This window comes from Thalia democratica, chromosome 3, assembly GCF_965202585.1.
Source record: "Thalia democratica chromosome 3, ktThaDemo2.hap1.1, whole genome shotgun sequence".
In the NCBI taxonomy this organism is placed as follows: domain Eukaryota; kingdom Metazoa; phylum Chordata; class Thaliacea; order Salpida; family Salpidae; genus Thalia; species Thalia democratica.
Genome location: NC_139167.1, coordinates 36,420,284 through 36,564,462, shown reverse-complemented (window position 1 = coordinate 36,564,462; position 144,179 = coordinate 36,420,284). Strand labels below are relative to the sequence as shown.

At 27.4% G+C, this 144,179-nt stretch overlaps 3 protein-coding genes across 3 annotated transcripts in view; all 3 read right to left on the bottom strand.

The window, feature by feature from the left end:
* Nucleotides 1-14,546, bottom strand: part of LOC145831764 (insulin gene enhancer protein isl-1-like) — an 18,058-nt gene extending 3,512 nt beyond the window's left edge. Inside the window, exons 1-5 of the mRNA XM_082939096.1 lie at nt 14,279-14,546; nt 12,827-13,007; nt 6,804-6,902; nt 6,493-6,620; nt 3,775-4,172 (exon numbers count right to left, since the gene is read on the bottom strand). Coding sequence (XP_082795222.1) covers nt 3,775-4,172; nt 6,493-6,620; nt 6,804-6,902; nt 12,827-13,007; nt 14,279-14,396 — 924 coding nt within the window. The 5' untranslated portion in view covers nt 14,397-14,546. The remainder of the gene's footprint in view (nt 1-3,774; nt 4,173-6,492; nt 6,621-6,803; nt 6,903-12,826; nt 13,008-14,278) is intronic.
* Nucleotides 14,547-52,629: 38,083 nt separating this feature from the next.
* On the bottom strand, nt 52,630-99,507 carry LOC145832234 (insulin gene enhancer protein ISL-1-like). The gene is made up of 8 exons (XM_082939555.1): nt 99,425-99,507; nt 93,524-93,622; nt 91,588-91,715; nt 88,612-88,976; nt 83,053-83,127; nt 81,997-82,126; nt 81,729-81,884; nt 52,630-52,829 (listed from the first exon to the last, which is right to left on the bottom strand). The coding sequence occupies exons 1-8, from the start codon at nt 99,478-99,480 to the stop codon at nt 52,630-52,632; spliced, it is 1,209 nt and encodes a 402-aa protein (XP_082795681.1). The 5' UTR covers nt 99,481-99,507.
* An 8,325-nt stretch (nt 99,508-107,832) lies between these two features.
* On the bottom strand, nt 107,833-135,160 carry LOC145832233 (insulin gene enhancer protein isl-1-like). Its single transcript, XM_082939554.1, has 9 exons — nt 134,854-135,160; nt 132,959-133,139; nt 126,269-126,367; nt 125,814-125,941; nt 123,126-123,523; nt 118,781-118,972; nt 118,266-118,395; nt 117,866-117,966; nt 107,833-107,910 (listed from the first exon to the last, which is right to left on the bottom strand). The coding sequence occupies exons 1-9, from the start codon at nt 135,158-135,160 to the stop codon at nt 107,833-107,835; spliced, it is 1,614 nt and encodes a 537-aa protein (XP_082795680.1).
* Between the last annotated feature and the right edge of the window lie 9,019 nt (nt 135,161-144,179).

The following is a 144,179-nucleotide window of genomic DNA, read 5'->3' as shown; positions in this document are numbered from 1 at the left end:
ATAAATAGTAATAAAATTATAGATATATGTAAAATCATTTTATCTTGACTAGTATTTTATAGACTTACTTTCATCATAAATAGAATATTAACATATATATATACTAAAAAAACTGAACTAAGTTATCGTAAAAATTTGTTTATTATTTAATTGATGAAAGTATATTTCAAAACTAGTTAAAAAAATTCTAGAAAACTACGCCTCCAATTTCACTTCAACAGAGAAATACAAGTTGCAAAATTAAATTAGTTTTATAAAATAAATTAATGTTTGTTGTACTACTACTTTCTGAAGTAGATTGCTGAATATTTAATGCATTTCTGATGATGCCAATTTAATAAACAAATCACAAGCCGTCACTTGGTCAAATAAACATTAAAAAAGTACGAGCATTAATTTGTTGAGCTGTTTTTTAGTAAATCCAAATTGAAAAGGAATGGTTTATTACAAAAGTTTTATTTAACAGTTTACTACTTACACAAAGTTTTGCCGAAAAATATACTTACTAAATATTAACTTCAATTTTGATTGTAAATTTTACATACTTTATGAAATTTTATAAACGTGTGTTTTAAATAGTTTTATTATTAATAGTTTCCACTTACATTTTACCAGTTACAAACGTTATTACTTAAATCTTAATTTAAGACTTAACTTTTTTTTTCTAGTTATTGAGCACGCAAATTAACTTAATAACGTGAAAATAGCCTTGGTAGAGTAAGCTTAACAATATCAACATTGTAAAAGTGGTTTTTGTTAAAACTTAGAAACTATAATATTTTTAGCTGATATACTACTTGAGATATAATTACAAAACACACACTTCACTGATCCTACTGATACTTATGATTATATCTATAAAAAAGTACTGAAACTTATTCCTGTTTAACATATGAGTTTTAATAACAATGCTGATACTTCTTTTGTTTTTTTTTTGTGTAAATAAATTTAATTTTATCGAAATATTGAAAACACAAGCAGACAAGAAGATGGTGTGTGATCTGATCAAGTTAATAATTGATCACCTGCTTAAATGTTTGCATGAAAAAAATAATTTTGTTTCCTTATTTTTATTTAAAACCTCGTTATTTTACTTTCACCTGACAAGCAAGATTGTGGTTTAATGTTAAGAAAAGTAAAATGTTCAAGTCTTGTCATAGCACAACTTAATTCCGGGAAAAATAAGAAGCAGCGATTCTTCATCCTAGATCACACTGATCGATGAGCTCATGGATATGCAGGCGTCCCGGAGCCAACAATATAAAAAAAACGGTTTGGCGTCTCTGTCCTTTCTCTGAACTTTGTGACGTAACAAAAACCTCTTTTTTTAATTGCAACGCGCTTACAAACCAAACTTGATTAAAAATAAATGAGTTGTTTCCGGAGTTTTGTTTTTTTTATTTTGATTAGCAACTTACTTTTAGGCAGGTGTAAAGAAAAAAAGATTATGATCTAAGTCGGATCAGCAGAGAGGCTACTTAAACTAAAGACACTTAAACTTAAAATAGGCTTAGTTGCAGCTTTTTTCCTGTTGCTTTCTGTTTTAGATTTCAACTGTTTATTCATTAGTAAAAATGCTAGTTTGAATTATTACAGCTAAATTAAGTTTCAATTTTCAGGTAGGTTTACCTAAAGATTAAATCAGAATTTCAGAAAAAATGAGCATGTTTAATAAATGCTTGATTGCGTTTTTTTTTTCACCAAAATAACGGGCGAGTAATTAAATTTATGGCACAACGCTTCCATGGCAACAATTTCCCAAAGGAGCATCCTGAACATATAAAAACCATCGTTAGGGCAACGCAAATGAATGTCGTTTATCATAATCACGCTGTTTAGTCATGAGGTGTAAGAGTGCGAAATTGTCGGACACACTAAATGAAAAAAAAAAAAATTTTTGTTTACCTCGTAAAATTTATTAACTTCGAATTTAACGAATGTACCACTAAAACTGCTAATAATAAGTTTTAAGCTCGTAAAGTTTTAATATTTTACATATCTAAAAGGTTCAAAGTATGTATGATGTTTATAAAATATAAGCTTCATATTTATAAATTTAAATTTTTATAAGAAAAATGAAGAAAAAACGACGTTTAAATTGATAAATTGTATCGTAGTTTTGAAAAATAAAACTAAAGTATCAAAAAAAATATAAACTTTTAAAGATATAGTTCAAGTTGATAAGAATAGATATTTTTACAGCTTAACATAAATAAATTTAAACAATGAAAAGTGATTAGGAATCAACACTAAAATGTAAATATTTTCTTTTCGTTTTATTTTTAAAAAGTAGACATTTTCTATAAAATAAAATATTTCAGGTCACAGTAACAACTTTTATGCATTAAAAATGTACTTAAACAACTTTGTGTTTAAAAATTTGTTTTCAGTTTTATTGATTTTTTTTATTAGGCCAAGTAGCTTTGAGATGTAAAATATTTAAAAACTTTTAACTTAAATCTGCCAACTGATCAACACTTTTGTTAGCCAAGGTCAGCAACTTAAAGATAAAAACAATACGTACAAACTGCAGCTCGTACAAACTGCAGCTGTGCGAAATGCATTGGATTATGACGTCATAAGACTCTGGTGTTGAGGCTTAATGGGTGGCACGATAGGCGTGAAATTTGGCAAGAACCTTCGAAAGTAACATGCTGCTGGCTCAAATACAAGCGAAAAGATATTAGTTGATAAAGGGTCAGAAGTCTACATTAATCGATTTGAAAGTCAATTAAAAAGTATAAATGTATTGACTGACAATATTAGACAAAGTGTATTGAGTGTATGGGAACTAATTAAAATATAATTACGAACGTGAGAGCATAAACGAAATCTTTGAAGGAAATTTTGAAAAGTTTATATTAATAAATTATTATGCAAAAAAATATAACAGGACCAACCATATAAAATATTGCATAAGTATAAGATAAGAATCTACCCAATTTCATGTACCAAAAAAGTCCTTACATTGGTTTCGAAGCAAGTTTCCTATAATTAACGTTAAGTTTTCATAAACTGAAAACTATTTAAATCACTTATTTCAAAACTGAGATTCTTGTTTTGTGCTATTTTATGCAGAATATTATTAAATGTTTCTATTTCATATGTTTTAAATTCATTTGACACAAAACAAAAATAAATTTGATTGTATATAATGTATATCTGCTTGACTAGAAGTTCTACCCGGAAGTACTATATTTTTTATTTTTACATAAACAAGCATCGTAACAAAATTTTTGTATAATTTAAAAATTTGAATATTAACTAACTATTTGTTTTTTACATGTAATAAGCTAGTATAAAAAAGTACTTTAGATATTTTATTTTAGTACCAAACGTAAAATTTAAGAACTTTCTTTTAGAAAACAAACAGTGTAAAGTTTAGATCAAAAATAAACTTTTAATTTAAAGCTAAAGAGACATGACTGGGCATTGTTCAAACTGTTTTCAGGCTGTTGTTTTTTATTCTAATAACAAATCGTTTAATAAAAGGGATATTTTAAAGTTCTAAATAATCAAAATAACTAAAAGCACTAGATTTAAAAAGAATTTAATAGTAATAAGTCTGCAGCTAAAAACTTGTTTCAGATTTTTTTAACTTAACTTCAAACCAACCAACTTGCTGCTTTTGAAATATATCTTACTTGTTTGCTAAATAAAATAATTAAGATTGAATTGTGTCTCAATTTTTTGTATAAATGTACAATCATTAACTTATTTTTCATATAAAAACTTCCAGTCCAGACTTTGGTATTTTACATCAAACCAGCCAACCTGCTGCTTTTGCTGCCCAGAATTCTGCTGCTCCCCTCCCTCGCCGTTCCTCATCTCCTGCTGCTCCATCTTCTGCTGTTGCTGCTGCTTGAGCGCGATCGACCTCTTCTTGTCCTTGCACCGCTTGTTCTGGAACCACACCCTGATGACTCGTTGAGGGAGGCCGGTCATGGCGGTCAGTTGCTCCTTCATGATGGCGTCGGGCCTGCAGTTGTTGTCGTAGAAGGTGTGCAGCACCGTCAGCTGCTTCTCGTTCAGCACCGTCCTCTGTCTCGTCGTCTTGCCTCTCCTCTTGCTGCTTGCCCCTTGATCCTTGCCGCGCTCCTCCGATGAAATGCGTCCTCCCCTGCGACCGTGATTCATGTTCTGTCCTGGAACTATTTGTCTCGTGTATGCGTCTGCAAGGTTTTTTAAGTTAGGTGGTTTTCGAAACTACTAGATATTTTTAATACTATTAATTACATAATTGTTATTTAACTTTAATAAACTGTTACAATTTCAAAATAATTTAAAATAAACAACTAATTCAGATAAGTTTTTGAAATAAATGTATATCGTAGAAAATGGCGTCCTGCGTTTAAAGCGTGTCGTCAAAACAAGTTTATACTTTTACATCATCTGCAAAACAATAATAACAAGAAATTAATAAAAAGCTCGTCATTGTTACAAAAACTATCGAAAACCAGTGGCTTATTTTTAGCAACAAAAAGTAAATTTCGAATGTTCACATAAATCGAAGCTGATAAAAATCCCGACAAAGCAAATCATTTCAAATGTAGCAGTTTATCATTTGAAAGGCAGTTTAAAATTTATTGCAGGTGAGTTTACTTGAAGCTCGAGACAACTTGTCTTTATCGCTGTATAAATACCTTAACTGTGGTAACTTGGTTTCTTGCCAGACTTTAAAGTGACTGTCGGCTCGAAAGATGTTTGTCTTTTTATAAATGTTTAAACATGACTTTTAGCTGGAAACAGCTTTTGTTTGGTCACGCTTAACGCTGCGTTGATGTCATTGTTTCCGCACAATTAGTTTGCTTGTGATTTTGTTTTGGGCAAATTTATTTTTTGATTGATTTTTTAGATTACTAGAATGAAATTCTTGAACATTGGTTTAAACAACTTAAACATAAAAGACTTTCTAAAAAATGATATTTGACTTTAGTTAAACAGTAAAATGTTTAAACAAATAATAAGTCGTTTTTCGACAGCATTTCAATTTTTAAATTTAACATATTAATGTTTAAGCTCGCTTTTTATTAGTTAATACAAATATTTTTCTTAAGGTTTTAGTTCATTGGATAAAACATCTAAACTAACTTCTCGAACACAATTACTAGAAATATGTATTTTAAACCAAAACTAAGCAATTTTCTAAACTTAATAAATATATCATAGATCAAAATTAGAAGCTACTTTTAGGGTAGAGACTTTGAGAAAGTATATGTATACATATTATATATTTCTTCTCTCAACTATATACATATAATTGAGACTAATAAAAACTATTAAAAGTATTGAAGTAAAATATAATTTTTTTTCAATGGTCATTTTTGTATTTTTGAACATGTATAAGGTCGAAATTGTTGGAAAAAGGATTAATTATGTTCAAGCAAATAATCTTTTAAACGGATTTTTTTTTTGTAAAAAATTCTACAACTTAATCACATATCAAGTTACCATTGACCTTTTACCTTGCGAGAGTTTTTCTACGCAACAAAAATAGCAGAACCAGAATCAATAAGTTTAAAAAAGTTATAACGAGAATTAAAATGAATAATTAGTAAACAAACAAAGAAAAATATTTAAAAAAGCTTTAACACTTCTGAATCTCAACAATCAAACGAGTTTCGATAAAGGGTAATTCCCTCTCCACTCCACAACGAGCTTCATTGTGCTGCAAGTTTCGCCGCGGAAAATCTGATCAGATTACAAAGTGCGAAGGTCGAGTTATGTGAGGTTAACTTGCACGGATTATCCAATTAAATTGCACAGTAGCCGCTGGCAAGAGGGTATGTTTTCCTCACGGTTGACTGACTTATGTTTGAGCTTCAGAAGCCACGAGCAAGTTAGAGGTTAATGAGAGATTAAAACTTTAATTTTGAGTGTGAAGTTAAATAAGTTTAACATAAAAGTCTCTGCTTAGCAGTTGTACTTGTAATTGTATACAGTTTATTGGTAAATTGGCATAACCAATTAATACTTGATATTGTAAACGAGTACAAAAACAAATATTCATTTTACAAAGCTTATGCTCCTATATTATAAATACGGATATAATTATCACTTAAAGTAGTTTTAAACAATTTAAGTTTAAAAGGTCAATAATACTTATTAAAACTTTTTAATTTTTAACAAAGCATTTATAAGTTTTACTAAAAACAAAATACAAGTAATAACTAAAGATTAAATAAAGAAAACACTTAAAATTATAAAAAAATTTAAAATTTTTAAATTTTTTTGGCTTAACTTAAAACAATTTACGTTAAAAAAAATTATTTAAATTGAGTACGTAATGAATAAGCTCCATTATGCTCTAAACTAAGGCACTTGTATTAAAATGTGTAGTACTTTTATTGATACCTTAGTTTGGAAAAAAACTTTGTTTGGAAATCAATCTTTAAAACTTTTTATAATACTTTTCCCTATAAGACAACACTTCTTAAAAGCATTACTTTACAAAAAATTGTACCACAGCATCTTAAAAGTCAAATGACTCACCAACAAATCTGTTGTCTTCTGCTGATTTTTTGAAAAGTCTTTCGTAATCTCGCAAGCAGTAGATGCTTCCAACGTCGTTACATACAAAAGAATCTCCAGGAATCAGCTGTTTGTGACAGGCGTAACATCTGTAATGCAAATCAACTGATAAAAATTCATTCATAATAAACGAGTAATTATAAAAAGAGACCTAAAAACGTGGTGTATATTAAAACGTGTGCTTTCAATAATGTGTGTAAACTAGTTTTTAATATTTTAAATTCAACGTTATAGTGAGTCAAATGATACTTTTTTTTAATTTTTTTGCTAACCTAAAACACTGAACGTGATACTTTTTATCTCTGCTAGACATCATCAATTCCCCTTTGACCAGTCCAAGTTTGCACTTTGCACATTTTGGCGCAAACAAGCTGAAAACAAATCAAAGTTTATTACATTTCTAATTAGTTCTCGTGATTTAATTGTTTTTGAATAAAGTTTTTAAGAACAACTTACATTAATTTTTAAAAGGTTCTAAAAATTTTTAAACAATTGTTTTTTTTAATAATTTTCTTTAAAGAGACTAAATTTAAATCGTTATTTAAAAATTAATATCAACAACGATAGTTAAAATTAATAGTATTAAAAAAAATTCACTAAGGATTTTAAAAATTTTTAAGGAAATAGCCTAATACATCTCTTAGATAAAAAGTATTATAATTAAACTTTTACGGTAATAATCGTATTTTTAACAGTTTGATAGATTTTTACTACTTTTTAAGTAGTTTTATTGCAAACTATTTAATTTTGATATTTAAACATTTTCTTATAGAATTAACAAAAAGGCTTATAATCAGATTTTTTCTTTCTTATATATAAACTATTTAGATTGATAGAAAACTTTAGTATTATGATACATATAATAAATCTTTTTATATTATTTGTAAAATAATACTGATACGAAGACAACCGATTGTTCTGAGAATAACATGAGAAAATAATACTGGTAAAAATACTGAGAATTATGTGTGCATTGACATTCCATTATGACGTAATATTACGCCAGTGATTCCTGATAATGATACTTGCTCCCGTAGGATTTTCTCTGTACGGTGACATTTTTACTCATCAACTTTTCCAGTTTATTGTGTCTGGTTGTTTGTCTGATAATCTAGTCTGGTCGACTGTCTGGATTGAGTTTTTACTCGGATTTAAATCACCTGTGCAACTTGGCCGCTGACTTCAGCAATTATTATGACATCATATCGAGATTTAATTTAAACCCTTGATGTGTTTTATTCAGGTGCTAATCAATTCCTAATGAAAATTCTATTGGCTATGGACAGATAAAACAATAAGATTTAGATATAAAACTGATATTTTAGCTTTTGATTAATCCTTTCAACAATTAACCGTGGAAAACTTTAGTTTTAAAATGGTTTAAAAAGTGAATATGTAAATAAATAAAAGCTTTACAAAGAAAAACAGAAACTAAATGAATTAGTAATAATTTAGCAAAGATTAACGCAGCTGATAACATATGTCGTCAGTCGCGAATCAGGCAGACTGTAAGACCTCTAAATTTTGTAATCTTTGTTGGTATTATAAACATCTTAGTTTGCGGTATTTATTTGGTTTTGATTTATATGTTTCCATTAGGAAAATACATCCGGAAAAAAAATTTCAAGCAAACTTTTTTTTTTTAATTTTTTATTTAAATCTTTTCCAAGCTTAAAAAAAATCTTAATTCTGGTTGTTAAAATAAGTATTAAAAGTGTAAAAATAATTACACAAAATATTTTAAGTGCTTATAAAAGTATAATTATATATATTTATATGTTTTTACGATTTACTCTAAAAAATCTAGTTTTTTAATAAATTCGCTCTCTTGTTAATTTTTGATTCAAATTAATTTCATAATAAGTTTCTACACTTCTACCACATTTATAGCACATATACCAGAATTATTCGTCAGCTAAAATTTTTAAATCGATTTTTTTAACATTTTATAAACAATTCGTGAGTAGATCGCACTTTTTGGAGATTTTAACTTTTACTTGTTTTGCAAATAAATCTCGTAGCAAGGCACGATCAAGTTACGGAAACTCGACAACTTTTCAACTAATCTGTTTGATGGCTGTTCAATTTATTGTGTTTGGTGAAAATAAGCGAAAGTTGGTGTTTTTGGTCGAGCTTGTGTGTTTAAAAACAGCCGACTGGTAAAAAGTTGTGTCAGTTTGAACTATTTGAAGTGTCTTTTGTGTGTTTGTGTATGTGCGAAACACGTCGTATTATTGTTTTTCAATCACTAAATAGTTAGTAATTTAATTAATGATGATAAATGATTGATGTCTGATATTTTTAGAAACTAAATAAAAGTTCTAGTAGTGATATAAATTCGTTTTCATGTCTTTTTAATAAGTTGTAAAACTTTTTGAAAAAACAATAAATTGATAATTAAGTATAATTTTTCAAAGTTATTAATTCCTATGTTTAATTAACGGCAGAATTTACAGCTTTGAACAGACATGACGTAATCTCTGAGTGACGTCACATGAGTGTCCGTCGGCGGCCTACTGAGAGTTAATTAAGAATGATATAAATTCAACTTAGTTAATAGTTTATACATGATGTAAGAACCTGTTTACTAGAACTTTAGAATACTTTAGAACTAAGAAATACTGTTGACTCACAAATTTGTTATTACAAAAGTTTACGTTTCTCTTGTGTTATCTATGAAAACACTTTTAGGTAGACAAAAGTTCAAAAGTAATAAGTTATTGATGCTAAACTACCTACAAGATTATAATGTTTTATGTTGCATTGTAAATTTTTATTAAAATTTTAACTAATATAACTTTACAAAATAATTTTTTTTAAACACTTAAAAAAAAGGATTAACAAATGAGGTATAGAAATGTTACTAAAACAGTTATATACTTGACCATTATGTATATGTTTTTATGTTTACGGCATCGATATTTTGGCTTCAAACCAACAACGACAACTGCAAGCGACAGTGTAGTAACTTCCTATTATTGCGAGTTATCAACTCACTTCAAGCTAATTGCAGTTGGCAACGTGAGAGTTAAGCGGTTTAAGTTTCATGAGAGATTCTAAATTCGTCTTTGAATTGTTAAGTTATGACTGCTGATGTTGCTGAGCCTTTGTCGGTTTTGACTATGACGACGTCTCTGGTAACGTCTCTGGTAGCATTACGAACAGCAATGTTAACTTTGCTCATGATTTTAGATAACTTCAATACGATTTTTATTCGAGTTTTGAAGTTTAGAAAATTTAGTTTACTAGCAGCGATTGACTTTTTGAAGCTTGCTCAAAGAGACCAACTGAGTGTCAAAGAGGCTAAGTTCGCATGCTGCTTGCGCAATCGAACAAATCTCGGCTCAAGTTTATGAACATTTAGCTGCCAGTCAGAAACCGTCTGATTATTTTATCCTCTCCTTTGTAGCGATGTCGCCTAGCAACAATTGGTTGAGTTTAAATTTTGTCACTTTTTATTTTTGTAATTGACACATTTCGCCTAGGTTCTTACTTGAGTTTCCGGCTCTGTTGTCTACAATAGCAATAACAATAGCAACTTGATCTCACCTACTGGCAATTATTTGTTTAAAACCAGGAAATTGTTTTGTATCACATCATCGTTTACACGTCATGCACGGGTGAGCATGAATGAACTGAGTGACATCAAAAGACAAACTTAAGGAAGAAGCAATGTAGAAAGACGAGATTAATCAAGTTCTGGGGCTCAAATGTAAGAAAGAGGCTGAATTTGACGCAGACTGAACATTAAAATGATTGGAAACTTTCATTCTTAGTTTTGCGTGAAAAGTTTGACTTTGGATAACTGTCTTTTCAAAGACCGAAAAGCTTAGTCTCGCTTGTTTCCGGAAACAGATTGAAAAATAAAATTTTTTATTTAAAATTTTAAACCGAGCTTGGATGACCAGTTTTAAAATGAAGGAGAGATAAGAATGAAATCTTGCTTGTTTAAACTTGTGAAATATTCATGAGACTGCTGACAATGGAATAAAACAAAACAGACACTTTCCTGTCACACGACCGTTTTACTTATGAGAAGTGTAAATTATGATATGGATTATAAAAACTACACAGTAGGAAACTACTAGTAAACTTTTTTGTCAAGCGGATGTCTAATGTTGACATAAACCTGCTTTTTGAAATTGTTATCAGTCACCTCAAAATATAAATGATACTTTTATCGGAAGTTTTAAGTTATATAATGTGATGTTTAAAATTAGTTAAGTAATTAAGTCGCTGGTAATTATTTGAAAAATAATAATATTATTACCACAAATAGAAATTTTTTTTAAACATTTTAGTTAAAAACTTTTTAATTTTTTAAATGCTGAGCGTAATTAAAGCTTTTTACAAAAATTTTTTTTGCTATTGTCAGACAAAAGTATCTCATTAAAAATATACACTTAAAAATCTTCGGCCTTGAAAATACTTTACGAACGACTTTTAATGTATTATTTTTTGTCTTTACTTTTTTATTTACCAAACAAAACGAATTTCGTCGCGCGCGATTTTAAAATCAGCTCGAATTTGGCAAAACAATTAGTATTTGCAACTATTTAACACTTGCATTCAACAAGTGAAAATAATTTTGTTATTTGATAGTAACTAAACAATTAAAACATTTCGTCGTCGGCTTTTTAAGCTTTAAAAATGCAAAGCTAAAATATTTGCTATCGAAAATCGAAAAAAAAAACAACCGATAAAATATTTAAATACTTTTCAAATGAGCTTTTAAAAATCGAAAAATAAAAACCAAAATAGTTGTCCAAATTAAAGTTTAACTATATTTTATATATTTACGTGCTATTCACACGACATTGTTTTATATTTTAATATTTGTTTTGCTTGAAAACATTTCTTTTTACTTTTTTATGAATAAAAAAGTTAAAGATTAAATAAAAAGTAAAGTAATTGTGAGTAAACATTTTTTTTGCTAAAATTGAATTTGCGAAAGCAGTTTAAATAGCTCAAGGGGGTAAAAATTTCAAACAATGTTAAGTATAATTATTGTTACAAAATAATCAGATAAACAAATTCCGATTACACATTTAAAAATTCCGATTACACATTATATTATACATTGGCATAAGTTTGAAAAATTAATTAACAACATTTTGCTCAATATATTTTTCAACTTTACATAAAATTTCAAGTTTTATTTATTTAGTAAAATAATTAAAGTTATAGTTAAAAAAAATCCTCATCAAAATTTAATCTGAAATTTTTAATAGCAAGTATGAACCAAATTACCACATTAAATATTCTAAAACAATATGTATTGTGTTAAATACACATTTAAACAAAACATTTATTTCTAATATTTTAAACTTTTTTTGTTTTTTACAATAGTTTTTTTCAAATAACAGCTAAATGAGCTAATCCAACATTCAACACACTGAGCTTAACTACAAATATTTGATTTGTGAGTTAACTGAACCGACAGTTTTGCATTTAGGTTAATGCGCAAAACCAATTTGACACATGCGAAAATAGCTTTGTAAACTTCCAAAGTTTTGCCAAACACTCCATCCGTTTTTAAACAAAACAGGTGTTTTAAATCAACTGCGTCAGAGTTAAAAGGTTTTGCAGCTTCAGTTGAATATTCTTTGATCGATTTCGTGTCACTTGCAACTTAAAATTGAAATAATCATTTCTTGAGCGTTGAAGTTTTAGAATAAAATTTGTATTGATTTTTCTCAAGACTAAAATTTCTTTATTTTCGTTGTAAAAAATAATTATGACTAGGTAAACGATTTGTTTTAGGGTAGTGTTACACAAGTTTAGCTATTATAAATTTTAGTCCACAAACTTAGTTTTTAAAGTAAACCGTATTACTACTGTTAGTTTTTATTTGACAATTAGGTTTATTCTAATGTTGTACAGTTTTTAAAAAGCTGAACAGGTATGTATAATTAAAATATGATTATAAACCTAAAATTAAACAACTTGAGTTCTTAATCGAAATCATTAAGAAATTAAACTTAATAAATATAAAAGTAAAACATAATTATTTTAATTTAGATATATACTAAATATACACGTAAACTGTACTTATTTTGACAAAAAGGAAAATTTTTAACACATTTGTTGTTAAGAAAATATTTGTTATTTAAATTTATATTATGTAAACAAACTTTAAATACTTTAGACTTAATAGTAATCTATAATAGACTTAACAAATTGTTAAGTAACTTTATCATTTTATAAATTCCGATTCAGTACATGTTAATTTTTTTTGAATACTAAAACAAAATTAAACATGTTATATAAGTATCATATATAATTTTAAACAAACTGGAAATAGTCGTTTTTGCAGTAAGGTTTGTCGTCCCTGATGTAACAGGTTCTCATATCTCCCAGGTTACATCCGCATGTGGCGCACTTGAGACACTGCGAGTGCCAGTCGACCCCTTGTGACGTGCTGATGTAGGGGCCGTGAATATGGTGCCTGCACTCCATGCAACTCCTGGTAACACCTGAAGAAATATTAGTTGCTAATTTGGAGAAACTTTGTTTAGTCGTTAGTCAGTTATTATATAAACATAAAAGTGAAGAAAGTTGAAAAAAAAAAAAAATTGAAACAAAGTTGTGATAATTTTACAATGTTTTTTGTATTTAAAGCCTTTTTAATGAATATTACTTTTAAACATTAAAATATTACTTAAAAAAAAGTTTTTGGTTACTTTTTTGTAACCAAAAGTTGAGAGGTAAAAACAAAGTTCAACATCGCATTTACGTAAGTTCATTCAAGCTAAATAAGACCGACCACCGGAAAAGAATCTCACTTAAATTCACCTCATTACGGCTTAGATAGAAGATTAAGTGAGTTAAATACGACGTTTTCTTAATAAAAATAACCAACCTCAAGAGTTTATCGTCCGGTAGCTACATTGGTTCACCGGGGTAATGGCCGCTTAATTTACTGCAAAATTGCCTGAAATTTTACGATGAGCTTTACCGGCGTCGACAAGAGTTGTAATTTATTAATCAAAAACCTGAAAATGTTTTCCTTTTCTCACCGAATTATACAAATGTTTGGGTCAAATCTGCAAAACATTTGGCAGCGGCTCGACTGAATAACTGACTAGACTGAAAACTTTTCAAAAATTAATTAAAAAAATTCGTTTTCAAATTTAAAACCTTTAATAATTTACAACTTTAACATTGCTAGGAAAACAAAATTGTTTTTTTATCGAACTTGAGTTACCGGTTTGTGTGAAGCGGATGTTGTTAATAAATTTTAGATAAAAGACTTTGGTGATATAACAATTACAGCTGAGCCTTTTTTAGCTCGTGCTACGAATCGATAAAACGCCATTTTCTTTTGTTCGTGTATATTGAAATCTAAAGTTTAAAATCTAGTTACGTGATAAACTTGAGAACAAATGTTTTAGTAACGCTTTAAAACAAAATATATCAAAATATTTTTCAACCAGAGTCTTTCTATTACACTCATATCAAGATAAGTACTGTGGTCGACTCAAATATTTTTTCACGAAAAAACAAGTTACCTAAACAAAACTAAAGTAACTAAGACAATTGTAGCGAAATAAAACTAAAAACTTTAATAATCTGTATTTTGGTTAAAATTAGCAAGTTGTTAGACTTAAATTCCGATAAGTTTTTTTCAACTTGTTTTCAAACTTGAAATGTGTTATGCAACAAAAATCTAAAGTTATTTGATTAAAAATAAATAATAAAGCACTTCTATTAGTTTGTTGTATTTAAGAAGCACAAATTAATTTACCTCTATCAATTTGTTGCGTGTTGTCCAAATTTTTAGGCATCATAGTTTGACTTGACCCGCTCGACATTGGGGTCATCCCCTGGCTCGAAACTTCTCCCTGGTTCGAGTGAAAGTCCATTTCGCTTCCGGTGCTTCCCCCTGCTTGATAGTTGCATCCAGGCGAGAAGAGTTCCTTGGTGCTGTCCACAGAGTAGTAGCCGTAAGGTGGCGTCGTATCGTCCAATTGAAGACTGTCAAAGTTATTCAGCCCACTTTCAGGCGGAACGTAGAAATCTCCTGTCAAATGAGCGACCTGCGAGGTTTTCATCTGATGTCCTGATTGGCCAATTTTATGACGCCGATTGGGTGGAATTCGCAAAACTTTAAGAGCTTGGTGTTACTAAAAGCTGAAAAAATCCAAAATGAAGCGCGCTGTTTACATATGCGCTGTGTGAAGCAATTGTTTTTTTTTTCATACACTCTTTTTATTCAAAACGAGACAAGGGAAAAGAGAGAAATGCAAGAAAAAAAAAAGGTCGCTAGGGTTAGAAATAATTTTAAGTTGTTTAATTCTAATATCACTTACAAAAGTAGTGCATTTTTACAATTCTTAAAACAAAAAGTATAATCAATTTTGACTAATTAATTTATTAAGCTACTAACCCTTTACTAAGTAATTTAAAAAAAAATCATACATATCAATTAAAATAGTTAAAATTCGTTTTAAATATATATATATTAACGTTCTAAACAACTTAAGACTAGTTGATTAATAAAGTAAATTAATAAATTAATTATTATACTTTAAAGTCTTTTTTTTCTCGTTCGACTTGAATTTTGCAATTTTAACTTTAACTAATATATAAATGAGTTGGCCTAAAAACAGTCTACTTTAAAAATTATCAGTAAACCTGATGAAGATTATATACGTTTAGTAAACTGAGTACGATAATATTTTAATTTTGAACTCTCTATTTACTATTTCAAACAAATTTTTAAACTTGAGGCGCTACCTGTAAACAAAACTTCAAACGCAAAACTGTGTTGTACAAACAGAAACGTTTCAAACTTTTTATTATTTTTTTAGCGAGGTAAACCACGTAATTTTTGTTCTTATTCGGTAACCAACCGATAATGATACGTTGCTTAATTCGACTTTTTATTTACACATCTGCTCCCGACAAAACTTCTAAAATCAGAAAATTTCGACGGTTTCCTGCCGACAGAAGCTTGTCGAAATGCTACAAGAGCAACAAGTAACTGCAAATAAAAAAAAAATTGAAAACTAAGGTGGCATGACAACCTACCAGTATTTATGGTTTTATGTTTATAAAATCAATTTTTGAATAGTTTAAGCTGTAAAATAGACGATTGAACAGTTGCTCATGAAAATTTTAAGCTTTTACACTAGGTTATTTTTCTTGGGAAAACTTTTGGACAAATTTTTTTTTAGATACATAGTTGAAAAATTGTAAAGCTTGAAGATGGTATGCTTTCGAGCTTAGCAAAGTTGTTTAAAATCGGAGACACCGCGAAAAAGATTTGATTGAGGTCTATTTTTGTACAAAAGAAATGGGTGGATTAGCAACTTAACACGTTAATCTACACCATACAAACTTAAGTTGGCGTTCAGTGAAGTTCGCTTTTCTCTAGTTTACAAGTTATTAAAATCACCTGCGCCGAAAACTTCATTGTTACGCAGCTAAGAGTTTACTTCTTAAGAAAAAATTAAACTTCAAGTCTTTTTTGAGCGATGTTACTGAAGAATGAGTTTGCTGAAAAAAATGTTTCCATGTACATCTTCTCAAATTTCAACCTTTAAAATAATTACACTATATATTGCCCTTTTAATTAAACTGTAAATCAAACCAGTTTTTTTTAAACAGAATATTTGGGTTCCAGTACAATTACCAAAGCTTCTTATACGCTTTTTGGAACTATTTCTTTAATAATAAACAATTGAAACTTCGTAGGCAAACAAATAAATGTACCTGGCATGAGCTTAAAGCTTAGAAATATAACAGTTAATTTTATTTAACTAGACGTAACAGAAAAAAAAATGTTTAGTATAATAAATATAAACTTCAAGAACTTTTTTTTGTTCTTGCTTAGACTTAAAAATAAAACACGATTAGAAGTTTTAAATAATAAAACTTTTATAAATCTATCGAAAATACTTTCAGTAAAGTTGTTCAAGTTTATGTTTTAAATTACGTTTAAATATTTATTATGGCTATAAATCTACTTTAAATGGGAGGTTACTTAAATAATCAAAAAAAAAATATGAGAATTTTCAGTATTGTACCTTTATAAATCTTATTATAGAATTATCAAAACGAATTTTTTACTAAAAAATAAAAAGGGTGTAAACAAATTTCTTAGCCCAACAAAAACACATTTAGTTTAAATTTGATTTTCAAATACCTCATAACAGTTTAGAGTTACTTAAGCTCGGTGAGACCATGAGCCCTTGAAACTTCTGATATCTCCCACTTTTTTTTCGATGTTTAATAGAATTGTTTTCTTGTAAAGGGATTTGTTACCGGCGCCATGTTTATGAAACAACAAAAAGTAAAGAATGGCAAATAAAAAGAAGCGATAAGAAACTTGACATGTTTTTAACGCATTTCTCAGACAAACACGAGACAGATCAAACATTGGGCGATTAAACATTGTCAAAACAATTATTCTGACTTAATAAAACCAAAGAAAAAAAGCTCAGAGGAACATTTTGGCTATTCAAGGTTGATTAGTTTTCCAACTATAAACTTTTAAATTAATATTAAGCAGTTTAATAAAATATTAAACAAATATCGATAGTGTTCTAATTACTAAAAATGATAACTTTTAGCAGAACGCTTACCACTTTTCACATGTGACATGTTTCTGACGTCAATTATTATGCGTAACACCTTTGAGAAAATGAGCTTGCAAAAGAATCTTTTAAGATCCGTATTTTTGTCAAATCATCAACACCAAAACATCAAGATACATATAAAATCAAACCTTATTCATATAAACTAATAATAAAAGGATCTACTTTGTTTTCCTGATCTTTATTGCTCATCAATGTCGAAGCTACCTGTGTTTTACTTCGAACAACTGTTATTAATTATACTACCAGAAGTTTTGAAGAGTTAAAAGCTTTTTGTTTGCCTTTTTTTTCTATCTTAATGCACATACCATTACCACGGATCAGCAATAAAATGACGTTAAAATGTTTCAATATTAAGAAGGCCAGATTGCAAAATGAGCAAAAGTAAACTTTTGATTTGACGAGGGGGCGCAAAAGTGTTTTGTTTGAACTGCTATTAAGCAAGTTTTCAAATTGTAACTGTCGTTTTAAGACAAGTTGTGGAAAAGTTGCTTCTGCGTAAACATCAACCAAGTTTATTGCCACCTTAATGGTTAAACTAATATTTATTAAAATCAGCTGCGGAAGCTGTAAGTGAATTTGTAAGAAGTTGTTAAAATGAGTTTATATGTCGTTATAGGCCGTACATAAAAACGAATTTTTATTATTTTAGCTGTTTTTGTATGTTTTTTGTATATTTAGTATGTTTCTCACGAAAGGAATAGCCTTTAGAATCAAACGCATTGTCAACAATTGACACGAAATAAAAAAGGTTATGAAATAAAACACATGTCAAACAAAGTATGTTAAGTTTTTAAAAATGTGAGCTTACCTTCTTAATTGAAAGAAAACAAATTAAAATCTAGCACAAAATTTAAAAAAAACTGTTTTATCAAAAGCATATTTTAAACTCTTTGCTGTTTATTTTAATTATGTACACTGTTTGAGTGTCAAACTTTCGTCTTTTACTTTCTAATAACAAAAGAATAAAATTCAGAACACACACAAATGTTGAAAATATGTTTGCAGTATTTTCCTAATATTTTATTGTTATTCTCTTCATACTTTTCAGTTAAATTTTGTTTTAAAGCTTTCGTTGCTTATAGTACGCAGAAGAAATCCCTTTGCATGTAATCCACTTTTTTATGTACTTTCTTCACTTGAAATTATAATAAAAATAAAACGTAGTAAAACATTTTTTTAAATGAAAATAAATCTAAACTACTCAGTATGCATTAAGTAAAAATTTCATCTAATCAAGTACAACAAATCCAAAATGACTCACACGCGAATTAACACAACATAACCAATTAAGTTTACAACAAAAGCGCATTAATGCAACCTTACCCTCACATACTAGAGATTGATAGTTTCTACAACTCTGCTAATCTTTAATTGAGTTTATTAATTGTAATTAATCACCCCTTTCCTGTCGCACCAATAGAATTAAAATCCATTATAATATTTTAATTTAACCGTGAAACACATTCAATATAACACGTTTAATTGATAAAACGTAAATGTAATTTGCTCGACATGAATATTAGCTTGTGTTATTTGTTTACTATGGTTCGTTCATGATGCGAGAATGAGGCAAAATTAAGTCGTAGGAAAACAAGACAGAGGATTTACGTTTAGTCTAAACAATTTAATGCGAAGATAGTAATTGCTGTGGAAAATCACACAAAATAAAATACTTTCGAAGCTTGATTCAAGCTTAACAGTAGCGCCTTGACGTGATCGCTCAAAAGTAAATGTTGCATAGAAACGCGTTGCTGTTAGCAACCGTTCGCTTGACAGCAAGTTGCAGTGAAATCTCGGGGCACGGAAGTAAATACTGTATCGCGTAATTACGTGTTTTGTTTACTGATTGCAGAATAAAAAAAAACATATATTCCCTAATAAAATATTTAAAATATGCATTTAAAACTTGCTGTACAATTTTCAATGTGGTTTTTTAATGGATGGTTTTATAATTTTTTTGTAGATGAAAAAGAACTTTAAGTAAAATATTAGATGTAAAAAAGCACTTGTAAAGTTTCAAATAGATTATACGTTGAACGAAGACACTCTTGTATAGAAACTATATGTAAACTTATGGTAGAAACATTAACTTAAAAAGTTAGAAAAAAAGGTTTTATGCTTTGAGATTAATTTGATGAGTTGAACTTTTATTGTTAGACTTGATCTAGATCTAAAAAATATAGTTTAGCACCTATTACTGATCATAGATTACAAATATTTATGCAAAAAAAAGTCTTGCAACTATTCGTAAATCAGATTTCGATGCAATTTAGATTATAATAACAAAAAAAAATGATTAGGGATGGTTGCAAAAAACCTAACAAAATTTTCTTAAATGTCTTTTTATCTTAACATATATACTTATCTTTATATATTAATCTTTAATATTAACCAGTCAAAAAGAAATTATTTTTTAATAAATTAATTTTATTGTGTGCAAATATTCGCTTTTTTATAATAAATATCGTAAATGTCGTTTAATTTGCTTTCGTTTCTTTTTATTCAATAAACAACTTAAAATCATTATTTTAAAAAATATTCATAAACCAAAATTTACAAAAACAAATTTTGCTATCAAATTATAGCCTCAAAAACACAAACCCTAAATTTTTATCAAACTTTGCTATTAAGTTGTTTTTGCTTAACTGTATTAAGCTTACTTTATAGAATAAAATTGTTTTAATTATTTTATTTTACTATTGAATTGTTTATATAATATCACACTATATTATTTTCTATAACTAAATGACGTACTCCTTAATAAAAGCAGCGTAAATCGAGACAGGTGGTTCGTTTCTAGACACGAATACTGGCTAACTTTGCTTCCAGAATGTCTATGAACTCACGACAAAACAAAAAGAATCAATTGAAAAAACAGCTAAAGTTTTCAGACGGAAATAAAACTCAGCTTGTGCAAGTTCCAAAACGGATGTACCGCGCTCTCTATGACGTAACAATGTCGCGTTGCATTTTTTGTTGCTCTGATATCACATACTGATTGATGGTTGCTGGTCATTTCGAATGTTGAGTGAAATTCAGGTGAAAACACGCGTAAAAAGTGGCTAAAATGTCCGATTTGCACGTAAACCTGCCAACTCATCATCAAAGCTAACGTTTTGTTTTCAACTCGAAAATTTTTGTTACAGAGCTTTCATCTAAAAACAAAAAAAAGAACAAACATTTCATTACATGTTTTCAATGTGACTTGGCATGACGCTTTTTTTTCATGCAATCTAAAAACTTATTTGCAATACTATCATATCTGAAAAAAATAAACAAATATATTGCATTCTAAATAATTTTTATACATAATATTTTGTTACGACAACTACTAAAAAAGTTAGAATTTAATATGATAACAAAGTTTTACAAAAAATTTATAGCGTTTTCAATAGTGTGTATACATTTTGAACTTCGTTATAAAATAATGAAGTATAAGAACAGTTATATATCAACTGTTAGCTTTAGGACTAGATTATATTTTATACAAATATTATAAAATAGCAAAAAGTTTTTTTAAATTATTTATAACTATTCGTATTGCAGATTCCAAAACAGTGCGACTGCGTCTAAGTTTTTAAAACATGAGGTTTTGATTAAAAGTTAATTCGTACTTTAAAATTTAACAGTAGCTTAATAAAATTTATTGTAAGCTAAGTATGTTTAATTATATAGACCGATATTGTGAGTGTAATTCTAAAGTTTTAAAGGTATTAATTTATCTCTAAGAAGTTGCTAAATAATTTTCAAGTAACTTATTTAATACCTTCTATACATTCCAACCAAAATGGTATAACATTTATTGAATTCAACGTACCACAATATTACGGCTCAGTTTTTAATTTCTCAGGTCTTTTAATTTTTCTTTCTAAACTGAACTTTATAAAACAGTATTAACAAAAACATTCATAACAGTTCATCACTACAAGCTGAATTAGTAAAGTTCAACCAGCTCACACTTTTCAAACACACAAATTTTGTTGGCTCGGATTCAAAAATATTTTTCTTATCTCTTATCAGCCGCATACGCACGCGCTCACAATGCAGCCGTCTGTTTAGTGGTGATAAAATCTCGCTACCGAGCAGAATAATACGATCGCGCGCAATGTTGAAATTCCCGCAGGATATCACAAAGAGGAAAGTCCCGCGGGAATGTGGAATTTGCTTCTTTCAGGTGTGATGAAAATTTTGAAATTTTTGCTACCGTGTTGCATAAAAACATGCAGTTTTTACGTATAAAACCACCAGTTTTTTAAACAAATCATGAAAACTGTACGTTTTTTGGACAAAACAGAAACTTTACAAACTAACAACTATGTGATCGTTTCTCATTAGTTTCACTTCAACTTTGTCGATAGTTTCTAATTTGAACACTACAGGAGAGCCTCGAGTCAACAGAGATTTGAATCGAATTTTAACGATTTTAATGGACGTTGAAGTATTTTATTTATAAAGATTAATTGCTCTAACATGTTCTAATTTAATTTAATACTTCTTTTTTACAAACATCTGAGTAGTTTAATTAACTAAACGCTCTTTTATTTGCACAACAAATTTTTCTTCTGCTAGCAAAGCATTTTTTAATTTATTTTAAGCATTTTTTTAAATAAAACCCTAACAATATTTGTTAAGGTTATTTATTTTATTTACGTTAGCTTACACTAACAATTTAATGTGGGTGTTCGGTATAAGCTACATTAAAACACATAATTCGTGCAACATATAATATTTGCAGAAATTCTGTTGAAACTAATAAGTGGTTTGATAATTTACATTAGGATTTTGCATATTTTTCTTAAAGTGTTTTAATGTATGTTTTCATATGTCAACTTTTTTGTTGAAAAACTACAACTTCATCCGAAAATAAAGTACTTTAAAACCTAACTTATTTTGATTTACTAATAAACATAAAAATAAAAGTAAGTTTTTGGCAGCCTTACTTTTTTGTTTGCAATTATCACCTGCATGTATTTATTGAAAGTGTTTAATCAACTTATGTTTTTAATGCTGACAGATATCAATTTACTTAGCACGTATTGCAAAAAATTAAAAAACAGCAGCGTACAGCAAGAGTCTTGTTAATTGTTATCAATCCATTTGTGTGGAAATCAATGAAATCAATACGCCTAAATTTTTACTTTCTGTACTGTCACGCGTTGAACTAAACCACAGCTGCGAAAGTGTTATGTGAATACTTGATAAAATTGAAAGATGAACCTTAAACCAGCTGTGCTGGGTTTTATTTTTTCATTGTTACTGATGAAAAAAAAAAACTTGACTCCTTTTTTTATTTTCCTATGAGATTTCAACTATTGCTTGAGTCCCTTTGTTGACAGCTTAAGCTGCATTTAAACAATGTACGCAGAGGTGTAACGCCTAACCCTTTTACTCGTCCAAAGTAGTCAAAAAAATTATAAGTTACCTAAAATTGGTTAAAGATAATAGAAGGTGAGTTTCAAAATCATAAAACAGTACAAAGTTAAAAGTATTAAAAACTAGCACAAGTTTTAAAGTCAAAGACTATAACATTTTATTTCTGTAGAAACTTTTAAGTTACCTAAAGTTAATTTATAATAAAGTGTTTAAAAAGAACAAAAACTACGTATAAACAACATCTTTTCAGAACGTAAACACAAAAAAATACGGTGTAAAGCCCAAATCTATATCGCTTTCCAAAAACCTGCGTGCTAGGTGGGAAAAATAAAAATGTGACAAAAAATAAGTCTTTTCGGTGTGTTGAGTTTTCTCTTGCTCGCTTGTATTATGCTCCTGGTGACATGAATGTTTTATGACTCCACTGTGACGTTTATTAATCATCTTTGCAACGTGCTCATATATCGAGGTAGGAATCCGTAGTCGATATTTTTCAATATTTTCATTTCATTTATATGTTCATTTTCATTTCATATGAACACTGAACAGTTATAGGTTTGTAAAAGAGTCAAAAAAGTTTTTATGATAAAGTAGCTCTGTTTTTTATAAGTTTTAATTTGTAGTAACCCACAAGGTCACTAAAACTAAAAGTAATTTTTTAAACTGAATAATAGTCTAACATAAATTTTCTGATAATTATTATCAATCGACTAAATACAGAATATCAAAATATACTATGGAATATTACAATTTAAAAACTTAAAACAACTTAATTATTTACAATTATTTTAATAAATTTTCATTTGGTTTTTAAGTTATAACAAATGATAAATAGTAATCTTACATGTAATAACTTCTGCTCAGACAAACCTTTTTTAACTAATTAAATTAATGCTTAAGTGTAAATAAATTACATACACACTTTATCTTAAGTGCTTAGTGAACTTGAATTGTCATTAAAAAAAGCTTGCTGTTATTTAAAGTAGCTTTATGTTGAATATTTTACTGGTTTAAAAGATAAAAATAGTGATTGTGATTAATTTATATTTTACAGAAATTCATGACAGACTACTTCAAAACCAATTTAACATCGTAAATTATTCATTACTTTGCCAATAAAAGGGATTTTAACCAGAAACACTTTTATTCTTATTTCTAATATTTAAGCCAGCTTTTAAAATTGAAACATTTATTTGTTTTTAACTTTTTTACGTTTCAATCGAAATTAAACTCAATTTTTTTTCTAATAGTTTTAAAACTTCTCATTTATTTTTAGTTTGTTTTAAAGTACTACAACTTATGTATTTTAACTCATTTATTTTTAGTTTGTTTGAAAGTACTACAACTTATGTTTTTTTACTAACTATAATAAAAATTTAAAATAAAAAATTATTAGTTTTGGTTCAAAATTATTGGTAATAACTTAGGTTATTTGTAAGGTTTATTTCAGTATTTTGATAATAAAAAAAAAGTAAACTAATTTAGATTTTTGAAATGTATTTGGGTCATTTATACTAACATTTTAAAAACTATCAAACAAAACGTTTAAAAGAGTTTTTTTTAACATAAACCACATCATAAATAAGTAATTTCAACTTTCTTTATCATTTATTTGTCGACAAATCGAGCATTATTAGTAGAAAAAAATTGCACATAAAGGGCATTAACATAGACAAAAATCAGTCATCAAGAATCTTTTCACACAAGTCAAATAAACTCTTAAACTTGTAGCAAGCCCTTAAAAATACTTTTTAACTTGATTGTAAAACTTTGAAAAAAACTTGAGTTTTTGTTACAAAATATTATTAACTAGTATAAGTCCATACTTTCCTAATTTTTCTTAATAAAATTTCTAGTGAAATAAATGATACATAAATATATCAAAGTGTGTGTAAAAAAACAAATTGCCAAATTTTGTTACGTTTTCTTTGTAACAAATAAAATGTTACAATCAAAATGTGTACTAAATACTTTAAAATTTTATTAAAATGATAGTGTTTAAATAAGGCATTTAAGATAGTGCTTAAAAAAATTTATATCAAAGTTTCACTTTAAAAATAAAACATTGATTAAATTAAAATCGACTTTTTAAAAGTTTTAGAAGAAAATGCGAATACCTTTTTAAAAGTTACAGAAGCTTAACACTAACCTTTTTTGGTATAAACTTTGTATATATTTGTTGTGTTGCAGCATTTTTCAGTTAATATTAAAACAAAAAAGTTAAATAAATAAAAACGACATTATCTTATGTCACGTTTAGAACAATAAATAAAAAAGTTATGTTTTTTGTTGTAATGTTAATAAAGTTTAGGTTTTACAAAAACTTACATTGAAAAATACGTTTAGCAAACGATAAAAAAGTTAATGTATAATATGTTTTTTTTATAAGATTTTTTTAGTTTTTTTTGGTATTTACAAATTTTGATTATAGTTATTTTAAGTTTGACATTGATTATTATTTTTATTTATATTATTAGCTGTTATTTCATATCCTTATATACAAAATAGATCCATTTCAACTTTATACAACAGTTATGTTATGAAAAAAAAATACGAAACGAAAATTGACTACTTAATCTTTTATTTTACAAACTTAAGCTAAAAACACATAAATTTAATCTTTGCTTTTATCAAATTTTGTCTGGAAAGACATCGAATATTTTTATACAAAATAAAGACAAAATTCATAATACTTTTCATAGTTACGAAAAAAAGATTTGGTACAACTAAATATTAACATACTAAAAGTGTTTTATTAAGAAATAAGCTGGAAGAAATTAATATTTAATTACTTGGAGTACAAAAATTGAGTTTGTCTTAGTTACGAAAAAGTAAGATTCTGCAAATACAACGATCTTTGATTTTTTTTAATAGATCTTTGTTGGCATAAGTTTTATTTTTCTACTGGTTCACTGTAAACAACGATTTTAACAGCTGGACTGAATAAAAACACTTTCACTTTAGTGCTGTGTAAACTTGTTTTTGTTATAAAACACTTAACTTCACACTTTTTTTATTTCTGGTAGTTAAAATAGTATCTGTATCGTATTTGAAATTAATTTTAAGAAAGTAAAATCAAAGTTTTATTCTTTAAAAAACTAAATTTTACAAAGTGTATATTTTCTAAATGACACTATACCGTTTTAAAACACAATACTACAAAGTTAAATTAATTAACAACTGTTTATATAAATAACTTTTAAAAAATGAATACGTGTATCAACTTGTTGGTCTTAAAAGTATGATTTTTTTGCTTTAAAATTTTATTGTATTTTCATTTATAAAAAAATAATTTATTTACATAAACAAAGTTTTAAGAGGAAAAAAGTTTAGCTTAGTTTATATTTGCTAAACATTGTCGTATTTAAGAAAAATGCCGTGTACAAGCCTAAATACATTTAAAGTTCGTTATTTCATTTAAATAAATATAAATTAAACATAAAACAAAAGCTTTCTAAAACTTTTTGACTTGTTTGTTTTTAGGTTAAAAACACATCACAGGCTAAAGATTTTAGTTGCAATTTGCCGACAAATGTTATAAAGTATGTAAAAAATACCCCTAGAGAAAATCATAGTTAAGAAATTAGTTTTAAGTAATGTTTTTACAAAAAAAAGTTTTTATTTGATATACTTTTATTAATAAGCATCAAACACAACAAAAAATACTTATCTAATATAATATTTTGCAAACTTTTAATTAAAAGCTTTTATTTTATAGCTGCAGATACTAACGCAGGTACCAAATCACAATAACAACTTCCGTTTTAATAAATTTTTATAAATTAATTAAATTCGGAATTTATCATTGTAAAAAACGACGTTTTTAGGGGGTTGTTTGCGAAAATAAGTGTAAAGGGGAAGAGCGTTGGGGTCGTAAATAATCTGATGGGGTTGTGATGGCGTCTGCATGAATCTCATCTATTTTTGAACCAATATTTATGTTGATGGCGACATTACTTGTCTGCGTAGAAAAATATAAATACGTAGTGTAATATTTATACAGTGTTTTAAATGCATTAGCTTTACAAGAAGTTTGATAATCGTAAACAGTTTTCAAGTTGATTGTGAAATTGAGTTTTTAGAATGTTTTTTAAGTTTGTTTTTAAAAAACTTTGCGAAAAAAAAGTTTTGTTTGTTCCTCATATTAGTATAATAATATAATATAAATACAGAAGTTTTGATTCCTTAACGTTTTTTTTTCAAAATAATGTTTAAGTAAACTTTAAAAAAAAACGTTATGTATTTTTAATTTTATTTATTTAGAATATAACGTAAGTTTATATCAATGAAATTTAAATAAAAAAACTGTTTCATTATACTTATATAATGTATATTCATAAAAAATTATAACTTATGAAATAAAATTCATGAAAAACAAAATCATTGTCTCTAAACAATAAGTTAAACTAATCTGCATTTTTCTTTAAAACTTGACAAAAAGATCAAATACTACTAATTAAAAATCATTAATTTTAAATTTTTGACAAAGGTTGTCAAACTTGATTTAATCTAGGAAAACTTGAATTGAATTTGGCAAAAGTTTGTCAAAAAAGTGTTGATAACATTGCTATTTTTGTTTCTAGTAACTTTTCAAAATATTTAGGTGATGGAAAATTTCTTTTACTTTAAGTTAATGCTGTTTTACGCTGTTTCGTTTTCAAAATAAAACCAAATTTAACCATCAATAAAAATAAACCCTTCCCTATTGACTTTTTAATTAATAAAACTAAAATACGAGCAGTAAAATCTTTTAAAGACTTAGGAATACATATATCTGAAAATCTAAAATATAACGAACATAGGTCAAGATTCAATATATATAAACGATATAAGTTATTTATATAAAATCTCAAAACTCATCATATCAAATACTTAAAAGTATTTACTTCTGCTAGTATTCTTACTAAATTATTTAAAATCTACGTTCGCCCTAAACTCGAATACAATACCCCAATATGGTCACTCTATTTTAAAAAAGACATCATTAGGATTGAGTCTGTGCAGAGAAATTTTACGCGGTTTGTTTGTATTAGATGCAACATTTCAAATACCTCATACAAAGATAGATTGGTGAAACTCAGATTGGAGTCTCTAGAGTATAGAAGATGGCAGTTTGACTTGATAACACCTTTTAAAATCGTTAATGGTAAATATAAAGAATTTTTCAATCAGTTTTTTGTTTTTTCTCAGACCAATTATAATTTGAGAGGAAATGATAAAAAAATAAAATGTTAATATAATTTTAATAACAGTCAGTGGCAAAATTTATTTTTTTGCAGAACAATAAATATGTGGAATAAGTTACCGCAGGATGTGGTTTCGTGTGGGAGGGTAGAACAATTTCGATTAAAACTAAAAAAATCGATTTAAATAATATAAACACAAGTAAAATACAGTGATTAATGAATAAAAATTTATTGTAAAATATTAATATCACTAAGATTATTTTTTCTTCCTTACGCCTTCCTCCTACAGATTATAAGTTTTTATATATAATTTTTGTAAATGTGTAATCTTTTTTAGTCTATGCATAAGTTTTTATATGAGAATTTATTTCAATTTTTCTATGTGCATACTAAGTTATTATTTATCATACAGGACTATTTGTTTGTAATTTTTTTACTATGTTATTTTTAGATTTTAATTTTCAATAAATGTAATTTGTTTGTTTCTTTTTTCTTGTGTATTGTTTAAGCAGCTCAGGTTTTAATGCCCGAGTCCATCTTTGCACAATAAACTCCAATAATAATAACAATAATGTTGATCTGAATATATGACTAAATTTATCTAAAGTTTCCATACTTGAGATCCTATAAACTAAAAGTTATTAGTAAATAATTGAATATTTAGTGTTGCAAAGATAAATATATAATACAATTATTTTCAAAGATCTAAATTGATGAATTTTTTTTTGTTTACTAAATAAAATATATTTTGCTGCTCAGCTTCTTAATATATAGTGCTGAAAAATTACTGTATCTCCTCTAAAGCTGTTAATATGTACTTTTAAACAATTTACTTTAGATTAAATATAACAATAAAAAGTTCAGATTTTGTTAAAGAATAATTTAACTAATTTTATATCAGATAATTTTTATTTAAAAATACAAACTTTATAAATTTATGATTTCAACAAATCACATAGCTAAAAAATTTACTGTTTTAATCTCAATAAGCTAGCTATATCACAAACTAACTTTTTGTAAACAATAAGCTTGGCTTTACTTGTTTTTTTTTAAATGGCTAATTAAGAGATTTAATTAATCTTGTTTTATTAGACGCTAGTATAAAAAAGTATTAATAATGATTTAAATAACAGTTGAATGAACCTGGTTTACGTATAAGCCTATTTGTCTAACAAATTAAGATTGAGAAATATTAACAATAATTTTAAGTGTTTAGTAAGTTTTTGTGTCGAATAACAAGTTTACGTCAAAGATAAACAATTAAAACTTTAAATGTTTGATACACCCTGCAGTTTATGAATAAAACAAATAAAAGAAAATTCTTTAAAGTAAAACTTTTTTTGGATCCGCAAAGCAATGACAAAACACAAAACTTTCACAAAAGGAATTTTTTCAATCAAACAAAAGATAAGCAGTGTGGTTGTATCAGTAGCCGCGCTATAAAGATAGTACATTCCACGTGAGATACCATCAATAGAAATGTTGGTTCGTGTTTGTACAAAAGAGTCTTGCTGGCTGCCTCACTTTTCAGTTGAAAATGTACCTGTACGTGAAAAAAGTTTTGGTTTAATATAAAGTTGCAAAGTCTTTTTCACTCGTGCTAAGTTTTAAACACGTAATTATGTTTTATTTGTTAGACAGAAAAAAAAACGTTGTGTTTTGTGAAGCATTGTCTGTTAAAACGTTTTGTACAACATTTTAGTATTTTTTATAATTGCTGTTTGAATAAACTTTGTTTTAAAAATATGACTTAACCAAATTTATATTTTCTTGACCAAAATTTAATAAAGACGTTTATCTTAGCTTAATAACACAAACAAAATAAAAATTTCATACTTATTAAATTGCTTTCCTGAACGTTTAAACAAAAAAACTGTTATACTTTTTTAGTTAACAGAATTAAAAATAGTATGCATTTGTTGTAATACATATGTAAAATTTTTCTGTAATACAACTACATTTAACATAATAAAATACTAAATATATAAAACAAACGTAACAAATCGAACGATGCTTAAGCTAATCTATGCTTAAAGATGTAAAATAGAAAATTGTTAGCTTCAGACTTGATATTATTTATCATAACAGCTAAAACGTTTTAAAACTTTAATTTTAAGTTGAAAAACTTTTGTTTATTGCTTTTTATACTTAATTTAAATCTTCAAAACCTACAGTAGATCGTTAATTTCCTAATGAAACTTCTTTAACAATTTTGCTTTACTGACTAAAGCACTTTGGATTTCGTAAAATTTTGTCTTTATATTGCTAAAAGACTTTTAAAACTTAAAAACATTTCACTGTTGCATTCAAAACAACCTTACAAAAATTTTCCAAGTAACTGAAACTTAAAATTCAATTTTAATACTTCACAGTTGCAGACATCAAACCGCGTTTATATCGCTTATTTTCGGTTTAATTTTCAAAAAATTTCGCTGAAAGTTACAAATCAGCTTATTTCAGCTTCTTCAGTAGCTGTCACTTCTTTACAATCAAACCTTCGTGACTGTTGATCGTGCCTCGTCAGAAAAGTTTTGCGATCAGCAAGCGATAAGATAAGCCGCGAACGTGAAAGACTTTCGTCAAATTATTTGTTGATGTGTTTGTGTATGGGACTAAAAAATTGTAATTGAACTAACAAAAATATGATTAATGTTCTATTTTGCGGTTGAAAAAGTATAATGAAAATTGAGAATTTCACAAACGGAAATTTAATGAACAGGTTTCATAAAACGTGATTTACGATTTGCCGCAATTGCGCAATGAATAAACCATTTGTACTTTGAAAACCAAAAAAGAAGGAGTGATAAAAAAATTGCCTACAAATACGTTTTAAAAGTCTACCTTTGAAGTGACAGCTGGTAATTTTAATATTTTCTGATGATAGAATAAGCAAAGAAAAATAAGACAAAATTCATCTCTGATGATTGATATCACAACAGATGCTTAAGTTGACAGTTGCTTCAGATTTTCGATTAGAAACTTGATACTGTAATATTTTTACAATTTTCACCATCAAAGCAAGATGTCAATCTTAAGCTAAAAACTGTTTAAAAACTTCTTTATCTTCTTTCAGCGAAAACACCCTTGATTTAGTTGCAATCAAATGCGCTACACCGACGAAGTTGAGATCCAATAAATTTTTCAAGTTTTGGAAAAATAATTTATTTAGCTGGCAGCGCAAAACACTTTTGTAGAGACGAGTAACATTAAACTCTTTTTTCGGAATAAACTGTGATAGAAAAGAAATTTGATTTTGAATTTATTTGAGGATATAACAAAACTGAAAGTTTATAACATCGTGCAAAGAAAAAAACTTATTTTTTTTTATGAATTTTTCCTGCCGTAATCGATAGTAGTGAACTCCATGAATATGTTTTAAATTATAGCAGAAGTGACTTTAAAGTATTGGACTTTATTTAAGATAACTTCTATTGAATTTTCAATTAAGATTGTTTTAGTGCTTAAATGTAAAATTATGAAAATGCTTATTAAGAAAAACTCCATAGAAATTAAATAAACAAAAATTAATAGTCGTTTCTTTTCAACACAAAACTTAAAAAAAAATTCTGAAATCTATAATTAATTGATTTATTTTTATCAAGAATAATTGGTACCTTATATATAAGTCGAGGTTTTAAATAAAATACAAAAATTATTAAATATTACAGCTTATTAAGCAATAAAAGAATTGCTAGTTTATTTTAAAGTTGTTATATGTATACTAAGTTAGGACTACTTCAGCTACATTTAACATCAAGAAGATGTCTTTACAACTTCAGTGTAGTAAAGTTATTTATCGTGTATTGTATGTAATCTAATAAATTTTATTTTCAATGTTCATTATTACAAAAAAAAATTAAAATATTTTTTATTTGTTGAAAATAATAGAAGCTAAAAATTTAAGTATTTGTTAACTCTTCGTTTTTTAAAAGAATCAAACGTTTGTTTTTACATCTTGTAGTAGTTGTTATTAGCAAATATACAACAAAGCATCAATCACAATTGCAGTCTGCAGTTTTGATTTTCATTGCGATAAGAAACCAATAAAAACCTGAAAGTCAATAAACCTCATCTTAAAAGTTATTGGCACCAACGTTGGATCTTTAGAACTTTTTATCAGCTCTCAAGACTCTGCTGCCGTACTGCTCCGAAGACTGATGGTGCGATAGAATAAGAAGTACCAAGATGTCAAAGAAAAAGAGTCGTTATCGGTCGCTGGCGCCACACTTTCTTAGAAAATGTGTGACGTCATAATGAGAAATAGATTACTTATGCGGTTGTGATGTCATAGTTAAGTCAGAAGCAATTTTCCGGTTATATAATTTGTTTTGGTGTTTAAAAACTGTTCATATTATTGTTGTTTAAGATAAGGTTTTTTAGTACACTAAGTTTTAAAAATTTAAGTTTTAAGTTTCTGTTATTATACTTCTAGTACCAGTCTTCTCAACTACATTTCAAACAGTTGGTTTTAAGGAAAACTTTAACTGTTTAAACTTTTAATAATTTTAGCAACTGAAGGACTAAAAACAGTTTTATCTAACTAAAAACTTTAAGTATTGTCAGATATCTTTCATAATTATTACAAATTTTTTTTTAATAATAAATTCAATAAGTTATTTTAATTACTTACTTTTAAGAAATTTAACTGAATTAATTCACTACTAACAATATATATAAAGATGTCAACTTACAAAAATATACATTTATTATTAAGATCTAGGATCTAGGATCAGGACTATATATATATACTTACTAATCAATTAATGTACTTTATAAAGTACAGAAAAGTATGATTAAAAAACGGTTTACATTCGTTTTTATTAGTTTTCAAATCAAAGTCCTATTTAAAGTGTTTATTACTACCTATCAATATAATAAGAGTTTAATAAAGCTAAACTTCGAAGCGAAGTTTGTTACAAGTTAGTTAAATCAACAAACAACTTTTTTAAAGTTCTGAAAAACATTTTAAGTTTATGCTGATAGAAAAGTACTGATTACTAAACTCGTATCAACTTCATTTATTAAATCATTTGAGCAGGTTTAAGCAAACTTGTCTATTAATATCACAGAAGTAAATATTTTAAAAGTGTAGTAAACAATTTTCATTGCACGATGAATAGAAGTTTGTTAAGAAAATTTTCAGACATTCGTGGTTGAAGGTACAAGGGCAAGGGTGGGTGAAATAAAATCAACAAACTACCACTTGACACGATTGTACAAACAAGCATTTTCATAATCACAAACGTAAGACAAAACAACACAACTTTCTCGTCAATGTGACGTCACAGGGCGGAAGCTTTAAAATGTTAAACTTTTACAAACGATATTCTTAACAATATTTAAAAAAAAGTTTGTTTAACGTACTTTCACTTATTAACATACTTGTGAATCTTTAATTTGTAATACTATAACTAATAGTTTAATTTTGTTAAACATTAAAAGTTTAACTACAGTTTTTCACATCTTTTAACAAGAAGTTAATATCTTAAACACAAGTAAATCAAAAAAAAAGCTTATTTGTTTGAATTTAAAGAACTCAACAAAAATATATAATGTTAAAGTACAAGGTAGTAATAAGAAAAATATAAATCTTTTATTTTATCTATACGTAAGACAATTTTCATTTGTACAAACAAAAAGTTTTGAACACAATTAAAAAAAAATTTGAGCATTTATACTTAAGATTTTATTGAAAAGATTATTATATGTCTGAGCACAAGTTTGTCTCTAAACATTCTTTGAATAAAAAACTCTTTAACTTATCATTACAAAAATTAATTCTTCTAGTCTGTAAATTTTAGAATAACTTAAATTACTGTAGCTGTTTTACTATCATATTCTTTATGTAAGAAATATCTTAATTTATCTTCTGTTTATGTTACTTTTTTACTGAGAATTAGTTGAAAAAAGCATACATTAAAAAAAAACTAATATTATTATAGACATTAAAAAAGCATAAACTTAAAGTAATCATTTAACAAAAGAAGCTAAAGTTTTACATTGTTTTTTATTAGAACAAACAAAAGTTATACAGCTTATTTTAAAGATTAACTTATGCAGCATTAAGTTTTTGCTAGAAAATTTAAAACCATATTGATTCGTACATAATAAGATACAATAGGATGATACTATATAATAATTAATAAATTTTTGCTGATTAATAAAAGAACCAAGCTTGATTAAGATTGTAAAAATTAGCAAGTTCCATTAGCAAGCGAAATTTCATGGTGACAGCCGCAAGTGCGAGTAAGCATGGCAACTAGCTAGCATCGCGGTTGCTTAGCAACATATCACCAAGCAACAACGACTCGAAAGTAATCAAGTGCATTAATGTAGCCTGCTTGCGCGTTTTGCGGGCTCATAATTACTGAATCCAAGGCAAGTTGTGGTATTTCTTGTTCCATTAAAAAGCTATTTTATTTTTATAAAAACATTCATAATTTTAGTAGTGACAAAAATAAAGGCGCGATAGTTGAATTAAGAATATTAAATTACCAAAAAACATTTTTTTTATTTGAAACTTGTCCTGCTAATAATCTTAATTTGTCAGCTTATAGTATTTAATGAAAACATTCAAATAAATTTGAAGTCAAACTTTGTATTTAAAACTTCTTAAAATAGTTTACTTAATTTATTATAAAATTTTATTCAAACTTTGAAATATTCTTGGGCCACGAAAGCCCTCAATCCTTCATAAGTAATTAAGGTAATCTTATTATTTATCGGCGATCAGTTGTTTTTAGGTTTAATCGTAGATAACCTTTGGGAATGTTTTAATGTATGAGTGCCATTGTAAGCAGGCAAGCTTGGAAGTTAATTGCAAGCTCGTTACTATAGCAACAAAAACTGACCAAGTGGCATGATGCTGCCGAATTTAAAGTTTACGAGATCGTTAAATTCAAATGTATAAAAATGGAAAGAAATTGGCGTAAAAATCGACACTAAAAACTAATTGAACGTCTAAGTGAGCATCTTGAAAACATTGAATACATTACAGTTGGAAAACTATGTCGATTTCATATTGATAATTGCAATGTTTAAGATTATCGAGCGGAAGCAAATTTCTGTATTTTTGCTGAATAACATTCTAGCTATTTGATTTTGTTTTTGAGCTTTGCTATAATTGCTTAACTTGCTAGATTTCTTGTTTAGCTCAACGGTTCGAATGTTGTTATAACTCGATGTAGTTTTCTATCAAAAATTTTCAAGCAAACTTTAAATGTACTTGACAGTATTTCTTTAAGTTTACTAATACTTGCATTAATCACAATTAGTCTGCTTCAAACATTCATTTTATTAACTATAAACGACAAGTGAAATATTTCTAACTTTTGCAAAAGCTCCATTAAGTTGTTTATTAACTTTTTATTTTCTAAATAATTTTTTTGAGATTTAAAAGTTTCTAATAATTTTGTTGTTTTATGAGTTACTAGTTATAACAAACAAAAAATGTTTAACAAAAAATCACTTAAAAACAAAAACGCTAGCCTAACTTTAGGTAATAAAAATTTAAAGCATCATTTATTATTTAAAAAATGACAATTAAAAGTATTGTGTACAATTTAAAGAATAGTACGGTTTTTTTGTGAAAAGAATTAATTTAACAAGGAAAATTTTACATCAATGTATCTAATCTGTTTCAATTTACATTTATTAGAGAAGAGATTCCTGATTTTTTTATTTAATAAAATAAATAAACAAATCTTTTCTTTTGTAAAAATTTAACTATATTGAGTTTTATTTGAGCTTAACTTTTTTTTTTAATTCTAACTTGTTATAAACTTCTTTGATCGGTATCACTATAAATGATTTAATTGTTTTTAATCTACGGACTTATCTTTAACTTTAACTAACGTGCAAAAAAATTTAAATATCAACTCTATGATTTTTCTTCTGATTGATACTTTGAAACAATTCTCAATTATACTTGTAAAGAAAAGCCCACAGTATTATTGATAACCTTAAAGTTAATTAGCAACTTATGGTGATAAATCATTATTATGCAAATTAAACAGATTTGCATCAAGATACTAATGCTTCCTGTTATTTTACTAAAATTTTGTCTCACATTCATTTTATACATAATACTTACTGATTTTTAACTTAAGCGAAACTTATAGTTTAAACTTTAAATGATAAACTTTTTCGGTATTCAGAGAATTTTCGTAAGATTTGAGTTAAATTAAAAATTTATTACAATATTTTTATTATGCACTCAGTTCAAATAGTTATGCTCATAGTTTAAGTTAACAGCTTTTAAAGTATTCTTAGTTAACTGCTTTTAGAAAAAAAAATCTAGCTTTTACAATTTTAAGTAATTATAATATATAAACTTAACTACTTAAGTTAGTATAAATCGGATTTTAAAAACTATAAAAATAAGTATGTAAGTAGTTTAAACTTAGCAGCTTATTTTTAGGTAGTGTAGTTGTTATTCAATAATCAAATATACTATACTGAATTAGTGACTAAACTTTTTTAATTTTTGATTTTAAATTTTAGTTTTATTACTAATTTTTTTAATTTAAACAGACGAACTTTATGTATAAGATTTATTAACTATTTTTTTTATCAAATACAAAACATTTAGTTAAATAAACAGAATTGTATAAAAGTTGTAACAACAAAATAAACTTACTTAATTTGTATTAAAAGCAATAAGTAAATCATACTTAATTTATAACGACTTTGTGCAAAAGTTGTAGCACAAAACAAAAATAGTTTTAGATTTGATAATTTTGATTAATAAAATTAAAAAACAAAATTTTTTGAAACATTAAACTAAAATTTACAATTTACAATATTTAAATACTTTTTTTTGTTCTTAGTTAGCGCGTGCCAAATTTTACTAAGCCTTAAAATATTAACTATCTGTCAGGTAGCTTCTTTAAATATTAAAGATAAGTTGTAAGCTTTGTAGTTAAAAAAAAAACTAACAGATTACAAACACCGACCACCAATTAAACATTTACTTCATTCAAAACAAACATGTTGTAAAAATTAGTGGTCAAAGGTTTTTGGCAACTTCTGCTTCTTCTGTGTAAACTTCAGCCCAACAGGATTTGTTGTTAATTTTGTATTGCTTCAACACGCTCGCTTTTAGCAAGGCGATTATTTCGAACATTTTCAATGCAATATCAATCAAACGCTTCGCTTGCAACGTTAAAAGCACTTTTGAAGCTTTTTTGAGCTTAAAAGGTTTTTGAGCTTTAAGAGTTACTTGACAAGTTAAAAGTTTTTTACAAATAAAACAAGTTTATATTAGTTTCGTTAGTTTGCGTGTTCAAAATGTATCTTAAGGTTTCATGTTCTGTTTACTTTTAACAAAAGAAATAAAATTTAATTGTGCTTGACTTTTTTAAGTTTAAAAAAACGTACGTTTAAAACCGATGAACTAACTAAGTAAAAACAATGAAAAAACATGTTATGAAACTATAAAAACTTAGATATAAAAAAACTAAGTATAACAAGTTTCTAAACACTTAACAAAAGTTTTCTTTTTTTTATTTGAAAGGGAAACAAAAAATAACTAGTGAAAATAACTCAATTATCATCAATTAACTATTTAACTTAATATTCAAATACTAAAAACTGCCTTACATTATTATTTTTTTTAATCAATTAATATATATTCTACAAGTTCTAGTGTAGAGTTTTATTTATAAATTTATGTATTTGTTATAAAATAATATATTACAATAAATTTTTGTATACACTTAATACACAATATTCCAAGAAAATATTTGTTTATATTTATTTTGTAGATGACTATCTATAGTAGTACGTTGAAGCTTAAAAGTTTAATGAATGTTGGACACAAAGAAAACGTAATTCGTAATAATTTTAAAAAATAGTGTTATCATTTAACTTTGCTCATTGCAAGAAAAAATAAAGCAGACATGCTTAGTTACTCTTTGTATGACTAAATAAACCAATGTTTTACTTTAAAATTTAATATTTTGTTTTTGATAGTCTAAAGTCTGTACTTTTGACCAACATCGTCTGCTTTATATTAGCTGTGTAAAAAGAACTGAAATGTTGAAAGTTCAAGTACATCACTTATGTTTTAATTTTTCGAATTTGTTTAGGAGTACATGTTACAAAGTTTTAAGTTTTTATTTAACTTTAATAAAACTTTTAAAAGAGTTGTGTTAACATTTATAAATAAATTAATACTAATTAAGGATATTTATAAAACATAATTAACAGACTTACTGTTTTGTTTTTGTTTTTTAGTTTGTAATTACATATTTCTGGTTTTAACTTCCAGGCATATAAGTCTGTGTGTAAACGTAAACCTTACATATATTCCTACAATTACGTTGATTTTAAAGTTTGAAATGGTTGTCATAAATGTGTTCATTTTTTTAAATATAATACACGTTTTTTTATTGAAAAAAAAAGTATACTGGTTTTTCAGAGTTAAAATAATAGTTTCTATTAGTTGTTTAAACACACAAAAGAATTTACTTTAAGTGATGTGTATATGCGTTTTGCTAAGTTTATGATAATGTTTAAAAATATAGCTAAACAAAATAGTACAAACTATTTACTAAGATACTAAAAAATTCGATTTTTTTTTCTAAATCTTACATGCAACGTTTTCAAATTAAACAAAAAGCTTTAGTTTGAAATTAAATTTGCTTACATAATTATTACACATGCTATATCTGTTAGTAGTGATAAATAAACTTTTTATAAGTTCAATACTAACAAAATAATCATAATGTTTTTTTTTAGTTTTAGCGCTATTAAACTTCTAACTAAATTGTTATAAATAACAATGTATAAAATTTATATGATAACATTTTTCTATCACCAAATCAAAAGTATCTATATCTCTTAAAACATCAAGCATAATAAGCTCTGAAGCGGTAAAATAACTTTCTCACATTTAGAAAAAAATGAAAATAAAATAGTGAAATGTTGTGACTGAGTTTTGTTTTTATGTTTTAACTTTTTTAACTCATAACATAAGTTTAATCACTAAAATATTTCTGATAATCATAATTATAATAGATAAAAGTAATACTAAAGTATTATAATTTTTCAAGTTCCTTAACAAAAAGTTATTTTAACTTTAAGACACTAAAACTTTACTGATTAATATCTAACGATATAAATTTTATTAAGTTGGCAGCATTAAAATTTAATTAAACTGTTCATATATGCAAACAAAAAACACCACAACTTTATTCAATAATTAAGCTTAACGTTTAGAAACGTTCTATTTAAATATATAAAAACATTAAAGCTCAGAAAAAAACCCTTGAGTAATGATAAATAAAGTTTTCTTCAACTTATAGCATGTTATTGTTTAACCTCATATTTCGAAAAATCAATGCACATTTTAATATCGAAATATAATGCACTAAAATGAAAAGTATTAAAGTCTTGGTTATAAACAATTTCTTGTTTTACTCGAAAATGATTACGTTAAAGTCAAATTACTTACTTTGCTAAAACAGAGCTTAAGTTTATATATGTTTAAAAAGTTTAGACTAAGACTGTGTTTAAATTTTAAACATTTAATTTTTAATGATAAAATGGAACTTGTAAAAAATTATTCAAAAATAAAATTAATACAAACTATAATTGTTTATAAATAAATGACTTCAATTCAATGCCGTTTATGTGTTTTTTTTTCACACATTACAGCTGATAAAGCTGATTTGATATTCAAATGTTTCTGGTTCCAGTTAGATATCTTTTTTTAAGTCAGAGGCTTCATTATAGTCAGCAAAGTTTTGCACTAAAGACCGACCAACATGTTCTCTTGCAAATCCTCTACCTAAAATGCAGTTTAAGAATTTGTTAGTGTTAAAAAGCCGGTTTTATTAGTTAGTTTTATTATCTGGATTACTTGGATTATATAAATAGGATAAGTAAGAACCGTTGAAAATCTTATTTCAAGTTATATTGTAATTTATTTACAGTTTAAAGAATAAAACTTGTCTTGAATGTTAAAAACGTTCAAAATTATACATTATAAACGATTTTTTACTGTTATGTAGTTTGTAATATAATTCTTTGATAGTGTTGTCTTTTTTTTTTAACCGGGTTATAACTAGAACTGGTGCTGATTTTTATGTTTTCCCTTTTAAACTTTTGTTCCTTTTGAACACCTGCTTCAGCTTGGTAAATTTCGACTGTGAGAATATCTGAACGTGCGCCTTCAGCTTATTGAACTGATTGAGTCTCGTCTTCATCGAACTGTTCGATTGCAGCTTTCTTTAGATGTAGTTGTTCAGCCAGCAAATAAATTTTTTAAGTCTATTTAGTTCAAATTAGAATTTAATCTTAAAAATATTTTTCAACCACAGGTAGTAAAAAGAAACAACCATGTAATGTTTAAATTTCAAACGAGTCTTTGACTCAAACAAGTCTTTGACTCTATTTAGTTTATCCCTATGTTAAAAAAATAAATATTTCTTTAATCAAAAGTAACAAAAAGAAATGCTAGAACAAACTAAGCTATTTTTTGAAAAAATAATTTAAATTATAACAATCTTCCTTTTTGTGATATGAAGGGGGGGGGGGGGCGGAACTAGCAAATGAGTTAGTGAAGTAACTTTGAGAGGTTACGGAGGGGTGCTGAAAACCTTCAAACAATCAGAAATCGAAGAGGGAGCCTGATCCGAGAAGTTGCTCGCATAAAACAAAAGTTTAGTTTTTGTTTATATTAAAAAAATAATTGAAAAAACTTTCTTTTTAACTTATTTTGAACAAAATTTCAAATATTTCTGAATTAAAAATCTATATCTAAATAGTAGATAAATCTGCAAACTAAAATTACACTCAAATCATCGTGGAAATTTTTTGTTTATACTTTTACTGAATAATTCAAATTGGAATTTCAATTAAATAATTCAACCAGAAAACTACGTCACCATATTGCAACAGGAAAATGCAAGTGGCAAAATTAAATTTGTTTAATAAAATAACTGTGACTACCATCGTAAAAGCTCTCAGAAGTAGTTTGCTGAATATTTAATGCGTTTCTGATGATGTTAATTAAATAAACAAATCACAAGCTGTCAATTGGTCAATTAAACATTAGGAAAAAAAAAAATAACGAGCATTAATTCGTAATTTGTAAAATTTGGAAAAACAAAAGTAAAGCAAAAGTAATAATAATACAATACGTTACGGTACTTTAAGAATGTTTTGTTTAAAAAATCCCCTCCTCTATACACAAATGTTTTCGATAAAACACTTTTTTTTGATTTACCTTTTAGCAACTCTTTGGAAGCTTTATAAACTTGTGTCTTAAACAGTTTGATTATTCTAACACTTTCTTTTATACATTAGTACTTGTTACAAACACTATTACTTAAATTTTCAATTTTTAGAAAAGTTAATTTTTTTTTTAGTTTTCAAGCACACAAATTAACACAATAACGACAAAAGGTAAGCCGTAATTAATCATTAAAACTTATAATAAAATTTTCAAATGAAAGTGTTTTTTGTCAAATTTCAAGACAAATGAGCTGATAGGCTACTTCAGATAAAGATGCACTTGAGTAGTCTTACTAATACATTTAAACAGATCTAAAAATAAATTACTGAAACTTATTCGTGTTTGAATTTAAAAAAATTATAATACTACTGTGTTATCTTATTTTATTTCTATTTTTTCATTACGATAAACTTATTTTTATTTAATTTACAACAAAAGCAGGTAGTGTGTGATGAGATATTGCTAATAATCACCTGCTAAAACGTTTGCGTGAGAAAAAAATAGTTTGTTTACCTTTTGTTTTATAGTTTTATTTATAACAACGGTGTTTGTTTTCACTGGACACACTGGATTGTGGTTTATTGCTGAAAAAGGTGTAGGGGTCAAGTCTTGTCATTCACAACTTTAATCCACGAGAAATAAGAAAGAGAGATTCCTCATCTCAGATCAGACTGGTCGATGAGCTCATAAATATGCAGAAACCTCGTCCCTGCATTGCGGCGCCAACAACAAAAAAGAGCGGTTTGGCCTCTTTGGCCTTTCTCTGACCTTTTTGACGTAACAACTTGTTTTTTTTTAGTTGCCACGCGCTTCTAAACCCAAGTTTATTAAAAATAAATGAGCTGCTTCCGTGGTTCTGTTTTCTTTTATTATGCAGGTGTTTGTAAAATTCTATATATAATATATTATCCTCTAAGTTGGCAACCATATGTCAACCATCGTCAGGGCAACGCAAATGGATGTCGTTTATCATAATCACATCATTTAACAGAGATTTAAAAATGAAAAATTTTCAGACACAGCAAGTAAAGTGCTTTTGAATTTTTTCTTTGTTTACCTCGTAAATTTTATTAGCTTTAAATTTAATAAATGGACCACCAAAGCCGTTGATAACAAGTTTTAAGCTCATAAAGTTTTAAATTATAAAAGTTTTAAAAGGTTCAAATTCTGTATCATGTTAATAAAAGTTGTACTCTTTTTATAATTCAACCTTTCAAAATTAAATTAACAAGCATAACAAAGATTGAGCTGATTAATTATGTCAACTTTTTAAGTTATAGATGATAAAGTAAATTTAAACCTTTAAATCAGGTTAACAAAAGTGTTTTCTGCACAAAAAAATTAGTTAATTTGAGTAGTATAAAAAGAAGAGGATATAGATTATTATTATTCTAAATTTTAAATTTTTAATTTAGACAATTTCTATATAGTAAACTAATTAAAGTTTTAGTGTTAGCAGTTTTGCATATTTAAAAGTTATACACAAGTATTTTAGTATTTATTTTTAGAGTATTTTATTTAGTTTAGATTTTTTTTGTATGGTTTTAGTTCTCAAACTTTAAATAACTATTTAGCCAATCTAACTTATAATTCAAAACCATCTTTAACAGTTAATCTAAATCTACTAACTGTTTAAAAATTTTGTTAAACAAGTAAGCGAAGCTATTAGGTCAGCAATTAGGAAATAAATGCGTTGAAATACAACCTCTTATAAACTGCAGCTGTGAGAAATGCAGGAGATTATGACGTCATAAGACTCTGGTGTTGAGGCTTAATGGGTGGCAAATTAGGCGTTAAATTTGGCAAGAGCTTTCGAAAGAAATCTGCTGCTGCTGTCTCAACTACAAGCGAGATTTAGTTTGTCAAATGTCAGGGGTCGGCATTAATTGGTGTCAAAAAAAATCTAAATTATTAAAAGGTAATAATAAATAGGCTTTAATCAGTGTAGGGCAGCTAATTAATATGCACTATAGTAGTTACAGATGTGAAAGCATAAACTAGATTTAAAAATCAGTTTTAAAATATTACTCTGCAGTTTTTTTTAACTTAAAAGTTACTTGAGTTTTTGATCAAGTATTATGTTATAAATATTAACAGTGCTGCTTAATTTTTTTTTATTTTATAACTTTTGTCTAGTTTAAGCAAACATTATCTTTTTTATAGATACAGCTTTATTTTACTATTTATTATTTAAATATTACAGCTTTATTTTATATATGTATAGTTATTTTATTTTATTTTTTTTATGTTATAGCTTTAATTTATTTTTACTTATTTTTTAATAAGTTGATAGAAAAATCTAAATTTTTAAACATACTTTAAAAATAAAAAATTGAAATTTATTTATTAGTGATTTTTTATTTTTATCTAATTTTTAACTCATATAAAAGGTTAAATTATTGATAAATTAAAAAATTCAAAACACTTCAGATAGAAAATTTACCTTTTTGTCATAGAGTTTAATATATATTTTATGTGTATATAATGTTAGATGTAAGTGTGTATAAAAGTTTTTATTTTTTTGAATATTTTTTTTTAGAAAATTATTTAATATTGTAAATTTTAATAGTATCATTTTTCATAGAGTCTTTCGTTTTAAAGATTAATTTTGATTATAAAGTTTTTTTATTTTTTTTTCATCTGTAGCTCATTATTGTTTTGTTAAGTTGTGTATGCAACTCGATGACTGAGAGGTCTTTTTGTGTATCCAGGTCGTTGAACCAAAATATTTTGAGAAATTTTTCGTTTTTGTTCAATAAAATTACTTTACATATGTATATGGATAGAATCTGTACAGTTTAATGTCATAAAAATAGGCTTTACAATATTTACAGAGCAAATACTAATAAATGTTAGTTGACATAAATCAAAAACTTAATAGGTCACATGTTTCTTAACTAACAATCTTGTTTTGTTTTGTTTTATCAACAAAGGTGTTATACGTACGTTTTAAATTCAATAGACACAAAACAGTAATAAATCTGATTTTAAGTAAATGTACATCTGCTTAATTAGCAGTTCCGATCGTATGTATTTTAATTCTTTTTTGTTACATAAACAATCGTCATATGAAAAAAAAGTTTTAACTTTTTTAAGATAGCTGTATTTTTTTAATTTACAAAAAATACATTATAAAAAAGCCACTTATGTTAAATCTACTCTACTTAACTTCTTTAAATAGAAACATTAACCTATACTTGTCAATTAACAAAAAAAAAACAGCTAACCTGCTGCCTTTGCCCAGAATTCTGCTGCTCCCCTCCCTCGCCGTTCCTCATCTCCTGCTGCTCCATCTTCTGCTGTTGCTGCTGCTTGAGCGCGATCGACCTCTTCTTGTCCTTGCACCGCTTGTTCTGGAACCACACCCTGATGACTCGTTGAGGGAGGCCGGTCATGGCGGTCAGCTGCTCCTTCATGATGGCGTCGGGCCTGCAGTTGTTGTCGTAGAAGGTGTGCAGCACCGTCAGCTGCTTCTCGTCAATAAACATTTTTTTAAAGTATGCATACTAATAAATGATGAAGAAAAAATAATAATTCTTAAAGATATGGAAATAAAAAGAAAACACTTTATCTTTTTTTATTCGACGTTTACTTTTGGCTATATAAATATCCTTAATGTCGAAAATGTAAAAACGTATAATAAATAAGTACAACAGAATAATCTTTTAAACAGATACAAAAAATTTTTTGCTGTTAAACTTTATTTGACTGTATCGCGCATCAATGACTATCTTTCACCTTTTAATTAATCGAATAACAGAAAAATTTTCTGTACATAGCCAAGAAGCATAGTAAAAGCGCGAATTAAAACCGATAATTGATAAACAAACAAACATCGGAAACAAAAACATAAAAGGACTAAAGCATTTCTCAAGCTCAACTATCAAAGTGGTTTCGCGAAAGGTTAATTCCATCTTTACAACGAGCTTCATTGTACCGAAAGTTTTGCCGCGGAAAATCTGATCAGATTACAAATTGCGAAGGTCGAGTTATGCGAGGTTAACTTGCACGGATTATCCAATCATTGCACAGCAGCCGCTGGCAAGGGAGATACTTTTTGTTACGCTTGAGCAACTTTTGTTTTCGCTTTTGACGCCTCGAGCCAATGAGCGATTATAACGGTAATTTTGGGTATTTAAGTTAAATTCAGCATTGTTTAACGAAAACTCTTTGATCAGCAGTTGTTATTGGAATGGAATATAGTTTATTGGTAGATTAGTCTATACTTGGTATTGTTAACTAAATTAAAAACAAAAAAATTTTTTTATAAGTGTTTGAAAACTGTTATGCTCCTTTATTAAAAATATATTTAAGTTATTAATTAGTATATCATTAAACAAATTTAAGTTTAAAAAATATGTCTAGACTACTTAAATGGTTCTTGTTTTTTATTGAAACATTTATAAGGTTTGATATTTAATAGCGATGAATAACTAGGAACTAATAACTATTGAAACGAAACAAATAAAATAATTAAAAAATGTGTAAATGAACTGTTTCTAAAACAAATAATTAACTTTAGTTTACTTTCATTATAATAGATCATAACTTACGTGTATTTATAAAAACTATAAAAAATAACTACTTACTGAATAAGCTCTTTTAAGTTCTAAAATTCGGTGAACATTTAAAACACTGATAGTTTTGAGAGGTAATCTTAATTGTAAAGAAGAACTAGAAAAAGAATGTTCGAAATCAAAAATTAAAAGTAAATTTATATAATTGCTCAGAAAAGAGCTATATTTTAGCAATACCCTTACATACAATTATTATTTTTCGTATAGTGACTAGTCCCCTTTGACCAGTCGAAGTTTACACTTTGCACATTTTGGCACAAAGAAGCTGAAAATAAAGCAAATTTTGATTACGATTTTAATTATTTTTCTCGTTAATTCAAGTAACTTATCATTTTTTAAATTTTTCTTCAAAGGATAAGTTAATCAATGTTGAATAAGTTGAAAAAATCTAAAATCTGAGATGATATCTGAGAAAACTAATATTTTTTTATTGACTCAATTTACAAAATGTATTGCAAATTGATACCTAAAGTAATACTTTATAGGCTTCACAAGAAAGGTTACAACTTGTAGAGTCATAAATTTTAGTTTGTGAGTTCTATAAAAGCAACTCAATGTAGTTTAAATATGTTTAAGAAAATACATAATTATTAAAAAAATAAATTTTAATTGCTTTTTAGTTAGCTTTTAAGTATTCTTATATCGAAAGTTTCAGCATTTGAAGCTTAATTGTTTACTAAAGAAGTTCTACGCAAGAGAATGTTTTTAAATAGACTTTTACTAGTAATTTCACCATGCCTAAAAATTTATTTTCATATATTGTTTTTTTTAAATATTTTTAGATATTTTATTAAAGTTCGAATCACAAAACTATAAAAATAAAGTAATGCTGATAAAAAGATTCTCGGATAAACTGGAAGTTTTATGTGCATTAACAAGCCACTATGAGGTAATAATACGTCAATGCTTCACTATAAACTATATTAACTCCCGTAGGATTTCCTCTGTACGGCGACATATTTACTGTTCCTGTTTGTTGTGTCTGCTTGTGTGTCTGATACTCAAGTCTAGTCAGCAGTCCAATTGAGTTTTTACTCGGATTTAAATCACATGTGCTGTATTGCAATTTAACAGCTGACTTCAGCAGTTATTATGATGTCATATCGAGATTTAGTTTATACCCCTGATGTGTTTCACCCAGGTGTTAATCAATAATTAATGAAAAGTTCTTAAATATAACAAAGTTTTTCATTAGACTTTTACTCGCACTTTACTTTTCATTCAATAAAACTTTCTGAAATGAATGTTTAAATATTTTCAGAAATTTTAACTAAAGTTCGAATTACTAAACTTCTATGGTTAAATTAATGCTGATAAAAAGACTTCCGGCTGAACTGAAGGCTGTGTGTGCATTAACAAGCCAATATGACGTAATAATACGTCGGTGCTTTCCTAAAAATGACATTCGCTTCCGTAGGATTTGCTCTGTAAGGCGACATTTTTACTTGTCAACTGTTCATGTTTGTTGTGTCTACTTGCGTGTCTGTTCCTCAAGTCAAGTCGACAGTCCTAATTCATTTTATTTCTCAATCAATCCTACTAAGCCACCTGAGATGCATTAAAACTTGCCAGCTGACTCTAGCAGTTATTATGACGTCATATTAAGGTTTAATTTAGACTGTTGATGTTACTTTCTCGGGTTTTATTAAGTAATTAACTAAAATGTCATTAGCTATAGAATGAAAAAACAAAATTTTTAAATTATATCTGCTATCACGGCTACTGCTGGCTTGTTTTAGCCAACTTAAGCTGTTAGTAAAAAGATAAAACTAAACATGCTACCTTTTAAAAATACAAATCTATTAAAGTTCTGAAATGTATACATGGGAAAAAATAGTTAACAAAGATAAAGGCACGATTAATCATTCATAAGCAAGCAGAGAACTTATGCAGTTCATAACATGTGGCAACTGTCGCGAATCAGGCAGACTGTAAGACCTCTAAAGTTAGTAGTCTTTGTTACTTTATATAATCCTGTTACTTTCCGGCTTGTTTTTTCCTTGCATATGAACTATAAAGAAAATATTTTCGATACACTCAAGTAATATTTTGTTTAAGTTTTAAATTTTTATAAGGTATGTATATTTTTTGGTATAGACTTTGTTTAAACTAAATAACTTTAAATCTGATTTGTTTTGTCGTAAGTAGAAAAAAAAACTTTTTTTCTAAACATTGCAATATAGTACTTGTATGTTTGTATGATGCAGTCTACAAAGACAATGTATTTTCATAAATTTATCATCTTAAGTTTTATTAAGTTTACTTGGATTTCAAAATAACTATCACGGACCTACCTCATAACAATAGTTTCGACAGCTAAAATGTTTAATTTTATTATTCTAACAGCTTATAAACAGTTCGTGAGCAGATCGCACGTTTTGCAGATTTAAACTTTTACTTGTTTTGCAAATAAAGCTCGTGGCAAGGCACTATAAAGTTACGGAACTTGACAACTTTTCAAAAACTAATCTGTTTGATGGCTGTTCAATTTATTGTGTGTGATGAAAATAAACGAAGTTTAGTGTTTTGGGTTAAGCTTGTATGTTTAAACACAACCTACTGGTAATTAGTGGTATTGTGTAAATAGCTTGAAAAGTTTTTTGTGTTTGTGTGCAAAACACCTCGTGATCTTGATTGCCATATTAGATTTTTTGTTGCTTTTGAATGAAAAAAAAGTAGAGATTGCATTGATTATATACGTTTAATAATTTTTTGCTTAAAAAACTATTAAAGTTTAATAAACATATAAATTAATTTCTATTAATGTTGCATTCATAAGCTTTAGAGATTTATGTAAAATAATCATTATTAGATATCATCATAAAATAACATAGACAAAAGCTTCATTAAACCTCAGGCAGTTACCAAGTTCAATAAAATAATGTATATTTCATTAGACGTCAAAAAGTTTTAGAGAAAAAAATTGAGTAGTTTTCCTAAATATATATTTTAGTATTGATTACGCAACTGCAAGGCGAGCATCTCAAAAAAATCGTTTTGAAGTGACATGAAGTCATATCTGAGTGACGTAATTTTACGAAGTCTGCTTAGATTTTGTTGAATAAAATTGAAAGTCAACTTGATTGGCTGTAAAGTAGAGAAAAATATGATCTTTACACACAAGTTTTATTTTATCTCATGTACTGGTGACGATATCATAGCATATGTTTTATGTTGTGTAAAAACGTTTGAATAAAAATATTAACATATACACAATATTCCAAAAGAAGTACTAATAAACAATATAACGCTTTAGTTATTATGTTGTAAATGCTATCTCGAGTTAAGAGTTGGTGATTTTTAAAAACTAAATGAAGTATGGTGTAAATGATAAACTGAGAGCCTATACAGGTGAAACATTGTAAACGTCTTAGCATTATAGCTGGACAAAAATAAGTTTACTTTATGTACTTAATTTTTAAGCTATTTAATGTATTTCTTGTCCATTATATATATGTTTACGCTTTGATATTTTGGCTTCAAACCAACAACGACAACTGCAACGACAATGTAGCAACTTCCTATTGTTGCGAGTAAACAATTTGCTTCAAGCTAATTGCAGTTGACAACGTGAGACTTAAGTGACTAAAGTTTCATAAGAGATTAAGCATTTATTTTTAGCTTCTTAAGTGGTGAAACTTCACTGCTGATGCTGCCGAGCCGTCGTCAGCGTTGACTATGACGTCACAAACTTTGCGGTGAGGCAGGTAATAAAGCTATGACGTAATTACACGCAAAAAAAAAATTCTTTCAGCAATGAATATCGCAAAGTAAACTTTGCAAATTGTTTAAAAAATTCCAGTTTAATTTAATAACAAATTTTAAACGTTCTTACTTTATTTTACTTTGAGGCATGATCGAGTTGACAAACATTGAAACCCGAGAGTTCGAGGCCGACTGAAAGTCAAAAAGGCTACCTTAGCTATTTGTCGCAACCAAGCGAAGTTCGGCTTGAGTTTGTCAAATACCGTTTAGTTGATTGCTCTTTCCCTTTGTAGAAAGATCGCTTAGCAACAACCGGCAGAGTTTAATTACTATCACTTTTCCTTGCTTGTGTGATTGACGCATCATGCTGAGCTTCTTTACTCATATTTCCAGTTTTGTTGTCTACGTAACAAGAGCGGCTCGAGGCGTAACATATTTGAATGGGGATGACGTTTTAAAAAAAAATAAGTATTTTTCGTGTTACATAATCGTTTACACGTCATGCATGGGTTAGCGTGAATAAAACAAATTAAACTGCAGAAAGATAAACTTGAAGAAGCGGCAACGAAGAAAGACGAGATTAATCAAGTTGTGAGGCTCAAATGTAACAAATAGGCTAAACAGTGAATTGACTGGAAACTTTCATTTTAAGTTTTGCATTCCTAACTTAAAGATTTGGTTATTTTAAATTACTTTTGCAATGAAGAAAAAAGTTATCTCGCTTTTTTTCCGAAAACAATTTAAAAATAAGTTTTAAGTTTAAAGTTTTGAACCGAACTTGGATGGCCAGTTTGAAAGTGAGTGAGATAAGAACGAGATGAAATCTTGCTTGTTAACACTTGTGAAATATTTATGAGACTGCTGACAATGGAACAAAACAAAACAGACACTTTCCTGTCACACGACCGTTTTACTTATGAGAAGTGGGAATTATGATAAAAATTTAAAAAATAACATAGCTGTATTTATTAATTGATTTTTTTTAAGAACATTTTGTCACAGGGACATAATTTGAACATAATGTAATGAATAAATATTTCTTTTAACATTTATTGACCACTCGAAAGTATGAAAAATATTTCTATCTGCAGTGTTAAGTACTTGTAATGTATGTGTATGTTAAAAAGTTTTTGAATAATTTAGTCGCTAGTTTCTTTTTATTTTTTAATTAAGTTTTAAATTTTTTTCTTAATAAAAAGCACTAACTTTTTTCAGTACTTAAGAAAAAAATTACCTTTAGTTAAAAAAATTCTTAGGTAAAAAAAGCATTTTTTTTTAACATAAAACTGTTTGTTTTCTGTCAAACTAAAAAGAGTTAAGTAAAAAACAACTTTTAAAAACTTTCGGCTTTGAAAATACTTCACGAACGAGTTTAACTGTTTTATTTGTTGTCTTAAAATTTTTTATTTACCAAACGAAATGAGCTTCGTCGCGCGCAACTTAAAAATCAGCTCGATTTTGGCAAAATAATTAGTATTTGCAATTAACACTGGCAGTCAACTAGTGAAAATAATATTGATAATTGTCAATAACTGAACAATTAAAACATTCTGTCGTCGGCTTTTAAGGCTTTTAAAAGTGCAAAACTAAATTATTTACTGCAGAAAATCGAAAAAAACCAAAAGCTTTTTAAAGCCGATTTTGTTTTCGATATACTTGTGTTATCAACTCCACTGTGTTTTACACTTAAATAAGTTTTATACTTGAAAACTACTTTTGTCATTAAGATAAATATGTTTACTGTAAGTATCACAAAGTTAAATGTTTAAAACAAAGCATTTCGAAAAATAAAACTTGTATTGAAGTTCAATTTGAAAATAAACCTAGGAAAACCTTGACAGAATAAAAAACACAAAGTATTTTTAAATAACTAACGTAGAAAATTAAACAGAAAATTAGATTTCGCGATAACACAGTTAAAAGTGTGAGTAATTGCGTTGCATTTTGAATTATTTACAAATATTTGTTCATAAGCCTTTGAAATTAATTAGTGACTTTTTTTTGCAGAATCTCGTTGTTTAAGCATCTATTAATTTTTAATTCTATTTATTAAACAAGCAAAACCGAAGTTGTTTTTTTTTTCTGAATGTTAATAAAACATTCTTCAAAGTGTAACGTAAAATTTGTTTTAGTTAAGTTTATACAAATTATCGCAGAATGTAATATAAATAAGTATATGTGTTAAATATGTATTTCATATGTTGCTTAATTTTGTTTTTTTTTTAAACGACGACCATATGAAATAGTTAAACATTCATTACACTGAGTTTCAACAAAGTTATGTGACATGTAAGTTAGTTGAAGAAACAGTTTTGATTTGCGCAAGGTTAATTTGACACAAATACGAAAACCGCTTTGTAATTTCCTATTTCAAATAAAAAAACCGCACCCCATGCAGATCCTTCTAAAACCTGAAGAAATTGTAATATATAAATCTGAAGAAATTTTGTCAATTAATGAGCTTTAAAATAAATCTGCGTATTTAGTTGTTTATATTTTTAACTTTCAATAATATTATAAACGTTTTACTTTATTTTTAACAAAAAGACAAAACTTTTTAAGTGAAATTGAAATTTAATTTAATTTTTTGCGTAACTTTATTCAATAAACGTTAGAGCGACTATCGAAAAAGAATCTTTCACGAAAACACGGCTTAAAAGGAAGATAAAGTGAGTTAAAAACAACCAAATACTCAATAAAACAGTAACAAAATCTCAACGTTTTATCATCCCGTAACTAGATTGGTTTACTGCAACATTGTGTGAAATTCATCAAAACGAGCTTAAACCGGCGTCTGCAAAACTTGTATTTACTTATCAATTACTTGAAAATTTAGCTTTTTTCACCGAATGCTACCAATGTTCGGGTTAGATCTGCGATAAATTTTGAAGATAAGTAAAGAACAACTAAAATAGTAGAATAGCTAAAACGCCATTTTATTTTGCTCCTGTAACTTAATAATTCAAAATTTATGTTTATTGAATTAAAATACTGAGTACAAAATTGTTCTGACTTAAAAATATAAAATAGTTTTTAAAAACTAGATTCATTTTCTTAGACGCATATTATGACAAGTACAGCGCTGAATAAGATTATTTATATTCTAAATAAAATATTTAGGAATTAAAACTTATCATAAATGTTTAAATCATGTATTAGTATATCAAATATAACAATTTTAAATACATTTGTCTTTTTATTAACTTAGCAACCTAATAGACTTATGTACAATTAATATTTTGAACTTTATCTCAAACTTAAAATAAAAAATAAAAGAATATTTAAAATTTCTCGATAAAAATAAATAATAAAACACTTACTATCAATTTGTTGCGTGTTGTCCACATTTTGAGGCATCAAAATCTGACTTGACCCGCTCGACATTGGGGTCATCCCCTGACTCTAAAGAAAGTCTATTTCGCTTCGGGTACTTTCCCTTCTTGATAGTTGTATCCAGGCGAGAAGAACTCCTTGGTGCTGTCCATCGGGTAGTGGCCGTAAGGTGACGTCGTATCGTCCAAATGATAATTGTCAAAGTTGTTCTCTCCACTTTCAGGTAAAAAGTTAAAATCTCCTGTCAAATAAGCGACCTGCAAGGTGTTCATCTGATGTCCTGATTAGCCGGTTTTATGACGCAGATTGGGTGGAATTTGCAAAACTGTTTTGAGAGCAGACTTAATTTTAAATGTACTAAAAGCTGAAAGTAATTCAAAGTGAAGCGTAATAAATTATTAAAAAATTACTAATTAAGTTATTACTAAGTAATTACTAGTTCTGTTCTACCAGCGAAATTTTCAAAACAGAAAGTGTAAACATTTTTGACTATTCAGTTTGTTAATATATCAACGCCTTTTTTAAGTAAAAATAAAATCAGTATGAAACTTAATAGTTAAGCTAGTTAAAATTCGTTATAAATTTAAAAATATTTAACATTTGATTTATTTATACCTGGTTGATTAATGTATTAAATAATTAATTAAATTATTATATATTGAACTTTTTATTTTTCTCGTCTACTTGATTTTTCAATTATTACTTTAACTAATACTCAAATGAGTTGGCCTAAAATCAGTATGTTTTGAAAATAATAAGTAAACCAAATATAAATTTCACATGTTTAGTAAACTGACTACGATAATTTTTCAAATTCAACCAAACTTTTAAACTTGAGGAGTTTAAATTTTTAAATTTCAAGCAAAATATTGTTCTGTGCAAACATAAACTGTTCAAACTTTATTTTTTGTTTTTCTTTATAGCGAGGTAAACCTCGTATTTTTTGTTTTACTTCCATAGCCAGCCGATAATGATACGTTGCTTAATTTGACTTTTATTTACACATCTGCTGCCGACGAAACTTCTAAACCTAAAAATTTCGACGGTTTCCTGCCGACAAAATCTTGTCAAAATGCTGCTAGAGCAACAAATAACTTTGAGCAAAAATCCGAAAACTGAACTGTCAAGACTACCGGCCGGTTTCGTCGTTATAAATTTAAGTTTCGACTAATTCAACCTGTGAAACAGATGATTGAACAGTTGTACATGAAAAGTATTAGTAGAATTTTTTCTTGGAAAACTTTTAAACAAAGTCTATTTAAAAGCAATTAAAAAAGCATAAGCTTCAAATTGGTATACTCTTTAGATTAGCAAAGTTATTGTGTTTCGGAGGTATCATACATAAGATTTAACGGAGGTTTATGGTTGTTCATAAGAAATGGGTACCTTAACAACTTAACACGTCAATCTACACGCTATAAATTCAAGTTGGCGTTCAGTTGAAGTTCTCTAGGTTACAAGTCATCCTTCAATCAGGGAACAGGTCTAAATTGCACAAGAAAAATTGCACGAGGTTACTAAATTGCACGAGGGGACTAAATTGTTCGAGAACAAAATTGCACGAAAGCACATAATTGCACGAAGCCAAGTTTGCACGAGGGAACAAAATTGCACGAAGACAATTTTGCGCCAAGGGTCAACTTTGCACGAGTTACATTTTGCACGAGAGTAAAAAAATAACAAATAAACAAAAAAAATTACTGATCGAGGGTAAGGGTTAAGGGTAACAGTAATAGTAAAAGTAAAAAAACAAAAAAAAAAAATTAAAAATAACAATAATAATTCAAAAAAAAATTACCGACCGAGGCTAAGGGTTAGGGGTAACATTGATAGTAAAAAAAAAAAGAAAAAAATATATTAATAGTAGTAAAAAAACAAAATAGCTCGTGCAAAATTGTCTCCGTGCAAAATTGTCTGCTCGTTCAAAAGAGTCCTTGTACAAAAGTATCTTCGTGCAATTTTGTGCAATTTAGCAGTTACCTCCATCAATCACTCGCCGCAAACTTCATTATTACGCAGCCAAGGGTTTACTTTTTTAGCAAAAAGATAAATTTCAAGTCTTTTTTTTTACTAATGTATAAGTTTACATAAAAATATATTTATCTACAAATTCTAAAGTATTTATAGAAAATGTTTTTTTTTCAGTAAAACGGTGTTTAAAATCAGTTTTTCAAAATTAAAATATTTAGATTTCTTATAATGCTACTTGTACGCTTTTTGAAGCTGTTAATTATTTGTACACAATTCAATCTTAACAAATAAAGAAATGATTTTAAAGTTTTTAAAATCCTTCGAAAATATCTTCTGTACATTTTTCACATTTATGTTTTAAAACAAAGTCTTTATATTTATTATGGCTATTTGACTATTTAACGCAAGCGTAATTTTCTTGAACGAATTACTTGTTATCTTCTGTTTACGTATTACGGTTACATTTGCTGTGTGAAAATAAGATAAAATTGAAGTTTATTTATTTTACTTTTATTGGGTCGAAACTAGACAGAGGATTTATTTCAAATCCCGACCAGATGATGCGAAGGTAGTAATTGCTGTGGAAAGTCACACGGTAAAATAAAATACTTTCGAAGTTTGATTCAAGCTTAACAGTAGCGCCCTGCTGTGATCGCTCACGCGTGAATGTTGCATAGAAACGCGTTGCTGTTAGCAACCGGTCGCTTGACAGCAAGTAACATTGAAATCTCGGGGCGCGGCAAAAAGTACTGTATCAAGCAGTGGCGTAGCGTGGTATTTTGGTCAGGGGGTGCGCAAATTTTTTTCTCAAAAAATCCTCTAAATTAAAACTTTTGTAATTAGCTATAAAAAAACTATTTATAAGTAATATAACTGAAATAAATTTATTAAGTAAAATAAGTTCGTTAATTGTTTTAAAAAATGTCTATATATTACAAAGTTAAACAATCAAATAAAAGTATAAATTTCATTAGAATCACTTATACTTGCAAAAATGTAAACTTACTAAATAAAAATTGTTTTTATTACTTATATTAAACTTTATATCTTTAAAAATGAATATATTCAATAAAACGAAAGTATCTGTTTTATTTACAAAAAAATATCAATCTCTTTAATATACTATACAACAGTGATAACAACACTTCCTTACAAAAAAATTTATTAAAGTTACACAGAAGTTAAAATAGACCAACTTTATAACTGTTATTACAGTTTATTACAACTTTAAAAAATAGTTAAAAGTATACTTTTTAAATTTAATTTATTTGATTGTATTTGTTTAAAATAAAAATCACAAAAAAAGTTTATTTCTCATAGGCCGACATGCTTATCTTGTATGTTTACAAAAATAAAGTTCAGAAAACTAGCAGTAGTCTTAACAATGTAGCATAAAAAAATATTGTAAAATTGTTTAATTTTTCTTTAAGCGTGACGTATTTTTGTAAACTTTTTGTAGAAAAATAATTTCCCATAAGGTTATACAAGAGCGGTGCGCTATATTAATTGCGTACTTTTTGAGTCTAAATTCTTATGAAGTTAATGAACTTATAAAATTTTTCCTTATAGAGTTTTTCATCAACATCGGTGCGCATTTGCAATTACGCACCGAATCAGTATATTGAGTAATAACATGTATTTTCCTTACTTGTCACTAATTGGTATTCAAAATTTCGTTTAACTTTTTGAATACTAGATAAACATAGTTGAAAAAAAGCAATTAAGCAGAAAAAATAAACTATAAAGGATAAAAATATTACTTTTTTTTTTTTACATTTTTCTTTTTTTGGGTGGCACGCATGCGCCAGTGTCCCTCCCCACGCTACGCCCCTGACATGTACTTTCCTTACTTGTCACTAATTGGTATTCAAAATTTCGTTTAACTTTTTGAATACTAGATAAACATAGTTGAAAAAAAGCAATTAAGCAGAAAAAATAAACTATAAAGGATAAAAATATTACTTTTTTTTTTACATTTTTCTTTTTTTGGGTGGCACGCATGCGCCAGTGTCCCTCCCCACGCTACGCCCCTGGTATCAAGTAATCACGTGTTTTTTTTAAAGACAACAATACAAAAATATCATAATTTAAAATTGTTTAGTATTTAATCACACCTAGAAAGTTTTTTTAAATATGTTGTAGTTTTACTTCTTTTAATATTGCCAATGCGTTGTTGTATACCTTTCTTAGTTGATTGAAAATTAACTTTAAGGTAACATAACAAAATAACTGCTGTAAGCTGTTAAGGGATTATATTTAGTACGAAAACGTGGTTGGAAAATTATATGTAAACTTCTGATAAAATCACTAAATATAATACTTTGCAAAAAACCAGGCTTTATTCTTTAAGATAAAATTCATAAGTTTAAAAACATTAAAATTAGGTTAAAAAAGAAGTTTAGAAAAAAATTAATATTTTAAACCTTGATAGGCAATATAATTTACCACTGACCAGTAAACATAGACTAAAAGTTATATAAAGGCAATTTTTTTATTTGTAATTATACGTTCGGCAGATTTGACTTTAATTTGACAATAAAAAAAAAAGTTTATATAGCTCTTTTTTAGTGAATGATTACAAATAATATTACATTATTTTTATCAGTTTTTCTTTATTAACTTTTAAAATAAGTGTTTTTGTTGTGATAGTAATAAGTAAAAAAGGGTTTTAAAGAAAAGTCTAATTTCATTGTGTGCAAAAACTCGCTATAAAGGTTTTCCTTCTGACAATTATCTTTTTATTATTCTTTGTCACTTAATTTGTTTCTGTTTTATTGTAATCGATAAAAAGTTGATATTAAATAGTTTTATAAGCAGTCGGAAACTAAAATTTTTAAAAGTAGTTATTGCTACTATTAAGTCTTAATTAACAAAACTAATAAATTTTAACGTTCAAATCAATTCTATTACAAAGGAGTTTTTGCTAAATTATATTAGTTTCAAGCTTAACATTTTAGAATACAAAGTAATTAAATAATTGATTATTGGAAAATACTATTATTTTCCTTACATTCTAAACTTTGGTACATCAATCTACTTAATATAAACAGCATAAAATAAATAATAATTAATACAATTTAAATTGAGACAGGTAGCTAGCTTCTACACACAAATGCTGGCTAACTTTGCCAACAAAATGTTTCTAAAATCACGTCACAACAAAATAAAAAGAATTAATGCAAAAAGTGTCTTAAATCGTTTCAGACGGAAATAAAATTCAGCACATGCTAGTTCCAAAACGGGTGTGCCGCGCTCTCTATGACGTAACAATGTCGCGTTGCATTTTTGGTTGCAATGACGTCACAGATTGATTGATGGTTGCTGGTCATTTCGAATGTTGAGTGAAATTCAGGTTAAAAAATGTGTAAAAAGTGACTAAAATGTCTGATTTGCACGTGAACTTACCAACTTATTATCAAAACCGATGTTTCGTTTTCTTTAACTGTTATCTCGAAAGATTTTGTTGCAAACTTTTTTTAATAAAACAATGTTTTGTATCACGTGCTTTTCAAATGACATGTCACTAAATTTGTATGTTTCAATGCAGTTTATATCAGAGTTTACCAAAATAGGCGATTTGGCTTCCAGCGGGCCATAACGTCATATGTCCTGGACAATAGTGTCCTGGACAATACTTTATCTAAATAGTGTACGACTCGATAACCGAAAGGTTTTTTCGTACACTACGTCCTAGAACCAAATACTTTGAGCTTTTTTTTTTATCGTTGAATAAACAATATATTAGAATCTAAAAGTAAATAAGTATTTTAACAGTAAAAGGGCGATTTTTTTAAGTTGTGCTAAATGGAAGATTATTAAAATAAGTTTATGAAATTCTGGTCTATATGCCTATTTCAAAAGCTATAATAATAATAAAGAAAAAATATGTTGTGCACAAACTGAAATTTTAATTATTTTTGCTATAAATAAATTTATTAGTACAGTTAGAATAACAAACATTGGTTTCAAAAACATGAGCTACTTTTGACATTTTTACTTTTCTAAGTTAATTTCACAACTGCACGACAACTGAAACTTAATACAACAGCAGCATCAAAAACTTCATACCACAGTGACATTACAAGCTAAATTAGTAAAGTTTAATCAGCTCACACTCCTTAAAACACACAGAAGTGTTGGCTTGGACACAAAAATAATTTTCTTATCTCTTATCAGCCGCATACGCACACGCTCACATTGCAGTCGTCTGTTTAGTGGTGATAAAATCTCGCTACTGAGCAGAATAATTCGATCGAGCGCGATGTTGAAATTCCCGCAGGATATCACAATGAGTTATGTGCCTCTCACTGGTATTATGGAAAGTGTGAAATTGTTGCTACTGTGTTATATAAAAACATGCAGTATGTGTTTCCGTGTATAAAATGACCGGTATGTTTTTTGTATTAAATTGTGTAAAGGCTATACGTTTTGTGGAAATAAGAGAAAAAACTATGAGTTCTTTAAACTATCAACTATGTGACCGTTCTCATTAATTTCACTTTAATTTTGTCAATAATTTCTGATTTGAACACAATAGAAGAGCCTCAAGTCAAAGGAGGTTTGAAGCGAATCAAAATAACTCTAATGGACATTTAACTGCTTGCTTTAATGAGTATAAATTATTTAAACAGTTCTATTTAAACTTTTATTTTGTTCTTCAGCGACATTTAAATAACTAACAAACTAAACTTTCTTGTGTTTGCCTTACATCTTATCTCTGCTTACAAAGAAAACACTACTAATATTCTTTTTTGTTGTTTAGTTTATTTGAACTACCTAATTTGTTGTTAGATACAATATTTTTCTAATTATTTTTTTTTGTTATATTCATGTTGTACAATGACTGTTAAATTTAGTTAGTTGCTTCTTTACTTTGATATGGCATTGAGTTTTACACCATTTCTTTATAGTTCGCTAATAATTTTTAATATTTTTTTAGTAAATTGTCTAAAAAAGTAACAATTTCCTACAACATAAAACACTAAAAAAAAATTTTTTTTTCAAACTAAAGATAAAAATGTTAGTTAAATTTTCAATGTTATCTCTTTTTTATAGGTCCTAATTAACTATTTTTTTACATTTGACAGATGAAAATTTATCTAGCTTATGTTTTGCAATAATTACAAACCGCAGCCGGCAGCAAGAGTCATGTTGCCATTCCATTTGTCTGGAGATCAATGAAATCAATACGCCGAATTTTTAGTTTTCTATCTTTTGACGCGATAAACTAAACAACAGCTGCGAAAACATCATGTGCAACTTTGAAAGGCTTGAAAGCAGATCTTCGAACCAGCTGTGCAGGGTTTCGTTAAACTATGTCAGATTTAAGAAATTGAACTAACTTTTTAATTTTTATGTAAAATTTCATTACTTGCCTGTTCGCAATTTAAACCATGTTTATACAACATTTTTTTGGAGGCTGAGTGGTGTTTAATGCCTAATCATGCGTTTTTGTGCAAAATGGTTGAAAATTTATCTGACCTTTGTTTATTTCAATGACAGTTAGAATTTTTGTAGAAAAGCAAAGAACCTTCATATGATATTTTACCATGAAGTGAAAAACTTTTAAATGACACTTCAAGTTTAAGACAGTTGTTAAAATAAACCATGACTTCTGACCCTGATGTATAAAACAATACAGTTAACAAACATACATGTTAACAGATTATTTTGTCAAACTATTTACTTTAACTTGACAAAACAACTTAAAACTGTTTCACTATACTTTATAGGACAAATAAAGAGAGAAAATGAAATATTGTAAAGTTAGTATATTTTAAAAATTAAGCTAGGTAGTAACCAGTGGCGTCGCGTGGTATTTTTCCGAGGTGTTGCAGAAAAAAAAAATCGAGTTGCCGGTGCTCGATTTGTCCTTACTTGAGTTGTCTCTGCTTGAGTTGCTTCTGCTCGAGTTGCTTCTGCTCGAGTTGCTTCTGCTCGAGTTGCCTCTGCTCAAGTTGCCTCTGCTCGAGTTGCTTCTGCTCGAGTTGCTTCTGCTTGAGTTGCCTCTGTTTGTGTTGCTTCAACTCGAGTTGCCTCTACTCGAGTTGCTTTTGCTCTGCTTAGCTTTGTTTTCATTTTTTGTTTACAACAGCTTGTGGAATGATACTAAAGCCTGTGCTGTTTTAGGGAATTTTCAATTTAGCTTACTTACTTAAAATATTGATTTTGCGGTAATTCCTGAAGAAATTTTGCTGTTTTGAGTTCATCTGCGGCAGTCAGCTAAGAGTTTGAGGCAGTGAAGTGAGCAAAATGGTCGTTTTCTAAATTGGAGTTTTAAAAGAGATTTCGTTCTAAAAAATTACGAAAACGTTATACATACTTAAATTTTTCTTACACAATTTTAAGGTGGTGCAATTGCGACAGTGCAACACCCCACGCGACGCCCCTGGTAGTAATCATAAAACAAAAAAAGTATACGATATCATATAAATATAAAATTTAAAACTGTGTCGCTCTAAGTAGTACAAAAACTGGTTATGTTTTATCATACATAAGATTATCTAAACTAAAGTACGGGTTTATAAATTATATATGACATTTCAAACACTAACTTTTAATTAAAAAAAAAGATTTTCAAGATATAATAATAAATCTAACTAAGCATGAGTAGTAGGCAAAATAAAATAATAATAAAACAAACGTTTCTTTGCAGAATTTAACTTAAATTTTTATTAAGCATCAGTCTTAGCAAGCAAAAATGTAATCATCTAAAAAAACTTTCAAAGTTTTAGTTTAAAAGTTTTGTTTCTTCTTAAAATATGCAAATAGTTATGCAAACATGAAAAAACATCAAAAACTTCCGTTTTAACAAAAAAACTGATGAATTTAACATTAATCATAATAAAACAATACGTTTTTAGGGGGCTGTGTGAGAAAATAAGTGTATAGGGGAAGAGAGTTGGGGTCGTAAATAATCTGATGGGGTTGTTATGGCGTCTGCATGAATCTTATCTATTTTTGAATCAATATATAAGTTGATGGCGACATTACTTGTCTGCGTAAAAAAATATAAGTACATAATGTAATATTTATCAAGTGTTTTAATTGCATAAGCCTTACAAAAACTTTAGTAATGTTTATAATTTTTAAGTTTACTGTAAAATTGTAATTTTGAATTTATATTTTTTACTTTTTTTATTTATTTTCTGTTGGGTCTATTAAAAAATTTGTTTAGATATACTATTTGTTTCTTAAACTTATCTACGATAAAAAAAAAAGTTCTATTTTCAATGTTTAACCTAGTTTACTTTTTATTTTTTAAATTTATTTTTAATATATCTTTGAAAACTATTACTTTAACAAAAAAGAATTAAACTGCTAACTATAATTAAAAACTGATATTTTAAACTAAGAATATAATTAAATATTATAATAATTAAATATTATAATAATTAAATATTGAATATAATTAAACTAAGAATTAAACTGTAGAATATATTTATTTTTTATTATGTAAATCTTTAGAGCGTTGTTTATATCGAGATTTGTAAAACATTAAAATCGTATTTTTAAGTAAAGTGATTCATATTGAAAACTTAACCTTTCACTTAAAAATTAAACATACTAAGAAAACAAAAATCATCGCTTTAAACGAAAAATTAAAATGTTTTTTAATTTTTATAGAAAGCTCGTAGAAATTATATTTATAATGATCTTTTGATTTTTTAATTACTTTAAAAAATACCTTAACCAGCTATATGTTAAATGCTTTTTGCTAACAAATGTGGAATATATCAACTTCTGTTTCCATAAACTATCTAGTTTTAAAATTTGCTGTTTAAATTTAAAAAGCTTTCTCAATCACAAAAATAACAAGTTGTTGGCTTTTACAGAACAAATTATTTTGAGGGTTATTTTTTATTCGTTCAGTAAACTGGAATATTAAGTAAACTTTGTGTGTAAAATAATAAGTTTAATTCAAAACTTGGTAAATATTGAGAATTATCGAAAATAGTTTGATACACTATTCAGCTCAGAAAAAACAAACACACAACACTTGAAATAGCTCTTCACAATTCTTTTAAGTTCATAAAAAAAAATCTTTTAAATCTGCAAAACAAATAACAACACACAAGTTTCTCAAAAGGAATTTGTACAATCAAACAAAAGATTAGCAGTGTAGTTGTATCAGTAGCCGCGCTATAAAGATGGTACATTGCACGTTAGATACTATCAATAGAAATGTTGGTTCGTGTTTGTACAATAGAGTCTCGCTGACTGCCTCACTTTACATTAAACAATATACCTGTACTTGAAAACAAGTTGTTTTGTTTTTATATAAGTTACAAGACCGCTTTAATACTTAGTCTTAAATAAAGTAAACATGTTTTGTTTACGAGAAAAATATATACGTGTGTTGTAAAACATAAGCTTTTAAAAACATTTTATACAAATTTATAGACTTTTTAAAAACGTCATTTAAACAATTTTAGCTTTTAACACAAACACATTTATATTTTATAGACTAGAACTTAATACAGAAATTCATCTAAACTTAATACAACATAGTCAAAGTTTCATAATTATTAATTATACTTTTGCTTTCTTGAGTATTAAAAAAACAAGGATTTTGTCACTTTGTTTAAGTTATTAGAACTTAAAAAGACTTTGCATTTATTTTAAGATATGTGTTTATTTTTTTAAATTAATCAGTATTTATAATATGTTGAAAAACTTTAAAATTTTTAAACAAATTAGATACTTAAAAATATGCTCAAAATTCTTTATGTTTAAAAATGTAGAGTAGAAAATTATCAGCTTTAAATTGTTATTGTTTGGCTGGTATAGAAACTAAAACCTTTTAAAACTTTAACTTTAAAATGTTTAATTTTATTCAAACTTACTTTAAATTTATAAAAGCTAAAGTATATCTTTAATTTGTTAGTAAATAACTTTAACGATTTTGCTTTAACGACTAAAATCTTTTGGACTTCGTAAACTTGTATAGTCCGGCTGCATTAAAAAAATTTTAACCAAAAAAAACATTATACTATCTTATAATAACTATCTTTCTAAGTTTTTATCAAATAACTAGATTTTTAAATTCAACTTTAATACTTCGCAGTTGCTGACACAAGCCGCGTTTATATCGCTTATTTTCGGTTTATCTTTCAAAACTTTTCTTGACAGCCATGGAACAGCTTATTTCAGCTTCTTCAGTAGCTGTCACTTCTTCACAGCTGATCGTCAAAACTTCGTGAATGCTGATCATGCCTCGTCAGAAAAGCTGTGCGATCAGTAAGCGATAAGATAAGCCGCGAACGTAAAAGACTTTCGTCAAATTATCTGTTGATGTGTTTGTGTATGAGACTAAGAGATTGTAATTGAGAAAAATGATTGATGATTTATTTGGCTCTTTGATAAATATTATGAAAAATGGCAAGTCACAAACGGAAATTTAATGAACAGGTTTCGCATAAAACGTGATTTACGATCGGCCGTAATGAACAAACCATTTTGAAAACCATAAAAACGAGTAGAAAGAATATTCTGCGGTAAAATACGTTTTAAAGTTTGCCTTTAAAGTAACAGCTGGTAATTTTTATATTTTTCTGATGATAGAAACAACATTCATCTTAGATGATTGATATCACAACAGATGCTTTAGTTGACAGTTTCTTCAGATTTTCGATTAGAAACTTGATACTGTAATACTTTCACGATAAACTGCCATCAACACGTGCTCGCAATCTCAAATACAAAATTTTTCAAAGACTTTTTTATCTTCTTACAGTGAAAATACTCTTGATTTGGTTGCAATCAAATACGAAGTACAAACGACTTTAAAATATATTTCATTATTTCGGTTTTTGTAAAATGCTTTATTTTGCTGTTAACGCAGAAAACTTTTGTAAAGACGAGAAAAATAAACATTTATTCAGAGTAGGCGGTAAAAAAAAAGAAATAAAATTTTGAATATTTTCGAGGGTATATATTTCTGCCGAATGTTTGTGCGATAAAAAAAAACTTATTATCTTAAATTAATTTACCGCCTTAATCGATAGTAGTGAAATTCGTGAGCAAATTTATTAAATTTAAGTAAACGTTTAGAATTAAGTTATATTTAAAACAAAATGGCTTAGTATTTATTTTTATTTTCAACGCTAACATTTTAAATTCAAAAGCCTTCATTAAGTATGAAACTAAAAATTCTTTTGTTTCAAACAAAGTTTTGAGCATATGCTAGTGCTTAACGAATATATTAGAACTTTACTTAAATATACCTCATTTTTTACCTTTAGCGAAATATATTATTTTCTTTATTAGACGAGCTTTTTAGACATAAAACATTCATTAAAGAGTTTACTATCAACACATGCCTTTTAAATAGGTGTGTTATAACTTTAATGTATAATATAAAAATAAAGCTTTTTTTTGTAAAATAGAGAGTCATAAGTGATAGCACATATAGTTTTAAGTACATATAAGTTTCAAGCTTTTTTTAGCAATTACAATAGAATTTTACTTCTTCAGCAACTTTTATCTATCAAAGAGTACAGTAAAGTAAAATGTACTTATAAATAAAAAATGAACTACTACGCATTTATACACATAAATAAATTTTAAAAGTAACAACAAAAACATGCGTATTTTTTGATTTACGGATTTTTGGCAGTAATTAAAAAACTATGTTTCCTAAGTTTCACATATTAAATTTTTATTTTATTATTGTTATTTATACTTTTTAAGTTTTTACAAAACCGTTAAAAAAAAACTTTTTGTTTATTTTGTTTATTGACTGAGCAAAAATCCTCGAAGCAAAATAAATATTTTTGAAAATTATATATTTATCTTTTCAGCCTGCATAAGTTGTAATGAGAAAATATACAAAAAATATCAAACTTAATAGCAATTCGCATTTTTGCTTTCTCGTTGAGACAAAGATAAGATAAAAATCTCAAAGTCAATAAAATTCATATTCAAACAAGCAACATTGCTACCACATTGGTTTTAAAATTAATAATCATAATAATTTTATCAGCTCTCTAGACTTCGCCGCCGTGATGCTCCGAAGATTGATGTCTGAAGTTGGATGAAATGATTCAAGATACCAAAAATTAAATTGTTTGTCAGCCACTGGCGCCACACCTTTTTTGTCCCTGATTGTTACGTCATTATATGAAATGGAAAAGTTAGTAAACTGTGGTTATGATGTCATGTTTATGTCAAGCAAGTTTTCGTGTATAAAATTTTTCTTGGTTAGATATTTAAAACCTTTTAATAAACGATTTATTTTAGTACTACTATTAACTTGTGTCAATTGAATCTCTAAACATAGTTTTGTCAAAAGTGTTGCCAAAAATATTTTAAAAACTTAAATATTAGTTTATATACACATTAATTTCAAACAGAAAAGATCTAAATAAAATAAAATTTGCTAAATAGATGTGTTTATTTAGTTACTACAAAAGCATATAAATATGTTAACATATAAGAAAACGTCAAATAAAAACAGCTGTTTATATTTAAAAAAACATTTAGTAATAATACAAAGTTTTTCAAAATTAATTTTGTTTATTGTAGGTTTACTTATATTATACAATTTACAAATAAAACTTCAATGATCTCTTCCAGAGGTATAATATTTGAAAGACTTTAAACGTCAAATGACGCAATAAACGTATTATTTGCTCCACATCCCTAATTTTGTTTACGAACATAAAATATATAATGGCTATACAAATGGAACTTTAGTTAGATTTAATGTTATTAACTATTCAGAATGACAGCTTACTGCACAAGAGAGCTTTGCATCAAGTCTTTGCACTAATTTTTCGCTTCCTCAGAAACATGTCGTTAAGGAATGATTTTTTTAGGATTTGAACGTTTCTACAAATAGAGTGCTATGAAAGTTAATTTTATCATCCTTGGTATATAATTATTGTAAATCAAAACCTAAAATAAGTAATTTGTTGAATTTTTTAAATGTAAGAAGTATAGTTCAAGAGTTGAACAACGACAATAACTTGATGATTTCTAATCTAGACAAGGGAACTAAGTTGTATCAATAAACAAAACTGACTATTTAGAAAAAAAAGGATGTTATTATTTGAGATTCATCAAAATTTAAACTTTAAGCCTTGGCAAAATATTTTAACAATATTGATAAAGTTTAATATAAAATTATTAAGTTTCTGAAACATTTCTTTTAAGTATGAAATTAGTGAATATATACTTAATTTGTTTAAACTGGTTGAGTCAGTTACCGAACGATTGTATGAGTTACCGAAAATTCATAAAGAAAACATTGCTTTGAAGCCCAATTTGTTTATGATTAACTCAGCGCAGCATAAGGTGGCGGATGATTTAAACTTGAGTCTTGAACCAGTGTTGAAACTATTTTCAGCATATTACTTAAACAATCCTTCACATTTATAAACAAAATTAAGAATGTGGAAGCAACCAATACGTTCATTGCGTCATTTTGCGTTTAAAGTTTTTTTTTTCTAATGTACCTGTTGAATTTGTTTTAATACATCATATATGATAAGTTATCCTACAACAAAAAAAATTAATTAAAAAAATACTATCGAAACTTGCAATTGCTTGCGTTAAGTTTAGTTTTAACTTGTTAATTATTCCCAACAAGTCAAGTAAGCCATCGAGTTCCCCTTGGGACCAATATTAGCTAACATATTTATGGGTTATATCGGGTGAAAATTTACTCTTAATTTCAAAAGTAAGTTATTGTACCTCAGGTATGTAATATTTTAAACACTAGAATGTGCTAGATCAGTATTCACGATTTATTTTGCATTAGTTTCTCACTTTTTAATTAAGTACTATCATTAAGTGAAAATCATAATTTTATAACCAGTTAGCTCACTGAACTTTGTTGATATTTAAGTCGTTAAACCTTCTAATATATTTGCAATGAATATTTTATTTGTAGTTTTTGTTGCAAAGCTAGTAATAGCTACAAATTACACTGACAACTCTTGCTATACGAGAAATTATATCAATTTGTGCAGCAAACAAGATTCTCTGCTGTTTTCATCTAAAAAACCAAAAACCTTTCCTTCTACTAATCATTCTTGCTACTGGAAGTTGTACTCTGATTTGATATATTATGAGTACATAAATTCTAACACATCTAATAAACCTCTAAGTTGCACTAAAATCATAAAAGATAGATGTGGATTAACAACGTATGACATTGTTTCATGGATGAACAAACAAGAAGAAACTACTAAAAATTGCATTGCAACTTACTTTAAGGAGTATAATGAGCACTGTTACGAAGAGACTTGTAGTTATGCAACCTATTCGTCAAGAGCTGCTGTGTACGATTTGCCTTTTTGTTCAGCAGATTATTTCGCTTTTGTTTCAAACTCATCAAACAACTTAAGCTTTTCGATGATAGAAAAAGTAAGAAATACGTAAGTTTGTAGTGTTTAATGTACAGTCCTTGCGTTAAAAATACTCATTGTTTTTAGTATGCACATACTAGCATTTTTTATTCTGGTATGGTTTTATTCTACTAACTTACTCGTAATTAAATTTATACCTTGTTTATTTCTAATTTGTATCAAACATTTCTAATTAATTTCAGGTGTTACAAATTCATCACTACAATGACCATCATTTTGGTAATGCTATCGATAACTGTAGTCACGTTTAGCATACTCGTGTTTATTGTCATCACGCGTAACACGAAGCTGAAAAACAGTCAGTCTTGCTTCAAAGTATCAATGGCTTTAAGTGATATACTGGTCGCAGTTTTAATCTTACCGTCAATAATTTATAACGTGTGGTATTATGTATACAACTCGAACTACAGCGTTGTAAATCAAGATCAAATGAATGCAAGATACAGGTTTGTGCAAAAAAGCTCGTCAGCCGACTTAAAAGTTTTCACTGCATTGCTTTACTCTACTTGTTTAATATCGGTTTACTCTATTGTCTTTGCTGCAATTGATCGTTTGATAGTAATTATATTCCCTCTGTTTTATAAATCGCATAACATGAAAAAAATATCAAAGTACACATGTATTTTTATTTGGATAATTATTTTCTCTGTAGTGTTTTACAAAATAGTTTTTACATTATCAAACAGCTGTTTTTACTTTTACCTGGCTTCTATACCTCAGCCCTGTAGAGATGATGGAATTTCATTTGTTAGTTATTTAATAAGTTTCGGTACATTTTTTCTTTTGTTTTTGAGTATTTTGACAGTTTTTGCGTTGCGTCATAACAACTTAAAAACAAAACTAATTCGTTTGAACACACAACAGAAGAAAGTCTACAAAACTGAAATAAAGTTAGCTAAAAATTTAATTATAATTGTGTTTGCTTTCTTTATGATGGTTAGTCCTTTTTTGCTTTGTTTTTTTATGTTTACTGTCAATGGGTCATCATACACAGTGTTTGGTGAAAGTTATCAAAATACTTATGCTTTCCTTTTATTATTTTACACTAGCTACATCCTTTTTATATGTGGCACTATTTGGAACTTTATAGTGTATGTATGGAGAAACAAGAACTTTAGAAACTGTTTAGTAAAGTTATTGACTTAAACAGTTTAGTTTCTTTTGTAACTTAGTAAACTTTAATTTGGTTTAATTTAAAATAAATTAAATCTAGATCAAACAAACTTTAAGTTTTATCCAAACAAAAACTTTACCGTTATAAAAGGAGTCGTAGTATGTCTGCTTTTAATACAATTAAGTTTTTCTTTATACTTTATATATAGTTTTTACTTTATAAATAAACACTTCAGATAAATAAACAATTTTTTGTCAAAATGACTCATTAAATTTGTTTTATTAACACTTAATAGTTTAAAATCAAGTTAACTTATTTTAATGAAATAAGTACGTTAACAAAATAAATGATTATTAAAGTATAAGTTTGGATCTTGAGTAAATTTATAAAAACGTTTCATGACTTAACGCATGTTTCCTTTTACCTTAAATGCAGTTTAACTTTTGTTTAGAAAAAATAGAAACAAACTTTTAATATAAATTTAAAGTGTTTTCAAATAACTGTATAACTGTATTTTTAAAAAGCATTTGTATCATTATGTTTTCGTAAACCATTTGCTTTTATTGTTTAAGGATCAATTCCACTAACGTTTTTATTTAGAACTTATACTTCTCAAAAAATTTACTAGTTAAATTATTAAATGCTGCTTTTTAATAATATAAGTTTAAAAAGCTTTCCCATTATTTATTTAATTATTCAAATTGGTGAAAATTTTGGGCATCAAATTAATTTGAAGTCAAGATAATATAGTATATAACTCAATTCAAATTTAAACCTTTACACGGATTTTTACATTCGATTCTTTATGACGTAAATATTTTCAGCTAGATATTTGAACAGCTTTTTTTCCGATCCATAAATTATTAAAAAACATAACAGAATACATTTCATTTTCTTTAAATTACTTACGTCATTTTAAATTTTAAAACTTTAAACTTCCGTATGATTTTATTTAATTTGTTTTCAGTCCAATTTAGTAAGAAACAATTTCTGATGAGCCTTACTACGAAAGTACTAAAATAAATTTAAAGAAAATTAAATGTATTCTGTTATATTTTTTTAAATAAGCTAGATATTTAAAAATCATTACACATAACAAAACTTAAACTTTTAATATACTTTTTTCTTTTTTTATCAACTTTGTTCTGACAATGTTCGGAATCAATAAATAAACCTTCCGAACTTTCAAAATGAGTTATTTGTATATACACTTTCTAATAAAAATCAGAACCAAACAAATGTTTTTTAAATCTAGTTATGTTATAGTTTAAATTTAACTGTTTATGAATAATCTTACATTAAACAATATTTCTTAAACAGCACAAACAAATTTATATTTAAACTATTAAAAAGGCAAGTATTAATATAAGTATTTATGTAATTTATAATAAGTTTCAAAACTATTAATTTTTTTATTAAGTTTATAATTTAAAAATATTTAGATTGTAGACTGAAACATTGTAATATTTTAATCTATAATAGTAGTTTTTTTACAAACGATCCTATTTCAATAACTATTTTTACTTTTTTTATTAAAGAATAGGAAAATTCGTCTTTTTAAATTTGAAAATAGTTTAATATAGTCTAGTTAGACAAGTTTAACAAGCAAGCCAAAACTATAAATTTTTAACAGATTCTCAAAATTAGTCCGTTTTCAATAAGGTTTCCTCCAATTTAAATAATTATTTTTTTACAAGTTACTTTTTTAATCTATAGGTTATTTGTAAAATCTTTATTTAAAATAACTCACAAATTGAACAGCTTTTACACTTAGACAGTAAAATTCCGTTAACTAAATACTCTTATAGTAATTACTAACTAGGTGTGAAGAATGCTATAAAAATGTGACAAAAATGAGTCTTTTCTATTGAGTTTTCTCTTGCTCGCTTGTAGCATGCTCCTGGTGACATGAATGTTTCATGACTCCACTGTGACGTTTATTACTCATCTTTGCAACGTGCATACATATCGAGGTAGGAATCCGTAGTCGATATTTTTCAATATTTTAATTTCTTGCTCTTATGAACAGTTGCGTTCTTTTAAATGCCTCAGATAAATTTAACATTATAATAACTTTCTTTGTTATAAATTTTTAATCTTGATATTTTTAACCAAAACAAAATTGTGCAAACAAAAATATTTTGTTTACAAAGTGTCCTATTTACTTAAATTAGCCATTTTGTTTCCTTTGATAGTATATTAGCTTAACTTAATGATTGATTTACACTGATTATTTGTTACGTTTGTTTATTACTTAGTTAATTTTTTTTTTTCAGTGAAAAACTATTCATAATTTTGTGTTCTGTTCCACTGTGAGTTTCTGAAAAAACATAGATAAATATATATTAAACTGTCCCAAAAAACTTTAGAAAGTGCTGTTTAACTGTTATGTACCTAATTAAAAGCAAAAAATGTTTAAAGTTTTAATCTTAACAATGGAAATCTAATAAATACTTAACAGTTATCAGTAAAAAACTTGTATTATTAAGTATTTATAAAACCACTTTTTCTTAAGTCTTGTAAATAAATCTTAAAATGAAAATAAACTTGTTTTAAAATAAGTGTAATAATTTATAAAAGAATCATTAAAATATATTTCAAACAGAAAATGTAAAAACAAAGTGTGAATAAATACTATAAATGAAAAATACTTAATAATTAAAAACTATTAAACTTTTTATTTTTGAACTGGAACAAAATAAAAATAACATTTTGAGCTTCAATTTCTGTATCGTATTTTACAAACATTTAGTTTTAACAATAAAAATGAAAAAATTATTTCTATTTATACTTACTTTATATTTTTATAAACTACAGCGGATTATTGTCAAGTTATTAATTCACTAAACTGTTTTGCATTATTAACTAAAAACACTTGAATTTCATACATTTGTGTAGTTACTTTTTTATGTTTTCAGCTTCTAAAGTAGCTGTCGCTTCTTCACAGTTGATCGTCAAAACTTCGTGACTGCTGATCGTGCCTCGTCAGAAAAGCTGAGCGATCAGCAAGTGATAAGATAAACCGCGAACGTGAAGGACTTTCGTCAAATTATTTGTTGATGTGTTTGTGTATGAGACTAAAAAATTGTAATTGAGCTACTGAAAAAATGATTGATGATCTATTTGGTTTATGAAATAAGTTTAAGAGTGACAACTTTACAAAATAAAATTTAATGAACAGGTTTCACATAAAACGTAATTTACGATTGGCCGCAATTGCGCAATGAATAAACCATTTGTACTTTTGAAAAACAAAAAAAACGAGTAGCGAGAAAAGTTTTTACGGTCAAATAAGTTTTAAAAGTTTGCCTTTGTAGTGACAGCTGGTAATTTTAATGTTTTTCTGGAAATGGAAAAAAAAAAATCTCACATGATTGATACCACAACAGATGCTTTCGTTGACAATTGCTTCACATTTTCGATCAGAAAATTGATACTGTAACATTTTCACGATAAACTGCCATCAAAGCGAGATGGCAATTTCAAACTGAAACTGTTTAAAGACTTTTTTATCTTATTTCTGCGAAAGTAATCTTCGTTCGGTTGCAGTCGAATGCGCTATACAGACGACTTTGAAATATAATTTATTTTTCAGGTTTTATAAAATGTTTTATTTTGTTGTCAGCGCAGAAAGCTTTCGTAGAAACGAATAAAAATAAACCCTTATTCGGAACCGACTTTGAAAGAAAAGAAATAACATTTTAAATATTTTCGAGGATATATTTCTGCCGAATGTTTGCGCGACAAAAAAACTTATTATTTTAAATTAACTTACCGCCTTAATCGATAGTAGTGAACTTCGGGAGCAAATTTAATAAGTAAAATTGTAAAAATTTACAATTTCGTTTTGTTTAAAATAAAATATATTTGTATTTTTTTCTTTTTGATGCTTATATTTTAACTCAAAAAGCATTTATCCAGTATAAACTATGTTTATAAACTAAAAGTGTGAGTATATGTTAGTGCTTAATGAATATGTTACAACTTTAGTTAAACATATCTAACTTTTTTGCCTTTAGCAAAACATCAAATTTTGTTTATAAGAGGAGCTTTGAGATATAAAACATTCAATAAAGACTTTACCAGCAACATATGCTTTTTAAATATGTTTAATGTTTAATATGAAAAACAAGCTATAACTTTTTTCTGCAAAATAGAATCATAAGTGGTAGTACATAAATTTAGAGTACATAAAAGTTTTAAGCTTTTTTCAGCAGTTACAGTAAAATTTAACATCTTCAGTATGTTTCAACTATTATATAGTACAGTAAAGTAAAACGTCCTTATAAACAAAAAACGAACTACTACGCATTCAAACACATAATTAAACTTTAAAAGTAACATTAAAAACATGCGTATTTTTATTGAACCATGTATTTTTAGCAGTAATTGAAAAAAATATTTCTATTAAGTTTCATATATAGAACAGTTATTTAGAATTTTTAAGTTATTTTTTTACAAAATCTTTATAAAAACACTTTCTGATTATAAATCAAGCAAAACCCCTAGAGCAATATAAAAACATACAAAACTTTTTTACTCGAATAGTATGTTTATTTTTTAGCCTGCATAACTGTTGTTAATAGCAAATATATAACAAAAATAAATCACAATTGTAATTTGCATTTTTGCTTTCTCGTTTAGATAAAGAAAAGTAAAAACCTCAAAGTCAATAAAACTCTTTCTCAAACAAACAACATTGCTACCGGACATTGATTTTAGAATTTTTTATCAGTTCTCTAGACTTTGCTGCCGTGATGCTCCACAGACTGATTTTTTTTGCACGATGAACAGAATTTTGTTAAGAAAACTTTCAGACGGTTTATTCGTGGTTGAAGGTACAAGGGCAAGGGAGGGTGAAACAAAACCAACAAACTACCACTTGAAACGATTGTACAAACAAGTATTTTCATAATCACAAATGTAAGACAAAAGAACACAAATTTCTCTTCAATGTGGCGTCACAGACCGAAAACTGCACCAGATGCAAGTGACAACATTTAAGCAAATTGGTTGGATAAAAGTTTTGTGAATTTTTCTTTTAATAGTTGTAGTTGTTTTTATTGTACTTAAAAATTTTATCACTTGTTTTATTGTTGTATTTAAAACAAAATGCTCTAAAACGTTAAACTTTAAAAAATGTTGCTTATAGTTATTATTAAAAGAAAGTTTGTTAAATTTCTTTTAATGGTTTAACATTTGTTGCCACACTTGTTTATCTTTATTTTATTATATTGTGATTATTAATAAAATTTTAAAAACTTTAGACTTTACTTACAGATTTTTTATCGTTTAATAACAAATTGATAGCCTATAAACTACTTATTTTAAAAACACATTTTTCTCAGTTTATAGATCAATAAAAATATACAAGGTTTTTAGAATAAGATAGGAATAAGAAAAAGACAAAACCTGAAGATAATTTATGGGTGATATTTTTTTATTTGTACGAACAGGATATTTTTAAATATAATCAAAAATTAATTAACCACACTTATACTCAAGGTTTTATTGAAAAATACTTAATTATCCGACTACAAGTTCTCTAAACATCTTTCTTTATAGCTGTTTAAATTTTATCTGTAACAACTGATTTTAATTTTTTTTTAAGTAACTTTTTGATTTACTTGAGATGAATGTAGCTGTGTTACTATTGTTTATGTTATATAAAAAGAATATTAACTTTCTTGCTAAATAGGTCACTTTTTTAATAAGATTAATTCGAAAATACCATACGTATAACAAAGTTTATACATTTGTAGTTTATCATATTAAATTAGCATAAAGTTAAAGTAATCATTTTACAAAAGTAGCTAAAATTTTACGTTGCATTTCAATAAAACAAAAACAACTTATTTAAAAATTGAATTCTTGCAGAAATCTAGTTTTTGACAGAATATTTAGAATCATATTTCTGCGTACAAAACAAAATACAATAGGATGATATCATAAATAATTAATAAACCAACAAAGCATTATTGAGGTTTTTAAAAGTGAAAAATAGTTTCATTAGAAATTGACCGGACAAGCAAAATTTCATGGTAACAGCCACAAGTGCTAGTAAGCATGGAAATTAGCTAGCATCGCGGTTGCTTAGCAACATATCACCAAGCAACAACGACTCGAAAGTAATCAAGTGCATTAGTGTACCTGTTTGCGCGTTTTGCGGGCTGATAATTACTGAATCCAAAAAAATTGTGGTATTTCTGGTCTCATTCGCTGTCTTGTAAAAAGCTAATTTAGTCTTATAAAAATTATTAAAAGTCTAAGTAGTGAATAGGTAACAAAGACACTGTACTTATACTTATAATATTAAACTATTAAAAATCATATTTTAATATTTTTAGTTTGACCTTTTAGTAATCTTAATATTTCAGTTTAAATTTCAAATAGAAATATCAAAATAAATTTAGAGTCAAACGGTGTATTTAATTATGATTAATTTTTAAGCGTTTTGTTCAACATTTTGAGTGACTAAACAAAACATTTTCAATTGTTTATTATATGTAGCAGTAAAGGTAATTTTATTATTTGCCGGAGAATAGTGGTTATTCGTTTTATATTGGAGACAATTAACCTTTGGTAGTACTTTATGATTGGGTGCCACTGTAAGCGGGCATGTTTGGCAGTTGACTACAAGCTCGTTACTATGGAAACAAAATTAAACTGGCTAAAAGGTAAGATGCGGTCAAATTTTAATTTTACAAATTCGCTTCCACTTAAATGTATAAAAAATTTAAGTATTTGGCGTAAAAAGCGAATAAATAGCAAATAAAAAGCGAATAAATATTCAAATTAAGAAGTGATAAAGTTCAAAACATCACAGTAGTTATAAGCATAAAACTTTATAAAAATTTTATAACAAAGAGCTTAGTATTATTAGTTCAAGTACTTATTGGTGAGCACTGATTTTTTTGTAAAACTTTTAATCATAAATTGGAACCTATATTATTAGAAAAAAAAGCAGATTACAAACACCGACCGCCTATTAAACATTTACTTCATTCAAAACAAACATGTTGTAAAAACTGGCGGTCAATGTTAAGAGGTTTTTGGCAGCTTCTGCTTCTTCTGTGTAAACTTCAGCCCAACAGGATTTGTTGTTACTTTTGTATTCCTTCAAGACGCTCGCTTTTAGCAAGGCGATTATTTCTAATATATTTTGATCTTTTTCGTTTATAGCCATTTAATTTAAATAATGATATTTTATAACTAATTACTCCCTGAAATTTAAGTAATATATATAGTAAATTAGTTATGATTTTAATTGTAAATTTTTTTATAGTTGAATATAAACTTTAAAACATTTCTGCTATGTACAAAAGAGCAAAACTAAAAAGTTCTGAATAATATTCCAACATATAACTTTCTTTATACTACTTTCGGACAAAAGCTTTTATTTATTTTACATTATAATAAAAGGCAATCTTGATAGGTTTTCAAATACTTTATTTTAACTTTAAACTCATCAAAAAGAAACTTTATTTTCTAAAAAATTTAAAAAAATGCTAATGAATTTCAAAATATTCCAACTAAAATTATATTTTGAAAACGTTGTTTAAGCATTACAAACGAAAAATTCAATAATGACACAATTTTTGCTAACTTTAACGAGCAAACGACTTAATAACTCTTTTAAAGAAAATTTTGCTTTATAGGAAGGTAATTAAAGAACGTTTTGGCCTGAAAATGTTGAATAATCATACTAAAATACACAGGTGTGCTAATGAAGTACTATCTAACTCTTTTTTTCTATAAAAAACTTAAATAATAAACTGGTTGTTTGACTTTCAAAAAATAAAAATTACGTTTAAAACTTATATAAATAATAGTAACTATTTACGTTTAATGCAAATTTATTTTTTTGTAAAAAAATTTATTAAGTAATAATTTTCTACAGGGGTTTTAGATGTTAAATATGTACTTATACTCTTTTTACTATGTAATAGAAGAAATTTATGCTAAAAAATTTAAATCAGAAACCGTTAGTTTACTGATTTATGCATAAACCTATTTATCACTCTACACTTATTATAATATATTAAAACATTTTAACGGTAATTAATGTTGTTGTACGATAGAAATTACAACACATATATAATAATGATGAGGTATTTTGTATTGCCCATACCAAGCATACACAAAAAGTCAAATATAATAAACTCTTAAATATTTTTAAAGCTGATGCGCGATGAAGCCATAACAACTTGATTTATTTATTTTTCAAGTAAGCATTTGAAACATTGTTCAACTTTAAAACTTTGTTCTTATAGCTATAGAGCTGTTTTCATTCTAACGTTGTAAAATTGAAAATGAAATAATACAAAAAAATACTAAGCTTACGTATTTATTTTGGTTAGGTGATCAATTTTTTAATTATATCTATTTAAAAGTAGTGAGTTGAGTAGTGAGTGTAATAAAGTATTATAGTTTTTTTTATTATTTAAAAAACGAAAAACTAATTATAAATGCTAATTAATTAAATTAATTTTTTAACCTAAAAATGCAGTTTAATTAACTTATTTAATTAAGTATAAGTAACCTTGAGATTCAAACTACAATTAACAAAGCAGAATTATAGTTTTACTACTACGCCTTTTTGAAAGTATAAATAATTTTTTTTTAGTTTATTTAATTTTTTAGATATTTCAAATATTTATCAAAAGAGTTATGTTTTTATTAAAAATAAGGAAATATTCATTTTAAATATGAATATCGGAAAACTTTTTCAAAGCTAAAAGTAAACAATATGCCAAGCACTGTTTGTTTATGTCTACAATTTAGTTTGTTTAATAATACGCTAAATGCTAAAAGTTTGATAGAATATTCATACATAAAAAAAACTTTTGTTAGTAGTTTAAACTTTGATAATTGCAAGAAAAGAATAAGAAAAAGCTTCAATTTTATGTTTCTTATTTGATAAACAACTATTTGTTTATTTATTCACTTTTATGCTGTCTCAAGTCTGTATTTTAGACCAAAACCGTCTGTTTTACGTATATACATGTAAAAATTGTTAAAAAGCTTATTTTGTAAGTTGCTTTTAAAACAAATTAAAATGTTTTTTGCCAAAAAAGTTTCATTTTATCATATTTTAAATTTTGAGTAGTATAACAATTTTTTAAGTAATATATTAATATACATGTCCTTGACAGGACGTTATAAGGTATCCGTGGTTTGCGACTCGATAACCGAAAGGTTCTTTAAGCACCATTTCTTCAGACTAAATATTTTGGGCATCTTTTTTGTCGTTCAATAAACTATATCAACTTGTGATTAACTTACAAAGATAGAACTTTAAAGTTCGAATTAATATTTTTGTACATTATGAAAAATCGTTTTGTTTTACGGTAAAAACTAGTTTCAAAAGGTCTAGAAATATTTAAAAAGTTCTAATAACAGTGTTTATTTTTGGTTACTTTTTATTTTTGAACTCCTACGTTATTATTATCAGACTTGTTGGTATATGTTTAAATTAAAATTATTTTATAAAAAAGTAGAAGTAAGATGATACTAAAGTTTGTCAGAGTTAAAACAAATCTGTTTTAAAAATTAAGTTAGCAAAATAACTGACTTAAGTTTTGTTTTTTTTGATTTTTTGCTCATAAAATCAGCTTGGAGTAGGATAAGCTACATATGTTTTGAAATAATCGACATCTGTTTAAAGTGCAAAACGTTTACAAAAGTTTGTTTAAATAACTTGATGTTTAACAATCTCACTTTTTCCTGGTTATTTATTGAAATCTAACAATTAAAAATTTAAATACTTTAACTTATAACTAAACTGATATGAATATAATGTACGTTGCGATAGTTTATTACAACAAAACCAACCAACACTTAATATTTAATATATATGTGAAAATATATCAGTATGATGCGTGATTAAGCTATAATAATCTGATTAAATTTTCTTTAAAAAAGCATTGTAGGTTCAAATTTTTGTTACTAAAACTGTGAAATTTCTTTCAAACATTAAAAAAGTTAAAGTTCTTACAAAAATTTATAACTGTTGTATTTGTGGTTAGTTTTATGCTTTACACTATTATCAATTCTCTAGCACTTTGATGGTTTTAAAACTGTTAATGTTCAATTTATGTAAATCAGTTGAAGACATGTTTCGATAAATGAAACTACATTGGGACTCATTTTTGTTTTTTATAACAATAAAAGCTAAAGTGTATTTAGAATTTTTGTGAGTCTAGAATCTAGCTGTTCAATATACTTACCACCAGTATGAAGTGATCAAAAGTTTAAAAGGTAGGGTCTAGAGTAGATGATTAACATGAAAATAAAACGATTTAAATTGTTGTATAAGTCTATAACACGCAATAACCTAACTTTATATAAATCATTTTTTAAGTACATTTAGTTATAAATTTCAAATCAGCTCATTATTGGTTTACATATTAAAATATGTATATTATTTTATCTTAAAATTTACGCTTTTGCATATATTCTTTTATAACTACATATTATAAACTAACAGTTATACTTTCATTAATAAAAGAACTTAAAGTGACCTTTATGAAAAAGCTTTTTTTAACTTACTAGCCAACATTAATAAGATTAATGGTTAAACAGCTGTATAAAGCTTTTAGAATATTTTTTGATAGTAAAACACGAAAAATACCAAAATAATACTTTTTGTTCATCGGACTAAAAAACATTGTTTTTTGAGATAAGTAGAATGTTGTATGCTTTAAATTTGAAGCTTTTAACTTTTTTTTTTGGTTTTTCTATTATGAGTAAATGTTCAACAATTAATCTAAAACTTGTTTAACTAAGTCTGATATATTTTTAGTCTTGATCTTTATAATGATTTATATACTTTACATTTGCATGCTCTTTCTTTGTGGAAGTTTTTAATTCTGTGAAAATCAAACTTAACGTAAGTTTTGTTATTATTTTAGTTTTTTAATTATATGTAATTCAATTACGTTTTTATTTGTAAATACACATATGACTTCTTTTTTTATTTTTGTTTCTTCTGTTTAAGTAGCTCAGGTTTTGATGTCTGAGTCCAACGTCAAACAAAAAATAACAAAAATAAGTTTAAGACCAAAAATTGAACCTGCAACAGTTCTTCGCACCTGCTGTATATCATCGCACTTTTGATATCGATTAGCGAAGTTATGCGGCAAATAATAGAACAACTATAAGATTATAGATAAGTGGTTTGTTTTATAGTCAACTTCAAGTTTTTAACTTTTTTTAGCGTTTTATGTAAAATAATAATAATAGAATAACAACTAAATACAATTTATTTTTCATCTTTGCTATATTTTTGTATAAAAAAAGAGTAATGTTTAAAAAAAAAATGTATAAAAAAAGAGACTTAATGATTTTTAAGCTATAATAAATATTTTAAATTAAACAAAACCTTAAAAATGTAAGGTATTAATTTAAAATTCGGAAAATAAATTTATTATTTTCATAATACAACTAACATATTTTAAAGTTTAAATATCGTTCTTAAAATCATATATAATACAACATTTTTAAATAACTTTATTTTTATTTTCGTCATTAATGCTAGTTCGGTTTACAAACTACTTTAATTTTGATAAAATATATCTTTACATAAACCAGAAAAAAAGGATTAGATAGATAATAAAACTAATACGCTAAACTGTTTTAGTCATTGTATTTTGTTTTTTGTACTCAGTGTATGTATGTATGGACAAAGTACATATTAGTGCTAAAACATTAATAGTTGAATTTTTATGAGTAAATATCTTGAGAAAATTAAGAAAATTAACAGCACTAAATTTAATTGAAAATTTTTTAGATACAAAAAGCATCAACAACTATATTTTATATATAAGCTTTAACTTAAAATTCTCTACGTAAACTTAAATACTAAAATTTAAAAAAAAAGTTACTGCTTTATAACAGAAGTTTAAATTTAATCTAGGCCTGGGTAAGACGTTAAACTGTATCTAAGTAGTGTATGACTCGATAACCGAAAGGTTTTTCGTACACTAGGTCATTGGACTAAATATTTTTAAATGCTTTTCTAAAGGCATAAAATTATCACAAACATTTTAACAAAACGATGAATATTAATGTATCAAAGTTTTATACATTAAAGTTTAAAGTATTTTTGTATTGAGGAAAATTTAAAACTATAAGGTGATGTCATAAAACTTACCTAATTTCAAAAAGTTTGTCAATTTTTAAGTATATAGGTTTTTTTAGTTTAGCTTTAGCATTTGTTTAAGTCTCAAGTAGTAGAATATAGACAACAAGTTCAAATAAAATTGATTAATAACAAATTTTTTTTGAACATAGAGTTGATTTTCAAATGTTTCTGGTGACATTTGGAGTTTTAAATTCAGAGACTTCATGAAAGTCAACATAAGGTTCCTGAATTACAGTCGACCAGCAAAATAAAATTTTACCATATCCTTTGGTTTGTCTTGCCAAGTCTCATTTTGACTTTCTGTTAAAAAAAGAAACATATTAAGTATCTAATTAATTTTGAAGTCAACTAATTAAGCAAATTGTCAAAATATCTCATTTAAAATTTAACTTAAATAAAATTGAAATACGACTAAATTGTATTTTTTATATTTAAACCTGGAAGTTGTTTTCCTGAACTTTCTCGCCCAGAATAGCCAGCGGCCCTACCTTCACCAGGGGTTTGAATTTTTTATTTTATTTTGGTTCCATAAAGTGGTCACGGCAAATCCTTAATAGTCTTTAGTTGTGTTTAAACTTGAATTAGTTTTGATTTTGGTGGTTTCCCTTTTGAGCACCTGCTCCAGCTTAGTGAATTTCCAGTATGAGAACATCTGAACGTGCGCCTTCAGCTTATTGAACTTATTGAGTCTCGTCTTCATCGAACTGTTCGATCGCAACGTTCTTTCAATGTCTTTGTTCAGACGGCAAATAAAATCTTTGACTCTATTTGGTTAATAATTTGTTTAAATATAAACTTTTAAACTAAGAAAAAAAATTGTACTAGGAAATGCAAACGAGCTTACTTTCTGTGACGAGATGTGGTGGAGTAGCGCAGGAAGTTATGGAGTAACTTTGGGAGGATACGGAGGGGATGCTGCAAACCTCCGAGCAATCAGACATTGAAGAAGGAGCCTGATCCGAGAAGTTGCTTGCCTACAGAAGAAACATTTCGATTTTTTTTGTTTGTAATATTTTGATTATTAATATAATAATGTAATTCACTCACTTTGTACTTCTTTTAAAACTTACTTTAACAAGGTATACATACAGATTCTTATTAATAATAACTTTGAACAAACACAGAGTTTAGAAAAAAAGTTTAATGAAGCTAAAAAATCGTTTTTAGGTTTTAATTTAACTACTTTACATTTGTTTAGATTTTGGCTTTCAAACTACTGTTGTAAAATTGAAAGGTAAACTTAAACAAAAAAAAGTTTATTTTTTACAATCAACGGTTCAAACATCATTTTACGAATTTTAACGAAGTCACTTCAACAAACAAAATTGTAGATAATTCCCGCTATTTAATTATCTAATTCGTAAGTTTAGTGGTTTTTTTTCTAAACAAATAAACTATTTAATTTAATATTCTACAGTCCTTATAGGTTTACAACTTTTATGATTTTTCCTAGTTTTTGAAACTAATAAGTCAAAGGAATAGTTATCAAATTTTTAGCAGGATTAGTTTAAATATTTATATTTTAAAAGTACAAAACAATGTGTTTGACTTAATAAAAAAAAAAGAGTTACATCAAACTTTACAATCTTTAAGTAAAACACTTCGTACAACAGTTAAACGAAAAATAAAACCTTGTATTTTTGCTACATGTGAAAAAGTTCTTAAAAAAATCAGTTTTCGTAGCAAAGCTAGGTAAGCCATTTATTAGAAGCACTTATAACAGTTTAGTACAATTAAATTTGTTAAAAATGTTGTCGTTTTTAAAAAGTTTAGGTTTTTATATTTCATTTATTCAAAATTTTTTATGTCAGATTTAAATTTTTACGTATATTGAGAAAGTGGTAAAATGAATATTTTTAGTATTTGATAAGTTGTTATAGAAAACAAAATACCAACGAACCAGCTGCTGAAACGGCGGTTTTTCTATCTCGCTCTGCAGTGCAAAATCACTCAGCGCCTTCCAAGCCGGCTGCTGCTGCTTCTGATGATGGTGGTAACCCCTCGACTGGTCAATGGACTGGTTTGAATCATTCCTTGGACTGTTTACCGATTGATCTGACGTGTTAGGTCCGTCATTTGAGTTGGAAACTTCGTTCTAAAACAAGTATAGCGTTTTGAAAAAATATAATGTTTTTTTCTCCCACATTTTTTCACTTTAAAATACAGTTTTACTTCTAACTAGAACACTTTACAAGTGGTGAGTATTAAGGCCTGTCCCTTTTCTTACAACTAGCTGAATCAAAACTTGTGCAATGTTTATTTCATTTTACTACCGCGCACCAATGAATAATCGATGAACGACTTTTTAAATCGATACAAGAAAAAGTATCTTCTTTTGATCGAAAGTTGGTTTTGCTGATTTGCTATCAGAGACACGCAGCACACTTCCAATTATGACGTCACTTTGGCGTTACAACGCGGGCTTGATGTGGATTACAGAATTTAATTATAACTGTACTTATACACATCTAGCTTTATATTAATTTATAACGCGCTTTTTTGTCTACACATATGTTTGACTGTTTTATTTTAAATCACTAGTATTATCAAAACATAAAAAGAGTAATAAAACTATAGCAATGTGTAAAATTGTGTTCGTAAGAATAATTTGTTATAAATATTTTTACAATATAAGTTCAAATAAAAACGTATATTTTAAAACAAATAAATATGAAAACCTAAATAACACTTTAAATCATCGTGAACATTTGTTTATATTTTCACAGACTAGTTTAAATTGTAAATCCAATTAAAAAATTCAACAGCAAATTACGCCATAATCTTGCAACAGGGAAATGCAAGTGGCAAAATTAAATTTGTTTAATAAAATAAATTAATGTGTGTTGTACTTCTGTGACTACCATCGTAAAAGCTCTCTGAAGTAGTTTGCTAAATATTTAATGCGTTTCTGATGATGTTAATTTTATAAATAAATCACAAGCTGTCACTTGGTCAAGTATTTTAGAAAAAAATTGTGCATTCTTTTTTAGTTGTAAATTTTGAGCAACTCAGTTGAAAAAAAAAACGTTTACCACAAAAAGGTATTTTCACAATGATTTTTTAAAAATAATTTGTTTCTATAAACAAATATTTTATAAAAAGTGTTGTCGAGAAAAAAGAAATAATAATAGTTTAAACTCATTTACAATTTAAATGTGTAGTAACTCTTTAGAATTTCAATAAACTTATGTCTTATGTAGTTTCAATAATATTATTTTATTTTACACATTAATAACTGTCACATGTGCTTTTACTTAAACTTAAATTCTAAGACTATTAAAACTTTTCATTTAGCTTTCAAGCACACAATTAAACAACTAAAAACGACAAAAACATGCCTTCGTTCATAAATCTAAATTAAAATCAGACTGGTATGAGATATTTATTGTTGTCAAAGTTCAAGACAAATAAGCTGATATGCTACTTATGGTAATAGTAGACTTAGATTTTTTTAGTAATACTGTTGATCAGATCTACAAAAAATTACTGAAACTTGTTTGTATTTTAAATAAGTCTTTTTTTAGTTTTACTACTGTCAGGGTTCGTGCGCGAATTTTTTTTTATTTAGCCTGACTGAGAACAATTTAGCCTGACATTTTTTCAAAGTAAGGAAAATCCCCTTTAGAAGTCAATTTAGGTATTGGTAACTACTTGATTACTACTATTATAGTCTCTGACTTCAACAAGCTTTATCTCAAAAATATTTTGAGCATTAAAAATCTGCAAAAAGCAACTCATAACTTAATTAAAACTCAATAAAATAAGACTAAATTGTAAAAAAGGTGATTTGACCCCCTTATACCCCGTGCATTGTCGTGTTTTATTAAAATTTTAAATGAAACGCTTACACGAGTATTAAGTATTAAAATAAGCAAAAATGTTTATTATAGTATTTTGACTAATACTTAAAGTGATACATAATTATAGATCCTAAAATCTAAATAAATACAGTGATTGTTGACGTCGTATCGGATTTAAAAAGCTTACACTTAAATAAAAAAAAAACCCTTAATGTTTCGTTCTTGTAAAGAAAAATTAATTATACCTAAAATTTGTAATCCCACAAAACCTAGTACTTATATCTTAAAGCTAAGTTTTAGTGTTGTGAATATATCTTATAACTTTAAACAAACAGTAAAACAAATGAATAAACTGCTAAGAGTTTTAACTAAAAAGTATTTGGTATAGTGCCTTTAAATTAGAAATTAAAACAGTGCAACTAACTAAGCTCAAAGATTAATCTAAAGATTTATCAATTTTTCTAATCAAAAATTTTCAAGCATTTGAACTGAGAAAAACTGAGATTATCAAACTTTAAAATAAAAAAACTGATTTAGCCTGACTTAGCCTGATTTAGCCTGACGCGCACGAACCCTGTACTGTGTTTTTTTTTTTGTCAATAAACTTAACTTTTTTACATACTTTTAAAACACAAGCAGATCGCGCGTGATTAGATAAAGTTAACAATTGATCACCTGCTCAAATATTTGCATGAAAAAAAAATTGTTCTCTTTATTATGTTAGTTTTTTTTAAACCTCCATGTTTATTTCCACCGGACAAACTGGTTTGTTGGAGAAAAAAGTGTATATGTCAAACCTTGTTATCCACAAGTTTAATCCACGGAATAATAACAAGTAGAGATTCCGCATCTCAGATGTTCTACATTAATCGATGAACTCATAAAAAGCAGAAACCTCGTCCCTGCATTGCGGCGCCAACAACAAAAAAAGAGCGGTTTGGCGTCTCTGTCCTTTCTCTGACCTTTGTGACGTAACAACTTGTATTTTTAAGTTTCCACGTGCTTCCAAACCCAAGATGATTAAAAATAAATGAGCTGCTTCCGTAGCTTTGTTTTTTATTTTTATTTTGTGAAGGTATTAATAAATTTATAGTTAAAACCAAGGGCGTCGCGTGGGGTGTTGCACTGCCGCAATTGCACCATCTTAAAATTTTGTAAAATAAAAAATAAGTATCTTTAACGTTTTCATTATTTTTTAGAACAAAATCTCTTATAAAACTCAAATTTAGAAAACGATTATTTTGCTCACTTCACTGCCGCAAACTCTTAGCAAATGAACTAAAATGAAAAATCTTTAGGACCTACCGCAAAATCAATATCTTGCGGTAAGTAAGCTAAGTTGAAAATTGCCTAAAAAAGTACAGGCTTAAGTATCATTCCACAAGCTGTTGTTAACAAAAAATGAAAACAAAGCTAAGCACAGCAGGAGTGACTCGAGCCGCGGCAACTCGAGTAGGGCAAATCGATCACCGGAAAATCCGAATTTTTTTCTGAACCACCTATGAAAAATACCACGCGACGCCACCGGTTAAAACAGATTATGATCTGAGTCAGATAGGCTGAAAGGCTACTTAATTTACAGCCTTACTTCAACTTATAGTGTTTTGAATATTTACACTTTTGTTATATTTTCATACTAATTTTCAACTGTTTATTTACTACTTAAAATATTTGACGTAAATACTTTTAGCGAATGAAGTGTTATTTTCAGGTTGGTCTACAGAAAAGATAAACTAGATTTATAAATGTACTAATTGTATTAAAACAAATAAAAAGATTTCGCTGCATTTTAGTCTTGCACAAGTAAAAACCAAACAGAAATAAGCTGTACATTGTTTTTGAATAAACAGCTTGAATTTTAAAATATGTAGAACTTATCTATAAGTTATCTTTCAAATATAAACTTAAAAGTAATTGATAACAAAAATACTTTTTTCAAAAAGATAAAAAAACTTCGGTTTTTTTTACCTATATGAAAACGAACATGATGAGCGAGTAGTTAAATTTGTGGCACAACGCTTCCATGGCAACAACTTCCCAAAGGAGCGTCTTGAACATATGGCAACCATCGTCAGGGCAACGCAAATGGATGACGTTTATCATAATCACATCATTAAATAGAGATTTTAAAGTAAAAAATTTTCGGACACACCAAATGAAGTATTTTTGAATTTCTCTTTTATAATTAGTTTACCTCGTAAAATTTATTAACTTTACATTTAACGAATTAAGGCCAAAAATCTTTTATTAATAAGTTTTATGCTTATAAAAATTTTAATATATGAGAGTGTTAAAAGGTTCAAAGTCTGTATCATGTTAGTAAAAGTTACATTCCTTTATAATTAAACTTTTTTAAATGAAAACAACAAACATAACAATGATTGAGTTGATTTTTATATTAACTTTTAAGTTACATAAGATAAAGTATAAAACTTTTTCTAAGCTTTTCAATCAGAAAAAAAATATTTTGTTAAAAAGTTATAGTGATAAATTGTAAAAATATAAACGGAAAGAGTTAATATAATACACTTAAAGTTTTCCATAAAAAATACTGTTTTTATTTATAGTGATAATGTTTATGCGCTTTTAGAATTTTACACAAACTGTTTCAATAAATAACTTTAACAAATATTAATTTAAAATGTAAAATTTAGTGCTTTTTCTGTGTATTTGGTTTTACTTCTAAACCTTTAATTATTTTCTAGCCAATATAGTTTAAAATTTAAAACCCATTTTAACAATCAACCTCAATCTGTTTAGACGTTCAGCGTAGACGGTCAGCAGTTTAAAGATAAAAGCATTATAAGGCTAGCTCTTACAAACTGCAGCTGTGCGAAATGCATTGGATTATGACGTCATAAGACTCTGTTGTTGAGTCTTAATGGGTGGCACGATAGGCGTGAAATTTGGCAATAACATTCGAAAGCAATCTGCTGCTGTCTTAACTACAAGCAGTAAGTTTATCAAGGGTCAGGGGTCGGCTTTAATCGGTGTGAAATTGCAATAGAAAATATAGAATAGGCTGATATTATTCAATTAATGAGTGTATGATTGCTAACTAGAAAGTTATTACGAATGTGAGAACATAAAATAAGTATTTAAAGTCAATTTTGGAAGTTTGTAATGCAATTTATTTTATTAAATCTATAAGTTTAAATCAGGTTTTTGGTTAAACAACATGTTTAAAAAAACAGTGTTGCTTTGCACATGTGTATGATAACAATCTACAGAATATAATGTAACAAAAAAATAACTATACAATATCTTAAAGCAAACAGTCTTTAATTAATAAATATTTGTTGTCATATTTAAAAAAACAGTTAAACACTTAGCTATAAACTGCCATCATTTTTTGAATCAAACAAGTCATAAAATTTTTTCTAAGTTTTATGTTTTAAATTCCATTGAGACAAAACAATAAAAAAAATGATAAAAAATAATGCATATTTGCTTGATTAGTAGCTGCGATAGTTTGTATTTTCATTATTTCTTGTTTCATAAATAAGGGTCGTATTTAAAATTTATATTTAGTGAAGATAGTTGTAGTTTTGTAATATACTAAAATATTTAAAAAGCCGAAATTTAAATATACTTTATTCAGTTTTTTTTTGTTAGAAGTATTTTCTTTTATTCTTCCAGTTAACATCAAACCAGCAAACCTGCTGTTTTTGCTGCCCGGAATTCTGCTGCTGCTTAATTGTTTGCTGTTGCTGCTGCTTGAGCGCGATCGACCTCTTCTTGTCCTTGCACCGCTTGTTCTGGAACCACACCCTGATGACTCGTTGAGGGAGGCCGGTCATGGCGGTCAGCTGCTCCTTCATGATGGCGTCGGGCCTGCAGTTGTTGTCGTAGAAGGTGTGCAGCACCGTCAGCTGCTTCTCGTTCAGCACCGTCCTCTGTCTCGTCGTCTTACCGCTCCTCTTGCTGCTTACCCCTTGATCCTTGCCGCGCTCCCCCGATGAAATGTCTCCCCTGCGACCGTGGTTCATGTTCTGTCCTGGAACTATTTGACCGGTGTGTGCGTCTGCAAGTAAATATAGTTTAGGTGATTTAAAAAAAGAAATAATATTTGTATTAATATTTACGGTTTTAATTTCAAATTTTATGAGTAATTTTTACTTATAAGTAATACAATAACAACAATTAATTCAGTTTAGTTTTTGAAATATCTGTATGTCGTAGAAAATGGCGTTCGACGATTGTCAAAAAATATTAAACTTTTTCGTCGTCTTCTAAGCAATACTACCAAGAAATCAAATACAATTTTGTCATTGATTTAGAAAATGTTTATAAGTAAATAAAAAAAGTTAATTAGAAAAAATACCAAAAATTAGTGAATAGAAAAAAAAAATCGAACGTTTACATACAAGTCGAAGCTGATAGAAAATCCCGGATATTTAAACTGCAGCAGTCTATAATTTAATATGCTCAGCTTCAACTAATTTACAGGTGACTTTATTTGAAGCTTGAGGCAGCTCGTCGTTATCGTTGTATTAATACCTTAATTGTGGCAATTTGCTTTCATGTGACAGCTTCAAAGTGATTGTCGCTTCGAAGGACACATGTCTTCTTATTAATATTTCAAATGTTGAATGTCAGCTGGGAACAGCTTTTGTTTGGTCATAAACATTGGTGCGTTGACGTCATTGTTTCCGCATAATTAGTTTGCTTGATTGATTTGGTTTAAACTTTTTATTTTTATAAATTCTGTAGCGTTGAGTTCTTTAATAGAGTGACCTTTATTATTGAAACATTTAGATTTTTTTATTTATTTGCATTTGAATTTAAACAGTAAAATATTTATATAAATAAAAATTTGTTTTTTGACAAATATTTTATTTTTTAAGTTCAACTTATAAATGCGCAAACTCTTAATATAAATAGTATTTTATTATTCAATAAAAATTTGTTGCTAAGGTTTTAATTCATTGGATAAAACATTTACAACAAAATCAAACAATCTTGTTCGAAAACAATTACTAGAAATATGCATTAAAAAAAAAAATTAAGTATATCTGCTAGAGTTTATTAACTATTTCATGCGTCAAAGGTAATAGTTACCTTTTAGGTAGAGACTTTAAGAAAGTTTGTGCATATGTTTTTTTTTAAATTAAATATATACATAAGTTTATATATATATAACTATATAAAATAAGGTTATTATTTAAACTTGAACACCTTCTACTGAGCCCACTTTAGGGCTTTTAAATAATTTATTGAAAAAGTAAGATTTTAAAACTACTGTTACACATGTTTCATAAGACTAGACGCCTTAATCGTCAGCCAGTTAAATTTAAAATAAAAAGCACTTTACTAAACATAGATGCAAAAGTTATACAAAGTAAAAAAAACATAATGACGTAACATAAAATTTAACAAAACTATTAAAAGTTTTAAAGTAATATTTTTTTTGTTTTTTTTAATGGTTATTTTTGGCTTCTTGAACATCTACAATGTTGAATTTGTTAAAAGAAGGATTAAGTACGTACAAAAAAATAATCTTTTAAACGGATAATATTTTTGCTAGAATTTCTACTACTTAATAACGCATCAATTTACTATTGACCTTTTATCTTGCGAGATTGTCATGCAGCAACAAAGGCAGAACCATTAACAATAAGATTAATGACATGTTAGCGCGAATTTAAATCTAGAATTAAAAAAACAAACAAAGGAAAAAATCAAAGGACTTTAACACTTCTCAACCTGAGCAATCGAAGGGGTTTCGAAAAAGGGTAATTCCCTCTTCTATCCACAACAAGCTTCATTGTGCTGCAAGTTTTGCCGCGGAAAATTTGATAAGACTACAAAGTGCGAAGGTTGAGTTGCGAGGTTAACTTGCACGGATTATCCAATTAAATTGCAGAGTAGCCGCTGGCAAGGGGCACTCTTTCCTCACGGTTGACTGACTTCTGTTTGAGCTTCAGAAGCCACGAGCAAGTTAGAGGTTAATGAGTGATTAAAACTTTAATTTCAGGTTTAAAGTTGTGTGTAGCATTGTTTAGCAATCTAACGTAAAGTCTCTGCTTAGCTTTTGTAGTTATAATGGTATGTAGTTTATTGGTATATTGGCACCACCAATTTATGCATGAAATTGTAAATAAATACAAAACGAAAATTTACATTAATTAAATTGTTATGCTCTTATATTATAAATACAGTTAAAACTATCAATTTAAGTAATTTTAAACCGATCTTAGTTTAAAAAGTAAACAGAATATATTTAAACCTTTTAATTTTTAATAGAGCTTTAAAATAAGTATTAATTACAACAACAATTTACAAGTAAAAACCAAAGATTAAATAAACGAAACAAATGAACTCCTAAAAAAATTTTAATAATGTTTCTAAAGTGTTTCAGTAAATTTGGTTTAGCTTGAAATAATTTAAGTTTGTTGAAAAAAATTTTTAAGCTTGAATACTAAATAAATAAGTTCCATTGTACTTTAATTTAAGGTAAATGTTTAAAAATGTGAACTATTTTATAGTGAAATTTTAGTATGTAAGTAGAAAAAAGTTTTTGTGGAAATCAAGCTTTAAAATTTTATTACTACCTTTGCCTACAAGACAACACTTCTTATAGGATTACTTTATACATAATTTCACCACAGGATTTTAAAAGCAAAATGACTTACTAATAACTCTGTTGTCTTCTGATGATTTTTTAAAGAGTCTTTCGTGATCTCGCAAGCAGTAGATGCTTCCATCGTCATTACATACAAAAGAATCTCCAGGTATCAGCTGATTGTGGCATGCGTAGCATCTGTAAAACAAAAAAATTGATAAAAAGTCATTCATGAAAAACATGTACTTATAAAAAGATATCTAAAAACGTGGAATATATTAAAACATGTGCTTTTAACAACCTATATAAACTACTTTTTAATATTTTAAGTTTTTCGTTTTAGTGTTCATGTACCAGAAACTGGGAACGGGTCACTTTTGCACGAGCGTCACTTTTGCACGAAGGGTCACTTTTGCACGAGGGGACACTTTTGCACGAGCGTCACTTTAGCACGAGGGGACACTTTTGCACGGCGTAACTTTTGCACGAAGGGTCACTTTTGCACGAGCGTCACTTTAGCACGAGGTGACACTTTTACACGGCGTCACTTTTGCACGGAGGGTCATTTTTGCACGAGGGGACAATTTTGCACGGCGACTCTTTTGCACGGAGGGTCACTTTTGCACGCAGGGTCATTTTTGCACGGCAACATTTTTACACGTCAAAACTTCTGCACGACGTTACATTTGCATGGCGACATTTTTGCAAAGCGTCGTTTTTGCACAGCGTTATTTTTTCACGGATATACGTATGAACTGCGAAAATTTTAGACAATCAATCAATTTTGAACGGAGGTTCACTTTTGCACGCTTCTAATTTTTAGTTAGACGAATTTTTATTAAACAACGCAAGTTGTTTTGAATGAACAAAATGTGGTAATTTTATAATGAAATTTTATTGTAAAGTTTTTATTTGAAGTTTTACGTAGAACAATATAATAACGTACCACAACACATTAATTCATATTTATAATCTTAATTTAAATAAACTAGATAAATAAACATTCTCTAATTTTAAATAAAAACAATTTTGCATACTTTAAATAAAAATAAACTGAATTTTGTTAATTTTCAAACAGAAAGATAAACTTAATTTATTAAGGCTTTAAAACACGAATCTTAAGTGTTATTTTTTACTTATTACCTCTTGATGTTAAAATTAGTATTATGTAGTTGTTAAACAAATATTCTAAACTTATTTCAATATTAAACAATTGTTAAATTAAAAAAAAAAAGATTTAGTTAGTTTATGAAGTGTAAAGGTATTTAAGATTTTACTTGATGTTTATTTCATTTATTTATTTTTAATTTAGCGTGAGAAATTAGAAAAAATCCAAGCTTAAGATAGCACTTGCTTTTTCAGTATTGCATAAAAAAAACAATTTTACAATAAAATCTGATTATGATAAAGCCTTATTTTTATATAAGGCCTTTACGAATTTAACAAGTTAATAAAAACAAAATTTTAAAACTTATTGATATAACTCTAGAAGTGCAAATTTTTTTAGCTAAAAAACTTTTAATCTGCCTGCATGCAAAATTGATGCTCCGTGCGAAAAAGTCATTGTGCAAAAATGTCGCTGTGCAAAAATTTCATCGTAAAAATATGACGTTGTGCAAAATTATCGTTGTGCAACAATGCTGCCGTAAAAAAATGTCATAGTAAAAAAGTGTCGGCGTGCAAAAGTGTCTCCTCGTGCAAAAGTGACGCTGTGCAAAAGTATCCCCTCGTGCTAAAGTGACGCTCGTGCAAATGAGTCGCCGTACATAAGTGTCCCCTCGTGCAAAAGTGACCCTTCGTGCAAAAGTGTCCCCTCGTGCAAAAGTGAGGCTCGTGCAAAAGTGACACCCACCCATATTAAAACGTGTGCTTTTAACAACCTATGTAAACTACTTTTTAATATTTTAAGTTTTTCGTTTTCATGTTCATGTACTACCAGAAACTATTGTAAATTTTCAAAGTAAAGACATATGAGTCAAATAAAACTTTTTAATTTTTCTACTAACCTAAAACACTGAACATGATACTTTTTATCTCTGCTAGACATCATCAACTCCCCTTTGACCAGTCCAAGTTTGCACTTTGCACATTTCGGAGCAAACAAGCTTAAAGTAAAGCAAACTTGATTACATTTCTAATTAGTTCTCGTGTTTTAGTTGTTTTCAATAAAGTTTTTAATATGATTTTTAAAGGTTCTAGATATTTTAAAACATTTTTTCAAAAAAGAAACTGAATTTAAATTGTTACTTGAAACTTAATTTTAACAAAGAAAATTATACTTTTTAGAATTAAAACATTTAATAAAGGGTTTAATAAAGGTAACAGCTTAATGTATCTCTAAACTCAAATATTTAAACTTAAACTGTTATATTAATAGTCATATGTTTAAAAGTTTAATATTTTTTTGCCAATTTTTAAGTAGTTTTATTGCAAAGTATTCTATTTTGGTATTTTAACACTTATTTTAGAAGTTTCAAGTAACAAATGGTTGTTAATCAAATTATTATTCTTTTCTTATATACAAACTAGTTTGTTTAACAAAAAACTTAAGTACTAATATACATATAATAAAACTTTTTATATTATTTGTAAATTACAACTAGTACAAAGACAACGGGTTTTACTGATAATAATATGAGCATAAAATACTAATAAAAAGACATAAAATGAGAGTTGTGTGTGCGTAACATTCCATTATGACGTAATAATACGCCAGTGATTCCTGATAATGATACTCGCTCCCGTAGGATTTCCTCTGTGATTTCCCCGATGACATATTTACTCATTAATTTTTTATTGTTTGTTGTGTCTGCTTGTATGTCTGATACTCAAGTCTAGTCAGCAATCCAGATCAATATTTTGCTAGGATTTAATAATCCTGCTAAGTCACCTGAGCTGTATCACAACTTGGAAGCTGACTTTAGTAGCTATTATAACGTCATCTTGAGGTTTAACTGAGACCATTGATGTGTTGTACTCAGGTGTTAATCAATACATAAAGAAAATCCTATTAGCTATGGACATATAGAACAATAAGATTTAGAAATAATGCTGAATTTTTAGCTGTCATTTAATCTTTTCTGCAAATTAATGTTAAAACTTTAATTTTAAAATATTAAAAAAAGAAATCATGCTACTTTTTCTCAGCGTGTATTCACTGAAGTTAAAAAAAAGTTTTTATGGAAATAAATAAATTTTTACAAAGAAACCCAGAGACCAAATGAATCAGTATAATTAAGCAAAAATTATGGCAGCTGTCGCCTGTCTGTCGCGAATCAGGCAGACTGTAAGACCTCTAAATTTTGTTATCTTTGTTGCTATTATAGTTATGTCAGTTTGCGGTATGAATTTGGTTTTGCTTTCTATGTCTTCCATAAGGAAAATCCGTAAGGAAATTTCAAGCAAACTCTTTTTTTTATTAGAATCTTTTCTAAACTTAAAAATTCTTAAGTCTGGTTTATTTTGTTGTAAGTAATAAAATATGTAAAATAAAGACACAAAACCTTTTAGTGTTAATAAAAATATAGTTATAAATGTATGTTTCTCAGGTTTATTCTATAAAATATAATTTATAGTTATAAATTACGTATCTTTTTTTTTAATTAATTTCAAAATAAGTTTCAAGGAGCTACCACATATACTAGGATTAGTTATCAGCTAAAATTTTCATTCGATTTTTCTAACAGCTTATAAACAGTTCGTGAGCAGATTGCTCATTTTGCAGATTTAAACTTTTACTTGTTTTGCAAATAACGCTCGTAGCAAGGCACGACCAAGTTACGGAAACTCGACAACTTTTCAACTAATAATCTGTTTGATGGCTGTTCAATTTATTGTGTTTGGTGAAATAAACGAAGTTTAATGTTTTGGGTCGTGCTTGTGTGTGTGTAAGTACAGCCTACTGGTAGTGAGTGGTGTCAATTTGAACTATTTGAAGTGTCTTTTGTGTGTTTATGTGCAAAATATAAAGAAATTTTGATTGTCATTTTACTTGTTATGCTATTGATTTTCAATCATTACATAATTAGTGATTTCACTAAGGATGATCAATAATTATTTTTTGATATTGTTTTTAACTAAATAAAAGTTCTAGTAACATTATAAGTTCATTTTCATGTCTTATTGATTAATTGTAAAACTTTTATAAAATTTAAACTTGGTACTTTAATATATTTTATCAAAGTTGTTAATTTCTATGTTAATTAACGGCAGAAAGCTACAAAACCTCAAGAAAGCACAAAATTCAAAAAAACATTAGTCAAAAAGTTTAAGAAATAATTTTCGAGAAATTTTCGTATGTAGATATTTTTATATTGATTACGCTATCGCAAGGCGAGCATCTCAAAAACTTTGCAAACCTAAAGCCTTGAACAGACATGACGTCATCTCTGAGTGACGTCATGTGAATTTCCGTCGGCGGCCTACTGAGAGTTAATTAAGAATAATATAAAGTCAACTTAGTTACTCGTTTAAACATGATGTAAGAACCAGAAAAATACTGTTTCCTCACTAATTTGTTATTACAAAAGTATTCTTATCTCTGTTTTATTTCTATGAAAAATATTAAGGTAGACAAAATTTAAGAAATAAATAATCGATGCTACTATACTTTATTAAAGTGCATACAAGACGGCTAATGTTTTATGTTTCATTGTAAAACTATATTGAAAACATTAACAAATAAAACTTTACAAAATAACTATTTCAAAAGGACTTTAATAAATATAAAGAATCAAAAATGAGTTACAACTTTGTTATTTAAACAATTATACACGTAATATTTGACTATTAATTATGTATTTCTAACTTTACGGCATCGAAATTTTGGCTTCACACCAACAACGACAACTGCAAGCGACAATGTAGCAACTTCCTATTGTTGCGAGTTATCAATTCACTTCAAGCTAATTGCAGTTGGCAACGTGAGAGTTAAGCGGCTCAAGTTTCATGAGAGATTCGTCTTTGAATTGATAAGTTATGAAATTTCACTGCTAATGACCGGTGGGGCTTAATTTTTTTTTTGCTTTTGATTGACACATTCCTCCGAGCTTTAACTCAAATTTCCGGTTTTGTTGTCTACGTAACAATGGCGGCATCATCTCATTTACTGGCGATGACTTTTTAAGCTGGGAAATTGTTTTGTATCACATCATCGTTTACACGTCATGCATGGGCGAGCATGAATGAACTGAGTGACATTAAAATGAGCTGAAAGACAAACTTGAAAAAGCAGCAATAAAGAAAAACGAGTTTAATCAAGTGTGGGGCTAAAGCTGTAAAAACTAGGCTGGGTTAGGTGCAGAGACTGAACTAAAAGCTTTCATTTTGAGTTTTGTGTTTGTCATTCAAAAATTTGAACTCGGGTAATTGTCTTCACAGAGGCCGAAAAGCTTAATCTCGCTTGTTTTCGGAAACATTCAATAAAACTTTTTTTTTTTATTCAAAGTCTCAACCGAGGTTGGATGACCAGTTTTATCTCGCTCCTTACCGGAAACAATTTAAAAATAAGTTTTAAATTTAAAGTTTTGAACCGAACTTTGATGGCAATATTTATGAGACTGCTGACAATGGAACAAAATAAAAACAGACAATTTTCTGTCACACGACCGTTTTACTTATGAGAAGTGTGAATTATGATATGGATTTAGAAAATTTCACAGTTGTAAAATTTGCTTTATTTTTTAACAGCCTTCTAGGAAACTTTTTTGTCAAAAGGGCGTCTAATATTGGCACATATCTGCTTATTAAAATAATTATCAACCTTTCCAAATTATGAATGGTATTTTTACCTCAAGTTTCAAGTTCCTGTTTATGAATATGTTTAATAGTTTTCAAGTAATTTAATGACTGGTAAATTTTACTATTTTGAAAGCATTTCCTTTATTCTTATTGAATAAAAACGTTTTAAAACATTTTAATTAAAAACCTTAAAGCTTTGAAAATTCTAAGCTTAATTAAACGATGTTTAAATAACTATTTTTTGCTTCTGCCAGACTAAAAGAGTTAAGTAAAAAACAGAACTTAAAAATCTTCTGCTGAAAAATATTCTTTACGAACGACTTTAAATGTTTTATTTCAGATTTTTATTTAGTAAACAAAATAAGCTTCGTCGCACGCAACTTTAAAATCAGCTCAAACTTGGCAAAGTGTTTGTTTTTTTCAATTAACACTCGCAGTCAACAAGTGAAAATAATCTTGATAATCGTCGATAACTGAACAATTAAAACATTTTGTCGTCTGCTTTTAAGGCCTTTAAAAATATACAGCTGATTTATTTGCTACCGAAAGCTGAAAAAAACAGAGCCGAAAAAATATTTAATTTTCTTTTCAAATGAGCTTTTGAAAATCGAAAAGTAAAAACAAAACAGTAACTCAAATTAAAATTTAACTATATATATATACGTGCTATTATCTCCACATTGTTTTATGTTTGAATAATTATTGTGCTTAAAAAATATTTTTTGGTTAATACTTATTGATACTGTATGAATAAAAAAAGTTTAAGATTAAAACCAAAAATTGTAACAAAATCTGAATAAACGGTTTTTTTTATTTTATTTACAAAAAAAAACAACTTAAAAAAGCTCAAATAAGTAAAAATTCCTAACAATCGAAGTATAACTAATGTAACCAAATAATCAGATAAACAACTTCCGCTTACACATTTAAAAATATGTGAGTACTTGCATTGCATGCTAAATTATTAATCCATGTGCATAATATTGAAAAACCAATTAACGACATTTTGCTCAATATATTTTTTGACGAGACTTTCAACTTAAAGTTTCATTTATCTAACAAGAAAAATCAAAGTTATTGTTTAAACAAGATTAAAACCTAATTCAAACTTAAATCTAGAATTTTTAACGGTAATATTTAAAAAAAAAGTATCACATTCAGTCTTCTAAAAAAACATGTATTGTGTTTACAAAGAGAATATTTATTTATTTTTTGTTTTTCAAAATGCTTGGTTTCAAACAAAAGCTATAAAAACTAATCCAACATCCAAAACATTGAGGTTTAATAAAAATGTTTAGTACATGAAATTATTAACCCAACAGTTTTGCAAGTAGGTTAATGCGCAAGACCAATTTGACACATGCAAAAATAGCTTTGTAAACTTCCAAAGTTTTGCCAAACACTTCAGAAGTTTTTAAACAAAACAGGTGTTTTAAATCAACAGCGTCAGAGTTAAAAGGTTTTGCAGCTTCAGTTGAATATTCTTTGATCGATTTCATGTCACTTAAAACTTAAAATTGAAGTAATCGTTTCTAGAGCGTTGAAGTTTTAGAATAAGTTTTTGAAACGCTTTTTCTCAAGGTCTTATTTTAACTATGAGAAAATTTTTATTATGATTTATACAGTTTATGAAATACTAAACTTTATGATTTAGGGCAGTGTTACATAAGTATAGCTTTTGTAAACTGTAGTTCACAAACTTAGTTTTTAACGTAACTTGTAATAATTTTTTTGCTTTTTACTCGACCATTAAGTTTGTTTTAATGTAATATAGTTTATAAAAAGCTGCAACTATATATATAAATATAAATTTTTAAATTTTTAACTAAACAACTATATTTCTTAATAAAAATAGTTAAAAAGTACACTTGATAAAAAGAAAGTAATACATAAAATGTTTTAATGTAAGCATATATTTAATATATTCGTAAATTACAAAATACTTTTAACAAAAGTTTTTAACGGTTTTAAAAAAGTATTTTCTAAAATAAATTTAATTCAAACTTTTATTATTTATAGTTTTAAAAGTAATTTAAAATAAACTCAACAAATTACTTAAAATATTATAATTTTATAAGTTTCGATTCAATACATGTTTAACAAATTCTTTAAACACTAAGGCAAAAACAAACATGTTATAAAAACATCATATATAATTCTAAACAAACTGGAAATAGTCGATTTTGCAGTAAGGTTTGTCGTCCCTGATAAAGCAGGTTCTCATGTCTCCCAGGTTACATCCGCATGCGGCGCACTTGAGACACTGCGAGTGCCAGTCGACCCCTTGTGACGTGCTGATGTAGGGACCATGAATAAGGTTACCGCACCCCATGCAACTCCTGGTAAAACCTGAAGAAATATTAGTTAAAAAGATTTTGGGTAAATTAATTTTAGTCATAAGTTTGGATGTAAACCTGTTTGTATCTGAGCAAGTTTTGTGAAAATAACCAAATTATAAATTGAAAAAACATATATACAAGTTTTGCTACTTCTATCATGTTTTCTGTACTTAAAGCTTTTTAGAGAATTCATATTTCTATTTATCAAAACACTAAAACGGTTTCGGATACTTTTTTTTGTAATAAATAGAAAAAAGTATAACTTTGCTTCTCTCGTAACTTCATTCAACAAAAGTAAAATCAACTTTCGGAAATGAATCACACATAAACTAACTTTATTATGGTTTTATAAGAAGATTAAATGAGTTAAACACAACGTTTACTTAATGAAAAAACTATATCTCAATATTTTATAGTCCGGTAGCTACATTGGTTCGCCGTTATAATGGCTGCTTAATATGCTGCAAATTTGTGTGAAATTCATAAAAACGAACTTTAACCGGCGTCTATGAAACTTGTAACTTATTAATCAAACACCTAAAAGTATTTATACTCTCATCAAATGATACCCATGTTTCGGTCAAATCTTCTCAAAAGACAAGACTGAAAATTATTTTGATAAATGGCTTTAAAAAAAATAACTGAAACTTTAAAGTCTATATTATAATGTATACGAATAGTTGTAATACTTCTAGTAAAATTGATTTTTTCTCAAAACTTAAATATTTATTATGCTCATACCAAACCTTACTTATAAATCATAAAGATTTTGGTCACTAAGTAATTAAAACTAAGCTTATAATAGTTTATAATAAAAAATGATGAAACGCCATTTTCTTTGTTTCGTGTAACTTTATGTTTCAAATCTTAAGTTTTGACTTAATTAATTATAACTAGTGAACTAAGTTTTCTATAACATTCTAGATTGAAATTATAATATGACTTATTGAATTTTGTTTTCTTAGGCTCATAAATACTGCGCTAAAATATAATTTTTTCGTTTACAAATAAAAACTTAACTCAAAAAATCGTAACACTATTTTTTTAAATGAGTTTAAGCAGCTAAAATAAAATAAAGTTATGATTTTTTTTAATGCAGCCTATTATATTCTAATGTCAGTTTTCTTATGAATAATTTCCAAAATGTTTAAAACGTCTTCATTAACAAAACATAGGACTATTAACCTCTATTAATTTGTGGCGTAATGTCTACACTTTGAGAAATAATAATCTGGCTTGACCCGCTCGACATTGGGGTCATCCCCTGGCTCAAAACTTCTCCCTGGTTCGAGTGAAAGTCTATTTCGCTTCCGGTGTTTTCCCCTATTTGATAGTTCTGCCCAGGTGAGAATAATTCCTGGGTGCTGTCCACCGAGTAGTAGCCGTAAGGTGGCGTCGTATCGTCCAAATGAAAGCTGTCAAAGTTGATCTCTCCACTTTCAGACGGAAAGTTGAAATCTCCTGTCAAATAAGCGACCTGCGAGGTTTTCATCTGATGTTCTGATTTACCGATTTTATGACGCAGATTGGGTGGAATTTTCAAAACTGTTTTAAAAGCTTAGAGATACTTACTGAAAGCTGAAAAAAATCCAAAATGAAGCGCGCTGTTTACATATGCACTGTATTACTGTAATTGAATTTTTTATCTTTTAAAATGAGACAAGGGAAAAGAGAGTATTGCAGGAGAAAATGGTCGCTAGGGGGTGAAAGATAGTTAAAAAATTACCAGTTGTATAGTTCTGATTTTACTAGCAAAAACAGTGCATTTTTATATTTTTTAAAACAAAAAGTGTGAACATTTTTGACTATTCAATTTGTAAAGATATCAACATCTTAAATAAGTAAAAATAAAATAATGAAAGTATAATAGTTATTAGTTAAACTCGTTAAAATTTGTTATAAATCTAAAGTTGTTTAATTTTTGATTAACTTATAGCTACTTAATTGATATAGTAAATAATCATTAAAAGAACTATATATTAAAGTCTTTCGTTTTTTTGTCTACTTGGATTTGGCAATCATATTTTTAAATAATACTCTAGAGTCTAGACTATAGGTTTTGCCTATAGTCAGTCTGATTTAAAAATTACCATTAAGTCAAATATAAACTTTAAATGTTTACTAAACTGAGTACGATAATGATTTTATTTTTAATCTCTCTATCTACTACTCTAAACTAACTTTGAAATTTGAAAAGCAACCTGTAAACAAAATTTTAAAGACAAAAATGTGTTGTGCAAACAGAAACGTTTCAAACATTTTTTGTTTCTTTTTAGCGAGGCAAACCACGAATTTTTTGTTCTTATTCGGTAACCAGCCGATAATGATACGTTCCTTAATTCGAATTTTTATTTACACATCTGCTGCCGACAAATCTTTTAAATTATAAAAATTTCGACGGTTTCCTGCCGACAGAAGCTTGTCGAAATGCTACGAGAGCAACAAGTAACTGCGAACGAAAAATAAAAATTGAGCTGTCATGACAACCCACAAGTTTTAATGGTTTTGTGTTTATAAAATCATGTTCTGAATAGTTTAACCTGTAAAATAGATGATTGAGCAGTTACACATGAAAAGTATAATCTTTTTCACAAGGTTATTTTTCTTGGGAAACTTTCAGACAAAGTCTATTTAAAATAGTTGAAAATATGTTAAGCTTGAAATTGGTATGCTCTTAAGATTGTCAAAGGTATTTAAAATCGAAAAAAATTTACATAAGATTTGATTGAGGTTTATTTTTGTACAAAAGAAATGCGTGGATTAACAACTTAACACCTTAAACTACAGTCTACAAATTCAAATTGGCGTTCAGTTGATTTTCGCTTTTCTCTAGGTTACAAGTCATCCTTCAATCACTCGCCGCAAACTTTATTGTTACGCAGCCAAGGGTTTACTTTTTTAGCAAAAAGGTAAATTTCAAGTCTTTTTGCAGCGGTTTTACTGATGGTTTACTTAAAAATCTTTATATGTTGTTTATATCAAAAAGTCTAATGAATTCTTGAACAAAAATCAATAATGTACTTATTATTAAACATGCTAACTTGTATCAGAATGCTTACCACCCTTCACGTGCGACATGCTTTTAATGTTAATTATTATGACGTAATATTTTTGATAAAATGAACTTGCAAGTGAGAAGCTTTTAAAGTCATTAGTTTTGTCATGTCATCAATTACAAGCATTAAGATACACAGAAAAAGATTCCAGCTTACAAACTGACAAAAACAAATGATCTTGTTTGCTTTCCATTATCTTTATTGCCCATCAATGTCGAAGCTACCTGTGTTTTACAATTATTAACTACACAACTAGAGTTTGAAGCGTTGAAAGCTTTTTGTTTGCTTTTTTTTATATCTTAATGCACATAATATTGTCACAGAGCAAAAAAAAATACCGTTTAAATATTTCAAAATTAGTCAGACCAGAATGCAAAACAAGCAAAAGTATACTTTTGATTTGACGAGGGGCGCGCAAAAAAGTTTTGTTTGAATTGCTATTAAAAAAATTTTCAAATTGTAGCTGTCCTTCTAGAACAAGTTGTGGAAAAGTTACTTCTGCGTTAAAATCATCCAAGTTTATAACCACCTTAATAGTTAAACTTATATATATATATCAAAATCAGCTGCGGAACCTGTAAGTTAATTTGTATGAAGCTGTAAAAATGAGTTTTATGTCGTTATAGGCTAGGGGTGGGTAACGTACGGCCCGCGGGCCGGATCTGGCCCGCAGAGTGAAAATGACCGGCTCCGGACCATTTTTCAAACTTTAATAGTATACGGCCCGCAAATGAAAATGACTGGCCCGCGAGCGAATTTACAGGCCCGCAATGGGTCAATATTACAAAATGTTTTTAAAACTTTGTATCATATTTTTACAAAACTGTAAGAATTTGACTTCAAAACTAATCTAAAATTTGTTTTATAAATTACTGTGTATTAATAAGTACACCATTTTGTCCTAATACTTTGTGTTGTTCTAACTTAGCTGGAATACCTTTTTGTAAAATTACCCCAAGCAAAGTGTTTTTAAAGTTCAATATTTTACGTACGTACCTTGGTCAATTACAATGTCAATTCTACTTATAGAAATTATTTAAACATCTGACATGCCTAAATCTACATCTTAAGTTGTCAGACTTGAGAAAGTTTTTTAAATTTGAAGGATTTGAAAAAATGATTAACGGTATCCATAAAATTAGATTCCAGCCTGAACCAAAACTTTTATTCACATTAGAATCCGACCGGATCCGTATATCAACTTGAAATTAGTCTCAAGTCGGATTCTGATCTAAAAAGCCATTATTCGTCTGGATCCGGATACAGGTCAAAATTCGAAATGCTCCGGCCCACAAAAGACTAAATGTTTCCAAATCCGGCCCATTTATTCAAAAACGTTGCCCACTCCTATTATAGGCCGTACATAAAAAACGCATTTTTAAAGTTTTAACTGTTTTTTGTGAAATGTTTGTTTATTATCATTCTGGCGGGAGGAATATATTTTATAATCAAACGCATTGTTATCAATTGACACGAAAAAAAAAGCATATGAAAAAAAGTACGTGTATACCAAAATATATTAAGTTTTAAAGATGTGAGCTTAGTTTTTAAATTTAAAATTAAATTTAAGTCTAGCACAAAGGCAAAGAAGAACTTTTATCAAAAGCATATTTCTAAGACTTTTTTTTTTATCTGTAGAGACTGTTTGAGTAAAAACGCTTTTCTTTCACTGCCAAATGATAAAAGAATAAGTTTAAGTACACAAAATTATCTAAAAACGTTTAAAATATCTAGCGATTAACCTTTCGTATAGTTTGGCTTGTGTTTGCGTTATTTTCCTGACATTATATAAATAATATCTTCATACTTTTAAATTAAGTTTTGTACTTATGCTTTGATCGTACGCGGAAAAAACAGACTGCATGTCAAAAATTATTTTTTATGTATTTTTATTACTCAAACTTAATACTCAAAAAAAAAAACATAGTAAAACATCTTTCAAAAATAAAAATGAATAAAATAAAATAAAATTGATCTGCTTGAATTAATTTACAATTCTTTATACTTGTGCTTACCATACATATACAAGATAATGAGAATTCCAACAACTCTGCTAATCGTTAATTGATTTTCATAATTGCAATTAATCCCTTTTCCTGTCGCACCAATGGAATTAGCAGCCAAAAATAGAATTTAAATTGATGCTTTAAAAACATTTATTACTCTACGTTTGGTTGATTAAAAAAAAAATCATAGTTTGCAAAGTATATTTCAAACTTGTGTTTTTTTTTGTATTTTTCTTAATTTTGCAAATGTAAGAATGAGAAAACATCGACGTTTTACTTATTTTTCTTTCATTAGGTCGCAGCAGAACAGGACAAGGGACTTACACTAAATCCCGACCAGATGATGCGAATGTAGTAATTGCTGTGCAAAATCACACGGTAAAATATTTTCGAAGTTTGATTCAAGCTTAACAGTAGCGCCGTTTTGTGATCGCTGACGCGTGAATGTTGCATAAAAACGCGTTGCTGCTAGCAACAAGTCGCTTGACAGCAAGTTGGATATAAATCTTGGGGCGCGGCAATAAGTACTGTATCGCGTAATTACGTGTTTTGTATACTGAATGACAGCAACTCAAAATATATTTTGATGAAAATATTTTATGCATTCCAAAAAAGAATATTTTTGAAAGTGTTTGTATAATTTTTAATGTCAATGTGTAGTTGTATAATTATTAAGTAGATTGAAAAGTGATTTTAAGTAAAAATAGGTGTAAATAAGCCATTGTAGAGTTTTTAAGGGATTGTACTTTGTACAAAAATCGTATTAGTGGTGAAATCAGGTTAAAAACTAGGACAAACTAAGTTTTATGCTTGTAGATTAGTTTCATTAGTATTAATTTTGGAAACATTTTTAATGACAAAGTTTAAGAAATAGGATGTTTTTGTTTAACATTTTCTACATCTCGACAAAATGGTTATAGCGTTTAATACTAAACATGGGCTAGAATTAAAAGATAAATTTCTAAAGATTTCTATGAAGTTTAAAATGTAATAAAAAAAGTATAAACTTTTGGAAAAGAACGGTTGCAAAAAATCAAAATATAGACTTTATAAAGTATGCTTTTTAGACTTTAATATTAACAAGTTATTGAAAACAACATAAAAATTAAATTTTGTTGTATTAAAGTATCCTCTATAAACGTTTTCTTCTGTCTAATATGTTTTGATAATCATATATATCATTTAATAATTTTCGTTTTGTTGTATACATTGAAAAGTTTGTTTCCTTGAAAAGTTATTATTTACTTATTTATTTTTAATCATTATTTTAAAAAACACTTATAAGCTAATATTTGTAAAATTTTGTTACACAAATTTCTTTGCTTAACTGTATTAGTATCAAACTTAACTTTAAAAAATAAATTTGTTTAAATATACCATTATAATACCTGTATTTTTTAATTACTAATAATTTTTCTTGTCATTGGAATTATTACATAAAACTTCAAGTGAAGCAGTGTAGATATAGTACAATTTAAACCGAGACAGGTCGTTCGTTTCTAAACATGTTCTGCTAACTATGCTAACTTTGCTTCCAAGTGTCTATGAAATCACGGCACAAGAAAGTAAAAACAATCAAAGGTAAAAAGTGACTTATGTTTTCAGACGGAAACAAAATTCAGTGCATGCAAGTTCCAAAACGGATGTTCCGTGCTTACTATGACGTAACAATGTCACGTTGCATGTTTGGTTACTATTACGTCACAAATTGATTGATGGTTGCTGGTCAGGAAACTTCGAGTTTTGAGTAAAATTCAGGTGAAAAAACGTGTAAAAATAGACTAAAATGTCCGATTCGCATGTAAACCTGCCAACTCATTATCAATGCCAATTCATTGTTTTCAACTCGAAAGCTTTAGCTACAGAGTTTTTTTTTTAACAAAATTAAAAACAAAATTTCAACACATATTTTCCGTGTGATGTTTTATTAAGTATATTTTAATGCTGTCTCAGTTAGAAAGTTATCAAATTTAAACAACACACAATCTTTAACCTTAATTCAATAGAAAAATTAAAACTAAAAAAACAAAAAAAGATAAACGAATTGTGTTTTTCTTTAAATAAAATTATATTAGCTCGGATTAAAAATAAAATTTCTAAGCAATAACACTTTTTTGCAATTAATACAGGATTTAAAAACTACTGTTTATTCTTTTTTTTTGTAGTTTGCTCTAAATTGTATCGTATAAATACAGTAAAAAATTAAATATAATGTTCAACATTAGACTGTAAGCTTGATTGAACAAATCAACTTTTATAAAGCACTTTAAAAATGATTTATAGAAAACAATGCGATTCAGCTCAAGTTTTTTGAGCTTAAGGTAATTATTACGAACTAATGTTGTGTAATGTAGTTTCTAATTATTTTGAAATGTAACACAAATGCTTAAAATAAAATTTCAAAAGGAAACTAACTAAGTTTAGTGATATATATTAACATCAAAAAGGTCATGGTAAAGCTTCATAGACTTTGATAGGATAAACTGTACTGTAAAAAAGTTTTTAATTGTTGCTGAAAAAGTAGTGAGTAACTTATCAAAAGCTTTCTTTTTTTCAACCAAAATAAATTTTACTTTTATAAGTTTGATATCATTATCAAAAACGGGTGTACGACTTTTCAAATTCTGACAATTAAAATTTTGATAATTTTATGTAATTGTCAAGTATGTCTTTTATTCAATATTAAAGTTATTTTTTTTACTATCATAATTTTATTAATTATAGATGAGCTTTTCTTTTTTTTTTTTGAGATGTGGCTAAAGTCAGCTTTGGAACTTACTAAAATATAGTAATATTTGATAATTATCAATATTTTGTGTTTATAAATACTTTTTTTATGTTTCTTTTAATCTTCATAATTTTATAATTAAGACCTTCATGAGCATATTTTGATTTTTTAAAAGAGGGTTAGTGGTAGGAGTTTGAGTTGTAGAAATATAAATTTTCATGAAACAATCAGAACTACATAGGTTAATTTTAGATTTTTTAAGGTTATGTTCATAGTTGTTCAGCATTTGTGCTGTTTTTCACAATTGTTACAAAATTAAACAGTCACAAAATAGCAGAACAATAACTTTCATACCTCAGTGGCATTACAATAAAGCTTTATCAAGTCTCACACTTTTCAAACACAAAAGTTGTTGGCTTGGATTCAAAAATAGTTTCTTATCTCTTATCAGCCGCATACGCACGCGCTAACAATCGAGCCGTCTGTTAAGGACGCAGGATATTCCAATGAGGAATGCGCCTCTCTCTGGTGTGATGGAAATTTTTGTTACCGCGTTATATAAAAACTTGCAGTTTTCCCGTATAAATCCATTGGTTTTTTCAACGAATCATGAAAACTGTAAGAGCACTGCGTTTTATGGAAAATACAGGAAACTTGTGGAATTCTTCAAACTATTGGTTTGTCAGCAATATTGCTGTAATTTGTGAGAATAACGTCTGCATTGAACATAACAGATAAGCCTCGAGTTAAGTGAAATTTGAAGCGAATCAAAATAACTGAAATTAAAACGCTTGCAATAATGAATATTAGTTTTGAAAACAGGTTCGTTTAAAGTGATACTTTGTTTTTTTGAAACATCTAAACAATTAAAAAACAAATTTTGTTTGCACTACTTCTTTTTCCTCTGCTAAAAACGCTATTTTTATTTGATTTATAATTAGTTTATAGTTTTTTAAACTTTTTAAAACACCACTAAAATTATGATTTATTGTTTAGTTTTTTTATACAAATTTATTTTTTAGATAGGTATAGGTATAAGCTGTTTGAAATTAAACAGCTTATGCATTAAAGAAGGGTTTAAATTTCTGTTGAAATTAATAAGTGTTTTGTTATTTCTAATAATATTTTTCGAAATTTGTTCATAGTATTTTAATGTATTTTTGTCGTTTTGGTCAAATTCATAAAAACAAATCGCATTTGTTTATTGAAAGTATTTAAGTAAGTCATATTAAATGTTGAGAGATAACATTTTATTTAGCGTATATTTTACAAATCTACAAACGCAGCGGGTAGCAAAAGTCGTGTTGCCACTCCATTTGTATAGAAATCAATGAAGTCAATACGCCGAATTTTAAACTTTATGTCACGTGACGCGTTGAACTGAATCACATCTGCAAAATTTTCAATTAAGACTCAAAATTGAAAATTTCAACTAAATTTAATAAAGTACCTGAATACTAAGTTTAAATGTTTGTTTTAGTAGTTACTGTTTAAAAACTTAAAACGATACCAAGCAAGTTGTTTGTTGTTTTTTTAGTTATAAAGTTATTCAAAGTAATGGATTGTGGTTTACCTTTTATATTTTTCTTTATTCAAAACCGCTCAATATTTTAAGAGTGTTCTTACCTTGAAATGTAAAATATCCTTTTATTTCGAGAATACTTAAGTAAATAACTGCGCTAACTTAAACTTATTTCGTGATACACTCAGTTTTTTATATTTCACTGTGTATTTTTAATCTACTACTTAGCCTAACTTTTGCTATACTTTTAAGTATAAGTAGAAAGCTCAGATAAGACAAAAACCAAATAAATTATAAGAAAAATAAAGTCCATTAAACAACTGTTTTAATGTAGTACAAAATACATGTATGTATAGATTGTATTTTGCCCTAAGTAAATTTGAACTAAGTATTTTAAAATATTTGCTGATATATAAATGTTGCTAAATATGTATACAGAAGATGTTCAGTAATAATGATTAATACATATTTCCAAAAAATCCTGACACATCAATTTAAAACCAATTTGACATCGCAAAATAGTCTTTATTTACATATAAAAAGCGTTTAAACCAGATTGCTTGCCTTTTTACAAATATTCAGACCAAGCTCTTAATCTAAAAGACTTGAATTTTTAATAGATTTTGAATATTTTCTATTGATTTCAAATTACCTTTTTTTTCTACGTCACAAACTTTAAACTCTATTTTAAAATCGCATAAAACGATTGATACAATGTAATTTCAGATTATTTTAAATGTTTATAAACGCATAAACTTCATTAATTTAAACTTTTAATAATTTTTAATTAAGCTAATGAGTTTAGGTTTCAAACATATAATCAAAGTTTCGCAAGTACGACATGCTATTTATAACATCTTTTTTGTTGGCATAAGTTTTCTGCTTTTACTGGTTAACTAATAACAACGATTTTAACAGCTGGATTGAATAAAAATACTTTCACTGTAGTGCTGTGCAAACTTGTTTTTGTTACAAACACTAAACTTTTAAAACTTCTAGCAGTTTTAGTATGCAATTTAAACATTTTGTGTAAGTAATTAGTGAGGGTTTAAAAGTTTTCAAAAACTTAGTTTAAAAAAAATGCTTCTTTTAAACTAGTTTTTACCATTTCAAAACAAAAAAAACACATAGTTTGGTTGAGATAAAAATTACAAAATATTTTATTTTTTGCTGGAATACTAAAGTACTTACGCAAGCATGAAATAACATTTGAAACTTTCGTTCTAATTAGAAAAAGGTAATAAGAGTTCCTGATTTATTTATATAAAATACTAAGTTTTTAGGGGGCTGTGTGTATAGAGGAAGATATTTGGGGTCGTAAATAATCTGATGGGGTTGTGATGGCGTCTGCATGAACCTTATCTATTTTTGAATCAATATTTAAGTTGATGGCGACATTACTTGTCTACGTAAGAAAATATAAATACATAATGTAATATTTGTTCAGCGTTTTGATTGCTCTTGCTTAACGAAAAGTTTGACAATTCTAAATTAGTTTTGAATCGGGTTTTCTTTTTAGGTGTGATTTTTAGTCCTATTACAACTTAAACATCTAGTTTTTTCCTCAAAATTGTTTATCATAGAATAACAGAAGATTAATTTTTATAACGTCTTTTGCAGTTTACTGTTTGTGTTAATATATAAAAAAAAATCTTGCCTAGTATGATTTTTCAAATTAGTTCTAGATAAGGTCTTAAGCCCCGTGTTTTTGATCATTTAAAGAAAAACTAGTTTTTAAGTATTAAATATTAGTTAAAAAAAACTATTTAAATTAATACATATTTTGATTAAAATAAGTTTATAAACGTTATGACTGTTTATATGAATAATTTGTGAAACACATAGATAAAATAAATATCTTTTTTTATCACTAATGTAGTAGTTCAAACTACAGTTTATCATATTATTATTTTAATATACCATTATTTAATAATTTACAAAATATATTTTATGAAATAAAGTAACAATCATTTTCTTTAAAAAATAAGCTAGAACACTTTGACACCTTTTAAAACTTGCCAAAATGTCAAAAACAAGTAATTATAAATCATTAACTTTGAACTTTTTACACTTTTTTGTATTATAAATGATCAACTTACGTCAAAGTTTTCTAACAATTACAAAAATTTTTTTGGTACATTCTAAAATTGAAAAAAAACACAAAACACTTGAATTAGCTCTTCACAAATCTTTTAAGCTCATATAAAAACTTCTTCTAAATCTGCAAAACAAATAGCAAAACACAAATTTTTCACAAAAGGAATTTTTTCAATCAAACAAAAGATAAGCAGTGTGGTTGTATCAGTAGCCGCGCTATAAAGATGGTACATTCCAAGTGAGATGCCGACAATGAAAATATTGTTTCCTGTTTGTACAAAAGAGTCTTGCTGGCTGCCTCACTTTACATTAAACAATATACCTGTACTTGAAAAAATGTTTTGTTTTTATATAAAGTTGCAAAGTCGTTTTCACTGATACTTAGTTTTGATAAAGTATAAACATTACGTTTGCAAAACAAAAAGAAATTGAAACTTTGTGTTTTGCGAAGCATAATCTTTTACAAACACATTAAAACTTTTTAGCTAGGTAGTTTAAAGCAGCCATTAAAAAAAATTAAATACAACAAATTAAGCTCTTAAGAAAACGATACGCAAGCTAATTTTAATTTTATAGAAAAGGCTTGAGCTTTATAGTTTATAAATTAACCAAGTAAGTACTATTAAAATTTGTAGTAAAAATATAATATAATTATTATACTTATTAGTTACACACATTAATTTTGCAGAAAAAAAACAAAACATTTTATTAAATTGTTTAACTTCAAATTTTTTATCAAAATTTGTATTACAAATACAAGGTTTAAAAAACCTTAAGTTCCACGTTCAAAAACTTAAAATTAATTTTTTTCATACTTGCTTAATTTATGACAAAACGACAGTATATCTTTCTTAAATTAGGTAATCATTTAAACAGGATTAGATTACTAATTAAAAACACTTATTTTGATTTATTAAAAAAAAAAAATTTACTGTAAAATCAAATTATCTTACAAAGCTTTTTGCAAGTAACTGACACCTAAAATGCAGTTTCAATACTTCACAGTTGCTAAAAGCAAGCTGCGTCTGTATCGCTTATTTTCGGGTTAACTTCAAACAGTTTCACTGACTGCCACAAAACAGCTTATTTCAGCTTCTAAGTAGCTGTCACTTCTTCACAGTCAAAAGTTCGTGACTGCTAATCGTGCCTCGTCAGAAAAGTTGTGCGATCAGCAAGCGATAAGATAAGCCGCGAACGTGAAAGACTTTCGTCAAATTACTTGTTGATGTGTTTGTGTATGAGACTAAAAAATTGTAATTGAGCTACTGAAAAAAAGGATTGATGGTTTGAATAACAACTAGAATAAATAAAAGAAAAATGTCAACTTCACAAACGGAAATTTAATGAACAGGTTTCACATAAAACGTGATTTACGATTGGCCGCAATTGGGAAATAAATAAACCATTTATACTTTAAAAACCTTGAAAACTAGTAGCGAGAATAAATTATACGGTCAAATGCGTTTTTAAAATTTTTCCTTTGTAGTGACAGCTGGCAATTTTTATGTTTTTCTGATGATAGAATAAGCAAAAATAAAACATTTTAGATAATTGATATCACAACAGATGCAGGGTTGACACTTATTTCAGGTTATCGTTTAGAAGTTTGAGATTATAATATTTTCATAATAAAATTTAATCAAAGCGAGCTCGTAATCTCAAACTAAGTATTGTTTTAAGTCTTTTTGATTTATTTCGGAAAAAATATTCTTGATTCGGTTGCAATCAAATGCACTACACCGACGGCGTTGAGATCTCATATGTTTTTGAAGTTTCAGAAAAATTCTTTATTTTGCTGTCAACGCAGAAAGCTTTCGTAGAGCGAGTGAAATTAAACCCTCTTTTCGGAAAAGACTGTGATATAAAATAAATGAGATAAAAAATATTTTTGAGGATGACATGCGGCCGAATGTTTGTAGCAAAACGCGACAAAAATATTCATGAATTTTGTCTACTTTTACCACCTTAATCGATAATAGTGAACTTTGTGAACATATTGTAAAAATAAAGTAGAAACAACTTTTAAAAATTTATATGTTTAACTAGAATATTTTTAACCTTACTTCAAGATTTTTCAAGCGCTGAAATAAAATTCAGTATCATAAAGTAATTTTATTGACTTATCTATATTATGAATAGTTAGTATTTTCTATATAAGACGAGCTTTTAGATACAACATTTTAAATATATACTTTTACAGCTTAATTGAGAAATCTAAACGCTACTGGCTAACTGAAGCTTGAAGTTACAAAAGTTTTAAGTTATAAGTTTCTGTTTTTATGTTTTAATATCAGTCTTCTCAACTGTATTTCATAAAGCTGATTTTTAGCAATATTGTGACTGTATGAACTTAAAATAACTTTAGCCGGTGAAAGGCTAAAAACAGTTTCTTTTACTGATTACTTTAAGTGTTACCAGATATCCTTCATAATTATAACAGACTTTTTTTTGGAAACAGATTTAAACAAATATTTTAATATTTTTCTTCCTAAAAATTACTTTCTAAATTTTGGAGAAATCATGTACCGTGAGTAATCGGGGTGACGGGTGCTGATCCATCAACTTAACAACATGTAGTTTCTCCACAAAATAATAATTGAGTTTTTGTGAAGAAACCATGCCAAGGGTTCATGGTGCATAAATATATTAAAATATTAGTTTCACATAACACTTTACTGTCTTATAAAAATACACAAAACCGGTTACACTTTGCATTTAAAATAATTCTCAATTCATTTTTCATTGGAGCTTTCACTTTGTATAACTTGAAAAGGTTTAAGCTTAGCCAGCAGTACAAAAAATTACATATGTTGAAATTAAAATATAAATTAACTTATTTAATGTCGTAAGCATAGATTAAAACGACCAAAAAAATAATTCGTATTTTTGATAAGAATATATAATGAGTTTTCAATAAAATCAACTTAAATTTGAAATTAAAAAGTGATGAAGTTCAAAACAAATATAGATCACTGTAGTTGATAAACATAAGATTCATTAAAACTTTGGTAACAAAGATGTTAGTAATATAAATCAAGAGCTAATTGGTGAGAACTGCATTATTTATAAAACTTTTAATCATAAACTGGAACCTATATTTTTAAAAAACAAAACTAAAAGACTTCAAACTTTGACAGCCTGTTAAACATTTACTTTAGTGATAACATACTTGTTTTAAAATTTAGCGGTCAAAATTAAGATGTTTTTGGCAGCTTCTACTTCTTCTGTATAAATCTCAACCTAACAGGATTTGTTGTTACTTTTGTATTAATTCAACACGCTCGCTTTTAGCAAGGCGATTATTTCAAACATTTTCAATGCAATATCAGTCAAACGCTTCGCTTGCAACGTTAAAAGTAATTTCTAAAGTTAAGTTTTGTAAGCTTGCGTGTTTAAAACGCTATCTTAATGGTTTGTGTTGTGCTTGCTTTAAAACACAAAAAAAAAACTATGTTCAACCTTTGTAATTTTATTTAACCAATACGTACGATTAAAAGTTTTGTACATTTGTCATTCTTATAGCATTACAATTACATCTTTTAACAGATCATGGTTTTAAGAAATATTTTAAAGTTAATTTTTGTAAAGTTTTATTTTATATATATTTTAAGTTTTGAACATACGACTTAGATCCATTAGACCTCAACCCCTCGGTAAAATGTTGATCAAAGTAGTATGAAAAAACTTTATGTTTACACAAACAAGTCCAGGCTTCGGCTCTGTTGGACTTTGCCGCTTTTTTTTTTGTTTTTGATGTTTCTATTTTTAGCCATTTAATCATATAATTTTTTTTCGTAAATAACTACTTTTTTAAACATTTGAATCGAAGTAAATAAGTATGATTATAATTATAAACTTTTTTGCAGTTGAAATTAAATTATAAAACAATTATGCTATATAGATAAAAGCAAAACTCAATAGTTTTGAATATTATTGCAATATAATACTTTTTTTATTGTTTACGGATAAAAACTTTTATCTATCTTTAACTTTAAAACAAGGCAATCTTGATAGGTTTTTAAATACTTTGTTTTATATTTAAAATCCTCAAACTAAAAATATTTTATTTTTTATAAAGTATAAACCAACGTTAGTCAACTTCAAAATATCCTAATTTAAATTGTATTTTAAAACGTTGCTGAAGAAACAAAAAAACAATAATGACATACTTTTTGCTAATTTTAACGAGCAAACGACATAATAACTCTATTAGGAGAAAATTTTCTTAACAGGAAGGTAATTAAAGAACGTTTTACCCGGAAAATGTTCATTAGCTAAAATGAAATACAAAGCTGTGGTAATGATATAATATACTTATGTAATAAACTATTTATTGTATTTAAAAAAATCAACTAAAAAACTTAATTAATAAAAAATAAATTACGTATCATTAATACGTAAACATCAATGGGTAGGTCTTTTTATGTGTACTATTTTATGGGCACTATTTTATGTGTAGAATTGCTGCATTCAATTTTTGATGTGATGTCATCAAAATTATGTGTAGTATTTAGATGTTGCTGCAATTAAGTTGCTGCAATTAAATGAAAAATAAATTACTGTCCAGGCCTTATATAAATATTATAGATAGTTTTTGAAGTTTTAAATTTATTAACAAACAAATAAAAAATAACTTGAATACACATAAACCAATAGTTTGATTTATTTGTATATTTATTTAAATTATATTTTTTAAACTAACAGAAGTATAGGCTAGACTTATTAAAAGATTATGGATATTTTTTTCATTTAAGAATTAATAAAGAAAAAAAACTTGAATACACTTTAACCAATTGTTTGATATAAAATTATATTTATGTAACTTATATTTTCTATACTAACAGAAGTAATGGCTTGGCATATTATAAATATTTTGAAAAAAAAAAATTATTTAAGATTTTATAAACAAAATAAAAAAATAAAAATTGCACACACATAAACCAATTGTTTGATTTGTAGTTTTATATATGTAATTTATATTTAGTAAACTTATAAAAGTAGTGGTTTGCTCTTATGTGTACTATTTTATGGGCACTATTTTATGTGTAGAATTGCTTCAATCAATTATGACCATAGTTTTAAATGACTTCATTTAAATTATGGGTAGTATTTAGATGTTGCTGTAATTAAATAAAAATAAAATACAGTCCTGACCTTATATAAATATTATGGATAGTTTTAGTAGTTTTAAATTTATAAACAAACAAATAAAAAAAAAAAACTTGAATACACATAAACCAATAGTTTGATTTAGTTAAACAATTATTTAAATTGTATTTTGTAAACTAACAGAAGTAGTGGCTAGACTTATTAAAAGATTATGGATAATTTTTTTTTAAGATTTAATAAAGAAAAAAAAAACTTAATTACACTTAAACCAATTATTTGATTTAATAGTATATTAATATAATTTATATTTTTTATACTACCAGAAGTAATGGCTTGGCATATTATAAATATTTTGGATATTTCTTTATTTAAGATTTTATAAACAAAATTTAAATTTAACACACATAAACCAATTGTTTAATTTATAGTTGTATATATGTAATTTACATTTAGTAAACTTATAGAAGTAGTGGTTTGGCCTTATGTGTACTATTTTATAGGCACTCTTTTATGTGTAGAATTTCTTCAATTAACTTATGTGGTTTCATTTAAATTATGGGTAGTATTTAGATATTGCTGCAATTAATTAAAAATAAGATACTGTCTACTTTTAAATCAAACAATTGATTTAAGTGTATTCAAGCTTTTTTTATTAAATATTACATAAAAAAACTATCCATAATCTTTTAATAAGTCTATCCACTACTTCTGTTAGTTTACAAAATACAATTTAAATAAATGTACAAATAAATCAAATTATTGGTTTATGTGTATTCAAGTTAAATTTTGTTTGTTTGTTTATAAATTTAAAACTACAAAAACTATCCATAATATTTATATAAGGCTTAGAAAGTATTTTATTTTTCATTTAGTTGTAGCAACATCTAAATACTACCCATTGAATAAAGTTGATTGAAGCAATTCTACACATAAAATAGTGCCCATAAAATAGTACACATAAAAAGACCTACCGAACATCAATAATTAAAGTTTTATTGGTAGTTACTTTGATAAATTTAGGCAAATTTACAGCATCAAAACTTTATTAGACCTAGAAGTTAAAAAATACTCTACTTAAACTTGAACATTAAAGTTTTAAAAAAAAAGTTACTGTTTTAAAATTAGATAATCTTATCTAAAGGTATACAGTAATCACAAAAGTTTTGACAAAACGATGAATACTAATTTATCAAAATACTATGCACAATAATATCTTAAAAACAACTTTTAAAAAGTTTGAGTAAAAAGAAAGTGTTTTAAACTAGAAACTGATGACATTACCTAACTTCAAATGTTTATTAGAATTTAAGTATATAAATGTTTAGTTTAGTTTCAGCGTGTATTTAAGTCTTAAGTAGTAGAATATTTGCTAATAACCAAAGACTTGCAAATGAGCATTCAAACAGGCAATATGTTCAAATAAAAGTATTCAACAACAAGACAGTTTGTTTTTGAACACAGAGTAGAATTTCAAATGTTTCTGGTGGCACTTGAGTTTTGAAGTCAGAAAACTTCATGAAATTCAACACAACTTTTTTGCATTAAGGGTCAAACAGCAATGAAAAAAATTGTACCATATCCTTTGTTTTGTCTTGTTAAGTCTCATTTTGACTTTCTGTTAAAAAAAGAAACATATTAAGTATCTAATTAATTTTGAAATCAACTAATTAAGCAAATTGTCAAAATATCTAATTTAAAATTTAACTTAAATAAAGTTGAAATACGACTAAATTGTATTTTTTGTATTTAAACCTGAAAGTTTTCATCCTGAACTTTCTCGCCCAGAATAGCCAGCGGTCCTACCTTCACCAGGGATTTTTTATTTTGTTTTGGCTTCATAAAGTGGTCACATCCTTAATAGTCTCTTGTTGTATTTAAAATTGAGTTAGTTTTGATTTAGGTGTTGTTCCTTTTGAACACCTGCTTCAGCTTGGTAAATTTCTAGTGTGAGAACATCAGAACATGCGCCTTCAGCTTATTGAACTGTTTGAGTCTCGTCTTCATCGAATTGTTCGATTGTAGCTTTCATTCGATATTTTTATTCAGCCAGTAAATACAGTCTTTGACTCTGTATAGTTGAAGTTAAGTTAATAAAAGTTTTAAACAAAAGTAGCATAAAGCCGCTCATTTAAAAGTTTGCAAACAGTCTCACGTTCTGTGTTATAAGGAGAAGATATAGCAGGAGAGTTAGTGGAGTAACTGTGAGAAGATACAGAAGGGATGCTGCAAACCTCCGAGCAATCAGACATTGAAGAAGGAAGCTGCTCCGAGAAGTTGCTTACCTGAAAGAAACACTTAGTTTTTGTTTTTCATGGTTTAAAAGTTTATATTTTTTACATGACAAACTATTTTGAACAGTTGTACATACGTTTCAGCTTGTGTATTAAAGTGAGGTCAGTCATTTATAAGTATTGACCTCGCTTTGATACATATCTAAAAGTCATCATTAACTGAAATTAACTATACCATACTTTACCATTAACAACAGTACCCGAGACAACCTACGACAAGTTTTGTCCTTATTAGGTTATTCGCGACTATGCCTGTCTTTATCAGACGCTGCTGAGATCTAAACCGAGCGGGCTTAAATGCATATGTCTCGGATACTGTTGTTGATGGTCTTGTGGTGAAGTTCATCATTTAATATAAAGCAGTTTACAAACAAACCAGCTGCTGAAACGGTGGTTTTTCTATCTCGCTCTGCAGTGCAAAATCACTCAGCGCCTTCCAAGCCGGCTGCTGCTGCTTCTGATGATGGTAACCCATCGACTGGTCAATGGACTGGTTTGAATTTCGTCCTGGAACGCTGACCGGCTGGTCTGACTGTTTAGGTCCTTTGTTCGAGATGGGTGCTTCGTTCTAAAATTATTTTCAGCGTTTTAAAGAAAAAAACAGTATTTTATTAAAGTCTAATACTTTTCTATATTAAACTAATGTAACACGTTTTAAAAATTTTTTGCAAGTAGTGAGAAGGAAAATCTTGATTGTTAAACCTTCTATAAAAAGATCCCAATCAAAACTTATTCAAGTTTGAAACTGTTTATCCCATTAAGCTGCCACAAATAAAAAACAATGAACAAATATTTAAATCGATCAGAAAATTTATCTTCTCCTTATAGAAAGTTGATTTCGTTGATTTGCTGATTAGGGACACGCAGCACACTTGAGCACCACTTGTGATTATGACGTCACTATATAGCTGTACAATGCGGGCTTGATGTGAATTTGAAGCTAATTTGAATAAATTATACACTGCTAGCATTTTATTTATTTAGAATACGGTTTTTTCTAAGGATTAGTTTGGCTATTTTGATTTTTTTTAATATAATTTTGTAACTTTATAAAAGTTATAAACAAAAATAATCATAGAAATGTGTAAACTTATGTTAACTAGTTTTTTACAAACTTTGTTTCATCTTAAAAAAAATAAATAAAATAAATTGAACTAAATTGTGGTAGCAATTCGTTTATATTTCTTACTGATGAAAGTAAATTTCAAATCCTATTAAAAAATTCTACTAGCAAACTACGCCACCATATTTAATGCAACAAGGAAATTAAACAATTTAATTTGTTTAATAAAATATTTGTTTTACTTCTGTGACTACCATCGTGAAAGCTTATTGAAGTAGTTTGCTGAATATTTTATGCGTTTCTGATGATGTTAATTAAATAAACAAATTACAAGCTAGCACTTGGTAAAATAAAAATAAAAATAGTATGAGCAAAAATTCTTGAGCTGTTTTTTTGGACATCCGAATTAAAAAGGAAAAGTTTTTTACAAAAACATTATTTAAAAATATTTTTAATTTGATAGTTTCTTACTCACACAGAGTTTTATTTAAGTTTTTGCCGAAAAATAACTTGAACGTGTTTTAATTCAACTTTGATTGAAATATTTTGCATGTTTATGGAAGTTTTATAAACGTATACTTTGAAAAGTATAAATATTTTATAGTTTACTTTTACATTTTTACCTGTTACAAACGTAATTATTAAAATTTTTCATTAAAGACATAAAATAATTCTACTTATTTAGCACGCAAATTAACTTAAAAACGTCGAAAACTGCTTTAGTAGATTAATCAAAATTTAAATTAAACTTGTAAAAGTGATTTCTGTAAAAACTTAAGAGATAGAAATTTGTAGCTGATCGGTCACTCAAAATATAGGTACAAATTACACACTTTAGTGATCTTACTGATACTTATGAATAAATTTACAGAAAACTACTGAAACTTATTCTTGTTTTACATATGAATTTTAAAATATTTCACTTATGTTGATACTTATTTTCTTTGTTTTTTTATTTATGTGTCACTATACTTTATTTTAATAAAATGTCGGAAGCACAAGCAGATAAGCAGAACGCGTGTCATCAAATTAAATTAACTATTGATCACCTGCTCAATTGTTTGCATTTTTTGTTATTTAAATCTAAAACCTCGTTGTTTTAATATTCACCGTACAAATTAGCTTGTATCTTGTTAAAGGAAAAAGTATCAAGTAGTGTCATTCACAACTTAAACCCATGAAAAGTAAGAAGAAGGAAAAATTCCTTATCTTAGATCACACTGATCGATGAGCTCATGAATATGCAGAAAACTCGTCCCTGCATCGCGGCGCCAACAACAAAAAAGAACGGTTTGGTCTCTCTGGCTTTTCTCTGACCTTTATGACGTAACAACTTGTATTTTTAAAATTTTCCACGCGCTTCTGACCCAAGTTAATTAAAAATAAATGAGTTGTTTCCGTATTTCTGTTTTCTTCTATTTTATTTTTGATTAGTAGCTTATTTTCAAGCAGGTGTAAAGAAAAAAATGATTCAAAGTCGGATAGGTAGAAATTCTACTTAAAATACAGCCTTAACTCAACTTAAAATTCCTTTAATTGCACACTTTTTCCTTTTGTCTTATATTCAAATTTTCAACTGTTTATTCACTATTAAAATGTTAGTTGAATTTATTACAGTCAAGAAACGAAAATAAAATCGGTTGTGTTTTTTTTTACCAATATAAAAACCAACATGATGGGCGAGTAATTAAATTGGTGGCACAACGCTTCCATGGTAACAACTTCCCAAAGGAGCATCTTGAACATATGGCAACCATCGTCAGGGCAACGCAAATGGATGTCGTTTATCATAATCACGTCATTAACCGAGATGGTCTCGAGATGTAAAAGTGCAAAATTGTCGAACTTGCCAAATAAAATGTTGGTGATTTTTTTTTTATGGCTTGTTTACCTCGTAAACTTTATAAAGGTAAAATTTGACTAATGGACCACCAAAACAGTCGTTTATAAGTTTTAAGCTCATAATTTTTTGATGTATGAAAACTTTATAAGGTTTAAAGTCTTTATGATGTTTATAAAGTATATGCTTTATCTTTATAAGTCTAAATTCTAAAAAAAAAACGACTAACAAAACAACGTTTAAATTGATAAATTGCATCGTACTTATAAATATAAAGCTGAAGTTTTTTTAACTAGTAAATAATATTAATGAAAATAATTGTTGCTGCAAAAAAACATAAGTAACTTAAAACCATATGAAAAGTTATTAATAAAAGGTACTATAATGTGATAATTTTAAGTTTTAACTTAAAAAGAAGACACTTTATATAAAATAAATTTCATTTGGTCACAGTAACAATGTTTAGACATTGAAAAAAAAACTTAAACAAGTTTAAGTTTAAAGCATTTTGATATTTTTAGACTTTGTATCAAAGTTTTTCATTTGTCTTGCCAAAAATTTTGAAATAAAAAGACTTTTAAGAAACAGTTTAATACTGATCAAAACTTTTGTTAGCCAAGTAAGCGTAGATGGTCAGCAAATTCAAGATAGAAGCATTACAAGGCAAGCTCTTACAAACTGCAGCTGTGCGAAATGCATTGGATTATGACGTCATAAGACTTTGTTGTTGAGGCTTAATGGGTGGCACGATAGGCGTGAAATTTGGCAAGAACTTTCGAAAGTAATCTGCTGCTGCCTCAACTACAACCGAGAAGTTTAAAGTTGTCAAGGGTCAGGGGTCAGCATTAATCGGTGTGGAAGTGCAATAGAAAGTAGTGAATATATTAACTGACGATATTCAATGAAGTTTAATTAGTTTATGGGAACTAAGTAGAATGTTACGAACGAAATGGTATAAACGAAATCTTTGAAGGCAATTTTCAAAACTTGTATTGTTATTTTTTCATTTAAAAAGTAAATTTTTGTCAAGTATTATGTAAAATAAGCAACAGTGCTTCTATGCATCCTGCACATGTATATGATAAGAATATACCTAATTTAATGTAAAAAAAAATCTTTACGTTGCTTTTAAGCAATCAGTCTTTAAACAATGTTAAGTTGTCAAAAAATAAAAATTTAGTAAGTCACTTATTTCTTAACTAACACTCTTATTTCATTCTATTTTATCAAGAGTTTTAAATGTTCATAATTTATGTGTTTTAAATTTATTTGACACAAAAAAAAACTAATCTCACTTAAAATATGTATATCTGCTCGATTAGCAGCTCCAATCATAAGTATTTGATTTTTTATTTTACATAAATAAGCGTCGTAAGAATTTTTTATTTATTTAATCTTTGTGAAGATAGCTGCATTTAAAAAACTTTTAATATTAGGTAACTATTTGTTTTTTACATGTAATAAGCTAGTATTAGACTGTTTTTTAGATTATTTATTCTAGTAGCAAAAATGAACTTTTAAAACTGTCTAATTTTTGTTTATCTATCTAAAAAAAAGTTTTTCTAAGTATTTCACATAGATTAACTTAGAATTTAAAACTAAAAAATACAGGTCAGGGCATTGTTCAAATATTTTAAAGTTATTTATTTTTATTGTAAGTTAATAAAAATCACTTTAAGATAATAAAAAATTTACGAACTAACTAAAAGCAATATAATTAAAAATAATTTATTATTTCATGATAAATCTATAGCCATTAGATTAGTCTTAGATAAGAAGTTTAATACTTTTTTAAAATTTAACATCAAACCAGCGAACCTGCTGTTTTTGCTGCCCGGAATTCTGCTGCTTCCCTCCCTCGCCGTTCCTCATCTGCTGCTGCTCCATCTTCTGCTGTTGCTGCTGCTTGAGCGCGATCGACCTCTTCTTGTCCTTGCACCGCTTATTCTGGAACCACACCCTGATGACTCGTTGAGGGAGGCCGGTCATGGCGGTCAGCTGCTCCTTCATGATGGCGTCGGGCCTGCAGTTGTTGTCGTAGAAGGTGTGCAACACCGTCAGCTGCTTCTCGTTCAGCACCGTCCTCTGTCTCGTCGTCTTGCCTCTCCTCTTGCTGCTTGCCCCTTGATCCCTGCCGCGCTCTCCCGATGAAATGTGTCCTCCCCTGGGACCGTGGTTCATGTTTTGTCTTGGGACTATTTGTCCCGTGTATGCGTCTGCAAGTTTAAATTTAAAAATTTTGTAGTAATTTTTACAGTTTTTGTTTTGAACTTTTATAAATATTTTTACTTTCAAAGTAATTTAACAAAAACAACTAATTTAGTTAATCTTTGAAGTATGTGTAGAAAATGGCGTCTGGCGTTTAAAGCGTGTCATTTAATAACTTTGTACTTTGACAACGTCTTTTTAACAATACTAACATGAAATAATTTAAAGGCTGGTCATCGTTACAAAAAACTACATTAGTTTAAAAAGCATATTTACAAAAAGTGTGAAAAATCAGTGGCACATTTTTAGCAACAAAAAGAAAACTTCGAACGTTCACATAAGTCGAAGCTGATAGAAAATTCCAATAAAGCCAATTATTTCAACTGTAACAGATTATTATTTGAAAGTCAGCTTCAACTATTTTGCAGGTGACTTTGTTTAAAGCTTGAGGCAACTTGTCGTTATCGTTGTATTAATACCTTAATTGTGGCAATTTGCTTTCGAGTGACAGCTTCAAAGTGACTGTAACTTCGAAGGACACTTGTCTACTTATTAATATTTGAAGAAGTGAATGTCAGCTGGGAACAGTTTTTGTTTGGTCATAAACATTGCTGCGTCGACGTCATTGTTTCCGCATAATAAGTTTGCTTTTGATTGATTTGGTTTAAACTTTTTTTTTGAATTATTTTTTAGATTTTGTAGCATTGAATTTTTGAAAAATATTTTAATTTAAAACATAAAAAACGTTCTTGAAATTGTCATTTAACGTTGATTAAACATTACAATGTTTATATAGATATTAAGTTGTTTTTAGACAGCACTGTTTTATCAAAGTTTACTGATTAATGCATAAGCTCGCTTTTTACTAGTTATTAAAATTCTTTTGCTTAAGGTTTCAGTTTATTGGATAAAACAATTAAACAAACTTGCTCGAATACAATTACTAGAAATATACATTTTTTCTAAACTTTATCAAGTACATCATGCATCAAAAGTAAAAACTACTTTTTTAGTCGAGAATTTAAGAAACTATGTATGTAAAGATAATGGAGAAAAACAATAATTTTTTAAAGTATGGAAGGAAAAAGTACATTTTTGTATTTTTAACCATTACTTATGGCTTTGTAAACATCCTTAATGTTTAATTTGTTAAAAAAAGTATCAAGAATGCACAAAAGAATAATAATATGGACGAATAATTTTTTCTGCTAAGCTTTCTTCAACTTTATCACACACTAATAATTAGCTTTGACGTTTTTATCTTGCGAGAGTTTCTCTACGCAGCAAGAAAGGCAAAACCAAAACCAGTAAGATCAATAACACTTTAGTGCCAAATTAAGGCGATAATTGATAAAAAAACAAACGGAAAAGCCAGAAGTTCAAAAATTTTTCAGTCTCAACAATCAAAAGAAGTTTTGATTAGTAGTAATTCCCTCTTCACTCTACAACGAGCTTCATTGTGTAGAAACTTTCGCCGCGGCAAATCTGATCAGATTACAAAGTGCGAAGGTCAAGTTATGCGAGGTTAACTTGCACGGATTACCTGATTAAATAGTAGCCGCTGGCAAGGGAGCACGTTTTATTCACGGTTGACTGACTTCTGTTTGAGCTTCTGACACCTCGAGCAAGTTAGAGGTTAATAAGTGATTAAAACTTTAATTTAGGGTGTTTAAGTTACATTTTGTATGTAGTAACTTTAAGTCTCTGTTTAGTAAGTGTACTTCCAATGGTATTATAGGTAGATTTGCACAACCAGTTTATTTTTGATATTGTAAATGAAAACGAAAATAAATATTTATATTAGACAACTATCATGCTACTATAATATAAATACAGTTCTCAATTCAAATAATCTTAAACAAGTTTTAGTTTAAAAAGTAAATAAAAATTATAAATATTTTAAATTTTATTAGGGCACTTTATAAGTATTAACATTTACTAACAACAAAAGACAAGTAAAAACTGAATATTGAAAAAATAAAATGATTAATAAACTTAAAAGCTCAAACAAACTGTTTTTAACATGTTTAAAATACTTTGGTTTACCTTAAAATAATAAACGGTTAACAAAAACATTTTTAAACTTGATTGCTCAATGAATAAGTCCTATCAAGTTTTAAGTTAAGGTAAACGTTTAAAAAGTAACATGTTTTTTTTGAAATATCAGTATGTAAGTAGAACATAAAACTTTGTTTAGAAGTTAAGCTTTAAATTTTATAAATACCTTTTCGTATAAGACGATACTTCTTCAAGCATTACAAAATTTTACCACAGCATTTTAAAAGTCAAATGACTCACCAACAACTCTGTTGTCTTCTACTGATTTGTTAAAGATTCTCTCGTAATCTCGCAAGCAGTAGATGCTTCCATCGTCGTTACATACAAAAGAATCTCCAGGTATCAGCTGATTGTGGCATGCGTAACATCTGTAATACAAATCAACTTAGAGCAAATATTCATAATTAAACAAACATATAATTATAAAGAAACATTCTGTTACTTTTCTCTATATAAAATGCATGCATTAGACCTTTTAAACATCTGTAATACAAATCAATTGAAGTAATTCATAATTAACATGTAATTATTAAAACGTGCTTAATATTAAAACAAACTACTCTCAATAGTTTTAGGTAAACTGCTTTTGAAAATTTTCAAATTTATTGTTACAGTGTTCATGCACCAGAAGCTGTTTAGAATTTTTAAAGCTAAACAGATGGGTCAAACAAACTTTTGTAATGTTACGTACTAACCTAAAACACTGAACATGATACTTTTTATCTCTGCTAGACATCATCAACTCCCCTTTGACCAGTCCAAGTGTGCACTTTGCACATTTTGGCGCAAACAATCTGAAAATAAAGCAAAGTTTAGTTACGTTTCTTATTGGTTCACTTGTTTTAGTTGGAGGTGTTTTAAATAAATGTTTTAGGAACAACTTACTTAAGCTTTCAAATGTTGTACAAGTTTCTAAGTAGCTTTTTTTCTAACTCTTTCAAAGGGACTAAGTTTAAAAGATTATTTACAACTTGATATCTTCAAGAACATTTATTCTTAGTAAAATTAAACCACTAAACTAATTGGTTTTCTAAAGGCAGCAACTTAATGTAATTTTGAAAAAATAATTTAATTATCAATTCTCTAAAGATAAAGTCGTTTTTTAACAGTTTAATAGGTTTTTTATTACCTTTTTAGTAGTTTTTCGGAAAATGTTTACCTTTGATAATCAAAAATCTTGTTATAGAAGCTTTAAGTAACAAACGTTTTAATTTGATTTTTTTTTTTGTTATATATAAACTCAAAAGTTAAATCTTCACGCATATTATCAAATGTTTGTTGTTTATGAACTTTTTATCATTTACAATAATTTAACTGTTAAGCTCAAACTATTCAAATATTATTTGTAAAATAATACTGATAAAATGACTACCGGTTGCACAAACAATAATATTATTATTATTATTTTGTTTATTGTGCAATGTTGGACTCAGGCATCAAAACCTGAGCCACTTAAACAGGACACACAAAAAGAGAAAAAGAAAATAAACTTATATTCAAAACTTTAAGATAAAATATATATATATATATACAAACATAATTTAAATGAAAACACAAAGTTAAACACAATATGATAAACAAATGAACTAAATTAAAAATTCAGTTCAAAAAATTAATATGAAGTTAATATGAGCTAAAGGAACTGATGAAAAGACATAAACTAAGAGTTACGTGTGCATTAACTAGCTATTATGACGTAATTATATACCAGTGGTTCCTGATAATGATATTCGCTCCCGTAGGACTTTCACTGTGTGTTTACTTGTAAATATTCTCTGTTTGCTGTGTCTGATTGCGTGTCTGTTCCTCAATTCCAGTCGACAGTCCGGATTGAGTTTTTTGTTTAATCAATCGTACTAAGCTACCTGAGCTGCATTGTAACTTGGCAACTGACTTCAGAAACTATTATGACGTCATTGAAATTTAACTAAGACCGTTGGTGTTTTCGAATAATTGATTAAAACTTCCTTATATGTAGACGGTAAAACAATAACTTACATAATGAAGCTGATATTTTGGCTACAATTTAATCCTTTCGGCGAATTCAAGTTTAAATCTAAATACTTGAGTTTAAAATTATTCAAATGATAAACCATGCTATTTTTCTAAGCGTAAGTTCACCGAGATTTTGAAAAGCAAACATGGAAATATAAAAAAATTCTGCAATGAAAATTGGCAACCGTATGAATCAGTAATAATTAAACAAACATTTTTTCTGCCGATAACATATGTCGACTGTCGCGAATCATGCAGATTGTTAGACCTCTAAATTTTGTAGTCTTTGTTGCTATTTTAATCATGTTAGTTTTCAGTATAAATTTAGTTTTGCTTTCTATGTTTTCGAAAAATAAAATACACCTGGAAAGAAATTTCAAGTAAACTCTTTGTTTCCTTTTTTTATTTTAATATTTTAAACAAAGTCTTTTCGAAGCTTAAGTCTGGTTTGTTTTGTCGTAAGTAATAAAAAATCTAACAAGAAGTTTTTAGTGCTTATAAACAGTATATTGTTATATATATATATAATATATAGGCACGATTCAGTGTATGAAGACTAAAATTTTTATACATTCTATATCTTAGTTTTTTTCAACTGAATTTTATTTTAGCATAGGTATTACGAAGATAGCACTTATACAACGGATATTCATTATCTAACAATCTAAAGTATCGTTTCTAACTGCTTATAAAAAATTGGTTTACGGACCGTTTTTTTGCAGATTTAAACTTTTACTTGTTTTGCAAATTAAGCTCAAAGCAAGGCACGATCAAGTAACGGAAACACGTCAACTTTTCAACTACTAATCTGTTTGATGACTGTTCAATTTATTGTGTTTGGTGAAAATAAACGAATTTTAGTGTTTTGGGTTGAGCTTGTGTGTTTAAACACAGCCGACTGGTAATTAGTTGTGTCAGTTTAAACAACTTGAAGCGTCTTTTGTGTGTTTGTGTGCAACACAAGCATAATTATTGATTGCCATTCGAAATGATAATTTTTTTTGTTGCTTTTTAACGATTAAATGATTAATAATTGAATTAATGATGATTAATGATTAATATATTTTTTAACTAAATAAAGGTTTAGACTTTTTTAAACTTATTTTTCATGTTTAATTGATTAATTGTAATACGTTTTGTAAAAAAAAATTAAAAAAAAATTAATTTAACAAAATCGTTATTTTCTATATTAAATTATCGACATAAAGCTTCAATAAACCGCAGGCAAACACTGGATTAACAAAATAAAATAAATTTATTATACATCATAAAGTTTTAGGAAAAACTATTGAGTAGTTTTCGTATGTAGATATTTTGTATTGATTACGCTATTGCAAGGCGAGCATCTCGGAACTCGAAAATTTAAAGCCTCGAACATACATTACGTCATTTAGGAAAAACATCACATTAACTTTTGAATGGCGGCCCACTGATGAAAATGTTAACAAATAAAATTTATTATAACGTCCTTTACGAAGTAATTTTTAAAACTACTAATAGTTTATAAGTTATTATAGCCTTAATATTTTATCTATTATTTATTACTGTTGTAAGGGTACTTCTATGTTTACGGCATCGATATTTTGGCTTCACACCAACAACGACAACTGCAAGCGACAATGTAGCAACTTCCAATTATCGCGACAATTTGCTTTAAATTAATTGCAGTTGGCAACGTGAGAGTTAAGCGGCTCAAATTTCATGAGAGATTGTAAATTTATTTTAACTAGTTAAGTGGTGACACTTCACTGCTGATGTGTCTTCGAGCCGTCATCGGTTTTGACTATGACGTCACAAAGTTGCGGTGAGGCAGGTAATAAAGCGATGACTTAAAACACGTGGCATTACGAACTCCAATGTAAACTTTGCTCACAGTTTTAGATTATTCCAATACAATTTTGTTTTAAATTTAAAAATCTTAAAAAAATTATTTACAAACATAACTAACTTCGTTAAGTTTGCTAAAAGAGGCCGACTGGGTGTGAAAGAGGCTAAGTGCTTGCCGCCATCGAGTGAACTTCGGCTCGAGATTGTAAAATCAAGCTGCAAGTCAGAAACCGTTTGATTAATTGCTCTTTCTTTTTGTAGTAATGTTGCCTAGCAGGAACAGAGGGGTTTAATCTCTATCACTTATTCTTGCTTGTTGGGTTGACGCATTCTGCTTCTTATTCGAATTTCCGGCTCTGTTGTCTACGTAACAAAAGCTGCCTAAAGCGTAACATGATCTCAGTGAAAGGCACTTGAATTTTTTTTCAACCGGGAAATTGTTTTGTAAAACATCAGCGTTTTCACGTCATGCACGGGCGAGCATGAAAAAATTGAGTGACATTAAACAAGACGAAGCTTGAAGAAGCAGCAATAAATATCACAAGATTAAACAAGTTTTGGGGCTCAAGTTGTAAATAAGAGACTGTATTAGGCGCAGATACTAATCAGTGAATAGACAGGAAACTTCCGCTCTTAGTTTTGTGTTCGACAGTAAAAAGTTTGATTTTGTTTTTGTCTTTACAAATGCAGAAAAGCTTAAACTCGCTTGTATCGGAAATAATTTAAAAACAAAAAAAAAAGTCAATGTTTTGAATCAAGTTTTAACGGCCAGTTTTAAAATAAAGGAGAGATAATGAAATCTTGCGTGTTTAGACTTGTGAAATATTTATGAGACTGCTGACAATGGAACAAAACAAAACAGACACTTTTCTGTCACACGACCGTTTTACTTATGAGAAGTGTGAATTATGATATGGATTTAGAAAATTACACAGTTGTAAAATTTGCTTAATTTTTTAACTGCCTACTTAGAATTTTAGTCACACGGGTGTCATATGTCGTCAATGTAATTTAGTATATTTGCGTTTTCATACGTTTATATCAACCACTCAAAAATGAAAATAATATTTTGAATTTTGAATTTATAAAAAATGCAGTGTATGTTTAAATATATTAGAACTATTTAGTCGTGGTGTGTTTTACTCTTTTAAAAACATTTGTATAGTTTTAAAAAATTTAAACTTTTAATAACCTTTTCTAAACCTTTGTAAAAAAAATATTAATTTTTCAGAGAGCTGAGTTTAATTTAACACGTATTTTAAAGACTAAGTTGTTTAGCTTCTGTCAAGCTAAAAAAAGTTAAGTAAAAAAAAACAAATTTAAATCTTCGGCCTAGAAAATACTTTACGAACGACTTTAAATGTTTTATTTTATGTCTTAGATTTTTTTTTTACAAAACAAAATAAATTTCGTCGCGCGCAACTTTAAAATCAACTCGAATTTGGCAAAAGAATCGGTTTTTGCAATTAACACTGAAAGTCAGCAAGTAAAAATAACATTGATAATTCTCGATAACTAAACAATTATATAATTTTGGAGTCAGGTTTTAAGGCCTTTTAAAAAGCAAAACTGAATTATTTAAACCTAAATTAGAAAATAAAAAATCATTTTTTTTTAATTTGAAGTTTAAGTTTTATGTTGATATTTACGTGTTATTAATTCCAGTGTGTTTTATATTTAAATTGTTTTAAAAACATAAATCAATTTTTTCATTAAAAAAAATGATTAACTATGTATAAGTGACAAAATTTAAGATTATTTAAAAATACACAAAGTATAGTTAATTTTTATTTTTTTAAACTTAGTTAACAAAAAAAAAGTTTATAAAAACTAAAAAAACTAAGAAACTAAAATTATTTAAACATTTAACGTAACAAGTTAATCAGATAAATTATCTTGCAGTTACACAGTTTAAAGTATGAATACTTACATATCATAAAAAAATATTTGTCCATATTTGTACAGAGGCTTAAAAATATTGTTATTCTGCTTAATCGCGTAGTTTTTGTGTATTTTCGTTTTTAAGCTTTGATTGTTTAACAAGCAAAATATAAGTTACTTTTTTGTTTGAGCTTTGATTTCCACTTCACGCACTTTCTTCAAACTTTAATTCAAATTTTTTTACTATTTAGTTAATTGAATTATCAAATTTAGCAGTTAAATTCGTGTGGTTTGCGATAAATATCCATTTCAGCAAAAAACTTTTTTTTTAAATGTTTTAATGTTAACGATACAAAATAGTCCAATATTCAATACACAGAGCTTCAATATAAATGTTTGTCACGTGAATTAATTGAACTGACAGTTTTGCTTTTAAGTTTATGCAGAAGACCAATTTGACACATGCGAAAATAGCTTTGTAATCTTTTTAAGTTTTGCCAAATACTTCAGAAGTTTTTAAACAAAACAGGTGTTTTCAATCGGCAGCGTCAGAGTTAAAAGGTTTTGAAGCTTCAGTTGAATATTCTTTAATCGATTTCGTGTCACTTGCAAGTTAAATTTTAGTTCATCGCTGTTTAGCATTAAAGTTTTAGAATAGGTTTTTGCAGCGCATCATGGTCCTTTTCAAGGTCAAAGTGTTTAATTCTAATAAATACAGTTTATGACTATGTAAACTTTTTATTTTAAGATATTCTAACAAGAGTGTGAGTATTGTAAAATATAATTCACAAACTAATTTTTAACATAACTTGAAGTATTGCTGTTCGCTTTTTCATGACAACTAAGTTAACTAAACGTAAAACGTTAATTAAAAGTTTTCAATTATATACGTAACTAAAATATAATAATGAATTTATAATTAAACAAGTTAGAAAAAATTAAAAACAAAATATGATTGATAAGTAATATAAAACTCAAAATATTTGAATGTAAAGTACACAACTTATTAGTAAGTTTGGGGTGCACGACTATTTAAATTCGGACAATTTAAATTTCGACAATTTAAATTCTTAAAAAAGGGTTTAAAACAATACAACTCTAAAAGTAATAAATTAAAAAAAAAGAAATTAGTTGTAGGTTTAATTAATATCCAAAAACACTACTATTATTTTGCAAAAAAAATATTTATTTACAGAGAAGTTAAACAGTTTCTTAAAAATTCTAAGCTTTAAAACTTATATTTGACATATCTCGAAAAATATTTAAAATTTTGCAAAGTCAAAAAATCTGTTTCTAGGTATTATATAGACCTATGACCGCTTTTATTATTTAAATAAAATGTTTACTAGATTTTGAGATGTGGCCCTTTTATTTTTTTCCAAGAGTTTTAGTTGTCTGAACTTGAATTGTTTTGTAACCACTTGTTTGTATACTTACTAGTTGTTTTAAGAAAAACAAATGTTTCTAAAGTTATGTTTTCTAAAATTAAATTTTCATTTAAACCTCTTCTACATAGATGAATATTAAAATAGCTTTCATAGTGATCTAAAATAGACTTAACATATTACCAAGTAATTATTTAATTTTAAAGTTTCTGATATATTACATGTTAAATACATTCTTCGAGCACTAAAACAAAATCAAGCGTATTACAAAAGTATCATATATAATCTTATACAAACTTGAAGTAGTCGTTTTTGCAGTAAGGTTTGTCGTCCCTGATATAACAGGTTCTCATATCTCCCAGGTTACATCCGCATGCGGCGCACTTGAGACACTGTGAGTGCCAGTCGACCCCTTGTGACGTGCTGATGTAGGGGCCGTGAATTAGGTGCCCGCACCCCATGCAGTTCCTTGTAAAACCTGAAAAAATATTAATTGAATAACTTTTGATAAAATTAAGTTGAGTCATGAACTTTGAAGTATTCCTGTTTGTATCTGAGCAAGTGTTGTAAAAAAAATTAAAAATGTATATACGTTTTTGTAATTTAATTGTGTCTTCTATACATAAATCTTTGTTACTAATTGCTAAAATTAATCTCGCATTAATACTAAAAAAATATATTTTATGTAAATCGACAAGAAGTTTTAAGTAAAATTAAAATTTTACTTCGCATTTCGCGTAATTTCAATTAAGTAAAAGCGACCACCGGAAAAAGAATCATAAATTCACCTCATTGCGGCTTAAAAGGAAGACAAGGTGAGTTAAATAAAACGTTTTTTATCAAAAATATAACTACATTTTAGCCGTTTATAGTCCGGTAGCTACATTGGTTCACCGGGATAATGGCCGCTTAATTCGCTGCAAATTTGCGTAAATTTTTACAACGAGCTTGTACCGGCGTCTATAAAACTTGTAATTTATTAATCAAACACCTAAAAATATTTTCCTTTTCTCACCGAATGATACCAATATTTGGTCCAAAAATTTTACTGCTAATCGGTTGCTTTCTTTTTTTTAAATAGCTAAATAAGTACCATCTGAAACTCTTAAGTTTTAAGTGATCAATAATTGTAGCATTTCTATCATCTAAAAAGTGTTTTATCTCAGAGTTTAAAAAGCTGATTTTTGTAATTTTTACTATTTTATAAGAACTTTAGTGATTTATCAACTGCAACTGAGTTTTTAAATATTATTTAATAAAAAAGTTAAATTATAATTATTTATATTATTATTATTATTATTATTATTATTATTATTATTATTATTATTATTATTATTATTATTATTATTATTATTATTATTATTATTATTATTATTATTATTATTATTATTATTATTATTATTATTATTATTATTATTATTATTATTATTATTATTATTTATTTTTTTAATAAAAAAAATTCTCAATGGTTTATCGTCCGGTAGCTACATTGGTTCACCGGGATAATGGCCGCTTAATTCGCTGCAAATTTGCGTGATTTTTTACAACGAGCTTGTACCGGCATCTACAAAACTTGTAATTTGTTAATCAAACACTTAAAATTATTCCTTTTCTCAAGCCCACTAAACGTTTTACTGCTAGTCGGCAAAACTTTTTTAGTATCTTAACACGAAATTTCTATATTTTAAACCCTTCAGCTATCTATACTACTATCATTTTTAGTTACTTACAATTGTTTAACATCAAAGTAAAAATAGTTATTTATGAATGTTATTTATTAATAAAAAAATTTTTTATTATACAACAGTTGCAACTTTGTGTTGTTCGTACTACTATTTAGTGAAACGCCATTTTGTTTGTTTCGAATAAAGATGCAAAATAAAGATTTATCAATTTAAAATACTTGTGTATAATACTTTCAGTAGCTTTTTGACGTTAAAATATAAGATAGTTGTTTATAAAAAGAATATTTCTAGTCGAATTATATTATGATAAATACTGCGCTCAATAAAACTATTTTTGTTTTAAATAAAAAAGAGAAAATAAAACTTAACGTTAATGTTTAAATGTTATTATAACTATAAAAGAAAGAATATTTTTATTCATACATTTCTTTTGTTAAAATATATTTATATATCGATTACATAAAACTTTCTGAAATTTATTTATTAACAAAGTACAAGACTATTAACCTCTATTAATTTTTTGCGTGATGTCTACACTCTGAGAAAAAACAATCTGACTTGACCCGCTCGACATTGGGGTCATCCCCTGGCTCGAAACTTGTCCCTGGTTCGAGTTAAAGTCAATTTCGCTTCCGTAGCTTTCCCCTATTTGATAGTTCTGCCCAGGTGAGAAGAATTCCTGGGTGCTGTCCACCGAGTAGTAGCCGTAAGGTGGCGTCGTATCGTCCAAATGAAAACTGTCAAAGTTGTTCTCTCCACTTTCAGGCGGAACGTTGAAATCTCCTGTCAAATGAGCGACCTGCGAGGTTTTCATCTGATGTCCTGATTGGCCAATTTTATGACGCTTATGAACAAAATTTTTTTAATAGCTAACTTGGTGTTACAAAAAACTAAAAACAATTCAAATTAAAGTGTGCTGGCTACATATGCCTTGTACAACTACATGTGAACTTTTTTCTCTAAAATATTATCTTCTAAAACGAGATAAGGGAAAAAAGACAATTGCAAAAAAAAAAAAAAGGTCGCTGGGTTGGTAAAAAAGTCTATCAATTGCAGTTGTTTAGTTTTGAATTTACATAAGTCTAACAATTGTGTGTATTTAGAGTCAGTAAAAAAGAATTATAAACTTTTGATTATTTTAATTTTTAAAATACCAACGTCTATAACACGTAATTATTAACTTAAACAGTACGTTACCAATAGCATAAGCTGGTGAAAGTCATGTCTTACTAAATTCATTTACTTTTTGAGTAAACTATAGCTATTTAAAAACCTCAACATATAAATATCAATTCGTAAGAAGATATTATATTTGAAAGTTAATTAAGTATTGTACATATAAATGTTTTAATTTTACATAAATTTTGCAATTTTAATTTAACATTAAAAAACTTACATGTTATAACTTATATGCTGACATGAAAAAGTCTGTTTTAAAAGTAATCAGTAAGCCAAATATAATTTGTGCATGTTTAGTAAACTGACAACAAATACTTTTTTGTTTAACTCTTTATCTACTGTTTCAAACTAACTTTAAAATTTGAGGCGCTAGCTGTAAACAAAATTTCAACTGCATAATTGTGTTGTGCAAACAATATCGTTTCAAATTAAGTAAGTGTTAAAATTTTTCTTCGTACTTCTTTAAACTTACAATTGTTAACTGTATGTTTTTAACTTAAAATCGGTAGCCAGACGATAATGACATGTTGCTTAATTCGACTTTTTATTTACACATCTGCCGCCCACGAAACTTCTGAAATTTGAAAATTTCGACGGTTTCCTGCCGACAAAATGCTACCAATGCTACAAGTAGCCTTGAAAAAAGTTCTGACCCTGAGCTATCCAGACAACCCACCGGATCACTTTATTTCTGGTCAGAAGTTCAAGTTTGTGCCAGTTTAAGCAGTAAAACAGATGGTTGAGCAGTTATACATAGAAAGTTTAAGCTTTAGTAAATTTTCTTGAAAAGATTTTAGATAAAGTTAACTTTGAAATCTTTTGAAAAGCCATAAGCTTGAAATTGGTATGCTTTTAAGCTTGGTACAGTTTTTTGAAATTCGAGAAACCGTACATAAGATTAGACTGAGGTTTATGTTTGTACAAAAGAAACGCGTGGATTAACAACTTAACACGTTAATCTACACGCTACAAATTCAAGTTGGCATTCAGCTGAAATTCGCTTTTCTCTAGGTTATAAGTTATTCTTCAATCACTCAAAAAACTTTATTGTTACGCAACCAAGAGTTTACTTTTCAGTTTTTGTGAAAAACGTTGAAGTATTTTTATGTTTGCAGCAAATAAATTACTACTAGCTGCTTTTTCTATGAAAACTGATTTCCTAAAACCTGGTAACTTAAAATTAAAATCTTGGTGATAAATTCTTAAATATACGCTTCTAAGAATTTTTATTTTTTTAAGCAGTTTAATTTTTAACAAAAAAAAATTTATAACAATTCAGTTTAACTTTGTTTTATGTATAAACGAAACATGCTTTTTTTCACTTTAAGTTTAATGTTCGTATGCAAACAAACAAATATTTTACTTTTGAACTTGAAATTTATAAGTTTGTAGTGATTTAAAATAAAATATATAAAGCACTCCTTGAATAGTTAGAAAAACATGAGTTAAGACTAGATTACGTTTTGCTCGTTAAGACTAAAGTATAAACTCAAGTTTAGATAATTATTCATCAAAGTTTTCTAAAAATGTTGTGAATATTTTTAGTCACAATGTTCAGTATCATATCTTAAAAATAGGTCTAAATTGTTCATAAATCTTTATAAGTCTAATTCTAAAAAGAACAGAAAATAACTTACTTAAGACAGGTATGAAAAGTTTAGATCTTGTAGCTTTATGAGTCCTTTCACGTAAGCTTAAAACAAATAAACAAACTTCATAACACAACCAAAACACTTCTGAGCACAAACTTTTATGAGCAAGTCAATGTCTAATGTGTCTTACTCAGCATCTTTGTGAGCCCTTCAAACTTCTCATAACAACCACCTATTTCTTGGTTTTCTGAAGAAATGTTTTTTTCTTGTATGGGGATTTGTTACTGGCGCCACGGTTTAGAAACAACAAAAAGTAAAGGATGGCAAATGATAAAATGCGATAAGAAACTTGACATGTTTTTAACACAATTCTTGACTGAACACGAGACAGTTTAGATACTTGACGGTTCAAAATTGTCAATACAACTATTTCAAACAGATAAAACAAAAACAGCAAAATGTGACTTGTGACTATTCAAACATGGTTATTTTAAGCAGTTTTAACAGGACCTAATTTTTTGTTTTATTAAACAGTTTTTATAATCCTTGAACAAAAATGAATAATGAGCTAATTATTAAAAATGATAACTTGAAGCATTTTCTTGTTGCAGAGTGTTTACCATCTCTTATGTTTAAGATACTTTTAATGTCAATTAATATGACGTAATATTTTTGACAAAATTAACTTACAAGTGAGCTTTTTTAATTTCGCAGTCTTTCATTTTAGCAAAATCTTAGCATCAAGACGCAAAAAAAACTGTCTTATTTATATAAATCGACAAAAAGGATCTTATTTGTTTTTCTTTATCTTTATTGCTCATAAATGTTTTAGCTATCTGTGTTTTACTGTTATTAAATATACAACCAAACAAATTTGAAGCATTGAAAGCTTTTTGTTATTTTCCTTTTTCCATTTTAATGCACAATATTTCACCACATAGCTGATACAATAGCCACTAAAATGTTTCAAGTTTAAAAGCTTTTTGCTTACTTTTTTTCCGTCTTAATGCACATTTCTGTCACATGGCCAATATATTATGCTGTTAAAATGTTTCGATATTAATCAGGCCAGATTGCTTTTGTTTTGGCAAAAGAAAACTTTTGATTTGACGAGGGGCGCGCAAAAGTGTTTTGTTTGAACTGCTATTAAGCAAGTTTTCAAATTGTAACTGTCGTTTTAAGACAAGTTGTGGAAAAGTTGCTTCTGCGTAAACATCATCCAAGTTTATTGCCACCTTAATGGTTAAACTAATATTTGTTAAAATCAGCTGTGGAAGCTGTAAGTGAATTTGTAAGAAGTTGTAAAAACATTTTTATTTCGTTACAATCCGTTTAATTTCAGTCATTTTCGTAAAACTAATATTTTAAATAACTCTCACGGAAGAACTAAATTTCAGAAGTCTAGTCGGTTTTGTAAAATATATAAATATTTCTGTTTCTCACGGAAGGTATAAATTTTAGAAGCAAACGCATTGATAACAATTGACACGAAACAATAAAAATTCATGCATCAAAGTACTTGTCAGTCAAACTATATCAACATTTTAACGTATGAGCTAAACTTGTCAATCTAAAAAACAAACTAAAGATTTGTTTAAAAATAAATAAAAACTATTTTAACAAGTTTTTTTTTGAAGCTTTCTATGCTTTGTGGAACTACTGAGAGTATTTAAGGTAAACATAAATTAGTCAAATACTCTTCTTTTACTAACAAATAAGTTCTAGAAAACTAAAATATTTACACTTTTTTTATATATGACGGTTAATCTTTTATATCGTGCGGCTTCTGTTTGCAGTTTTACCTTTATAACTATAAACCAAAATTTAGTATAAAAGCTCTGGTTACAACAATTAACGCCGAAGAAAAATAATTGTAGGTTTGTAACATGTTTTGTATTTCAACAACTACATAATGTTTTTATAAACTTAAATTGCACATTGTTATTAAAACCTTAGCATTTATGTGTATAAAAGATATAAGTTAACAGAAAAAAAAAATAACTAAAAATAAATCTAAGCTGCTCAGTATGCATTAAGTTATAACTTCATCTAAACTTATAAAACCAAACCTCACACGAACTAATGCAATATAATCAACCAAGTTTACAACAAACACACATTAGTGCATTCTTCACAAAAGATTGATGGTTGCTACAACTCTCTCGTATGTGAAGACTTTGTAGATAACGAGAGTTCCAACAACTCTGCTAATCCTTAATTAAATTTCACAGTTGCAAATAATTCCCCTTTTCCCGTCGCGCCAATGGAATTAGCAGCTAGAAGTAGAAATCTTTTTGAATTTTTGAAGACTTAGATAAGAATATATTTGGTTGATAAAATACAAGCGTAATTTGCTCAAAGGCTTTGTTTGATTTTTATGCATGTGTTTTCATTTCAAGTATTCCGGTTGCATTTACAGTGTGAGAATAAGAAAACATCGCCGTTTAAGTTATTTTGCTTTCATCAGGTCGCAACAAGACAGAGGATTTATTTTAAATCCCGACCAGATGATGCGAAGGTAGTAATTGCTGTGGAAAGTCACACGGTAAAATAAAATAATTTCGAAGTTTGATTCGAGCTTAACAGTAGCGCCAGTTTTGTGATCGCTCACGCGTGAATGTTGCATAGAAACGCGTTACTGTTAGCAACCGATCGTGTTTGTATACTGATCGACAGCAATGCAAATAATATAAGTTTACTAAACAAATATTATTTATTATCTCTGGATTTTTTTGAATCGTGTTGTAGTTTTATATAGTTTTGTTTTGCAAGTGCATTGTTGTGTAATTTTCTTATTTGAATAAAAAATAGTTTCTTGTGAAGTTGTTAAAGGATTATATGGTTATATATGGTATAGAATTATAGCTTAATTAGAGGTTTACAAAATAAATAGTTCTTTTTTTATAAAATGTTCTAGACGGTACCAATCATTAGCAAACATACTTAAATTATAAATTATATTTTTTCATGATTCATAACTGCTCGTTTAACATGTTTTAATTTAATTTTGTCGATTATACTAAAATTCTAATCAAATTAATAATTACGATTGTGAATAACTGTAAAAAAATAATAAAAGTCTATTTATCTAGTCTTCTTTTATATCTTTTTAATATGTGATTTCGTTGTAGCAGTAACTCATCAAAAAGGGTTTCAAATAAAAACTAAATTTTATTGTGTGCAAATATCCGGTATAAAAGTTTCCTTCTGACAATCATCTTTTTACTATCGTAAATGTCATTTAACTAGCTTCCGTATAATTTTATGAAAAAAAATTCTAAAACTGTTACTTTTAAATGCAGTTGGAAGCTTATATTTGCAATAAGGCTTATTGCTATGATTTTGATTGTATAAAAAAAAAAGTTAATAAAACTTACATTCAAGTTAAAGTGTTACAAAACTGTTTTTGCTTAATTTTATTATTCAAAAGCTTAAATTCGTAGAATAAAATTAATCAATGTATTGTATAGTGTTTTAAAAGTTGATTGTATGAAAACATTTTTTTTTCTACTCTAATACCTTTAAAACTTAATACATCAATCTACTTAATAGAAGCAGCGTAAAAATAATACAATTTAAATCGAGACAGGTGGCTTGTTTCTAGACACGAATGCTGGCTAACTTTGCTTCCATAATGTCTATGAAATCACGACACGACAAAATAAATACAATCAATAGAAAAATGTGGCTTAAGTATTCAGGCTGAAATAAAATGCAGCGCATGCAAGTTCCACAACGGATGTGCCAAGCTCTATATGACGTAACAAAGTCGCGTTATATTTTTGGTTATTAAGAGGTAACATATTGATTGATAGTTGCTGGTCATTTTCGAATGTTGAGTGAAATTCAGGTGAAAACACGTGTAAAAAGTGACTAAAATGTCCGATTTGCATGTAAACTTGCCAACTCATCATCAAAGCGAACTTTTGTTTCATCTCAAAAAATTCTGTAGCCCTGTTTTTGTTTTCAGACTGTAATAAAAACAGTTTTAAACTCATTCTTTTAATGTACTTTTTACTAATATTTTCTCCTTTAATGCTGTTTTATGCTTATTTATAAAGCTATCGTGATTGAAATAATAACAAAGTCGCACAATTAGTAATTTGAAAAAAAAGTTTTCTGCTCTAAACATATATACTTTTAATACAGTACAAAAAACAATATATTTAATGACTTTATCATACAAACACTACATAATAAACAAACTAAATTTAATACCATTTGCAATTTAATATCAATAGATTATTCATTTTGATTTATAATTTATTGCACAAAGCTTTTCAAAATAATACAAGTTTAATTGTTAATTGATGAATTAGAAATAAAATTTGAAATTTTTTTTTTGGTAAGTGAACAGCTTAAAAATAACTTTAAATTATGACGTATGAATAAATTAAATAAATACAAAATTTAGAGATTTAGAGGTTAAAAGTTTAGTTAAGCTCGTATAGTTTTGAAAAGCTTTGTGTAACAAAATATAAAACAAAATGAATAATCTATTGATATTAAGTTGCAAATGGTATATAAATACGTTCAAAAACCTTCCTATAACAGTACTTAAACAAACTAAAGTTTTTTTTTTTTGCTCTTAATTAATGTTGTATAAAAACAGTTTTTATGTTTACTATAAGCTTTAAAGTTAGAGTGTAAACATGATTGATTCAATTAAATTTGAATTGGTCAAATTAAAAGACAATGCGAGTAAGCTTTTGTACACAACCTAATTATCAAAAATGCGTTTATGTTTTTTAATAAAGCAAGAGCTTCAATCTATTTTAAAATAAATAAAGGCAGTTTAATTATATAAACTAACATTGCACCAATGTAACAATATAAAGTTCTAAGTTTATAGCTTTAAAAACAGATTAATTACACCGTAATAAAGTTTTAAAAGTTGCTTAAACATTTTTATTTTAACTAAAATAATTTAAACTACACTAAGGTTAAAGTTATTATTACATAAAAAAGAATCCCTTTTCAAATTTTAAGCCTCTAGGGTGATTTTAAATAATTTTTACAAAATTAAATTGTCACAAAACAATATTTAAAAAAATAATAATAATATATTTATAAAGTATTCTAATGATTTTAATTTCAAGATGCATTAAAACAGTTCAACCAGCTCAAACTACTTCAAACACACAAATGTTGTTGGCTTGGATTCAAAAATAATTTTCTTATCTCTTATCAGCCGCATACGCACGCGCTCACAATGCAGCCGTCTGCTTAGTGGTGATAAAATCTCGCTACCGAGCAGAATATTACGATCGCGCGCAAAGTTGAAATTCCCGCAGGATATCACAATGAGGAATGAACCTCACACAGGTATTGTGGAAAGTGTAAAATTGTAGCTACCGGGTTGCATAAAAACATGCAGTATGTGTTTTTTCGTATAGAACATCAGGTATCATTTGTAATGAATCGTGTAAGCTGTAAGAGTTGTATGCTTAATAAGAACTACAGCAAACTTCAAGAACTTGTCAAACTGTTAGTTGCGACTGTTTCACAACAACATCATTGTAATTCTTGTCGATGATTTCTGAATCGAACACTACAGGACAGTCTCGAGTCAAGGAAAATTTGAAGCGAACTTTTGTAACTTAAATGGATGTTGAATTGGTTGCGTTAATGAGATGTTAATGTGTTAATGTAATTTAATCAAATAGGTCATATTTGTTTATCTTATTATTTATAAAACTTCTGAAAAATTTAAACTAATTCCTATTTAATTTGCATTACTTCGTTTTTTGTGTGCTTACTATTTGTTCGTCTGCTTTTTCTAAATTTGTTTTTAAGTTTTATTAATTTTAGAAAAACTACTACACTTAGTTTGATTGCCTAGTTTACTTTTTCTTTACGATATGTATTGGGAACAAGCTGCATAAAACAAAAGAGTTTGTGCAGTAGTTGCTAGTTCTAAAAACTTTGTTAAAACTAATAAATGTTTTTTTAATTTCCGTTGTGGTTTTGCTAATTTTTTTCATAGTATTTTAATAATTTTAGTCAGTTTTGGCTAATTTTCTATAAAAAGGTTACAAAATTTTCCAAAAATAAGATATTTTCTTCTTATAACTACCTAAAACTACCTTGTTTTGGTTTTACTAAATAAAGACAAAAAAAAAGTGTGTTTCTGTCAGGCTTAAATTTTTTATTGTAATCTTAACTTGCATTTAAGGTGTTCAATCAACTTTTTGGCAGATAACATTTTAGTTAGCTTATGTTTTACAAAAGCAAACCGCAGCGGGCAGCAAGATTCATGTTGCCATTCCATTTGTGTGGAAATCATTGAAATCAATAGGCTGAATTTTTAACTTTATGTCACATGACGCGTTGAACTAAACCGCAGCTGCGAAAATATCATGTACAACTTTGAAAAACTTCAAAGATAATCTTCGAATTAGCTGTACTGGGTTTAGTTACACTTATTCCTTAATTTTAAGGTTTTAAAAATTGGCTGCATAACTTTTCAAAATCTAACAATTCTAATAATTTCAGACAAAAAACTGTTTATTTTATTTAGTTTGTTGTACGAAACATGAATTATTTCATGGAAATAAACTAGTTACCGATGCAATAGTGAAAGCATAACATAAATAAAGACACTTAGGTTGTCTTTTTATTAATTGTTTTTTGTTTTTTTCCTCAATTTTTTGCAACCACAAAGATTTTCAATTAAAATATAAGTGTACTTTATATATTAAATGAATCATAATAGTGTAATTAACAAAATATATTAATTAAATAACTGAATCTACAACTTAACAATTACAGCTGTTTTTATCTGTACAAAATTTTAAAGTGCTTAAAGGCTTCAGTCTTTAAGTGGTTTTATTGACTAATTAGAATGAAAAAAAATTAACAACAACTGCTTAAGTGAAAAAACAAAAAAACAAAAAAGTACAATATAAATTTGGAATCGTTACCGCTTTTCTAACCCGTATGTTAGGTGTAAAAAAAATGTGACAAAAATGAGTCTTTTCGGTGTATTGAGTTTTCCCTTGCTCGCTTGTAGTATGTTCCTGGTGACATGAATGTTTCATGACTCCACTGTGACGTTTATTA

Coding starts and splice junctions, on each gene's coding strand:
- LOC145832233 (XM_082939554.1), bottom strand. CDS start 135,160: ATGAAAACCTCGCAGGTCGCTCATTTGACAGGAGATTTCAACGTTCCG. Junction 125,942..126,268: donor TATCATGTTCAGTGTTTTAG/GTTAGTACGTAA, acceptor TTTGTATTACAG/ATGTTACGCATGCCACAATC. Junction 123,524..125,813: donor AGAAGACAACAGAGTTGTTG/GTGAGTCATTTG, acceptor TTAAACTTGCAG/ACGCATACACGGGACAAATA.
- LOC145832234 (XM_082939555.1), bottom strand. CDS start 99,480: ATGAGAACCTGCTTTATCAGGGACGACAAACCTTACTGCAAAATCGAC. Junction 93,623..99,424: donor TGCAAAATCGACTATTTCCA/GTTTGTTTAGAA, acceptor CTTTACTTTAAG/CTTGTTTGCTCCGAAATGTG. Junction 81,885..81,996: donor ACCACATCTCGTCACAGAAA/GTAAGCTCGTTT, acceptor GTCTGAACAAAG/ACATTGAAAGAACGTTGCGA.